A 144,179-nucleotide genomic window follows, 5' to 3' on the forward strand; every position below is an offset into this window, starting at 1 on the left:
GAGGAATGCTTGTGATTCTTGCACATTGGTTTTGTATCCTGAGACTTTGCTGAAGTTGCTTATCAGCTTAAAGAGATTTTGAGCTGAGTCAACGGGGTTTTCTAAATATACAGTCGTGTCATCTGCAAACAGGGACAATTTGACTTCCTCATTTCCTAATTGAATACGCTTTATTTCTTTCTCCTGCCTGAATGCCCTGGTCAGAACTTCCAACACTATGTTGAATAGGAGTGATGAGAGAGGCCATCTCTATCTTGTGCCAGGTTTGAAAGGGAATGCTTCCAGTTTTTGCCTATTCCATATGATATTGGCTGTGGGTTTATCATAAATAGCTCTTACTATTTTGAGATACATCCCATCAATACCTAATTTTTTGAGAGTTTTCAGCATGAAGAGCTGTTGAATTTTGCCAAAGGTCTTTTCTGCATCTATTGAGATAATCATGTGGTTTTTGTCTTTGGTTCTGTTTATATGCTGGATTATGTTTATTGATTTACATAAGTTGAACCAGCCTTGCATCCCAGGGATGAAGCCCACTTGATCATGGTGGATAAGCTTTTTGATGTGGTGCTGCATTTGGTTTGCCAATATTTTATTGAGGATTTTTGCATCGATGTTCATCAGGGATATTGGTCTGAAATTCTTTTTTTGTTGTATCTCTGACAGGCTTTGGTATCAGGATGATGTTGGCCTCATAAAATGAGTTAGGGAGGGGCCAGGTGCGGTGGCTCACACCTGTAATCCCAGCACTTTGGGAGGCCGAGGCGGGCAGATCACAATGTCAGGAGATCGAGACCATCCTGGATAACATGGTGGAACCTCGTCTCTACTAAAAATACAAAAAAATTAGCCAGGCAAGGTGGCGGGCGCCTGTAATCCCAGCTACTCGGGAGGCTGTGGCAGGAGAATGATGTGAACCTGGGAGGCAGAGCTTGCAGTGAGCCGAGATCGTGCCACTGCACACCAGCCTGGGCAACAGAGCGAGACTCCGTCTCAAAAAAAAAAAGAAGTTGAGTTAGGGAAGATTCCCTGTTTTTCTGTTGATTGGAATAATTTCAGAAGGAATGGTACCAGCTCCTCCTTGTGCCTCTGGCAGAATTCAGCTGTGAATCCATCTGGTCCTGGACTTTTTTTGATTGGTAAGCTATTAATCACTGCCTCAATTTCAGAACCTGTTATTGGTTTATTCAGGGATCCAACTTCTTCCTGGTTTAGTCTTGGGAGGGTGTCCAGGAATGTATCCATCTCTTCTAGATCTTCTAGTTTATTTGCATAGAGGTGTTTATACTATTCTCTGATGGTAGTTTGTATTTCTGTGGGATCAGTGGTGATATCCCCTTTTTCATTTTTTATTGCATCTATTTGATTATTCTCTCTTCTTTGTTAGTCTTGCTAGCAGTCTATCAATTTTGTTGATCTTTAAAAAAAAAAACAGCTCCTGGATTCATTGATTTTTTTGAAGGTTTTTTGTGCCTCTATCTCCTTCAGTTCTGCTCTGATCTTAGTTATTTCTTGCCTTCTGCTAGTTTTTGAATGTGTTTGCTCTTGCTTCTCTTGTTCTTTTAATTGTGATGTTAGAGTGTCAATTTTAGATCTTTCCTGCTTTCTCTTGTGGGCATTTAGTGCTATAAATTTCCTTCTACACACTGCTTTAAATGTGTCCCAGAGATTCTGGTATGTTGTATCTTTGTTCTCATTGGTTTCAAAGAACATCTTTATTTCTGCCTTCTTTTTGTCATGTACCCAGTAGTCATTCAGGAGCAGGTTGCTCAGTTTCCATGTAGTTGAGCGGTTTTCAGTGAGTTTCTTAATCCTGAGTTCTAGTAGATACTGTGGTCTGAGAGTTTGTTATCATTTCTGTTCTTTTATATTTGCTGAGGAGTGCTTTACTTCCAACTATATGGTCAATTTTGGAATAAGTGTGATGTGGTGCTAAGAAGAATGTATATTCTGTTGATTTAGGGTGGAGAGTTCTGTAGATGTCTATTACTTCTGCTTGATGCAGAACTGAGTTCAAGTACTGGATACCTGTGTTAACTTTCTGTCTCGTTGATCTGTCAAATGTTGACAGTGGGGTGTTAAAGTCTGCCATTATTATTGTGTGGGAGTCTAAGTGTCTTTGTAGGTCTCTAAGGACTTGCTTTATGAATCTGGGTGCTCCTGTATTGGTTGCATATATTTTTAGGATAGTTAGCTCTTCTTGTTGAATTGATCCCTTTACCATTATGTAATGGCCTTCTTTATCTCTTTTGATCTTTGTTAGTTTAAAATCTGTTTTATCAGAGACTAGGATTGCAACCCCTGCCTTTTTTTGTTTTTCAATTACTTGTAGATCTTCCTCCATCCCTTTATTTTGAGCCTATGTGTGTCTCTGCATGTGAGATAGGTCTCCTGAATACAGCACACTGATGGGCTTCGACTCTTTATCCAATTTGGCATTCTGTGTCTTTTAATTGGGGCATTTAGCCTATTTAGCCTATTTACATGTAACGTTAATATTGTTATGTGTGAATTTGATCCTGTCGTTATGTTGTTAGCTGGTTATTTTGCCTGTTAGTTGATGCAGTTTCTTCCTAGCATCAAAGGTTTACCTAGTCAAACCTCAGCAATGGCGGATGCCCCTCCTCCAGCGTGGCTGCTGCCTCCCAGTTTGATCTCAGACTGCTGTGCTAGCAGTGAGCAAGGCTTCATGGGCGTGGGACTCGCCGAGCCAGGTGTGGGATATAATCTCCTGGTGTGCCATTTGCTAAGACTGTCAAAAAAGTGCAGTATTAGGGTGGGAGTGTCCCGATTTTCCAGGTACCATCTTTCATGGCTTCCCTTGGCTAGGAAAGGGAAATCCCCCAACCCCTTGCACTTCCCGGGTGAAGCGACACTCTGCCCTGTTGCGGCTCACACTCTCCATGGGCTACACCCACTGTCCAACCAGTGCCAATGAGATGAAGCATGTACTTCAGTTGGAAATGCAGAAGTCACCTGTCTTCTGTGTCAGTCACACCGGGAGCTGTAGACCAGAGCTGTTCCTATTCAGCCATCTTGGTGCCTCATCTTGTTTTTTTCTTTTTCTGATTTCAACTTGACAGCAGCACTCAACTGTGCTGATGGTGCAGATGCATGTTGGTGGGAACTTTTCATTGTTTGATTCTGACATTTGTGATAAATGGATTCACTTACTAAAGTTTTGTAGAGAGAGTAATAGCTATTTAATCACCTAGATGATGTTTCCTTTATAAAATCAAACATATCTGGTGGTTTTAAAGCAATATATTTTTTACCTCAGTCACTTATGATTATTAGAGAAGAATACTAAGTGTCAAGATGTTTGCATTGTCTTTCATATTTTTATTTATGGGACAGTGTAATGATAAACGACTTTGAATATATAACCAGACACACTTTCATCCTCCCCCAATTTGTGCTAATTTACTGTTTTTTATATTTCATGCATGAAGCTAAATTGTTTTTACCCATGGATTAAAGTAAAATGATACAATGATACCTGAATCCTGTTCAAATAACATGAAACGGAAACTGCAACATTGTTTTGCAAAATTTTGCAAGGTATTATGGTATTGAGGATGTCCCAAGAAAACTTGAGAGGCATTAGCTTTCTCATTTGAGACAGACATTCTTGTATCAAGTAAAGTCTCAGGAAAAAGAACCATGTGTGACTATTTTAATGCAACCTCTTGGTTGAAACAAAATGATTAAAAGTAGTGTTTATCTTGTTGATAACTGAGAGGCAAATATTAAAAATTTTGTTTTGAGATGAAGAGAGTTCACATGATAAATCTCTGGGATGTGAACTAAACTGGGAGGGCACCAGGACCATTTCTAAGACATACAGTTAATTAGGGTTTGGGTAAACAGAATATCATTCCCCATTCCCTAAAAAAGATACTTACATCCAAGTTCTTAGATACTGGAAATACATTACAATTCACGGCAAAGAGAATATAAGGCTGCAGATGGGATCAAAACTGCTGATATGCTGATGAAAACTAAGAAGACTATTATGAATTATCATGGTGGGCCCAGTAGAAGCATAAGCATCAAAAACCGTGGAAGAGTGAAGAATAAACCATATCAAAGTGATAGATCATGAGAAAGACTCAATTGGATATATTTTTGTTTGTTTTAGTGAGTCTTTCCACTTCAGCATATGTTTTATTCAATTCAACTGTGCAAATGTGATTCATTTTATATGCTTGTCACTGAATTGAGTGCTAAAAATAAAATGAGAGAACACAAAATAATAAAAATACGATTTCTAAAGATGGAGGGCAAAGGACATTAGGAATATAGTGTGCACCTTATACAGGCATGATTGCAAATGTATTCATTGCACATATATATACATATATATATATATATATAATTATATATATATAATTATATATATATAATTATTTGGTTTAGAAAATAGTGCAGGAGGTACATTATTAAGAATTTATAGTCAAGGTTAATCAAGAATAAGTGAGTAAAATAAAAATAATAATGACGTTAATAATTTCAAACACTGCATAAAGAATATTGATGATATGAAGTCAATTTTTTTTTTTCAGATCTACAAAATATGTTTCTTCTATGCCATTAGGATGAACACAGTTTTCACTTATGTTATCTTTTAAAAAGTATCAAGCTAGCATTGGAATCTCAGCTAACATCTTCCTTCTTCTCTTCCACATTTTTACATTCTTTCAGGATCACAGGCCTAAGACCCATGCCCTGGTCACCAGTCATTTGGCCTTTGTCCAGCTAGTAATGCTCTTCACTGCAATGGAGATTTTGTCTCCAGACATGTTTGAGTTACTGAATTTCAGAATAACTTTAGATGTAAAGCTTTGTTCTATGTGCACAAGGTGATGAGGGTCCTCTCCATCTGCACCACCTGCCTCCTGAGCATGCTGCAGGCCATTACCATCAGCCCCAGAACGTCCTGGTTGGTGAGATCTAAACATAAATTTACAAAATACAATATCCTGGGCTTATTCGTTTTTTGGTTTAGCAATTTGTCTTTCAGTAGTGATATGATAATCTACACTGTAGGTTATTCCAATGACTCAGATAATTTTGAATATCAGCAAATATTGCATACTTTTCCCAATGAATGTCATCATCAGGGTGCTATTTCTTATGCTGTTGTTATCCAGAGATGCCTTCTTCATAGGAATCATGCTCCTTTCAAGTGTATACATGCTGATTCTTTTGTCCAGGCATCAGAGGCACTCCCAGCGCTTTCACAGCAGCAGCCTTATATTAAGGACCTCCCTAGTGAAAATGGCCACCAAGACTTTCCTCATGCTGGTGAATTTCTTTGTGCTCATGTACTCAGTGGACTTCACTCTCTCATCCACAATGCCGTTATGCGTATTTGGCCCTGTCATCTATGGTGTCCACAAGTTTGTGGTCAATGCCTATGCCACTGTCAGTCCTCTGGTGCTAATCAGATCTGATAAAAGAGCCATCAATATTCTGCAAAAGTTTCAATGGAAGTGCCATCTATTTTTTTTTTTTTTTTCTGAGACGGAGTCTGGCTCTGTTGCCCAGGCTGGAGTGCAGTGGCGCAATCTCAGCTCACTGCAAGCTCCGCCTCCTGGGTTTCCGCCATTCTCCCGTCTCAGCCTCCAGTGTAGCTGGGACTATAGGCGCCCGCCACCTCGCCCGGCTAGTTTTTTGTATTTTTTTAGTAGAGACGGGGTTTCACCATGTTAGCCAGGATGGTCTCGATCTCCTGACCTCGTGATCCGCCCGTCTCGGCCTCCCAAAGTGCTGGGATTACAGGCTTGAGCCACCGCGCCTGGCCATGCCATCTATTTTTAACAAGTTGGTGATAAAATTTTCTAAAAATTATTTCTTCATAATCAAATTATACAAAAAACACATAACTTTCTTTCTGATTTAAATATGTGAATTGTACTTTTATAATATCTCAACAACTTTTAATTTTTTGGTGCGAAGAACTATGTGCTTTCCTCAGTTCAATGTCCACTATGATTTTGTATTCTCAAGGTCTGTCTCTCACCCCTTTATTTTAATTTTACCTTTATACAGGAAAACGTTATTTTCTTCTCGAGTACACTCTTACATGGCTCCTATTGGCAAACAAACCTCTCAGTTTTAATTTTTGAAATTATTTTAGTTTTTCTTCTTTATTGAAGATATTTAGCTACATTCAAATTCTAGCTTGAATAAAAATTTTTTAAGCATGATTTTAAAATTTGTTTTTAATTGAAGATAAAGTGTAAGTTTATTATGTACAAATGATGTTTTGAATTACATATAGATTATAAAATGGTTAAATCTAGCTAATTAACAAATGCATGATCTAAAAGTTATTATTTTTTGTGGTGAGAGCACTTAACATCAACTACTTTTCCATTTTTCAGGACTGCAATGCCATAATTAAGTATGGCTGCCATGTTGCACAACAGAGCTTGTAAAATGTATTTCTTCTCTCTAATTGTAATTATGTTTCCTTTGACCAACATCCTTGCATCCTCCCCACTAACCAACCCACACTCTGGTAATCACCATTCTACTCTCTACTTCTAAGAGATAAACTTGTTTAGATTCCACATTTGAATAAATTTCTGTGTTTTTTGTCTCTCTGTCTCTGGCTTATTTCATTTATCATAATATCCTCCAGGTTCATCTGTGTTGTCTTAAATGAATTCTGCCATTCATTTTGTTATGCCATATATTTGTGGCTGGATAGCATTTCATTGTGTTTACATACCATGTTGTCTTATCCATTTATTCTTTGATGGGCACTGTGATTGATTCCATATCTTGGCCACTGTCAATAGTGCTGTAATAAACATGGGAGTGTAGCTATCTCTTTAACATTCTGACTTTATTTCTTTTGTCCATATGCCCAGTTGTGGAATTGCTGGAACATACAGTAGTTCCATTTTTAGGCTGAGAAACTTCCACACTTGTTTTTCACAGTGGCTGTATTAATTTGTATTCAAACCAACAGTGTATAAGAGTTACCTTTATTCCACATCCTTGCCAACACTTGTTCTCTTTTGTTGTTTTGATTATGGCCATTCTAATTAAGATAAGGTAAGGTCTGGTAGTTTTTGATTTGCATCTCCCTGGAAGTAATAAACACCAAGATAGAGAAACTGAGAGATACAAGAGGACAGAAATGACTCAGTGATAAACACCATGGAGTCTCACCCAAAATTGGCACACTCTGATCCTCTAACCAAATGACAAGCCACAGTCCAATTACTTGTTTTAAAGAAAAATGAGGAAAAAAAATCACTAAATACAAGGACAGGCAAGGACAGTGTCCCCCTTTGGGCACGACAACTGGTTTTATGTGATAATTACAGCACCTCTTCTTGCAAACATTTGTATAAATGGAGGATTTTACTAAGGATGACAGACATCTAAGGTTCCCAAAGTTAAGAACTTTAAGTATTCCCAAATTGGTCTTCTTGTATGCTAAATTAGAGAAGTTAGTTTTCGGAATCATGAAAAATAAATGAGGGTTGTATTTTAGCTGGCGCCTAAAAACATCCAAAAGTGGAAATGATAAACTTCCTTCCTTCCAGAAAGGTAACAACAAAATATTTGAAACTACCTCAGAATTAAAGAAAAGTAGCAAAATCAGCTTCTAAAATCAGGAAGGTGCCAGAAACTGTCTTCTTTTTCTTCTCCCGAACCTCTGCTTTCTAAACTTCCTTGCCTGGATGATCTCATTTTTTTTCTGTTTCTCCTCCCCATATTCCTTCTTCTTAAACCACAAAGGGTCCAGAAATAGCTACAGAAGAAGAAAAATAGTAGTCATTTCTTTTAAAGCAAAACTCACAGAAGAATGGGTTCAAACATAAGATACACACTTTATACCAAGTCAGAATTAAGTGCTCCAATGTTTGGATTTCCTCATCTTGACACCTTAAGTTTGCCAAGGAATTCCAAATAATGCTTAAGACCTGTGATTCAGGGTTTTCAAACCAATATCAGCTAATTGATTTACTAGTCCTCCAAAACAAAGCCGAAGAATGCTACAAGGTAGCAAATTAGAAACAGCTTTAGCAGATTTTATCAAACTAAAGTGCAAATGGGAGAGAGAAGTGTAGGCAGTTTTGCAACTGCCTCTGTGGGAATTTACCACAGCTATTCCCCCTAATCCTACAGACTGGGCAAAATACAACAATGTAGTATATATCCCAGCAAAACCATACCTGATTATTATATCACATTTATTTTTATTTTTGTGGGTATACAGTAGTTGTGTGTATAAATGGGGTACATGAGATACTTTGATACAGGCATGCAATGTGTAATAATCACAGCATGGTAAATGGGGTATCTATCTCCTCAAGCATTTATTCTTTGTATTACCAAAATTCAATTATATTATTTCAGTTATTTTAAAAGCTACAACTAAATTATTATTGATTATAGTAATTGTCAATTATTGACAATTTCAGTGTTGTGGTATCAAGTACTACTGTTGTGCTATCAGTACAAACTGTGCTATCAGTACAAATACTACTGTTGTGCTATCAGCACAAATACCTTGTTGTGCAATCAAATAGTACCTCTACCTCTTATTCATTCTTTTAAACTATTTTTTGTACCCATTAACCATCCTCACTTCCCTGCATGCCCCTACCAAACCGCCCCCCTACTATGCTTCTCAGCCTCTGGTAACCATCCTTCTACTCTCTGTCTCCATGAAGTCAACTCAGTGGGATCCTCAGCTCCCACAAATAAGTGAGAACATGCAAAGTTTGTCTTTCTTTGGTTGGCTTATTTCATTTAATATAATGACCCTCATCCATGTTGTTATAAATGACAGGATCTCATTCTTTTTTTCTGGTTCCACTGTGTATATGTACCACATTTTCTTTATCCATTCATCTGTTGATTGACACTTACGTTGCTTCCAAATGTTGGCTATTTTCAACAATGCTGCAACAAACATGGGAATGTAGACATCTCTTCAATATACTGACTTCATTTCTTGCGAGTATATACTTAGCAGTGAAATTGAGTGAAATTGCTGGATTATATGGAAGCTCTATTTTAATTTTATGAGGAATCTCCAAGCCGTTTTCCATAGTGGTTGTGCAACTTACATTTCCACCAACAGTGTACCAGGCTTCCCATTTCTCCACATTCTCACTAGCATTTGCTGTTGCCTGACATTTGGACAAAATTCATTTTAACTGGGGTAAGATGATATCTCATTGTAGTTTTGATTTGCATATCTCTGATAACATACCTGCTTGCAATTCATATGTCTTCTTTCAAGAAATGTTTGTTGAAATATTTTGCCCATTTAAAAAATCAGATTACTAGGTTTTTTTCCCATACAGTAGTTTGAGCTGTTTATCTGTTCTAGTTATTAATCCCTTGTCAGATGAATAGTTTGCAAATATGTTCTCCTATTCTGTGGGTTGTCTCCTCACTTTGTTGATCATTTCCTTTGACATGCAGAAGATTTTCAACTTGATGTAACTTCATTTGTCCATATTTGCTTTGGTTGCCTGTGCTTGTGGGTTATTACTCAAGACATTTTTGCCAATACCTGGAGAGACTTTCCTCAATGTTTTCTTGTAGTTTTTAAATTTGAGGTCTTAGATTTAAGTATTTAGTCCACTTTGATTTGAGTTTTGTATATGGCAAAAGATAGGGGTTATAGGTTCATTCTTTTGCATGTAGATATCCAGTTTCCCCAGCATGATTTATTGAAGAGATTGTTTTTGCCCTAATTTAAGTTCTTGGCACCTTTGTCGAAAATGAATTCAGTGAAAATGTATAAAATTTTTTTCTGGATTGTCTGTTCAATTCCATTGGCTCATGTGTCTATTTTTATGCCAGTACCAGGGTGCTACAGTTACTATAGCTTTGTACTGTAATTTGAAGTCAGTTAATGTGAGTCCTGCATTTAATCTGTGAATTGCTTTGGGTAATGTAGACATTTTAACATACTAACACTTTCAATCCATGAACATGGAATATCTTTCACTTTTTGTGTCTTCAATTTATTTTATGATTGTATTATAGTTTTTATTGTAGAAATCTTTTACTTCTTTGGTTAATTTCTGTGTGTTTAGTTCTATTTGTGACTATTATAAATGGTATTTCTTTTTAATTTCTTTTTCAGATTGTTCACTCTTGGCATACAGAAATGCTACTGATTTTTGCCAGGCGCAGTGGCTCACGTCTGTAATCCCAGCACTTTTGGGAGACTGAGGCAGGCGGATAACGAGGTCAGGAGATTGAGACCATCCTGGCTAACACTGCGAAACCCTGTCTCTACTAAAAATACAAAAAAAATTAGCTGGGCGTGGTGGTGGTGGTCACCTGTAGTCCCAGCTCCTCGGGAGGCTGAGGCAGGAGAATGGCATGAATCCGGGAGGTGGAGCTTGCAGTGAGCCAAGATAGCGCCACCACACTCCAGCCTGGGTTACAGAGCAAGACTCCAACTCAAAAAAAAAAAAAAAAAAAAAAAAAGAAGTGCTACTCATTTTTATATCTTCATTTGTATCCTGAAACGCTACTGGATTTATCAGTTCTAGTAGTTTTTGTGGAGTCTGTAGGTTTTTTACAAATATAAGATTATATCATCTGCAAACTAGGATAATTTGTCTTCTTCCCTTCTATTTAGATGCCCTTTATTTCTCTCTATTGTCTGATTGCTCTTGCTAGGACTTCCAGAACTATGGGGAATAACAGTGGTGAAAGTGGGCATCCTGGTCATGTTCCAGATCTTAGAGAAGGGGATTTCAGTGTTTCCCCAGTCAGTATGACACTAGCTGTGGGTATGTCATATATGGCTTTTATTATGTTAATAATGTTCTTTCTCTACCCAAGTTCATGATGGTACGTTGAATTTTATCAAATGCTTTTTTCAGCCTTAATTTAAATTATTATAAGATCTTTGTCCTTCATTTTGTTGATGTGAGGTATCATATGGATTGATTTGCAACCATTCTTGCATCCTTGTGATAAATCACACATGGTCACGAAGAATGATCTGTTTAATGTAATGCTTAAAGGTTTGCTAGTATTTTGTTGAGGATTATTGCATCAATATTAATTGGAGATATTGTAGTTTTCTTTCTTTCTTTCTTTCTTTTTTTTTTTTTTTTGAGGCGGAGTCTTGCTGTCTCCCAGGCTGGAGTCCAGTGACCAGATCTCGGCTCTCTGCAAGCTCCGCCTCCCGGGTTTACACCATTCTCCTGCCTCAGCCTCCCGAGTAGCTGGGACTACAGGCGCCGCCACCACGCCTGGCTAGTTTTTTGTATTTTTTAGTAGAGACGGGGTTTCACCGTGTTAGCCAGGATAGTCTCCATCTCCTGACCTCGTGATCCGCCCGTCTCAGCCTCCCAAAGTGCTGGGATTACAGGCTTGAGCCACCGCGCCCGGCTGTAGTTTTCTTTCTTAAAGTGTCTTTGATTTTGGTATAAAGGTAATTATGGTGTTATAGAATGAGTTTGGAAGCATTCCCCATCTCTATTTTGTGGAATAGTTTCAGTAGGATTGGTGTTAGTTCTTTAAATGTTTGTTCGAGTTCAGTAGTAAAGCCATAGAATACTGGGCTTTCTTTACTGCGAGACATTTTATTACAACTTTGATCTCATTGTTATTGGTCTGTTCATGTTTTGTATTTCTTCATGTTTCAATTTTGGTGTGTTTCTTGGTGCTAGTCTTGCCCACTCAGACCTGCTCCATGCTCTCCATCAGACAGCTGGTGGTCCTTCTTGAAGGGTTCTTGAAGAGAACTAGCAGTTGGCCTGAAGCCCCTTGGCCTCATGCGGACTCTCCAATACTCATTGAACTTCATGGTGAGGGACAGGGGACCCACCCTGTCTCTCAGCTGGAAAGCAGGGAGTCCTTGTTCAAGGAAGCCCCTGGGGCAGCCGCAGGAGGCAGCCCTGGGAAAAAGCGCCCAAGGCCCCCCTCGACCGGCCATCCTGCCTCCTCTGCAGGACCTTCTCTTCCCCTCTTTCCCTCCCTCCTGAGGTGAAAAGGAGGGGAGGAGGCCATGGAGCCCACTGTGTCAGGGAAGCCTGGCCCTCCCTTTTGAGCCTCCAGGGGACTCTCATGGGTCTCACCCCCTTCTCCAGGACCTGGAAGCTTCTTTCCCTGAAGAGCCCTGAGCTCCAGTCCCAAGTGTCTCTTCCCCATTGCTTCCTGTTTCTCCTTTTGCCTCCACCACCACCATCAGGAGCTCACACTCCCTGCTTTTGGGCTTGAAATGTTGTACTATGTGCTTGACTCACTATCCTGCTTAATCTTCAAAATCACTCTATCTAGAAGACATTTTAGGCTGGGCATTGTGGCTGATGCCTGTAATCCCAGCACTTTGGGAGACCCAGATGGTCTGATTACTTGAGTGTATGAGTTACAGACCAGCCTGGGCAACATAGCAAGATCCTGTCTCTACAAACACAGAAAAAAAACTAGCAGGGTGCTGTGGCACATATATGTAATCCCAACTACTTGGGAGGCTGAGATGGGAGGATCGCTTGAGCCTGGGAAGTTGAGGCTGCAGTGAGCTGAGATCACGCCACTGCACTCCAGCCTGGGCAACAGACTGAGACTCTGTCTCAAAATAAAAATAAAAATAATGTAAAAAGTGAAATTGCCGAAATCACTCATTTAACCAATAAGATGAGCAACTACCTACCAGGGACAATAAAAGTTTAAAGGTGCCAAGAATTATGAAGGCAGTATTGAACTCACTTGAAATATGAACACCACATTGGGTGAATTTAGATAGGAAGGCCAAGGAGACATTCCTAGGAATATCATTATATATGGGAAAACACTGAAAAAAGACTCTGCAATGTTTGAGAAAATAATGGCCATAGAAAAAGATTTCATGGACCTTCCGGCTTATGAAAAAATCAACTGAAATTGCTTAACGTTAGGTTAGAGCATTAAAAAGGAAAAATAAGCCTTTATATAAGAAGATAATTGGAATAGGGGACAGGAATGACCCATTTCCCGGTCTCTGCCTAGAACAGGGCTGGGGAAAAAATCTGTGGTCATCACATTCACCATTGCATAAACACATATTCTTTCTATATGTCATCATGAAGCAAGTGCTACAAAGGCAAGGCAAGAAAAAGGAATAGAGAATACCGCTGGGTGCTTTTCTGTAGGGTGATCAGGAAAGGACTCACTGAAAAAGAGACATTAGAGCAGCGCAAGTGTGAGAGACAGAGTCATAGAGAGATCTGTGGGCAGAGGATTCCACGTGAGGGCAACAGACACTGCAAAGCCCCGGAGGCAGGGAGTGCTTGGCGTGCCTGAGGAGCCAGCAAAAGGTCAGTGGGGTTGGAATGGAGTGAGTGAGGAGTAATAGGGGCAGAACACATATGTCCTTAGAGATCATGGCTCTAGGTGTTTTGTTTTATTTTCCAATTTTTAAAATTGTGTTAAATTACACATAACATAAACTGTAGTAGTTTAACCATGCTTCAGTGAACAGTTCAGTAATATTAACACTCATATGGTTGTGCAACCATTACCACCATCCATCTCCAGAATTCTTTCCAACTTGTAAAACTGAAACCCTCTATCATTAAACAATAACTCTCCATTCTCCCTTCTACCCAGCCCCAGGCAAGCACCATTCTACTTTCTGTCTCTATGCATTTGACTATTCTTGGGACCTTATAAAAACAGAATCTATGGTATTTGTCTTTTGTGACCTATTTCACTTACTCTAACATCTTCAGGGTTATTTTAATAACATTTGTCAGAATTACCTTCCTTTTGAGAAATGAAGAATATTCCATTATATGTATAGACCACATATTGTTTATCCATTTATCTATCACTGACATTAGAATTGCCTCCATATTTAAGCTATTGGTGAATAATTCTGCTATGACCATGGATGTACCAATACTTCTTTGACCCTTCTTTGAATTCCTTTGTGTAGACACCCAGAAGGGAAGTGCTGGATCATGTGAGCCTCCACCCCACTGTCTGAAGTCGTCCTTAAGCCTCCACTCTGCTGTCCCCAGAGCTGCCACTGATGTTCTACCCTACTATCTGGGAGCTGGTCTGAGTCTGCACCCTGCTGTTCTTGGAGCCCAGAAAGCCCACCAGGGCTGGTCAAACTCCACCCCTCCCTTGATATCTCCTCCCAGGCATCAGCACTTTGGAAAAGCCATTATGTACCTTTTAATATCTAGGACAGGTGCCTCAGGAAGGCATGGAAGGCGTGGAGAGATCACCACCACCAGGTTATGGTGTCTCACCTGTGTCCACTGGCCCCATGCTGGTCCTTTAAGGGGTAAGAGCAGAACAGGCTGGGAGACTACACCTCTTTCATCAAAGTGGCCATAGATAAAGCCAGAAAGGAGACAGGAGAATGTGGTGCTGTGGGCAGGATGCTGAGGGCAGAGGCCCCTCCCCACAGGTCTGCCTGAGCAGATCAGGCAAGGAGGAGCTTCTAGCCTCCATCCAGGCAGGACTTCTAACCACTGCTAGAGGCCCCTTCTTGGGAGGTCCTGTCCCAGCCAAGGGCCAGCTCTAGAGACTTTTGTCCATTTTCCGTAAGACAGACATGATGCAGGTGGCTGTATCTGGGCCCCAGAACTTTCAGGACTGAGCCCTGGTGAAGACAGGAGGGCCCTGGATGTCCCTGTGCAGTCGATGCCTCTGGCTGGGACCATTCACCACCCAGATGCCTCCTCACTAGGTCTCTAAGCCTCACTGGTCATGTGAAAGGCCACGGGGCAGGGCTGGCATGGGTTCAGGGCTCCATGTGCTTCCTGAGAGGGATGAAGGGTTGCATCCCCCATAGCAGCCCAAGGCATAGTAGCCACTACTACCCCACTCAGTCTCAGTGAGCAGGCTTGTGGCGGATATAGGGGCCTGGTCCTCCAGTGGCAGGTAGGCAGGCAGCGGTGCCTCTCACTCCTCACACTCCGCTGGCAGCATATCCTCCAAACTTGGGGCCCCTGGGAGGTGTTTCCATGCCCTCCTGCTCTCCTCCAGGTCACAGATTTCCAGGGACATGCTGAGCCACAGGTGAGCACCACAGTGGCCCCTTGCACACTGAATTCCAAGGCTCCTTGTGAGGTGCTGGCACAGTCCTGGCTCGGCTGCACACTGGCCCTGTGGGCCCCCATCCAGGTCTGGAGCAGAGTATGGGATGAGGGAAGGGCTCAGGCAGCATGATCAGAACTCACCCTGGGAGTGGTAACCTCCTCCTTAGCAGGCCCTCCCTCCTCCTCCAAGAAGCCCTCCTGATGTCCACATCAAGCAGCACCTGTGCCAGGAACATTGTCTTCCTTACTATGTGCCAGCTCAGCCTCAACATGGGACCCTGAGTCTCTTCAGTCCCCTCACTGCTCCCCTAGCACAGAGCCTGGTGCTCACAGCAGCCTGCACCAGGGTACAGATGGTGACATGTGCTGAGGACAGAAAAAACGCCTGGCAGCATGCAGCGTGTGTGCCAGGGCCTTTCAGCAGCTACAGAGACTGGGTACGCCCACCTGAACAATTTTCTCTGTCTCTGTCTCTGTCTCTGTCTCTGTCTCTCTCTCTCTCTCACACACACACACACACACACACAGCATGACAGACAGGTGACACTAAGACTGGTAACTTTCAAGGTACTTGGGAAAGGCCAGCTGACCTGAATCCCTCTGTGGAGACATAGGAGACCTCTGCCTCCAAAAGGAAGCTCTTCCTTTGGTGGGACCAGAAGTATCCACCCAACGTACCACACACACTACACCTTCCATCACTGCACTGCTCCCTGCCAGACCCCCACCCATGGGCCTGAATAATCCCTGGCAGATGCCCTGGTTCTACAGAGAAGGGCCGGTGCCTGCAAGCGGATGACACAGGTCAGGGTACAATCACAACCTCTGCCCCACTCAGCCTTGTCTTCAGCTACCCAGGCTCTTGACAGTCACATCTGCCACTCTGAGGAAAGACGGGAACTCTGCTAAGACCCAGGTGCTCAGTTTTAAGCTTTAAATTATATTTTTGAACAATCCTAAGAACTAGGTTCCCTGTTGAAAGGGAAAATGATTTTTTCTGCATAATAATGCTGGCAATACTGTATGGAGGGGATGTCTCTGCCACACAGGGTCCAGGGAAGCCGCAGCACCAGGAAAGGAGACCCTGGTGTCACCCTACAAGGAAGAAGTTGAGACAAAGTTAATCTCAGTAGAGAGTTTATTTGAGGCAAATTTCAGGATTGCAACTCCGGAGCATAGATTCAAGTTATCCTGAATATACACTCCAATTAGCAGCAGTTATGAGCTGATTTTTAAAGGCAAAACAAGGGGGACAGGGAAGGGGCAGATACAATTCCTCAGGAATTTTAGTTGGTTCATAGCAATAACACACCTTAGTGATGGGCTGTACACTGTTAAGCTACAGGGTGCGATGTATGGCATCCGATGTGACACGGTTAAGCTATAGGGTGTGGGGTGTGGCATTATGAGGTAAATTCAAAGCTACTTCTGGCAACAGCAGTATCAAGAAATGAACACACAGCTCAATGTGAGGGAGTAGGACATGACTGTGGTCTCATTTTAATGCCTCCTTCTGGACCTGATAATTAGAAACACTTGCATTTCTAAGATAAAAGTTATTTTATTTCCTGACTGGTGAACACCCAGGTCAGCTTGGTCCAGACCCCAGGGACCTTATGCCTTATGCCCTTTGCCCACAGTGAGAAGCCTGAGGGAGGACACTGGAGCCCACCCCCTGGAGCTCTCCCTCTGCCCCTCCTCCTACCCACAGGGCATGAACTGCCAGCTCAGCAGGGAGGGGAGGGTCTATGTGACCCCCAAGTAGTTCACCAATACATGGGCTGTAGGAGCCAGACAGGGCTCAAAGAGGGGAAATGCAGAGCCCATTCCTGGCTCTGGTACCAATGTGTGACCCCAGGGGAACCGAAGGGGTGGGCAGACCAGGAGCCCAGGGTCAGTGAGGGTCCCAAGTGCAGCATAAGTGCCAGAGACCTTTCCCCATGGCCACAGGACAGACCATCACAGAAGGAGGAAGTGAGACCTACGGTGGGTGCAGACAGCTGCAAACCAGAGGAAATAGAGATAAGTTATGAGAAATTTACATTTTTTTCCCATCAACCATGCAATGGAAGATACAAGAAAAATCATCAATGGAAAGTAAAGTGTTTTTTTGTCCACTTGAGACACAGAGGATAAATTTAAATTCACTGTATATATATATATAAAAGGCTCAAGACACTGATAAGTCCCTCAACCATCATCAAAGCCAACATCCTGGGCAGGCTAGACCTTGGGGCAACACCTGCCCTCCCTCTATGCCCTGTAGCAGTCTCTGCACGCTCCTCAAGTTCCCATTGTGTGCACTGTAGGGGGCTGGAAGAATGTTGCTGGAGAGGATATATTCTGGAAGACGGTTCTTTCCACCCCGAGGCCAGAAGACAGTCAGAGGTCCATGGGGACCCAGGTAGGGGCTCCTGCTGAGGCCCCAGTTGGCATGAGGTCACTGCAGGGGCTGAGCTCCCTTCCAACCAGGAAGAGCTCATCTGTCTCATCCCTGCCACTGCCTCTCTCCCTTCTCACCCCATTCAAACCTACTCTCAGGGCGGGAGCCAACTGGGTACCCTGTGGCCTCCCTGGCTAACTGATTTATACTAAGGCATACGTCCTATACAGTGTGAGCTGTGATGGTGAGTTTAGAATTGATTTGCCATAACTGCAGCCTGCAGAGGGAGCCAGCACCTCCAGGAACCCCATTCTTGCCATCAGCAGAGGGTCTATGGGTCCTACTTCATCCAATGTCTCCCTGAGCACCATGTCTGCCTGACCAGGACCCACTGGTCCTCCCATGAGGATGTTGCCTAGGGTTCCAACCCAATAGGTCCAAATACACCTCACCAACCTCCCCTCTGGGCTGTCCCCCCATTCCCCACCTCAGGGTCACTACTCATATCTCATCCACCCACATGTCTCCTCAGTCTCAAGACCCTGCAATTTCCTCCACTTGGCTCCATCTCCACTTTTCTCACCAGCTCAAGCCAAATCTTATCTCTGTGGACATCCCACTGGCCCTCATCAGGTCCCCCATGTCTGCTTGTTCCCGCAATCCATTCTCAAAACATAAAGCATAACATGTAACACAGTTTCACACTCTTCAGCACTTTCCTTTGCTCTAAGGAGAAGCCAGGCACCCACTCACCCGGCCCCACCTAGCACCCCCATTCCCACACCCTCTTCCTTGCATCCTCCCTGCTACCTGATGGGGCCCCTGTGCCTCTCTTGTAAGCTGACAGGCAGTGCACTTTGGGGATGGCTTACTGAAGACGCCCCTTGTCTGTCCTGTTCTCTAAGACATCTGCAGGGGCAAGAACAGATCCTGTGCACATCAGATGCCCCCAACCGTGCTTTCACACAATGTGTGAACAAAGAAGCAAACCAAGCTCCTCCAGAGGCAGGAGACAAGGACCTCCGGCTTCTTGGTCCCCATGACGCAGGGTCTGGTTGAGGCCAAGCCGCTCTCCTCTTCCACCTCTTCTCTCCTTCCCTTCTCTCCCCAGGCAACATGAGAACCTCCAACTGGCCCAGGGAAGAACTTGTAAAGCCCACCCCAACCAGGATAAGACAGTGGGGCATAAATGGGATGAGAGGGGTTGGCTCTTGGTGCCACACTTCACGAACACTCACACATGCACACACTGATGCATGCACACACTGACACGTGCACGCAAGTGACATAAGTACACACGTGTGCACACAGCGACATCCCAATACATTCACAAACATACACAACACAAACAGCCCAAACCCTCACTCTAAAACCTAACCCCAGCCCCAAACTGCAACCCAGAACTCAAGTCCTAGCCTGAACCTTGACCCCAAACCCCACCTCAAGTCAGAAGGTAAACCACAGGCTGAATCCGGAACTGGAATTCAAACCCCAGCAGGAATCTGAACTCTTCCGTTGTCTTTCCTCACCCGGCGCATAGGACTCAGCACCTGAGGCTCTGCTGGGCCCCTCGTTCTTGTCCTCCCCACCAGCTGCGCTCCCTGTCCCCGCCTCCCAAGGAGCCGCCCAGCCCATGTCCCCCACCCCGGTGGTCCCGATGAGATGCACCCAGGCTGACCCAGGGTGCAAGTCCCCACTGCAATCCCCAACCCAAACCCTAAACCAGAGGCCTTGTCTAAACTTTACTCCCAAACTTCCCCTCAAATTGGAACCGGAACCACAGGCGCAAGCCTGAACCGGAACTCGAAGCCCAGCTGGCCTGAACCCCGCCCTCGCCTGTGAGCGCCTGCGCTCCGGTCTCGCCCTCTCCACGAGCTTCGCGTCTGACCCCGACCTCCACCAGAACTGCTTTCGACCCCGCAGTCCCAGGGAACCCCAAGCCGCCCCCCACACCCCACCTCCAGCAGCACCCTCTCGCCCTGTCACCGCACCTTCACTGTGAGCTGGGGACCCCATTTCCCTGCCGCCCCCCTCCCCCACCCGGGAGCTGTGACCACCTGACCCAACATTTACGCCTTTGTCTTCGTGGCCCGGAAGCGGCCCTGCAGGCAGAGCATGACAAGTGGCCACGTGCTGCACAGCGGCTGGCTGAGGAAGTCACCCCCCGAGGAGAAGCTGAGGCTCTTCGTGAGTGCGGGCAGTGGGGGTGGGACCAGGAGCGCCGCGGAGGGTCTGGGGGCTCCGGGAGGGGTGTGGGGAAGGCGGCCTGGGTCCACGGGAGGAGCTGTGGGTGGAGGCGACTTTTCCACGTCTGCATGCGAAGGCCACTCCCCGCCAGCGAGAGACAGGGTCCGGGTTTGCGTGGGTTGCGTTCCGAGTCCCAGGGAGTTGATTCCGGGGCTGGGGACCCTTTTACCCTGAGCGCCGTGGGCCTGCAGGTCGGAGAGTGGGCGGGAAAGGAGACCAGGCCTGTGGACTCACAGCAGGCTCCGCAGCCTCACAAAGGACAGGAACCTCGCACCCGCTCCCCTTCCCTCCCAGACCCTGAGAATGGCGAGCACCTCGCACCCTCTCCTTTTCTCCCAGGCCCCAAGGAAGGCAGGCGCCTCAAACCTGCTCTCTTTCCTCCCGAGCCCCAAGAAGGCAGGCACCTCACACCCCTCTTCTTCCCTCCCAGTCCCCAAGAAAACGCAGGCGCCTCGCACCAGCTCCCCTTCCCTCCTTGCCCTCCAGTCCCGGGTCGTTCGCGTCCTTCCATGCCTCCACGCCTGCTTAGGGACAGTGTGCACTGCAGTGTAGTTTTCTATATATTAATTCACGTGGTTAAACGATTTAGAAAAAAAGAAGATTGGCTGCCCTTCCCCCTAGTGGCTAATTTGAAGAGTGTCGTTCTAAATTTCAACAATTTTACTGAGGAAACAGTAATTGTTAGGAGTCAGTATGATTATGTCAAGGTACATAGAAGAGGCTTTTCTCTCCTATTCCTTAGCCCCAGGTCCAGCCCTTAAAGAATCTATCCAGAATAAACTGATCCTACAGTCATCTTCCCTTTCCTTTGCTTCCCTGTGGTATGGGCTATAACCAATTCTGCGTTCTTGTCTTTCTCCATTTGTTTTTTCAAGTTTTTATTATAATTTAAGTTCTGGGATACATGTGCAGAACGTGGAGGTTTGTTACATACATATACACGTGTCATGGTGGTTTGCTGCACCCATCAACCCATCATCTACATTAGGTATTTCTCCTAATGCTTTCCCTTCCCCTGCCCCCCAACGCCAATAGGCCACGTTGTGTCATGTTCCCCTCCCTGTGCCCATGTGTTCTCATTGTTCAACTCCCACTTATGAGTGAGAACGTGCGGTGTTTGGTTTTCTGTTCCAGTGTAAGTTTGCTGCGAATGATGGTTTCCAGCTTCATCCATGTCCCTGCAAAGGACATGAACTCATTCTTTTTTATGGCTGCATAGTATTCCATAGTGTATATGTGCCACATTTTCTTTATCCAGTCTGTTATTGATGGGCATTTGGGTTGGTTCCAAGTCTTCGCTGTTGTGAATAAACATATGTGTGCATGTGTCTTTATAATAGAATGATTTATAATCCTTTGGGTATATACACAGTAATGGGATTGCTGGGTCAAATGGTATTTCTTGTTCTAGATCCTGAGGGACAGTGTGCACTGCAGTGTAGTTTTCTGCAGTGTAATTTTCTGAAGGGGTGTTGAAGGCAATTCCTTGAGGAATTGCCACACTGTGTTTCACAGTGCTTGAACTAATTTACACTCCAACCAACAGTGTAAAAGCATTCCTATTTCTCCATATCCTCTCCAGTATCTGTCATTTCCTGACTTTTTAATGATCGCCATTCTAACTGGCATGAGATGGTATCTTGTTGTGGTTTTGATTTGCATTTCTCTAATGACCAGTGATAGTGAGCTTTTTTTTCATGTTTGTTGGCCACATAAATATCTTCTTCTGATAAGTGCCTGTTCATATCCTTTGCCCACTTTTTGACAGTGTTGTTGTTTTTTTCTTGTAAATTTGTTTAAATTCCTTATAGATCTTGGATATTAGCCCTTTGTCAGATAGATGGATTGGAAAAAATTTCTCCTATTTGGTAGGTTGCCTGTTCACTCTGATGATAGTTTCTTTTGCTATGCAGAATCTCTTTAGTTTAATTAGATCCCATTTGTCAATTTTGGCTTTTGTTGCCATTGCTTTTGGTGTTTTAGTTATGAAGTCTTTGCCCATGCCTATGTCCTGAATGGTATTGCCTAGGTTTTCTTCTAGGGTTTCTATGGTTTTAGGTCTTACGTTTAAGTCTTTAATCCATCTTGACCCTGACCTCCTTCAGAACTGAGTTAATTTTTGTGTAAGGTGTAAGGAAGAGTTCCACTTTCAGTTTTCTGCATATGGCTAGCCAGTTTTCCCAACACCATTTATTAAATAGGGAATCCTTTCCCCATTGCTAGTTTTTGTCAGGTTTGTCAAAGATCAGATGGTTGTAGATGTGTGGTGTTATTTCTGAGGCCTCTGTTCTGTTCCATTGGTCTATATGTCTGTCTTGGTACCAGTACCATGCTGTTTTGGTTACTGTAACCTTGTAGTACAGTTTGAAGTTGGGTAGCGTGATGCCTCCAGCTTTGTTATTTTTGCTTAAGATTTTCTTGGCTATACGGGCTCTTTTTTTGTTCCGTGTGAAATTTAAAGTGGATTTTTCTAATTCTGTGAAGAAAGTCAATGGTAGCTTGATTGGAATAGCATTGAATCTGTAAATTCTTTGGGCAGTATGGCCGTTTTCACGATGTTGATTCTTCCTATCCATGAGCATGGAATGTTCTTCCATTTGTTTGTGTCCTCTCTTATTTCCTTGAGCAGTGGTTTGTAGTTCTTATTTCCTTGAGCAGTGGTTTGTAGTTCTTGAAGAGGTCCTTCACATCTCTTGTAAGTTGTATTCCTAGGTATTTTATTCTCTTGGTAGCAATTGTGAATGGGAGTTCACTCATGATTTGGTACTCTATTTGTCTGTTATTGGTGTATAGGAATCCTTGTGATTTTTGCACATGGATTTTGTATCCTGAGACTTCACTGAAATTTAAGGAGTTTTTAGGCTGAGTCGATGGGGTTTTCTAAATGTGGAATCATGTCATCTGCAAACAGAGACAATTTAACTTCCTCTCTTCCTGTTTGAATACCCTTTATTTCTTTCTCTTGCTTGATTGCCCTGGCCAGAACTTCCAATACTATGTTGAATAGGAGTGGTGAGAGAGAGGGCATCCTTGTGCCAGTTTTCAAAGGGAATCCTTCCAGCTTTTGCCCATTCAGTATGATATTAGCTGTGGGTTTGTCATAAATAACTCTTATTATTTTGAGATACATTCCATCAATATAGTTTATTGAGAGTTTTTAGCACGAAGGGGTGTTGAATTTTATTGAAGGCCTTTTCTGCATCTATTAAGATAATCATGTGGTTTTTGTCGTTGATTCTTTTTATGTGACAGATTACATTTATTGATTTGTGTATATTGAACCAGCCTTGCATCCCAGGAATGAAGTCGACTTGATTGTGGTCAATAAGCTTTTTGATGTGCTGCTGGGTTTGGTTTGCCAATATTTTATTGAGGATTTTTGCATTGATATTCATTAGGAATATTGGCCTGAAATTTTCTTTTTTTGTTGTGTCTCTGCTAGGGTTTTGCATCAGGATGATACTGGCCTCATAAAATGAATTAGGGAGGAGTCCCTCTTTTTCATTGTTTGGAATAGTTTCAGGAGGAATAATACCAGCTCTTCTTTGTACCTCTGGTAGAATTTGGCTGTGAATCAGTCTGGTGCTGGACTTTTTTTTGTTGTTGTTGATAGGCTATTAATTACTGCCTCAATTTCAGAACTTATTATTGGTCTATTCAGAGATTTGACTTCTTCCTGGTTTAGTCTTGGGAGGGTGTATGTGTCCAGGAATTTATCCATTTCGTATGGATTTCCTAGTTTACTTGCATAGAGGTGTTTATGGTATTCTCTGATGGTAGTTTGTATTTCTGTGGGATCAGTGGTGATACTCCTCTATCATTTTTTGTTGTGTCTATTTGATTCTTCTTTGTTGTGTCTATTTGATTCTTGTTAGTCTGGCTAGTGGTCTATCTAATTTGTTAATCTTTAAAAAAAACAGCTGCTAAATTTATTGATTTTTTGAAGTCTTTTTTTGTGTCTGTATCTCCTTCAGCTCTGTTCTGATCTTAGTTATTTCTTGTCTTCTGCTGGCTTTTGAGTTTGTTTGCTCTTGTTTCTCTAGTTCTTTTAATTCTGATGTTAGGGTGTCGATTTTAGATCTTTCTCACTTTCTCTTCTGGGCATTTAGTGCTATACATTTCCCTCTAAACACTGGGTTAGCCGTGCCCCAGAGACTGTGGTACATTGTGTCTTTGTTTCCATTGGTTTCAAAAAAAAAAAAAAAAGATCTTTATTTCTGCCTTAATTTTGTTATTTACCCAGCAATCATTCAGAAGCAAGTTTTTCAGTTTCCATGTAGTTGTGCATTTTTGGGTGAGTTTCTTAATCCTGAGTTCTAATTTGGTTGTATTGTGGTCTAAGAGACTGTTTGCTATGATTTCCATTCATTTGCATTTGCTGAGGAGTGTTTTACTTCCAATTGTGTAGTCAATTTTAGAATAAGTGAGTGCTATATGGTGCTCAGAAGAATGTATATTCTGTTGATTTCAGATGGGGAGCTCTGTAGATGTCTATTAAGTCCACTTGGTCCAGAGCTGAGTTCAAGTTCTGAATATCCTTGTTTCATTTCTGTCTTGATGATCTGCCTAATATTGACAGTGGGGTGTTAAAGTCTCCCACTATTACTGTGTGGGAGTCTAAGTCTCTTTGTACGTCTCTGAGAACTTGCTTTATGAATCCGGTTGCCCATGTCTTGAGTGCATATATATATTTAGGGTACTTAGCTCTTCTTGTTGAATTGATCCCTTTACCATTATGTAGTTGCCTTTTTTGTCTCTTTTGATGTTTGTTGGTTTAAAGTGTGTTTTATCAGAGACTAGGATTGCAACCCCTCCTTTTTTTTTGCTCTCCATTTGCTTGGTAAATATTCCTCCACTCCTTTATTTTGAGCCTATGTGTGTCTTTGCACATGAGGTGGGTCTCCTGAATACAGCACACTGATGGGTCTTGATTCTATCCAATTTGCTAGTCTGTGTCTTTTAATTGGGGCATTTAGCCCATTTACATTTAAGGTTAATATTGCTATGTGAGAATTTGATCCTGTCATTATGCTAGCTGGTTATTTTGCCTGTTAGTTGGTGCAGTATCTTCGTCATGTCGATGGTCTTTACATTTTGGTATGTTTTTACAATAGCGGGTACCAGTTTTTCCTTTCCATATTTAGTGGTTCCTCAGTCTTGTAAGGCAGGCCTGGTGGTGACAGAATCTCTTAGCATTTGCTGGTCTATAAAGGATTTTATTTCTCCTTCGCTTATGAACCTTTGTTTGACTGGATATGAAATTCTGGGTTGAAAATTATTTTCTTTAAGAATGTTGAAAATGGAGGTTCCAAGATGGCCGAATAGGAATAGCTCCAGTCTGCAGCTCCCAGCATGAGTGATGCAGAAGGTGGGTGATTTCTGCATTTCCAACTGAGGTACCACGTTAATCTCACAGGGGCTTGTCAGACAGTGGGGGCAGCCACGGAGCAGGGCGGTGTATCACGTCACCCAGAAAGTGCAAGGGGTTGGGGAATTCCCTTTCCTAGCAAAGGGAAGCCATGACAAATGGTACCTGGAAAATCAAGACACTCCAACCCTAATACTGTGCTTTTCCAAAGGTTTTAGCAAATGGCACACCAGGAGATTATATCTTGCACCTGGCTCGGAGGGTCCCATGCCCACAGAGCCTTGCACACTGCTAGCACAGCAGTCTGAGATCAAACTGAGGCGGCAGGGAGGCTGATGGAGGGGCATCCACCATTGCTGAGGCTTGAATAGGTAAACAAGGGCCTGGAAGCTCGAACACATAACAACATTAACCTTAAATGTAAATGGGCTAAATGCTCCAATTAAAAGACACAGACTGCCAAATTGGATAGAGAGTCAAGAACTATCAGTGTGCTGTATTCAGGAGACCCATCTCACATGCAGAGACACACATAGAGTCAAAATAAAGGGATGGAGGCAGATCTACTAAGCAAATGGAAAACAAAACAAAACAAAAAAAGTAGGGGTTGCAATCCTAGTCTCTGATAAAACAGACTTTAAACCAACAAGGATTAGAAGAGACAAAGTAGGCCATTACATAATGGTACAGGGATCAATTCAACAAGAAGAGCCAACTGCCCTAAATATATATGCACCCAATACAGGAGTATCCAGATTCATAAAGCAAGTCCTTAAGAGACCTACAAAGAGACTTAGACTCCCACACAATAATAATGGGAGACTTTAACACCCCACTGTCAACATTAGACAGATCAACGAGACAGAAAGTAAACAAGGATATGCAGGAATTGAACTCAGCTCTGCACCAAGCGGATGTAATAGACATCTACAGAACTCTCCACCCCAAATCAACAGAATATACATTCTTCTCAGCAATACATCACACTTATTCCAAAATTGACCACATACTTGGAAGTAAAGCACTCCTCAGCAAATGTAAAAGAACAGAAATGATAACAAACTGTCTCTCAGACCACAGTACAATCAGACTAGAACTCAGGATTAAGAAACTCACTGAAAACCGCTCAACTACATGGAAACTGAACAACATAACGAAAAGAAGGCAGAAATAAAGATGTTCTTTGAAACCAATAAGAACAAAGACACAACATACCAGAATCTCTCGGACACATTTAAAGCAGTGTGTAGAGGGAAATTTATAGCACTAAATGCCTACAAGAGAAAGAAGGAAAGATTTAAATTGACACCCTTACATCACAATTAAAAGAACTAGAGAAGCAAGAGCAAACGCATTCAAAAGCTAGCAGAAGGGAAGACATAGAGCAGAACTGAAGGAGGTAGAGACACAAAAACCCTTCAAAAAATCAGTGAATCCAGGAGCTGGTTGTTTGAAAAGATCAATAAAATTGATAGACCACTAGCAAGACTAATAAAGAAGGAAAGAAAGAAGAATCAAATAGATGCAATAAAAAATGATAAAGGGGATATCACCACTGATCCCACAGAAATACAAACTACCATCAGAGAATAATATAAACACCTCTATGCAAATAAGCTAGAAAATCTAGAAGAGATGGATACATTCCTGGACACCCTCCCAAGACTAAACCAGGAAGAAGTTGAACAGACCAATAACAGGTTCTGAAATTGAGGCAGTGATTAATAGCCTACCAACCAAAAAAAGTCCAGGTCCAGACGGATTCATAGCCGAATTCTACCAGAGGTGCAAAGAGGAACTGGTACCATTCCTCCTGAAACTATTCCAATCAATAGAAAAAGAGGGAATCCTCCCTAACTAATTTTATGAGGCCAACATCATCGTGATACCAAAGCCTGTCAGAGACACAACAAAAAAAAGATAATTTTAGAACAATATCCCTGATGAACATCGATGCAAAAATCCTCAATAAAATACTGGCAATCCGAATCCAGCAGCACATCAAAAAGCTTATCCACCGTGATCAAGTTGGCTTCATCCCTGGGATGCATGGCTGGTTCAACATAGACAAATCACTAAATGTAATCCAGCATCGAAACAGAACCAAAGACAAAAATCACATGATTATCTCAATAGATGCAGAAAAGGCCTTTGACAAAATTCAACAGCCCTTCATGCTAAAAGCTCTCAATAAATTAGGTATTGATGAGCTGTATCTCAAAATAATAAGAGCTATTTATGACAGACCTGTAGCCAATATCATACTGAATGGGCAAAAACTGGAAGCATTCCCTTTGAAAGCTGGCACAGGACATGGATGTCCTCTCTCACCACTCCTGTTCAACATAGTGTTGGAAGTTCTGGCCAGGGCAATCAGGCAGAAGAAAGAAATAAAGAGTATTCAATTAGGAAAAGAGGAAGTCAAATTGTCTCTGTTTGCAGATGACATGATTGTATATTTAGAAAACCCCATTGTCTCAGCCTAAAATCTCCTTAAGCTGATAAGCAACTTCAGCAAAGTCTCAGGATACAAAATCAGTGTGCAACAATCACAAGCATTCCTATACACCAATAACAGGCAAACAGCCAAATCATGAGTGAACTCCCATTCACAATTGCTTCAAAGAGAATACCTAGGAATGCAACTTACAAGGGATGTGAAAGACCTCTTTCAGGAGAACTACAAACCACTGCTCAACGAAATAAAAGAGGACACAAACAAATGGAAGAACATTCCTTGCTTATGGATAGCAAGAATCAATATTGTGAAAATCTCCATACCGCCCAAGGTAATTTATAGATTCAATGTCATCCCTATCAAGCTACCACTGACTTTCTTCACAGAATTGGAAAAAACTAAAGCTCATATGGAACCAAAAAAGCGCCTGCATTGCCAAGACAGTCCTAAGCCAAAAGCACAAAGCTGGAGACATCACGCTACCTGACTTTAAACTATACTACAAGTCTACAGTAACCCAAACAGCATGGTACCGGTACCAAAACAGAGATATAGACCTATGGAACAGAACAGAGTCCTCAGAAATAATATATCACACATCTACAACTATCTCATCTTTGACAAACCTGACAAAAACAAGAAATGGGGAAAGGATTCCCTATTTAATAAATGGTGCTGGGAAAACTGGCTAGCCATATGTAGAAAGCTGAAACTGGATCCCTTCCTTATACCTTATACAAAAATTATTTCAAGATAGATGAAAGACTTAAAAGTTAGACCTAAAACAATAAAAACCCTAGAAGAAAACCTAGGTAATACCATTCAGGACATAGGCATGGGAAAGTACTTCATGTCTAAAACACCAAAAGAAATGGCAACAAAAGCCAAAATTAAAAACGGGAGCTAATTAAGCTAAAGAGCTTCTGCACAGCAAGAGAAACTACCATCAGAGTGAACAGGCAACCTACAGGATGGGAGAAAATTTTTACAATCTACCCATCTGACAAAGGGCTAATGTCCAGGATCTACAAAGAATTTAAACAAATTTACAAAAAAAATCAACCCCATCAAAAAGTGGGCAAAGGATATAAGCAGACGCTTCTCAAAAGAAGACATTTGTGAAACCAACAGACACATGAAAAAATGCTCACCATCACTGGCCATTAGAGAAATGCAAATCAAAACCACAATGAGATACCATCCCACACCAGTTAGAATGGCAGTCATTAAAAAGTCAGGAAACAACAGGTGCTGGAGAGGATGTGGAGAAATAGGAATGCTTTTACAATGTTGGTGGGACTGTAAACTAATTCAACCATTGTGGCAGACAGTGTGGTGATTCCTCAAGGATCTAGAACTAGAAATACCATTTGACCCAGCCATCCCATTACTGGGCATATACCCAAAGGATTATAAATCATGCTGCTATAAAGACACATGCACACTTATGTTTATTGCGGCACTATTCACAATAGCAAAGACTTGGAACCAACCCAAATGTCCATCAATGATAGACTGGATTAAGAAAATGTGGTGCATATACACCATGGAATACTATACAGCCATAAAAAAGGATGAGTTCATGTCCTTTGTAGGGACATGGATGAAGGTGGAATCCATCATTCTCTTTTTTTTTTAAATTATACTTTAAGTTATAGGGTACATGTGCATAACCTGCAGGTTTGTTACATATGTATACTTGTGCCATGTTGGTGTGCTGCACCCATCAACTCGTCAGCACCCATCAACTCATCATTTACATCAGGTATAACTCCCAATGCAATCCCTCCCCCCTCCCCACCGCCCCGCCGTGATAGGCCCTAGTGTGTGATGTTCCCCTTCCTGAGTCCAAGTGATCTCATTGTTCAGTTCCCATCTATGAGTGAGAACATGTGGTGTTTGGTTTTCTGTTCTTGCGATAGTTTGCTGAGAATGATGGTTTCCAGCTGCATCCATGTCCCTACAAAGGACTCAAACTCATCCTTTTTTATGGCTGCATAGTATTCCATGGTGTATATGTGCCACATTTTCTTAATCCAGTCTGTCACTGATGGACCTTTGGGTTGATTCCAAGTCTTTGCTATTGTGAATAGTGCTGCAATAAACATTCGTGTGTATGTGTCTTTATAGCAGCATGATTTATAATCCTTTGGGTATATACCCAGTAATGGGATGGCTGGGTCATATGGTACTTCTAGTTCTAGATCCTTGAGGAATCGCCATACTGTTTTCCATAATGGTTGAACTAGTTTACAGTCCCACCAACAGTGTAAAAGTGTTCCTATTTCTCCACATCCTCTCCAGCACCTGTTGTTTCCTGACTTTTTAATGACTGCCATTCTAACTGGTGTGGGATGGTATCTCATTGTGGTTTTGATTTGCATTTCTCTGATGGTCAGTGATGATGAGCATTTTTTCATGTGTCTGTTGGCTGTATGAATGTCTTCATTTGAGAAATGTCTGTTCATATCCTTTGCCCACGTTTTGATGGGATTGTTCGTTTTTTTCTTGTAAATTTGTTTGAGTTCTTTGTAGGTTCTGGATATTAGCCCTTTGTCAGATGGGTAGATTGCAAAAATTTTCTCCCATTCTGTAGGTTGCCTGTTCACTCTGATGGTAGTTTCTTTTGTTGTGCAGAAGCTCTTTAGTTTAATTAGATCCCATTTGTCAATTTTGGCTTTTGTTGCCGTTGCTTTTGATGTTTTAGACATGAAGTCCTTGGCCATGCCTATATCCTGAATGGTATTACGTAGGTTTTCTTCTAGGGTTTTTATGGTATTAGGTCTAACATTTAAGTCTCTAATCCATCTTGAATTAATTTTCATATAAGGAGTAAGGAAGGGATCCAGTTTCAGCTTTCTACTTATGGCTAGCCAATTTTCCCAGCACCATTTATTAAATAGGGAATCCTTTCCCCATTTCTTGTTTTTGTCAGGTTTATCAAAGATCAGATGGCTGTAGATGTGAGGTATTATTTCTGAGGACTCTGTTCTGTTCCATTGGTCTGTATCTCTGTTTTGGTACCAGTACCATGCTGTTTTGGTTACTGTAGCCTTGTAGTATAGTTTGAAGTCAGGTAGCGTGATGTCTCCAGCTTTGGTCTTTTGACTTAGGATTGTCTTGGCAATGCGGGCTCTTTTTTGGTTCCATATGAACTTTAAAGCAGTTTTTTCCAATTCTGTGAAGAAACTCATTGGTAGCTTGATGGGGATGGCATTGAATCTATAAATGACCTTGGGCAGTATGGCCATTTTCACGATATTGATTCTTCCTATCCATGAGCATGGTATATTCTTCCATTTGTTTGTGTCCTCTTTGATTTCACTGAGCAGTGGTTTGTAGTTCTCCTTGAAGAGATCCTTTACATCCCTTGTAAGTTGGATTCCTAGGTATTTTATTCTCTTTGAAGCAATTGTGAATGGAAGTTCATTTCTGATTTGGCTCTCTGTTTGTCTGTTACTGGTGTATAAGAATATTCGCTTGTGATTTTTGCACATTAATTTTGTATCCTGAGACTTTGCTGAGGTTGCTTATCAGCTTAAGGAGATTTTGGGCTGAGACAATGGGGTTTTCTAAATATACAATCATGTCATCTGCAAACAGGGACAATTTGACTTCTTCTTTTCCTAACTGAATACCCTTGATTTCTTTCTCTTGCCTGATTGCCCTAGCCAGAACTTCCAACACTATGTTGAATAGGAATGGTGAGAGAGGGCATCCCTGTCTTGTGCCAGTTTTCAAAGGGAATTTTTCCAGTTTTTGCCCATTCAGTATGATATTGGCTGTGGGTTTGTCATAAATAGCTCTTATTATTTTGAGATACGTTCCATCAATACCGAATTTATTGAGCGTTTTTGTCATGAAGGGCTGTTGAATTTTGTCAAAGGCCTTTTCTGCATCTATTGAGATCATCATGTGATTTTTGTCTTTGGTTCTGTTTATAAGCTGGATTATGTTTATTGATTTGCGTATGTTGAACCAGCCTTGCATCCCAGGGATGAAGCGCACTTGATCATGGTGGATAAGCTTTTTGATGTGCTGCTGGATCTGGTTTGCCAGTATTTTATTGAGGATTTTTGTATTGATGTTCATCAGGGACATTGGTCTAAAATTTTCTTTTTTTGTTGTGTCTCTGCCGGGCTTTGGTATCAAGATGATGTTGGCCTCGTAAAATGAGTTAGGGAGGATTCCCTCTTTTTATATTGATTGGAATAGTTTCAGAAGGAATGGTACCAGCTCCTCCTTGTACCTCTGGTAGAATTCAGCTGTGAATCCATCTGTTCCTGGACTTTTTTTGGTTGGTAGGCTATTAATTATTGCCTCAATTTCAGAGCCTGCTATTGCTCTATTCAGGGATTCAGTTTCTTCCTGGTTTAGTCTTGGGAGAGTGTAAGTGTCCAGGAAATTATCCATTTCTTCTAGATTTTCTAGTTGATTTGCATAGAGGTGTTTATAGTATTCTCTGATGGTAGTTTGTATTTCTGTGGGGTCGGTGGTGATATCCCCTTTATCATTTTTATTGTGTCTATTTGATTCTTCTCTCTTTTCTTCTTTATTAGTCTTGCTGGTGGTCAATCAATTTTGTTGATGTTTTCAAAAAACCAACTCCTGGGGAATCCATCATTCTCAGCAAACTATTGCAAGGACGGAAAACCAGACACCGCATGTTCTCACTCATAGGTGGGAATTGAACAATGAGAACACTTGGACACAGGGTGGGGAACATCACACACTGTGGCCTGTTGTAGGGTAGGGGGAGGGGAGAGGGATAACATTAGGAGATACACCTAATGTAAATGACGAGTTAACGGGTGCAGCACACCAACATGGCTCGTGTACATATGTAACAAACCTGCATGTTGTGCACATGTACCATAGAACTTAAAGTATAATTAAAAAAAAAAAGACTGTTGAATATTGACCCTCACTGTCTTCTGGCTTGCAGGGTTTCTGCAGAGAGATCTGCTCTTAGTCTGATGGCTTCTCTTCGTGGGTAACCCGACCTTTCTCTCTGGCTGCCCTTACCATTTTTTTCCTTCATTTCAAACTTGGTGAATCTGATAATTATGTGTCTTGAAGTTGCTCTTCTTGAGGAGTACCTTCGTGGTGGTCTCTGTATCTCTTGAATTTGAATATTGGCTTGTCTTGCTAGGTTTGGAAAGTTCTCCTGGATCATAAATATCCTTAAGAGCGTTTTCGAATTTGGTTCCATTCTCCTCGTCATTTTTACGTCTGCCTCAAAGGTAGATTTGGCCTTTTCACATAGTCCCATATTTCTTTGAGGCTTTGTCCATTCCTTTACATTTTTCCCCCAATCTTGTCTTCACACTTTATTTCATTAAGTTAATCTTTAATCTCTGATATCCTTTCTTCTGCTTGATCAATTCGGTTATTGACACTTGTTTATTTTTCACGAAGTTCTCGTGCTGTCGCTTTCAGCTTGATCGAGTCATGTATGTTCTTCTCTAAGCTGGTTATCCTAGTTAGCAGTTCCTGTAACCATTTATCGAGGTTCTTAGTTTCCTCGCATTGGGTTAGAACGTGCTCCTTTAGCTTGGAGGAGTTTTTTTTTACCCCCTTTCTGAAGCCTGCTTCTGTCAGTTCATCAAACTCATTCTCCATCCAGTTTTGTTCCCTTGCTGGCAAGGAGTTGTGATCTTTTGGAGGAAAAGACACATTCTGGATTTTGGAATTTTCGGCCTTTTTGCCCTGGTGTTGTTTCCTCATCTTTGTGGATTTGTCTATTTTTGGTCTTCGATGGTGATCTTTGGATGGGGTTTTTGCGTGGGTGTCCTTTTTGTTGATGTTGGTGCTATTGCTTTCTGTTTATTAGTTTTCCTTCTGACAGTCAGGCTCCTCTTCTGCAGGTCTGCTGGAGTTTGCTGGAAGTCCACTCCAGACGCTGTTTGCCTGGGTATCACCAGTGGAGGCTGCAGAACAGCAAAGATTGCTGCCTGCTCTTTCCTCTGGAAGCTTTGTCCCAGAGGGGCACCTGCCAGATGCCAGCTGGAGCTCTCCTGTATGAGTTGTCTGTCAACCCCTGCTGGGAGATATCTCCCAGTCAGGAGGAACAGGGGTCAGGGATCCACTTGAGGAGGCAGTCTGTCCCTTAGCAGAGCTTGGGTGCTGTGCCGGGAGATACACTGTGCTCTTCAAAGCCACAGGCAGAACGTTTAAGTCTGCTGAAGCTGCGCCCACAGCTGCCCCTTCCTCCAGGTGCTCTGTCCCAGGGAGATGGGAGTTTTATCTATAAGCCCCTGACTGGGGGATGCTGCCTTTCAGAGATGCCCTGCCCAGAGAGGCAGAATCTAGAGAGGCAGTCTGGCTACAGCGGCTTTGCTGTGCTGTGGTGAGTTCTGCACCATGTTTAAACTTCCCAGTGGTCTCTTTCTCCGTTTTTACCTTTGGCTGGTCATTGTCCCTTTTTATGAGGATCCTTAGCCATTAGACTGCATTCTGCTGGCCTGAGGTAGAGACAAATGCCACAGATCAATACAGGTTACCAGGGCTCAACTGAGGCCCTGAAAGGAGGCAACTCCAGCAGCAGTAAATATTAAATATTGACATAAATCTGAAATACAGATGCAGTTTTAGAACCAAGAGCTAGACAAAGGAAGAAATTAACAAGAAACTCTGGCTTTCTGGGACAAAGCCAAGTTCAGAATAAAGGTAATCCTGATCTGAAGTTCCATAGCACAAAGCATTTCCCTCACAGTCACCTTATTCAGAAGTCTCTTTGAAGTCTGTGTGCATCTTCTGTTCATAGCCAGGTGCTTCTCTAGGGAGGTGGAGATGATTCTTGGACAAATGATTGTATTTAGCTTGACCTGATGTCTTGTGTGGTTGTGGCCTGAATTTTGCAGGCAGTCCCATGTGATTTGAATCGTGGCTCTACCTAATAGCTGTGCATTATAGGCAAATCTACTTAGTGAATGAAGCTTCACTTTCTACAAAATGTGGGGTGCAAATAATATTTATCACAGGTGACTGTTGTATTAAGAAATTGTATAATGTAAGGTTGATACAAGGCATGGAGCTCAGTCCCTGAGGTAGAGTTAGCCATCAAATGAACTGCTTAGTGTGGCATGTGCTACCTTCCAAATTTCCCGTGCCACATTCTCCCATGACAGTGAGAGATCACTGTCATTTAGCCACAGTGACCCCTTTCTTGCTTTGGAAAGAGCCAAGTTCTTCCCCACTTAGGGCCTTTGCACTTGCAGTTCCCTCTTCCTGGGATGCAGCAGCTTCCTCCACCACTTTCACATTCCTGGCTTCTTCTCATTCTTCTAGTATCAGCTGGTATTTTCAAGCAGTGTTGTAAGGTGATTGAGAGCACGTGCTCTGGTTTCAAATTTTGACTCTAGCACTTACTGGCTCTGTGACTTCGGGCAAGTTACTTCTCTGCATCCCAGTTCTTAAACTGTTCATTGGAGTAGTAATATCTATTTGACTAGGTTGTGAGGATAAATAAATTCATATATATGTGTACATATACACACATGTTTAGCATTTGGAATGGTGCTCAGTGTGTAGTAAGGCTCTGTGGAAGTGATTGCTGTTATAAAATGTCACTACCTCGAAGAGACCTTCCTTGCCCAGGTCATCTAGCAGTCTCCCCCAGACTGCTGTGATTATTGTCATATTTGGATATGTAATTACTGACATACTTGGGTTTATTTCTATTGTCTTATTTCATGCTATTTATCCTGCTTGAAAAAAATGAATTGAAAAATGAATAGCCACTTTGTGAGATGGTATCATGAAATTGAACATATGTTTAACTGAAGTTCCGGAAAGAGGATGAGGGAGAGGAGAGAAAAAATATTTGAAGAAATTTTAGCTGAAATTTTGCCAAATTTGATCATAAACAGTAGTCCACAGCTCCTAGAAGTTCAGCTAATTCCAAGCAGGATAAACACAAAGGAGAATGTACCTAAGCTCATCATGATCAAATCGCTGAAGACAAAGGTAAGGAAAACAAGGCAGGAGAATCGCTTGAGCCCAGGAGGTGAAGGTTGCAGTGAGCCAAGATTGCACCACTGCACTGCAGCCTGGGCAACAGATCAAGACTCTGTCTCAAAACAAAAAACAAACAAAAAAACAGCCAGAGGGGTAACCCACACTGTACCAGATTGACAGTCAGCTTTTACCAGAAACAGTGGAGGCCATAAGACAGTGCACTGACGTGTCAACAGCCCTGGAGGAAGAAAACCATCATCTGAGATTCTACACCCAGTGCAATTTTCTTTTCTTTTCTTTTTCTTTTTTTTTTTTTTTGAGACAGAGTCTCGCTCTGTGGCCCGGGTTGGAGTGCAGTGGCAGGATCTCAGCTCACTGCAAGCTCCGCCTCCTGGGTTCACGCCATTCTCCTGCCTCAGCCTCCCAAATAGCTGGGACTACAGGCGCCCACCACCTCGCCCGGCTAGTTTTTTGTATTTTTTTTTTTTAGTAGAGACGGGGTTTCACCATGTTAGCCAGGATGGTCTCGATCTCCTGACCTCGTGATCCGCCCGCCTCGGCCTCCCAAAGTGCTGGGATTACAGGCTTGAGCCCCCGCGCCCAGCTGCAATTTTCTTTTTAAGTGAAGACACTATAAAAACATGGTCACATTTTTTAAAAAGCTAAGAAGGGTGTTATCAGAAAGGATGCAAAATAAGAAATGCTAAAAGAAATATTTCAGGCTCCTGGAAACCATGACCTGTGGCTTTTATCCTATATGTAGTCTGCCTAACAGAATCTGATCACTGTAGGCACACATTGGTTTTTCTTTAAGTGTTCACTGAATATTTGCTAGGTGTGAGGCACAGTACCAAGGCTTTTAGCTGAGTCACTTCATATCCTTAGAACAGCCTGATAGCATAGGCACAGTGTTGTCCTCATTTCTCAGGTGAGGAAATGAAGACATGGAGAACACAGGCCATGACACAGTCTGTGGTGCCATCATCCTGGATTCTCCAGTGGCAAATTCTGTTTTAAAATATGAAGGCAAAACAAACACACTGTCAGAGCATCAGATAGAAAACAACAACAACAACAACAACAAAGACCATATGTTACCAGACAACCCACAATATGAGAAATGCTAAAAGAAATACTTCAGCAGTATGCTTCTAGGGAGTGTAATGATACTGATACACAACATGGACGCAGAAGGATTTCCAGTAAATTACAGGCACTGGAAGAAAGTGTTGGGAGGATGAAGACTGGAGCTGAGCAATCCACAGCTTTCAAGGATCTGCTTACAGATTTGGGAAACTGTATTCCATTATCCACCCAACTATCTTTGCAACGCTGTCGTCATCACTGTTCCCCCTCCCCTACCCTCAGCCCAAACTCTACACGTAAAGCAATATTGGTGAGAGAACAAGCAGAGCCCATGAAACCAGGCTGCTGGGCTTGAAGTCTTGCTCTGCCACTTTATGACCAAGGCGTTTATAGAATGAATGTAAAGTTGGCTTAACATTTAAAAACAGGCCAGTGCAATTCATCACAGTAAGAGAATAAAGAAGAAAAATCACCTGATCATCTGAATAGATGCAAAAAAGTATTTGACCAAATTTCAGCAAACCATAGAAAATTAGTTGTATCTATGAAGAACCTACAGCTAACATCATTCTTAATCATAAAATACTGAACGTTTTGCCCTAAGATCATGAACAAAGCAAGGATGTCTGTGCATATGACTTTTATGCAGTGTTGTACCAAAGGGTCTAGTCAGTGTAACAAGCATTAAAAAGAAATGAAAGTCAGGGAGATTGTAAAAGATGAAGTAAAATTGTCTTTATTCTCAAAAGGCATGATTGGATATACAGGAACTTCTAAGAAATCTTCAAAAACCCTCCCAGAACTAGGTGAATATAGCAAGATCACAGAATTTAAGGTGAACATATAAACTTAATGTATGGAAATACAGCTGCATAATTTACACAAAATCGAAATAATGCAGTAGCATAAAAACCCTCACAAGATATGAGAGTAAACGCCAGCTAGAGTAGTAACAGTACACTTGCTATGCTCATAATATACATGCACCTGCACCATGCACACACACAATTGTGAAGGCAGCAGCCTGGGCAAGACTTCAGGTGACTGTAAATAAGTAGCACTTATTTTTATGTTCCTCAACTCTATCCTGTCTGGCTGTGCCTCAATCTTCAATCTTTTTCAATCCAAGGCTTATTGGGCATGGGTTATGCTGGGAGATTTAAGTGAGGCCCAGGAGTTGATATAGCAGCAATGAAGTCTTTGGGACCTTCCCTGAGTCATTTTAGTGGTGCAGAAGGGGAACAGCCTAATTAGAGTGATTTCACAAAACAGGAGAAGAGGAAATGAAGATTAGCAGTGAGGAAACTCTTCAGAGTTTTAAGGTAAAGAGGGTAGAAAACCTGGGCCATAGTTGGAAGAGAATGCGGGCTAAAGACAAACTTTTAAATTTTTTCTAAGATGGGAGAAGTTTGCGTCTTGATGGGAATGATCCTAGTAGAGGTGAAGAACTGTTGGGGTGATGTCCATTTGTGAGTGAGAGGGTGTTCACAAATGCAAGAAGGTTGGCCTTAGAATGGATGAAGATTCTGTGCTCCCCAGTGACAAGGTCCAGGGCTATAGGCACAGGCAGGCTGGTGGGTGTGGAGGCGGATTCTCTTTGCATTGCTTATATTTTCTCATGGAATAAGAAACAAAGAAATAGGGGCGTTGGAGGTTTAAAGGGAGAGAAGTTGAGAAGTTGTTGCAAAACAGCAGGAGAAAGCCATGAACTAGGTAAATATGGTAGGACATTGGGCCACGTGAGGGCCCCTTGAAGTTAAAGTGATACCAGCAGCATGGTTATGTAATTCTCTCCAGCTGTTCACAGCTGAATGGGAACAGGTGGAGTAGGCAAAGCATTAGGCTTAGCCAGGGGCTGTGGTTTTGCCAGATAAATAAGAGGAATGGAGAAAGAAGCAAGGGTGTGATTATAATAGAGCCATGGAAAGGAAGTTTGATAAGGGGGAGAATAACAGGGATAAAAGGTGAGTGGGAAAAGGTGGTAGGAGTCCTAGAGTGTAGGTCTCCTGCGTTCTAAAGAGTTGTGATAATAGCCCGATGCTTGGCATCTGTAGTCCTTCAGGGTTGTATACCAAGTGGTTTGGGTTTATTTGCATAATAAAACTATAGGGTACTCAGGGTGGTGGTGGTGGTGATTCCAGTAGCTGAGACAAGCTCCAAAGAGGTAAGTGGCTTATGTGGCTTACTGGAAAGTCATACCTGGAGCCAGTGGAAAAGCATAGACTCTTCCACAGTTCTCTACCATGGGTAGTCTTTTATCCCTGTGTGTGGTGTCTGCTCGTGGATCACTCAGTCTTGTTGAAGAGATGGAAGAAGGCAGCCTGAGAGAAAATGTAATCATGCATTCAATTCTATGGGGTGGAGTAGTGTAAGGAGTTTATCTGATCACTAATACATACTGAGCACTTAGCATGTACGAGACACTATTATAAGTACTAGGGATACAGCAGTGAACAAGATAGAAAAAAAGCCTCTCAGTGCTTTGGGAGGCAGAAGCAGGAGGATCACATGAGGCCAGGAATTCAGGATGAGCCTAGGCAACATAGTGAGACCCCATCTCTGCAGAAAAATATATTAAAGAATTAGCTAGGTATGGTGGTGTGTGCTCTAGTCCCAGCTACTTAGGAGGCTGAAGTGGGAGGATTACCTAAGCTCAGGAATTAGAGGGTGCAGTGAGCTGTGACTGTGCCACCACTGCACTCCAGCCTGAGTGACAAGAGTAAGACTCTTCTTCCCTTAAAAATGAAGCATCCTGAAGTCCTGTGCTTGAGAGAAGTTTTAGAAGGGTTTTTCTGTGACTCTTCTAAAGCATCATGATATGGTAAAAAGCACATTTTACTAAAAGTTGGGAAACATGTTTTTCTGCTACTTGTTTACTGCTAATACTTCTGCTTCTGACACTGTTGCTTCAACTCACCATGCTTAGTGGAGGTCCCCATCTATAAACTAAGATGTTGTGGCTTTGAGAGTTCTGCTCTGTCTAAAAGTGCTATGCACTGAGGTCAGTGTTTTAGCCTAATGACATTGTTGCTATAAAGTGTCCTCACCCAACCTCCTGCTCTAAAGTGTGGAAATGCACATGTTATTTTGTAGTGATGAGACTCTGTTGACATAGTGAGACGCTGCAGTAAAATGCATTCAGAGTCACTCGCCACCTTTGAAACTCTGGGGAAATCCGAAAGGGAGACATAGGCTGAGTGCAGGTCCAAGTCCCATCCTCACCTTAGTGATGTCTTAGATCTGTTAAAAGCTTGGTAATAACAAATGAATGTTTCCCCTCTTCTTACTCCTTCCTGGTGGGATTTAGGCCTGGAGGAAACGCTGGTTTATCCTGCGGAAGGGCCAGACTAGCAGTGACCCAGATGTTCTGGAATACTACAAGAATGATGGCTCCAAGAATCCCCTGCGCACCATCAACCTGAACCTCTGTGAGCAGCTGGATGTTGGTGTGACTCTGGACTTCAACAAGAAGGAGATTCAGAAAGGCTACATGTTTGACATCAAGACCAGTGAGCGTACCTTTTACCTGGTGGCTGAGACCAGGGAGGACATGAACAAGTGGGTCCAGAGCATCTGTCAGATCTGTGGCTTCAGGCAGGTTGAGGAAAGCACAGGTATGGGAGCACACACAGCCCTGTCTCAGGAGGGGCTGAGATGAGGCCCTCCGATCTCCAGCAAGGAGGGTAGCTCTAGCTGCCAACACTGCCAAGAAGTGTTGGGCTCGTGATGAAGCTAAAGGCATTTTGGGTGTTTCTTCAGATACCTCGATATCACTACCATCGTCAGTCCTCCACCTCTCCCCCTTCCCTGAGCTCTCTGCACCTTTGCCCTGTCGCCTCTCAGCCACCCCTAGGGAAGACCTCTCTTTCACCCTCTACTGATCCATCTCTGGCTGTTCTGGCCCACCTACTTCAGACCGCCTGGCACAGTTGCACTTGACCCTTGGTGGGTTTGTTTAGGGGTGCTTTGTGAATCTTACTGATTTATAATCACTTAGGAGGGGACAGGTGAAAGGAGCAAATACAGAGTTATGCTTGGGTTTTAATAACCTTCACAAAAGAGTAGTTCAGCTTTTTAAAATGAATTGTAAGTTGCAGAAGTGCTCCTTCACATTTGTTCGGGCTCATCCTCTACTCACCGGGAAGGTTAAGGAGCAGGCTTTTTTTCTTTCTTTTTTTTTTTTTCTGAGGCAGTTGTATGGTCTAAATTGGTCATTCTTGAACCTGGTTGCACATCAGAATTGAGGGACATTTTTCAAATGTTGATGCCAAGGACCTGTGCCAAGTGAGTTACCTAGAAATCTTTGAGTGGTGGACCCAGGCATTAGTGTCTTTTGGAAGCTCCACTCTTTCCCACTTTTTTGGGAGGGTAAAATTGAAAAGAAAAGCTTCATTTTGAGTAGCAAGGGTCCAGGGCTCAGCAGATACTTCCTGTACATATTTTAGATTTTGAAGGCCACATATAGTCTCTATTTTATATTCCTGTTTTTTTAAAATGTTACAATCCTTTGAAAATGTAAAAACCATTCTTAGCTCATCAGCATCAGGATAACCTGGGAACTTGTTAGACCTGCACATTCTTGTCAGAACGTCAGTAAGTAATTCATTCTTGTAAGTCAGTCTGCACCCCAGTCCAGACTTACTGAATCAGAAACTCTGGGACAAAACACAGCAGTCTGGTTTTAAGAACTCTTCAGGCAACGTTTATTGTCAGAACTGCTTTGAAAGGATGTTTCTGGAGCTATAGGCCTTTTGAGAGAGCTGATCAGCTTTATAGCCATGACTTGGTGCTGATAGACCCCCAGGTCTGCATATAAATGGACTCTGGGTCATGGATAGGACTCTACTGCCTGAGTGCTAGACAGGGGCTGTGGAGGTGAGGGTGGGTCCCTCTTTCATCCTCACAGCCCACACATACAACTGGGGGCATGAAGGATGCTTGGGGTGACAGGACAGAGTGAGTGGGTTGTGGAAAAGTGGCCTTTCCTACCAGACTGAGGTGCCTGGACTTTATTGGGAGGGCAATGAGGAGCAGTGACTGTCACCAGGAGAGTAGTTCCTTACTATGCTACATCCTTTGTTTGATCAACACATACTTGTTGTATCACATACTGGGCTTGATTCTGAGAACAAAACCATTGCAAAAGAGATAAAATCTCTGCCTTCACTGAGTTTCGAGCTGAATGTATGGGGCGATGAGAGAAAGGTTGGTATTTTACAAGAATTCCATTTGAAACACGAGCAATTACTGGCAAGAAACTGGTTGAAGAAATAAACAGAAATATGGTTTTAGAAAGAGAGAGAATGCTTTGTGAGTCAACTTAAGGATGCAGGGCCACTGTGGAAGAGCTTTCCACGAGCAATGCCGTAAAGACAGGACATGGTTGGTGAAAAACAGTGAAGGGTCACAGTGATGCCTGGGCTCTGGCTTGGAGAGTGGAGTGGACAGTCATGCTGATGTGCCTCACCTAGAGGGAACACAGGCATGCGAGGGGCTCGCTTGGAGCATCGGGGACACCTGCTTGTGGGGTGTCTGCCTTGCAGCGGGGAGCCCCAGAAAGGCCTGAGCTGCAGGTTCAGATTTTAGCGTTGCCATAACTTAGGCGGTACCAGGGGCTGTGGGAGGACAGGATCATCCTGCAGTATCCAGAGTCAGGGTGAGGAGGGTCTAGAGCGGAACCCTGAAGAATAGCTCCATTGAAGGCAGAGGAAGCAGATCCAACAAGATGGTAGGAGCAGAGGCTCGGCAGAGCTTTCTGTTGCACCCTCCGTGGGCAGTAGCTGTGTTCATCCTTGGTGTCGTGGCTGCTTGGCCCCCTAGCATAGACTCTTTCTCCTCCACTGGTAAAGCATTCATCTTGCAGGTCTTTTGGAGCTGCAAGGCCATTGATTCTGTTAGCAGACATCCCACTCACCAGGAGACCTGCATGGGAGCTCATCTTGGAGTGCACGTAGCTGTCAGTGGAGCCATCTTTCCCAGAGCCCTGTCAGATGTTTCTGTTGCTCACTGGCAGAACTTGTCTTGCCCAGCATCAGAAACAGCTGGAGAGGAGCAGACACTCAGGGGCATTAGCCAGCTGGGGTTCCTGCTTCAGGCCATGAGGTGGCACAGCCAGAAATAGGCCAGATATCAGGGAGGCAGAAAGAGAACTCGGTCCCCTCTGATATGACTTGAGGAACCCTTAGAAAGCCACCATCAACACCACCCAAACATAACCCCACTAACGATCACATCATTTGAAATTACACCTGTAGACCTTCATTTCTTTTGAACAAGAAGTTTTGCTGTTGGGATTTTTGATTGCTGAAAGTTATGTTTTTATTTATTCTGCAAACACAAACTAAAAACTGTCTATGTACCTGGCCTCTATCAGGTGAATGCTTGGGCCGTGGAGGTGACAACATCAGTTGCGGCTCTCAAAAACCCATGGACTGGGCAAGGAAGTGCCTATGATGGGATCATGCATATAATGGGAACATGGGCCAAATGCTGTGACACCCAGAAGAAAGCTGGTTCAGGAAGTTTCAGAGAGAATATGATATTTGAGCAGGGTCTTAAAGTCTGCATGTGAGTTTGAGTAGAAGTGAAATCCATGCAGAAGGAACAGCATAAGCCAAAGCAAAGAAGCCTGAAAGAGGCTGGTGTGTGCAGGATGGCCGATGCTGCCATATACCTCGGTTGTGGGTGTAGGAAAGCAGGAAACAGGTCAGACTGTGAAAGGCCTTGTAGGTTCTGTTGAGGAGTGTGGACAGGTCCTGGAGAGCAAGCCAGATGAACAGTGTGCTGGGCTTGGGGTGCAGCAAAGTACCACCTGTCCATGATACCCTCTCTTCCTTGCCAACACATCAGGAGTCTGAGATGCTGTGGAAGGACAGGCAGGAAAGCTGGGTTTCCAAGAATGCGGCTTCAGTTGGCAAGCCTCACTTGACCCAGACAGCCTTAACTTTGAGGGAGGCCGTGACAGAGGAGCCACCATGGAGGAGGGAGGTGGTGGCACTCACTACTGCAGAGGCTGTCTTGCCTGGGGGCCTGGACCACACTCCTGGACTGTGGGGAGTCACACCGTCTGGGAGTGGCACAGTCATGGCCCAGGGCAATATGAGGCTTCCAGGCTGCTGTAGGGTAGGAAAGAGGCAGAGGGTCTGCTCCTCAGCCGTGATAGCCAGGAGGCCCCAGCCCTCCTCTGGGAGGAAACAGGGGCGGGCATGTGAGAGGAGGGGCGCTGGGGCTGGATTATCGCTCTGCCTTCATGTGTTTCTGCCTCTAGCAGCCCACTTTAGGACAAAGATGCCCTTCCTTCTTGTTTCATTCACAGGCTCCCTGGGAAACACTTCCTCAGCCAGTCACAGCCCCTGCTCTTCTGCAGCTGAGCCCAGCCGCTCCCATCAGCACCTCCCCCAAGAACGAGAACCCACATCTGAACCCCCTGTGTCTCACCGTGTGCGGCCCACCTGGCCCATCCCTGCACCTCGGGGGTGTCTCTGCTCGCACCAGCACGCCAGCCAGAAAGCAGGACATGCAAGGTAGGGGACCACTACGGCCAGTAGGGGGAGTGACCCCCACAAGGTCTTGTTCTTTTCAGACCCTGATTTTTTTTAAATTTCAAAGAGAAGGACATAAAATATTATATTTTTCCAGGTAAGCAAACATACATAACAAAATTTAATTTTTTGTTTATGTAGCCTTCACATTTTATTGGTTTTATTTATGTTGCTACAAAGTGATAATTGGATTCTTTTTTTTTTTTTTTTATTTTTTTTATTTTTTTATTATACTTTAAGTTCTAGGGTACATGTGCATAACGTGCAGGTTTGTTACATATGTATACTTATGCCATGTTGCTGTGCTGCACCCATCAACTCGTCAGCACCCATCAATTCATCATTTATATCATGTATAACTCCCCAATGCAATCCCTCCCTCCTCCCCCCTCCCCCCTCCCCCCTCCCCCCTCCCCATGATAGGCCCCAGTGCGTGATGTTCCCCTTCCCGAGTCCAAGTGATCTCATTGTTCAGTTCCCACCTATGAGTGAGAACATGCGGTGTTTGGTTTTCTCTTCTTGTGATAGTTTGCTAAGAATGATGGTTTCCAGCTGCATCCATGTCCCTACAAAGGACGCAAACTCATCCTTTTTTATGGCTGCATAGTATTCCATGGTGTATATGTGCCACATTTTCTTAATCCAGTCTGTCACAGATGGACATTTGGGTTGATTCCAAGTCTTTGCTATTGTGAATAGTGCCGCAATAAACATACGTGTGCATGTGTCTTTGTAGTAGAATAATTTATAATCCTTTGGGTATATACCCAGTAGTGGGATGGCTGGGTCATATGGTACATCTAGTTCTAGATCCTTGAGGAATTGCCATACTGTTTTCCATAATGGTTGAACTAGTTTACAATCCCACCAACAGTGTAAAAGTGTTCCTATTTCTCCACATCCTCTCCAACACCTGTTGTTTCCTGACTTCTTAATGATTGCCATTCTAACTGGTGTGAGATGGTATCTCATTGTGGTTTTGATTTGCATTTCTCTGATGGCGAGTGACGATGAGCATTTTTTCATGTGTCTGTTGGCTGTATGAATATCTTCTTTTGAGAAATGTCTGTTCATATCCTTTCCCCACTTTTTGATGGGGTTGTTTGTTTTTTTCTCGTATATTTGTTTGAGTTCTTTGTAGATTCTGGATATTAGCCCTTTGTCAGATGAGTAGGTTGCAAAAATTTTCTCCCATTCTGTAGGTTGCCTATTCACTCTGATGGTAGTTTCTTTTGCTGTGCAAAAGCTCTTTAGTTTAATTAGATCCCATTTGTCAATTTTTGCTTTTGCTGCCGTTGCTTTTGGTGTTTTAGACATGAAGTCCTTGCCCATGCCTATGTCCTGAATGGTACTACCTAGATTTTCTTCTAGGGTTTTTATGGTATTAGGTCTAACATTTAAGTCTCTAATCCATCTTGAATTAATCTTCGTATAAGGGGTAAGGAAAGGATCCAGTTTCAGCTTTCTACTTATGGCTAGCCAATTTTCCCAGCACCATTTATTAAATAGGGAATCCTTTCCCCATTTCTTGTTTCTCTCAGGTTTGTCAAAGATCAGATGGCTGTAGATGTGCGGTATTATTTCTGAGGACTCTGTTCTGTTCCATTGGTCTATATCTCTGTTTTGGTACCAGTACCATGCTGTTTTGGTTACTGTAGCCTTGTAGTATAGTTTGAAGTCAGGTAGCGTGACGCCTCCAGCTTTGTCCTTTTGACTTAGGATTGTCTTGGCAATGCGGGCTCTTTTTTGGTTCCATATGAACTTTAAAGCAGTTTTTTCCAATTCTGTGAAGAAACTCATTGGTAGCTTGATGGGGATGGCATTGAATCTATAAATAACCTTGGGGAGTATGGCCATTTTCACGATATTGATTCTTCCTATCCATGAGCATGGTATGTTCTTCCATTTGTTTGTGTCCTCTTTGATTTCACTGAGCAGTGGTTTGTAGTTCTCCTTGAAGAGGTCCTTTACATCCCTTGTAAGCTGGATTCCTAGGTATTTTATTCTCTTTGAAGCAATTGTGAATGGAAGTTCATTCCTGATTTGGCTCTCTGCTTGTCTGTTACTGGTGTATAAGAATGCTTGTGATTTTTGCACATTAATTTTGTATCCTGAGACTTTGCTGAAGTTGCTTATCAGCTTAAGGAGATTTTGGGCTGAGACAATGGGGTTTTCTAAATATACAATCATGTCATCTGCAAACAGGGACAATTTGACTTCTTCTTTTCCTAACTGGATACCCTTGATTTCTTTCTCTTGCCTGATTGCCCTAGCCAGAACTTCCAACACTATGTTGAATAGGAGTGGTGAGAGAGGGCATCCCTGTCTTGTGCCAGTTTTCAAAGGGAATTTTTCCAGTTTTTGCCCATTCAGTATGATATTAGCTGTGGGTTTGTCATAAATGGCTCTTATTATTTTGAGATACGTTCCATCAATACCGAATTTCTTGAGCGTTTTTAGCATGAAGGGCTGTTGAATTTTGTCAAAAGCCTTTTCTGCATCTATTGAGACAATCATGTGGTTCTTGTCTTTGGTTCTGTTTATATGCTGGATTACGTTTATTGATTTGCGAATGTTGAACCAGCCTTGCATCCCAGGGATGAAGCCCACTTGATCATGGTGGATAAGCTTTTTGATGTGCTGCTGTATCCGGTTTGCCAGTATTTTATTGAGAATTTTTGCATCAATGTTCATCAGGGATATTGGTCTAAAATTCTCTTTTTTTGTTGTATCTCTGCCAGGCTTTGGTATCAGGATGATGTTGGCCTCATAAAATGAGTTAGGGAGGATTCCCTCTTTTTCTATTGATTGGAATAGTTTCAGAAGGAATGGTACCAGCTCCTCCTTGTACCTCTGGTAGAATTCAGCTGTGAATCCATCTGGTCCTGGACTTTTTTTGGTGGGTAGGCTATTAATTGTTGCCTCAATTTCAGAGCCTGCTATTGGTCTATTCAGGGATTCAACTTCTTCCTGGTTTAGCCTTGGGAGAGTGTAAGTGTCCAGGAAATTATCCATTTCTTCTAGATTTTCTAGTTGATTTGCGTAGAGGCGTTTATAGTATTCTCTGATGGTAGTTTGTATTTCTGTGGGGTCAGTGGTGATATCCCCTTTATCATTTTTTATTGCATCTATTTGATTCCTCTCTCTTTTCTTCTTTATTAGCCTTGCTAGCGGTCTGTCAATTTTGTTGATCTTTTCAAAAAACCAACTCCTGGATTCATTGATTTTTTGGAGGGTTTTTTGTGTCTCTATCTCCTTCAGTTCGGCTCTGATCTTAGTTATTTCTTGCCTTCTGCTAGCTTTTGAATGTGTTTGCTCTTGCCTCTCTAGTTCTTTTAATTGTGATGTTAGAGTGTCAATTTTAGATCTTTCCTGCTTTCTCTTGTGGGCATTTAGTGCTATAAATTTCCCTCTACACACTGCTTTAAATGTGTCCCAGAGATTCTGGTATGTTGTATCTTTGTTCTCATTGGTTTCAAAGAACATCTTTATTTCCGCTTTCATTTCGTTATGTACCCAGTAGTCATTCAGGAGCAGGTTGTTCAGTTTCCATGTAGTTGAGCGGTTTTGATTGAGTTTCTTAGTCCTGAGTTCTAGTTTGATTGCACTGTGGTCTGAGACACAGTTTGTTATAATTTCTGTTCTTGTACATTTGCTGAGGAGTGCTTTACTTCCAATTATGTGGTCAATTTTGGAATAAGTGCGATGTGGTGCTGAGAAGAATGTATATTCTGTTGATTTGGGGTGGAGAGTTCTATAGATGTCTATTAGGTCCGCTTGGTGCAGAGATGAGTTCAATTCCTGGATATCCTTGTTAACTTTCTGTCTCGTTGATCTGTCTAATGTTGACAGTGGAGTGTTGAAGTCTCCCATTATTATTGTATGGGAGTCTAAGTCTCTTTGTAAGTCCCTAAGGACTTGCTTTATGAATCTGGGTGCTCCTGTATTGGGTGCATATATATTTAGGAGAGTTAGCTCTTCCTGTTGAATTGATCCCTTTACCATTATGTAATGGCCTTCTTTGTCTCTTTTGATCTTTGATGGTTTAAAGTCTGTTTTATCAGAGACAAGGATTGCAACCCCTGCTTTTTTTTGTTCTCCATTTGCTTGGTAGATCTTCCTCCATCCCTTTATTTTGAGCCTATGTATGTCTCTGCATGTGAGATGGGTCTCCTGAATACAGCAGACTGATGGGTCTTGACTCTTTATCCAGTTTGCCAGTCTGTGTCTTTTAATTGGAGCATTTAGTCCATTAACATTTAAGGTTAATATTGTTATGTGTGAACTTGATCCTGCCATTATGATATTAACTGGTTATTTTGCTCGTTAGTTGATGCAGTTTCTTCCTAGCCTCGATGGTCTTTACATTTTGGCATGTTTTTGCAATGGCTGGTACCGGTTGTTCCTTTCCATGTTTAGTGCTTCCTTCAGGGTCTCTTGTAAGGCAGGCCTGGTGGTGACAAAATCTCTAAGCATTTGCTTATCTGTAAAGGATTTTATTTCTCCTTCACTTATGAAACTTAGTTTGGCTGGATATGAAATTCTGGGTTTAAAATTCTTTTCTTTAAGAACGTTGAATATTGGCCCCCACTCTCTTCTGGCTTGTAGAGTTTCTGCCGAGAGATCTGCTGTTAGTCTGATGGGCTTCCCTTTGTGGGTAACCCGACCTTTCTCTCTGGCTGCCCTTAAGATTTTTTCCTTCATTTCAACTTTGGTGAATCTGGCAATTATGTGTCTTGGAGTTGCTCTTCTGGAGGAGTATCTTTGTGGTGTTCTCTGTATTTCCTGAATTTGAATGTTGGCCTGCCCTACTAGGTTGGGGAAGTTCTCCTGGATGATATCCTGAAGAGTGTTTTCCAACTTGGTTCCATTTTCCCCCTCACTTTCAGGCACCCCAATCAGGCGTAGATTTGGTCTTTTTACGTAATCCCATACTTCTTGCAGGCTTTGTTCATTTCTTTTTCTTCTTTTTTCTTTTGGTTTCTCTTCTCGCTTCATTTCATTCATTTGATCTTCAATCACTGATACTCTTTCTTCCAGTTGATCGAGTCGGTTACTGAAGCTTGTGCATTTGTCACGTATTTCTCGTGTCATGGTTTTCATCTCTGTCATTTCGTTTATGATCTTCTCTGCATTAATTAGTCTAGCTGTCAATTCTTCCACTCTTTTTTCAAGATTTTTAGTTTCTTTGCGCTGGGTACGTAATTCCTCATTTAGCTCTGATAAGTTTGATGGACTGAAGCCTTCTTCTCTCCTCTCGTCCAAGTCATTCTCTGACCAGCTTTGATCCGTTGCTGGCGATGGGCTGCGCTCCTTTGCAGGGGGAGATGCGCTCTTATTTTTTGAATTTCCAGCTTTTCTGCCCTGCTTCTTCCCCATCTTTGTGGTTTTATCTGTCTCTGGTCTTTGATGGTGGTGACGTACTGATGGGGTTTTGGTATAGGTGTCCTTCCTGTTTGATAGTTTTCCTTCTGACAGTCAGAAGGACTGTCTGTTGGTCTGTTGGAGATTGCTTGAGGTCCACTCCAGACCCTGTTTGCCTGGGTATCAGCAGCAGAGGTTGCCGAAGATAGAATATTGCTGAACAGCGAGTGTACCTGTCTGATTCTTCCTTTGGAAGTTTCCTCTCAGGGGTGTACTCCACCCTGTGAGGTGTGGGGTGTCAGACTGCCCCTAGTGGGGGATTTCTCCCAGCTAGGCTACTCAGGGGTCAGGGACACACCTGAGCAGGCAGTCTGTCCGTTCTCAGATCTCTACCTCCACGTTGGGAGATCCACGGCTCTCCCCAAAGCTGTCAGACAGAGTCGTTCGCGTCTGCACCGGCTCCCGCTACTTCCCCTGTTGGTCTTCAGCTGTGCGCTGTCCCCAGAGGTGGAGACTACAGAGACAGGCAGGCTTCCTTGAGCTGCTGTGAGCTCCACCCAGTTCGAGCTTCCCAGAGGCTTTGTTTACCTATTTAAGCCTCAGGAATGGCGGGCGCCCCTCCCCCAGCCTCGCTGCTGCCTTGCGGATAGATCGCGGCAGACTGCTGTGTTAGCAGTGAGGGATGCTTCGTGGGCGTGGGACCCTCCCGGCCAGGTGTGGGATATATTCTGGTGTGCCTGTATGCTTACAGCGCAGTATTGGGGTGGGAGTTACCCGATTTTCCAGGTGTTGTGTGTCTCAGTTCCCCTGGCTAGGAAAACGGATCCCCTTCCCCCTTGCGCTTCCAGGTGAGGCGATGCCTCGCCCTGCTTCAGCTCTCGCTGGTCAGGCTGCAGCAGCTGACCAGCACCGATTGTCCGGCACTCCCTAGTGAGATGACCCCAGTACCTCAGTTGAAAATGCAGAAATCACCGGTCTTCTGTGTCGCTCGCGCTGGGAGTTGGAGACTGGAGCTGTTCCTATTCGGCCATCTTGCTCCGCCGATAATTGGATTCTTAAGAAACCTACCATTATAAAAAATCATGCCATGAAAATTTTGTTTGATTTTGGGGAAAAAAGCATTAGTGGCTAGGGTTTCAGAACTGCAAATAACAAAGTCAGTTTATGTGCTGGCCTTAAGAGGACAGCTATGAAACCTTAAGATTGATGAACAGATCCACAGCTCAGTTGAATTCTAAGCTGTGCTGCTCCCCAGTAGCTGCAGTCGTGGCTATTTACATTTAAGCTAATTAAAATTAAATTAAATTTCAAGTTCAGTTTCTCAGTTATAGTGGCCACCAAAGTGACTAGCAAAGATAGGCAGCATGTCCATCACCACAGATGGTTTCACAAGGGACTCCTTGCTCCGGAACCACGACCTCTGCTTCTCTGACACCACTGGCTGTCTCACAGGGGCAGAGCCTGCACCAGTTTTATCACCTGTAATTCCCAGCGTAAGGGCAGGCAAATGTGCAGAGGGGATGGGCTTGGCCAGAGCTGGTGCTCAGTTGCCACCATGGCACACAGATCACAGTCACATTCCTTGGTTTGTTAGTTTAGAAATACCTAAATCATGCTGTGAAAATGAAGGCAGACAGATAAATGTCTGTGTTAATAGATTACTTCATGACATCTCTGAGAATATTTTCATACATAATCTCACTGGAACCAGTCAAACATATGAGAGATAGCTAGAAAGATCATTTGTCTCTATTTTATAGGTGAAGCAGCTGAGGCTCACAGCTATCAAATGGTAGAGGAGGGACTAGAACCCAGATGCCCTCACATCTGTCCTGAACTCTTTGTCTCACACTTTGCTGCACTCCTGGTTTTCTCATTCTTTTTCTGTAACACAGCAGGGGCTCCAACACTCAATCTAAAGGCTGGTTCCATCAGCCATTTTCCTGAAGCAACGCTATTACTTCATTTGTAAACTTTCAGCAGTTCCACCTTCATCAACTGATACATGAAGATCTGTGTTCTAGAAGGATAGAAAGAATTAACCAAGATCACTGAACTAGTTAGTGGCAGAACCATACCAGTACCTGCCTCTCCTGAGTCCCAGACCAGGGATAGGCAGTACAGTGCAATGGAAAGCATGGCACAGGTTTGGCATCAGCCAGATATGGCTTCAAATTCAGGTTCTGCCACTTGTTATCTTAGGCCACTTATTTAACCTCTTTGACCTTCAACTTCCTTATCTTCAGAATGGAAATGACTAACTCAAGGGTTGATGGGTGTAAGGTGACAGAACACACATCAAGTGCACAGTGGCAGATGCTCAGTCCATGTTACCTGTGGTTCTCCCTGTGCCCCTTTCCTTCTACTGAATGTGTGAATGCCTGGACAGAGAGAAGTGAGGTCTTACAGGCGTTCTTGTAAAAGACACAGTGCTTCGTGTTGGTGCCGTTCACACTTTGACATGCATGTAGAACACTTGGTGAGCTTGCTGTGATGCTTGTTTTCATCAGTGAACCTGGGGTGGGTCCTACAGTCCTGTCTTGCTGACACGGACTGAGGATACCAGTGCAGCTTATCTGCAGGACACACTTTATGTAGAAGGCTTGGTATACTAACAGCCACTACCACCTGCACTCCAATGACACAGCTGAAGCAAAAGGAGACAGACACATAAATGTCTCTGCCTGCATGAGCAGTGAGGGTCCACTTTCTGCATTCCTTCCTCCTGAAATTCCTGTTAGTCGTACCAGCAGGAGTTGGTTTCTTTGAATCACCACAGCAGTTTTTTATGTTCTCTCTCCCAGCATTTGGGGCTGTCTGCCTCATGTTAAATGGATTTCCATGTTAAGATGTTCTGGATGTTATGGAGGTCGTGTTACGGATTTCCGTATTAAGGTGCTCTTAGGACACAAGGCAAGGCATGTAGCACGTCTGCATCAATACATGATCAGTGTTTGATGGTCGTGTGCTGTAGTGAGATGGCACAGTGGAGGAGAAAGAACTGTCTACAGCTTGAGAACAGCACTGCCACGGGCCCTTGGCCAGGCTGTGCTGTCTTCTCTCTTTGTTTTCGCTTGTGTGGATGAGGGAGTGAGAGGGCAATGAGCAATATTTCAGGGTAGTTTCTACAGAAAAGTTCAAACACTGTTTGCCAAATTCCAAGGGGAGATGGAGAATAGGAAGGAAGCTTTCTTAAGTCCTGAAAGATGGTATTGTTTCTAATGGTAGTGGCATAGCTTGCATCATACTAAATTACTGAACAGTTAGAAACTGAGACATTAAAAAACAACTGTTTGAAGGCACTGAAGAACAATCAAAACTCTGGCAGGAACTGGAACAGATTTGACTCTTGAAAGAACTGAGATTCAATTTCCATGGCTTTTCCTAGAACAGATCCCAGATATTCAGTGTATGATGAAAAATTACTAGCCTTATGAGTAAATGGTAAAAGTTGACCCACAATTTAGAGAACTCAGTACATAGAAACAGACCAGAATAGACCCAGATTTTGGAGCTAGCCTACAAAGACTTTAAAATAAGTATGTTAACTTTTTAAATCTATGGGCAAGAAATGTACGTAATGGGTGAAGAGATTGATGGATTTCGGGAGAGATACAGGGACTCTGGAAAAGGACTTAGAAATTCCAGCTCCACTGTGGTGGCAGACCCACTGCAGGATATCCTTCCCAGATCACAGATTAAAACTCTGGACACATACAAAGTATGATTACCCAAAGACCCTGAGAAGTAAATGAAAGGAGGCAGAGTGTGGACTGGAGAAAAACTTGGAGCAGTAAATATGCAGAGGTCAATTTTCTGTCTTCCATGGATTTGCCTCCAGGGTACATCCACACAAAGCAACACAGTGGGGCCAGTGGTTAGAACTTTCCTGGAAACCCCGTCTTTCTAGGTAGAGGAACCAGAAAAGAGCCCAGTGGAGCTGGAAAGGATTCTAGAGCAGAGTGAGCTGGAGAAGGGATCTGCTAATTCTGAGCATGAAACCACCAAAGTCTTATGCTCAGCTTGAGCTACACATGTATGCAAAGTCCCAAACCACTGTAACAGAGCTATATGAACTGAGCACAGCTTGGAACTACCACACGTAGGAGAGTTGGAACTTGTAGTCTCAACCTAACCAGCTTGATTTTCTGCAGAAACCAAAACATCAACATTCTCCCAAGGATTATGGCAACCCACAGTCTACACAAAACACAACATGCACAACATTCAGGATGCAATTCACAATTTCTCAGCTTATGGAGAACCAGCAGAATTTAACCAGTTCTAATTGGAAGACACAGATGCGAACCTCAAGATAATACAGATGTTGGATATCTATTCAGCAGTGAGATTGCTGGATCACATGGTAGTTCTAGTTTTAGTTTTTTGAGGAACCTTCATACTGCTTTCCATAGTGGCTGTGCTAATTTACATTCCTACAAAGAATATATAGAGCGTTCCCATTTCTCCATGCCTTTGTCACTATCTTTTTGATAATAGCCATTTTAACTGGGGGAGATATCTCATTGTGGTTTTGATTTGCATTTTTCTGATGACTAGTGATGGTGATAATTTTTTCATTTACCTCTTGGCCATTTGGATGTCTTCTTTGGAGAAATGTCTGTCCAGATCTTTTGTCCATTTTGTAATCTGATTATTTGATTTTTTGTCCATTGAGTTGTTTGAGTTCCTTATATATTCTATTAATTTCTTATTGGATGAATAGTTTGAAAATACTTTCTCCGATTGCGTAGATTGTCTCTTCACTTTGTTAATTTTTCCCTTTGCTGTATAGAAGCTTTTTAGCTTGATATAATCCCATTTGTCAGTTTTTGCTTTGATTACTTGTCCATTTGAGGTCTTATGCAAGAACGTTTTGGCTCGACCAGTGTTTTGAAGTGTTTTCTCAATGTTTTCTTCTAGATGTTTCATGGTTTCAGATCTTACATTTACATGTTTAATCAATCTGGAGTTGATTTTTGTATAGAGTGAGAGATAGAGCTCTGGTTTCATTCATGCATTCACATGGATATTTATTTTTCCTAGCACCATTTATTGAAGAGATTATTCGTTCCCCAGTGTATACTCTTTGCATCTTTGTTGAAAATGAGTTGACTGTAAATGCATGAATTTATTTCTGGAATCTGTATTCTGTTCCACTGGCCTGTGTGTCCATTTTTAAGTCAGTGCCATGCTGTTTTGGTTATAGCTTTGTAGTATATTTTGAGGTCAGGTAATATGATTCCTCCAGTTTTGCTCTTTTTTGCTCAGAGTTGCTTTGGCTCTTCTGATTCTTGTGTGGTTTCACAAAAATTTTAGAGTTTTTGTTTCTATTTATGTAGAGAATACAGAATGGTATTTTGATAGGCATTGACTCTGCAGGTTTCTTTAGATAGTATTGGGATGATAAGACCCAACACCAGGCCATGGGGGCTATGAAGTCTGGCGGAGTCAAAGGATTGAGAAAAGACAAGTTAAGAGTGAAAGTGGGACCAGGGGGCCAATGCTAGTATGGAGGGTGTGAAGGCCCCAGGCTCTGGGAGCCCATGCTATTTGTTGGTGATCAAACAAAGAAACAGGTGGTGAGGACGTGGGGATTGAAAGGTAGCGATGCGTCAAGTGCATGATCTACAGCTGTGATGGTTTAGCATTTTCTTTGACGCATACAGAACATGTTCTGCTACTTGAGATAATGGGAAACATGTTCTTCTAGTTTAAGATACAATCAATCTATGAGCCTGGGAATGCTAGAAGCAAGGAGCCAGAGGCCACTAGGGGTTTTATACCTTGAGTCCTGGATTCCATCCAAGCCACGAGGGGTTTTATGCCCTAGGCTTAGATTATGGTGCAGCAGGGCAGCCTTCCACCCTTTGGCACAGAACTTGGTGTTCCAGAGGCCAAGAGGGGTTTTAGACCCTGGACCCTGGACATGTTCCAAGACTCTTTTACATTATGTCAGACAAGCAAGCCCTGTCTCAGCTTTTTTTCCAACACTCGGCTTTTCCCCAACATACCCCCTTTTCTTTTTTGTAAAACCTCCACAGCTATCATTGCTTGTTCTCAGTGGTGGCTTTCACTTCAGCAGCAGCTTCCGCATCTGCAGACTAAAAGGAGACAGCACAGCACATAATTATTAGAACAGGATTTGCAAGTGTAGAGCTTTCAGTGGCCTTAATCTATTTAAGAGGATTGATTGTAGAAAACCTGTCGGCTGTCTTGTTCAAAATGTCAGTTCCAGGGAGCAGATTCAGGTGAGCCTGAGAGGCTTCAAAAACCTGCTCTTTTAATTTTACAATATCAAGGGTGAGATTTTCATCTCTGCCCTCCAGATGGCATTTAATTTTTTCCCATCAGTGTTCTGTTTCATTATAACTGTGGGGAGTAATACAAAACTGTTTTCTCATCTATTTGAGCTTGAGAGTTCCATAATTTTGTAGAGTTCTTTTTCCACTTATCGACAAATTCAACAGTTTACACAGATGAATGTAAAGCCACACCAGCTACTACAGCAGTAGTAGTAACAGCAATAAGGCCAATTATAGCAAATATAAGAGCAACTATAAATCTTCAGGATAAGAGTTTTTAAGGCTCTTAGTTACTATATGACTGGATGGTGATGCCTCCCATGGTCTCTTTAGAGACACAGGGATCCAAACTCCTTCTCTGGCTTTAATTATCAGGATAGTCTGATTTTTATTAAAAGTTGGTAACATTTCCTTATTGCTAACATAAAAGGTGGCCAAACACAACTTTGAATACAAAAGATCCTGTTGGAAAAAAAAGAAAGAGCATATTTATTTTTACCTCTCTCCTCTTTATGTATATTTACCCTCCCAAGTTTTGATTGAACTTTGAGCTATAGCTAATTTCCATAATTTTGAATGTTCCTGTCCTATGGCAGGAGATACCATTTTTGTACTGGGGCAACAATGCCAGCAGGATTCTATATGATAGGGGCATTAGCTTCCGTCTGAATATATTGTGTATGATTTAATTGCCAGTGATTCCATCAGCTTACTACATTTGTGTCACAAGAGGGCCTTCTGGTGCAATTTTCTTTGAAGATCATCTTAGGGAACTAATCAATGTTGATTCCATAGGAATTATTTTGTAGCACCTCAGCCTTACTTGCTATATAATCTTCCCACGTTCAAGCATCCATACCTTCACATCAGACTCTATTTTGTTTACATTTGAGCTTATTTGGATGGAACTTCAGAGTTTTAGGATTGGAATAATTATATTTTAAACTATATTCCAAAATCATATGCAAAGCAGCCTGTGATTTATTTTTTCTGGGGACTACTGCCAACCAGACTTGTGTGTCAATCTGTAAACATCCAACAACAGGTCCCAGGCGTATTGGGGGATATTTATATCCTATAAATATATTCATTTTCATCCCTTCCTCATTAGGATGCATTGGCCCTTATTCAAAATGGAGTCGCTCTGGTTTGAATGCTTCTTACGTATTTCCCCTTTCCCTTTTACAAGAGGACCCTTAATCCTAACGGTTGCATGAGGATGAAGGTCCATCTTCTGTAACTTCCTCATGCTGAATAGGGGCGAAGATATTCTTGCCTAACTATTAGGGTCTCTTGTATTCAGGGTAGAGAGGAGCTCAGCATTGGTCAGTTAAGCATCTATTGTACCTCTGAATCCCAGCAAAAGGTAAAACCCTGGCACTCCAGCAGTTTCTCAGCTTCCTGTGTGGTTTTCTTGATCTGTCCCCATGTCATGGGGGTTGATGTCACCATGATTCTGATCAGTCCTTGTTCCATCTTTGTATTCAGATTCAACTGGCTCATGGCTCGTACTGGGGGAACCAGGTCCATGGTTGGGATCCCTGGGTCCCTCCAGTCTCCTGTTCCATGATTGTACACATCTTGAGGGCACCCACACGGTTTGTTCATCTCCTACAAAAACACAAGCATACCCTCGACCCCACGTTAGTAAATCTAGCAAAACAGATGCAAAAACTTTTGTTACTGTAGTCAGGAGGCATGCCATTGCTGAAGCATTTGCTCTACAAGCTGTAACTCAGCTTCTGCCTCTGGTTAATTACCATGGTGTAAAACTTTCCACTGATAATGAGAAACAGGCCCCTTCTGACAGAAGGCACAGAGAAAGCAAATCGAGGCTTAAAAGCAATCCCTAAACCTTCAATGTGCACTGTACAGGTGGGTCCACTAGGTGCTGTGGCTCATGATAGATCTTCAGATGTTTGTTGGGTACCCATACAGGCAAATCCTCTTCCCCATAAAATTATCTTTCCTTTTTCCCAGCTCTTTGTATGTGCATCCCTCCACCGTATATCTTGTCCAGACTTTTTATTTTAGTTTTCTATATTCCTTTTTTTTGTGTGTCCAAATTGCCCACAATTAAAGCAAGAGCCTGAGAAACGGGGCATATTCTTTCCTGCTTTCAATCCTGCCATAGCCTGAGCTAAAAGAGTAGCCTTATGTAAGTTACCTCCAATGCCATTGCAAGCCTTAACATATTCAGTTAAATGAACCTTCCCTCTCAGAGGTCTAATAGCAGTTTGACACTCTGAATTAGCATTATTATATGCAAGAAGCTGTATTACAACATCCTGAGCTGTTTTATCAGTTATGGCTTTATACACAGCCTCTTGGAGCTGAGCAATAAAATCAATATATGGTTCTGTAGGTCCTTGTCAGACAGAACTGAAAGAAGGATATTTTTCCCCTGTAACATTTATCCTTTCCCATGCCTGTAAGTACACAGAGCACAGCTGAACAATGGCAACATCCTCCATTACTGCTTGATTTTCTAACTGACCCCAATTAGGGCCGATTCCCATTAACTGTTCAAAGGAAACAGGCATAGGGGGCTGCACTTGTGTGTTTTCCTTTTCCTGAGTTTGAACTTCATCAGCCCACCAAGTTTTAAACTGTAAATACTGAGATGGAGTGAGAACAGATTTTGTTAAGGTATCCCAATCATATGGTGTTAACCTGTTATCAAGAGCCACATTTTTAAACAAAGTTTGCACAAAAGGAGAGTTCGGTCCATATTGACTAATGGCTTGCTTAAATTCCTTTAATAACTTAAAAGGAAAAGTGGCCCAATTAGCTATATTCTTTCCTCCTTGCTGAGTTATAGTAACTGGAAATTACCATGCTTCAAGTTCTCCCTCAGCTCTAGCTTTTTAAGTAGAATTTTGTATAGCACCACAAATTGCTCCAGATTTTAATGTTGCAACTACAGGAGCAGTAAGTTTTTCAGTTAGTTCATTTTTTTTTTTTTTTTTTTTTTTTGAGACGGAGTCTCGCTCTGTCGCCCAGGCTGGAGTGCAGTGGCCGGATCTCAGCTCACTGCAAGCTCCGCCTCCCGGGTTTACGCCATTCTCTCGCCTCAGCCTCCCGAGTAGCTGGGACTACAGGCGCCCGCCATCTCGCCCGGCTAATTTTTTGTATTTTTTTAGTAGAGACGGGGTTTCACCATGTTAGCCAGGATGGTCTCGATCTCCTGACCTCGTGATCCGCCCGTCTCGGCCTCCCAAAGTGCTGGGATTACAGGCTTGAGCCACCGCGCCCGGCCCAGTTAGTTCATTTTCTTGCCCATTAAAGGGAGAGAGTGGAGGTGGCCATTCACTTAATTCAGCAGATGGAACCAACAGCTAGTAAAACATACTTTTTTCAGTTACCCTTTCTTTTCTTTAACCTTTTCTGGTTTTTGTTTCTCACATTCAGAATTTGAAGTTAGTTTTTTACACTTGTCCTTCTCTTCCTCATCTGCATCTGCCTCATTATCTGTTTGAAATGACTCAAGAGCTGCCCACATTGACCAGATGGAAACTGGAATTTTTGCTCCATCTTTATACACCTTTTTAAAATCTCTGCCAGTCCTCTCCCATTCATCCAGCTCCATAGTCCCTTGTTCCGGGAACCATGGGCAAAACTGCTTTACTGTACTAAAGAGTGATAACAAATTCCGAGTACTAACTTTCACTCCCCCTCTTTGTAATAAATGCCTTAAGAAATTCAAATAAGCAGAATGTTTGCTTTCACTTTGTCCCATTGTTACCCTGGTTCTTCCGAGCACTCAGCCTTCCCGCCGAGTTTCTTTCAGTTGTCTTCAGGTGTCCTCTGATGATGCATCCTCCACTTTCACATGCTCTAGGCTTCCTTCACCATGGTCTTTGTTGCCTCACGTTGGGCGCCAGGAATGTTGGGGTGATCAGACCCAACCCCAGGCCATGGGGGCGGAGTCAAAGGAATGAGAAAAGGCAAGTTAAGAGTGAAAGTGGGACTAGGGGGCCAACGCTAGTATGGAGGCTGCAAAGGCCCCAAGCTCTGGGAGCTCACGCTATTTGTTGGTGATCAAACAAAGAAACAGGTGGTGAGGATGTGAGGATTGAAAGGAAGTGATGCATCAAGTGCATCTTCTACAGCTGTGACACTTTAGCATTTTTCTTTGCAGCATATGGAACATGTTCTGCTACTTGAGATAGTGGGAAACATGTTCTTCTAGTTTAAGATACAATCAATCTATGAGCCTGGGAGTGCTGGAAGGAGCCAGCAAGTCTAGACACTTTCCAGAGTCCACTAGGGGTTTTATGCCCTGAGTCCTGAATTCTATCCAAGCCACGAGGGGTTTTATGCCTTGGGCTTAGATTATGGTGTGGCAGGGCAGCCTTCCACCCTTTGGCACAGAACTTGGTGTTCCAAAGGCCAAGAGGGGTTTTAAATCCTGGACCCTGGACATGTTCCAAGGCTCTTTTACATTATTTCAGACATGCAAACCCTGCCTCAGCTTTTTTCCCAACACTCAGATTTTCCCCAACAGAAGTGAGGTAATATGATTCCTCCAGTTTTGTTCTTTTTGCTCAGGGTTGCTTTGGCTGTTCTGATTTGTGTGGTTTCATATAACTTTTAGAATTTTTATTTCTATTTCCATGGAGAATACTGAATGGTATTTTGATAGGCATTGATTCTGCAGATTTCTTTAGGTAGTATGAACATTTTAACAATATTAATTTTTGTAATCATGATCATGTGATATTGTTCTATTTTCATGTCCTTTTTAATTTTTTATAAGCATTTTATAGTTTCATTATTGAGATCTTTTACTTCTTTAAGGTTATTTCTAAGTATTTTTTTGTAGCTACTGTAAATGGGATTGCTTTCTTAATTTCTTTTTTAGACTGTTTGCTGTTGACATATAGAAATACTACTGATTTTTACACATTGATTTTGTATTCTGCATCTTTGCTGAATTTATTTATCCATTCCAACAACCTTTTGGCATTTTTAAGTTTTTTCAAATATAAGATTATATTGTCTGCAAACAAGGGCAATTTTACTTCTTCCTTTTCAATTTGGATGCCCTTTCTTTCTCCCTTCTCGTTGCTCTGGCTAGAACTTCTAGTACCATGTTGAATAACAGTGTGAAAGTGGGCATTCTTGTCTTATTCCAGATTTTAGAGGAAAGGCTTTTAATATTTCCTTGTTCAGTATGATGCTAGCTGTGGGTTTTGCATATAAAACCTTTTATTGTTTTGAGGTCTGTTCCTTCTATACCTGGTTTGTTGAGAGTTTCTATTGTGAGGGATGTAGCATTTTATCAAATAACTTTTTGTCATATTTTGAAATGATCATATGATTTTTGTTTTTGAATCTATTAATGTGGTGTATCGTGCTTATTTATTTGCATATGTTGAACCCACCTTGCATCCCTAAGATGAATCTTACTTGATCAAGATGAATTATCTTTATAATATATCATTATAAACATCAGGGATGTTTCCTTTTTTGTTGTAGCTTTGTCTGTTCTTGGTATCAGGATAGTGCTTTATAGGATGAGTTTAGAAGTATTCCATCCTCCTCAACATTTTGGAATAGCTTGAGAAGAATTGATGTTAGTTCTTTAGATGTTTGGTAGAAATCAGCAGTGAAGCCATCAGGTCTTGGGTTTTTCTTTGATGGGAATTTCTTTATTACTGCATGTATCTTGTGACTTGTTGGTCTGTTCAGGTTTTCTATTTCTTCATGATTCAACCTTGCTAGGTTGTATTTGTGTAGAAATTAATCCGTATCTTCCAGGCTTTCCAATTTTTGATATATTGTTGCTCATAATAGTCTCTGATGGTCCTTTGAATTTTTGTTTTATCGGATGTAATGTCTCCTTTTTGTCTCTAATTTTATTTAAGGCTTGACTCATTTTTTGTTAATCTAGCTAAAGGATTTCAATTTTGTTTATCTTTTCAAAAAAACAAAGCTTTTGTTTCATTGATATTTTATTCACTCTAAATTGTATTTATTTCTGCTCTGAACTGTAATATTTATTTCCTTCTAATTTGGGGTTTGTTTTTTTCTTACTTTTCTACTTTTTTAAGGGGCATCATTTAGTTTTTTTCTACCCCACACTATATTTTATTTTATATTTATTTAGTTATTTTTATTATACTTTAAACTCTGGGATACATGTGCAGAACATGCAGGTTTGTTACATAGGTATACACGTGCCATAGTGGTTTCCCGCATCCATCAACCCGTCATCTACATTAAGTATTTCTTCTAATGCTATCCCTCCCCTATCTCCCCACCTCTTGACAGGCCCTGGTGTGTCCCTATGTCCATGTGATCTCATTGTTCACCTCCTACTTATGAGTGAGAACATGCAGTGTTTGGTTTTCTGTTCTAGTGTAAGTTTGCTGACAATAATGGTTTCCAGCTTCATTCATGTCCCTGCCAAGGATGTGAACTCATTCCTTTTTATGGCTGCATAGTACTCCATGGTGTATATGTGCCACATTTTCTTTCTTTTTTTTTTTTATTATACTTTAAGTTCTAGGATACATGTGCATAACGTGCAGGTTTGTTGCATATGTGTACTTGTGCCATGTTGGTGTGCTGCACCCATCAACTCGTCAGCACCCATCAACTCGTCATTTACATCAGGTATAACTCCCAATGCAATCCCTCCCCCCTCCCCCCTCCCCATAAAGGCCCCAGTGTGTGATGTTCCCCTTTCCGAGTCCAAGTGTTCTCATTGTTCAGTTCCCACCTAGGAGTGAGAACATGCGGTGTTTGGTTTTCTGTTCTTGCAACAGTTTGCTGAGAATGATGGTTTCCAGCTGCATCCATGTTCCTACAAAGGACACAAACTCATCCTTTTTTATGGCTGTATAGTATTCCATGGTGTATATGTGCCACATTTTCTTAATCCAGTCTGTCACTGATGGACCTTTGGGTTGATTCCAAGTCTTTGCTATTATGAATAGTGCCGCAGTAAACATACGTGTGCATATGTCTTTATAGCAGCATGATTTATAATCCTTTGGGTATATACCCAGTAATGGGATGGCTGGGTCATATGGTACTTCTAGTTCTAGATCCTTGAGGAATCGCCATACTGTTTTCCATAATGGTTGAACTAGTTTACAGTCCCACCAACAGTGTAAAAGTGTTCCTATTTCTCCACATCCTCTCCAGCACCTGTTGTTTCCTGACTTTTTAATGGTTGCCATTCTAACTGGTGTGAGGTGGTATCTCTTTGTGGTTTTGATTTGCATTTCTCTGATGGCCAGTGATGACGAGCATTTTTTCATGTGTCTGTTGGCTGTATGAATGTCTTCTTTTGAGAAATGTCTGCTCATATCCTTTGCCCACGTTTTGATGGGGTTGTTTGTTTTTTTCTTGTAAATTTGTTTGAGTTCTTTATAGGTTCTGGATATTAGCCCTTTGTCAGATGAGTAGATTGCAAAAATTTTCTCCCATTCTGTAGGTTGCCTGTTCACTCTGATGGTAGTTTCTTTTGTGGTGCAGAAGCTCTTTAGTTGAATTAGATCCCATTTGTCAATTTTGACTTTTGTTGCCGTTGCTTTTGGTGTTTTAGACGTGAAGTCCTTTCCCATGCCTATGTCCTGAATGGTATTACCTAGGTTTTCTTCTGGGGTTTTTATGGTATTAGGTCTAACATTTAAGTCTCTTATCCATCTTGAATTAATCTTCGTATAAGGAGTAAGGAAGGGATCCAGTTTCAGCTTTCTACTTATGGCTAGCCAATTTTCCCAGCACCATTTATTAAATAGGGAATCCTTTCCCCATTTCTTGTTTTTCTCAGGTTTGTCAAAGGTCAGATGGCTGTAGATGTGTGGTATTATTTCTGAGGACTCTGTTCTGTTCCATTGGTCTATATCTCTGTTTTGGTACCAGTACCATGCTGTTTTGGTTACTGTAGCCTTGTAGTATAGTTTGAAGTCAGATAGTGTGATGCCTCCAGCTCTGTTCTTTTGACTTAGGATTGTCTTGGCAATGGGGTTTAGACCGTGTGGGACGTGCTCAGGGTTGAGAAGTATCTGAGCTGGAGTAAAGGACCTGGGCAGGCAGATGTTGGGACATAAGAAAGTGGGGTTTAAGGAGGAAGAGTTTGGATCTGCTGGTTCAAAGTGTTTGGGCCAAGCTCAGGAAAAAGGATGGCAGCACCCCACTTTTCTTTCTTTATTTTTGCATTCATTTGCTTCTTCCTTCAGCAAACATTTATTCATTGTTTACTGTGTGACAAGCACTAACCTGGGTGCTGAGGAAAGAAAGATGAGTAAGACAGGGTTTCCTTCCTCAGGGAAATCATAGTCTGGTGGACGAGATAAGTAACAATGGAGTGTGATGCAGATAGCAGTATGCTGCTACTCCAAGAACAGTTATTCAGGTGGGTGGTTACGCTTGGAGGAAGAGGATATAAGAGAGGCTTTTAAAAATGTGCCTTTTGAGCTGAGTTTGAAGGATAAATGGAGTAGGAGCTTGCCAAAGGGACCTCAAAAGCCATCCAGGGACAGCTGACAACAGGACAAAGCCCAGAAGTGTCACTGAGGAGCACGCTGGGGACACAGTAGTGTCTGGTTTGAATGGGTCCTAGGTGGGAAGTGTAACTAGGGAGAAAAGACTGGAGAGATGGAATGGAGTAAAGCTGGGAGTTTGGACTTCGTCCTAAGGTCTCTGTGACAGTGGTGAAGATGTTCAAGCTGGGAGGTTAGGAAGGTAAATAGCAGGATGGAGAGGGCTGGAGAGGCCCTGGGAAGATGTGAGGAAGACTTGTTATGAGACCTTTTGTGGTCCATTAGAAGGATCAGGAGGAAATGAGTAGGGTGGGCTCACTAAGGCAGACTGGTGAGTGAGTGAGAGTGTGGGTAACTCCAGTGTTTTGGGTTTGAGAGGCTGGTGCCAATCCTAAGACAGAACAATCAGGAGAGATAGATTTCAGGAGGAGGATGATGGGCTTATTCTGAATATGTGTGAGATTACCGCAGGACACCTGAGGTGCTTTCCCACACCCCATCCCCACCTTGACGTCCTTCCAAAGCTCCTGATCCCTTCAGTGCTGGCCTGGCCCCTCCACTGTCATCTCTCAGCCTGAGCAGCTTGCAGCCCTTTGAATGGCCAGGCTGTGTTCTGCATCTTGCTGTTTCCAAGTGGAACAGCTTTTCCCTTGTCTCAACTTTCGTCTGGCCAGCTGCTGCTGATTCTTCTGGGCTCACTTAGATGGAAGGCTTTGCAGAAGGCTTTCCTGGTGGTCTCGACCACCACCAGGGAGGGCTCATCCAGATCTTTCAGTAGCCGTGTGCTCATCCCATCTGATTGTGGTGGTGTGCATTCATGACACCTCCTCCACTGCTGTGACGCCTGTCCTGCAGGGCAGGTGGCATCTGTGTCTGCTGTGCCTGGCCTAGATGGAAAGTGGGGCATGAGCAAACATCACAGGAGCAAATCCAGGTGGCATATCTACCAGAGAGCTGGAAACTCCAAAAGATCAAGTGAAAGGCACCAAAGACAAATATGAACATGAGGATCCTGCATCTTCTTCCACTCTCGTGTCTGCTGGTGAAGCACAGCATGCTTTAGAGACACGTGTTCAGTTATGGAGGCCCATGCTGTTGGCTTGGTCTTGTGTATGGAGAGGAATAGAAAGGGAGAAGGAATGCAGAGGCCCAGGGAGGAAGGCTGTGGAGCTCGGTGGCCCATGTTCACAGAGAAGGTAGCCTGGTCTGAACACCTGCTTCCCTTCATTTTTCTAAGCTTCTGGGCCAGCTGTGGCCATGTCCCCAAGGGAAAGCTCTCCATAGGCTGAGAGCACACCAGTGAGGCAGTTCCACGAATTGGTCTCAGAGGGCTATGACCCCTAGAAACAGCTTGCAAATGTGCATGTGTGTGAGATATGCCTCATTCTGGGGAGATACCCCAAGAGCTTTTGCTCAGCTTTTTAAAGATGCCTGTGGCCATGAAGAGGCTGAGAACCACTGCTGTAAGGATCCAGTCTTACTTTTTTCCCTACATTAAATCCTAGGAGGAATAATAACATAAAAGATGGGAAGAAGACCTAGATCCATACTTGCTCAAAACTACATCCTCCAGTTTCCCAGAGCACCCACACAGAACATAGAACCCAGTTCCAAACCACTCTCATAAAGCCGAAGGCTGTAGAGCTGCAGAGCCAGATGGACACTTGGAAATCACTGTGATTTCCGAGTCATGTCTGGGGCAATCAGGAAGGCACACAGAGCTTATCAGTGGCAGCGCTGGAACATGACACAGCTCCCTTCTCATTCATTGATTCTCTTTTTACTACTTGCCTTATCTCCCAAAACCTACATTTTAATAATTCAAAACTTATTCTTTTTTCTTTTTCTGAGGTACGGTCTGGATCTGTTGCCCAAGCTGGAGTGCAATAGCATGATCTCAGCTCATTGCAAGCCTCGGCCTCCTGGGCTCAAGCCATCCTCCCACCTCAGCCTCCCAGCCAAGTAACTGGGACTACAGGTGCACATCACCATGCCCGGCTAATTTTTTTTTTTTTTTTTTTGAAGAGACAGGTTTTCACCATGCTGTCCAGGCTAGTCTCGAACTCTTGAACTCAAGCCACCTGCCTGTTTGGGCTTCCTAAAGGTGTGAGCCACTGTGCCTGGCTTCAAACCTTTTTTCATCCCAAATGTAGTTGCCAAACAGGAAACTATTTTTTCTTTAGATGTTTAGGTTTCTGGGGAGAGAAACTTTTCCCTCTAATTGCCTCTCTAACCACCGTAATACCTGGTAGAAGATGAATCTGTTGCTTACTTCTGAATAGTTCTTTATAACTTAACCATATTGACACCCATGAGCTGCTGGTTTACTTTACAGGGGAACACTGAGACTCAGAGATGAGATGACTTGCTTGCTGCTTCCTGCCACCCACTTCAAAGCTCTCCCCACCATTTCTCAGCCTGGGCATTCAGACATGCACATTCTGGAATGATCACAGCAGGGAACCAATAGTCAGTGTACCTGGCTTGCTGCTGTCTGTTTTGTGGGGGCGAAACTGATCACCCTGCTAATCACAGCCCAGGTATAGATATACTAGCTCTAGATATAATAGAGTCTGATTTCTAAGCAATCTGCAAAGTGAGTTTTTAATCATCATTTTATAGATGGAGATACTAATTCAGAAAGGGAAAATGCTCAAGGCCACAAGGTAGTGAACTCCCAAACTAGACAAACCTCAGTCTGCCCAATTCCTCTTCCTGTGTTTTCTCCATATCATCTCACTACATGGGGCTGGGAACTTCCCCGCCTGCCTCACTGGGGCAGTCCTGGCCTCCTCTCACCCCTGCCCCTTCCCTCCTTTCTCTGTCTTAGGAGTGCCAGCTTCTCCCAGGGCTCCAGGGCCCCATTCCCCATGAGGAGAAGCACAGCCGTGCAAAATCTTGCCCAGCACAGTGAAGACAGTGTCGATGGAGTCAGCGGTCACATCCATGGCTTCCATAGCCTTTCCAAGCCGAGCCAGCACAATACAGAATTCAGAGGCAGCACCCACAGAACCCCCTGGAGCCTGGCCTCCCATGGCCACACCAGAGGCAGCCTCACAGGCTCTGAGGCAGATAATGAGGGTGTGTACCCCTTCAAGGCACCCAGAAGCACCCTGTGCCAGGAGTTTGGGGGCCACCTGGTGAACACTAGTGGTGTTCCGGCCATCCTACTCTCAGGGCACCAGATCCCTGGGACAGTCACATTAGACAGGAACCTCTATGCCACGGCCGTGGCCACTCCTGGGCCCATTGGCTCCCTTCCCCTGCCCAAGGCAAGTCAGGCAGAAGCATGTCAGTGGGGCAGCCCTCAGCAGAGACCTTCAGTCAGTGAAAGCAGCAGGTGGTCCATTGACGCTGCCATCCCCAGGCGGAATACCCTTCCTGCAATGGACAACAGCCGATGTCACCAAGGTCAGTATGAGCCCTCACCGAGAATTAGAGGGAGAGGGGAGATGGCACCGGGTTGTCAGTGGTTAGCTTGTCCTTGGTCTCCCATGGCCAAGGAAGACTTGGGAGCCACTCAGGTCACTGATAGTCAAGTTCATCTCCTGTCTGGACCTTGACCGCTGGGTCCCCCAGCACTGGAGGCTGTTAGTAGACACCCACAGTGGCAAGACTGTGGCAGACTCCGCCTCCACTAAGGGAGACAGAACATTCTTCGTTGCAGTGCAGCACATTATGGGTTTGGAATTCTAAATAATCGTGTATGTATGTGTAAATCAAAGCAAAGACTTAAAATAGAAATTGAGGAGATCAGTCCAGACTAGAGCCAAACCAGTGTGGACTCACAGTTGAAACAAAATGAGATCTTCAAAATATTTTCCAGCCTATACTTGGATCTCTTTGAAGTCTAAACTTGTATTTGAAATACCTACATATTTTTGTCTTTTGTTTTCCACTGAGAGTATTTTATATCTGCATATAACCTCCTCTCCTCAATGAAAAAAAATGGATCAATAGTAACTCCTTTCCTTTTGCATCCATTCTTACATCTTGCAAAGCCTTTGTTTGTTCTTCCTGTTATGAGAGAGTTTGGTGGAGCAAAGCCTTGTTTTCTCTGTTTTATATGAGGCCCATGGTACTTAGGCTTATTCAGGGTTGCAAGTCAGAAGTGGCAAAGATGAGCCTCACCCTGAGGTCCTGGATCCTGGGTTAGAACTCTTTGCAGTCTTTTCAGTGTTTCAGCAATTTGAGCAAGGCCCTTGTGCTGTGAAATTGAAATGATAGAGACATATAAAACAGGTTTGCTGTTCAGAGCTCACATTTATGTATAAAATGAAATGAAACCGACACGCAGAAGTCAGTACAAGCCCTCTTTACTGTTCCTGGAGGTGGCAGGTGGGTGAAGGGGATGGGTGGTGGGTGCTGTAGGAGTTCAAGGAGAAGTGTGTCCTGAGGGTAGATGTCTAGGAGAGACACTCTGTGGGTAACACTGGAGCTGGACCTGGAAACCCAGGAGGAGTTGTGGTAGGGAGCAAGGATGTGTTAGAGGTAACACCTTGTCATTTGGGGTTGAGAGTCGTGTCCTCTGGAGCGTCAGTGAGACCCTGAGCAGCACTGGGGAGGGTGTGGGAGGCACCAACACGTGGATCAGCTGTGATACATGTGGATCTCCTTCCTCTGTCATAGCTTCCTCCTGCAAGTACCCCCAGCATGGTGGAGGGAATGTCGGCCGGCCTGCTGAGTGCATGCATGAGGGAGTCAGTTCTTTCCTGGTGAGTATGACTGAGCCAGGGGTCCCCAGGCTGGTTCAGGGAGCTAAAGGTCACACTCCATGGAACTAAAAGCACATTCCCCAAAGGGTGACAGCATCTCTCTCCTAGGAGCCTGCCTAGGTTCTTCCCTCAGTTCAGATTCATAGGTTCAGTTTTTGGATAAGTGAGATACAGGTATCCAGGTCTGGAAGGAAGTGAGTACTTAAGTAGATGGGATCACAAGGCTCACCAGCCCTGTGGGTAGCAGAGAGTGCAGAATGCTGGGGTTCTGGGTGCTCTAAGCAGGTGCTGTAACCCATGAGGTCCCCTGGAGCAGGAGTGCTTCCCTGTGAGCCTTTGGTATGGGTAGGCAGGGGGACAGGCTACTGGGGTGGTGGGTGATCTGATTCAGCAGCCTTATCCAGGAGATCCTCTGGAGAAGGGGTGCTTCCATGTGAGCCTCAAGGCAAGGGCAGTACTCAGAGTCAGGTGAGGTGGATGGATTCCAGGCTGCCACCTGGAAAGGGTAACCACAGTTCTCCAAGGTGTCAGACAAGCAACAAAGCCTGGCTTCAGGCCCCTTATAAAGATGGTGGGAATTAGGTAACCAAGGCAGAGGGCAGATGGGGCAGGAGCTGGAGGAAGGCTGTACCTAGGTCTGCTGCATTGCACAACTCTGTGGCAGCTCTGCCTGCAGCTTGGTGGTCACGCACAAGCCTGAGTGAGCCCCAAGCTCCCTGTACCTCCCTGATACCTTGTCTGGTAATCACAGCCGTTGGGGGAGAGGAATCTCCTTGTCTGCGGAAGTGCACCTCGCCCCACACCTCACCTTCCAGGACCAAGACATCTGATATGATCCTTGCCTTGATCAGGGTCTAAGATGCTGACCTGCCTGAAGGGGTGGCCTGCCCCTCCACACCTGTGGGTGTTTCTTGTTAGGTGGAATGAGAGACTTGAGAAAAGAAATGAGACACAGAGACAAAGAAAAAGTGGGCCCAGGGGTCCCAATACCCTCTGTATTGCTCAGCATACACAGGACCCGCGCCAGCACCGGTCTCTGAGTTCCCTCAGTATTTATTGATCATTATCTTTACCATGGCAGAAAAGGGGAAGTGGCAGGACAAATAGGATCATAGTAGGGAGAAGGTCAGCAGAAAGACGTGTGAATAAAGATCTCTGTGACATGAATAAGTTTAAGGAAAAGTGCTGTGCCTTGATATGCATATGCAAACATCTCCATAAGCCTCTTTAAGACATAAAGAGCAGCACTGCCGCTAGCACGTCCCAATTCATTCCTAAGGTGGTTTTCTCCTATCTCGGTAAATAGAACATACAGTCGGGTTTTACACTGAGATGTTCCATTGCCCAGGGACGGGCAGGAGACAGATGCTTTTCTCTAGCTCAACTGCCCAGAGGCCTTCTTTCCTCTTATACTGATCCTCCTCAGCACAGACCCTTCATGGTGTTGGACGATCAGGTCTTTCCCTTCCCACAAGGCCATATTTCAGACTGTCACATGGGGAGAAACCTTGGACAATGCCTAGCTTTCCTAGGCAGAGGTCCCTGTGACTTTCCGCAGTGTATGTGTCCCTGGGTACTTGAGATTAAGAGAATAGTGATGACTTTTCACAAGCGTACTGCCTTCAGGCACTTGTTGAACAAAGCACATCCTGCACAGCCCCAAGTCCATTAAACCTTGAGTCACCACAGCACATGTCTCTGGCAAGGACAGGGTTGGGGGTAGGGTTACAGATTAACAGCATCTCAAATACAGAGCAGAATGGAGTCTCTTATGTCTACTTCTTTCTACATAGACACAGTAACAGTCTGATCTCTCTTTCTTTTCCCCACACCTGCCAATGCTGAGTCAGGACTTGAGGAGGATGGTGGGTCTTGAGGCCACACCTGCATGGTGCACAACCTGTGCTGCCTTCTGCTTGGGTCCAGCATCCAGAAACCAGAGTGGACATTGGGTGCTGGGCCACATCTGCATGGTGCACGGCCTGTGCTGCCTTCTGCCTGGGTCCGGTATCCAGAAACCAGAGTAGACCCAGCCACTAAAGATATTTTATCCTATAGATTTGTCACAAATTGTAGTTGGACCCCATGAGGTCCTGAGAGCTAGAAGGGCCCAGACATCTCATTTTTTCTTACCTGTACCTTGATTTCACAGTCTTTCCAGGGTCACTCGGATAGCTTCAAAGTGTAGCCCTCCCCATGTAGTGAAGGCTTGTAATTGTATGCTGCCCTGGCATCCACAGTGAATGCAGGTTTAACTTTCTCAGAACAGAGGCAGAGGACTTAGTCACCCCGATGGTTTCCAGTTCTACATCACACCCACGTGGCTTCAGTCAGTGGCCAGAGATAGGAACTTAGACTCACCTCTCCCAGCCAGCAGACTGGGCTCGCCACTGTCTTGCTGCTCCCTTTAAATGGATCATCCAGGCATTTACTCTGACCTTAATTAAGTGATCCACACCCCATTCTGCGAGATACACTGCCAGTTGCCACCCTCTCTCCTCTTGTGCTCTTTTTCTGTGCTCCCTGACCTCCCAGGACCTGTAAGAATTGAAAACTCTTCCACTTTTATGTGTGACTGTGTCATGGAAGCTGCTCCAAAGTCTGACCCCTGAGGCTGCCCAGAGGGGCCCCATGCATGGGGTTCTTGGCTAGAGCACTTCTGTCTGGGCCTCTGGTGGCTGCTGAAGACAGAAGCCCCCAGCCAGGGTGATCAAGAGTTTCGTTCAAAACATCCAGTCATGACTCTTTTTGGCCTTGTCTAGAAATCCTCATTCCTGGCCGGGCGCGGTGGCTCAAGCCTGTAATCCCAGCACTTTGGGAGGCCGAGACGGGCGGATCACGAGGTCAGGAGATCAAAACCATCCTGGCTAACACAGTGAAACCCCGTCTCTACTAAAAAAGTACAAAAAACTAGCCAGGCGAGGTGGTGGGCGCCTGTAGTCCCAGCTACTTGGGAGGCTGAGGCAGGAGAATGGCATGAACCCGGGAGGCGGAGCTTGCAGTGAGCTGAGATCTGGCCACTGCACTCCAGCCTGGGTGACAGAGCGAGACTCCGTCTCAAAAAAAAAAAAAAAAAAAAAAAAAAAAGAAATCCTCATTCCTATCTTGTTCTTGCTGGTGATAGCTGTGTTTCTTTCACTTTCCCCTTCCTAGCCAGGAAAAGCAGTCGTGGGCCTATCGGACAGCATTGCTTCTGAGGACAGCTGTGTGCCCATGAACCCAGGCTTCCCTACCCTGCTGGCTGTGGAGCAAGCAGGCAGTGATTCTCAGGGTGTCTGCACCGCTGTGGGCTCATGTCCTGTTTGCTTTAACCTGCTTGGCTTCCCACTCACAGAGCTTTCTGTGCACCAAGACCTCAGCCAGGGACATGAGGTCCAGCTGCCCCCTGTCAACCGCAGCCTCAAGCCTAACCGGAAAGGTAAGTCTTTCCCCATTCTATCTCTTGACAATGTCCAGGGACTCTTCATTCGCTTAGGGGTCAGGTGGATCCTGGATGTGGAACGTCTGACGTTGGCAAGTTATGTGAGTTCTCTGAGCCTCAGTTTTCTTCTCTGTGAAATGGACATAGTAACTCCTACTTCCTGGGTTTGTTTGGAAGGAGAGTGTCTGGCACAGTGACCCTGGCTCACAGCAGGTGTCCAGTGAAGTTTGCTCTGTGCCCTCCACGTGTAGACCAGGAAGAAGAGCTAGAGTTCAGGTTCCAGGCTGCTATGACCTCACCTTGTGGCCTTGGCCCAGCACGGGGTTCAGGGAAGGAGTGGGATGCCTGGTGGGGATCAGTCTGGCCGGAGGGAACCAGACCTGGCTGATGACTTACGGTTCTTTTCCTGCTCCAGCAAATCCAACACCATCCAACCTGAGAAACAACAGGGTCATCAGTGAGCTCTCCTTCAAGTCACCTGTCTCAGAGTCCTGGTCTGGGACCAGGTGAGTGTCTGTCAGTGGAAACAGGAGCTTGGGACCGGGTTGGTGGAGGAGTGAGTGGGATGGCCATTGACTTGTGGTCAGGAAACTGGATGCTGATGTTGATCTGGACATAGCTGATCTTGACTGCATCTCATGAGGTGTGGTGGCCTTCTCATCTGTAAAGGGGGAATAATGATCCCTGCCCCTATCAGTTCTTGATCTGGTAATAGTGTGAGGTCTGGATGCTTCAAGTCAGGGCCCAGCTGGAGGCTGGAGCCCTGACAGAAGCCCTGAGCCCCACCCAGGATGTACTCCTTGCCTTCTTATAGAGTCTGATTTCTAAGCAACCTGCAAAGTGAGTTTTTAATTGCCATTTTATAGATGGAGATACTAATTCAGAAAGGGAAAATGCTCAAGGCCACAAGGTAGTGAACTCCCAAACTAGACAAACCTCAGTCTGCCCAATTCCTCTTCCTGTGTTTTCTCCATATCATCTCACTACATGGGGCTGGGAACTTCCCCGCCTGCCTCACTGGGGCAGTCCTGGCCTCCTCTCACCCCTGCCCCTTCCCTCCTTTCTCTGTCTTAGGAGTGCCAGCTTCTCCCAGGGCTCCAGGGCCCCATTCCCCATGAGGAGAAGCACAGCCGTGCAAAATCTTGCCCAGCACAGTGAAGACAGTGTCGATGGAGTCAGCGGTCACATCCATGGCTTCCATAGCCTTTCCAAGCCGAGCCAGCACAATACAGAATTCAGAGGCAGCACCCACAGAACCCCCTGGAGCCTGGCCTCCCATGGCCACACCAGAGGCAGCCTCACAGGCTCTGAGGCAGATAATGAGGGTGTGTACCCCTTCAAGGCACCCAGAAGCACCCTGTGCCAGGAGTTTGGGGGCCACCTGGTGAACACTAGTGGTGTTCCGGCCATCCTACTCTCAGGGCACCAGATCCCTGGGACAGTCACATTAGACAGGAACCTCTATGCCACGGCCGTGGCCACTCCTGGGCCCATTGGCTCCCTTCCCCTGCCCAAGGCAAGTCAGGCAGAAGCATGTCAGTGGGGCAGCCCTCAGCAGAGACCTTCAGTCAGTGAAAGCAGCAGGTGGTCCATTGACGCTGCCATCCCCAGGCGGAATACCCTTCCTGCAATGGACAACAGCCGATGTCACCAAGGTCAGTATGAGCCCTCACCGAGAATTAGAGGGAGAGGGGAGGTGGCACCGGGTTGTCAGTGGTTAGCTTGTCCTTGGTCTCCCATGGCCAAGGAAGACTTGGGAGCCACTCAGGTCACTGATAGTCAAGTTCATCTCCTGTCTGGACCTTGACCGCTGGGTCCCCCAGCACTGGAGGCTGTTAGTAGACACCCACAGTGGCAAGACTGTGGCAGACTCCGCCTCCACTAAGGGAGACAGAACATTCTTCGTTGCAGTGCAGCACATTATGGGTTTGGAATTCTAAATAATCGTGTATGTATGTGTAAATCAAAGCAAAGACTTAAAATAGAAATTGAGGAGATCAGTCCAGACTAGAGCCAAACCAGTGTGGACTCACAGTTGAAACAAAATGAGATCTTCAAAATATTTTCCAGCCTATACTTGGATCTCTTTGAAGTCTAAACTTGTATTTGAAATACCTACATATTTTTGTCTTTTGTTTTCCACTGAGAGTATTTTATATCTGCATATAACCTCCTCTCCTCAATGAAAAAAAAATGGATCAATAGTAACTCCTTTCCTTTTGCATCCATTCTTACATCTTGCAAAGCCTTTGTTTGTTCTTCCTGTTATGAGAGAGTTTGGTGGAGCAAAGCCTTGTTTTCTCTGTTTTATATGAGGCCCATGGTACTTAGGCTTATTCAGGGTTGCAAGTCAGAAGTGGCAAAGATGAGCCTCACCCTGAGGTCCTGGATCCTGGGTTAGAACTCTTTGCAGTCTTTTCAGTGTTTCAGCAATTTGAGCAAGGCCCTTGTGCTGTGAAATTGAAATGATAGAGACATATAAAACAGGTTTGCTGTTCAGAGCTCACATTTATGTATAAAATGAAATGAAACCGACACGCAGAAGTCAGTACAAGCCCTCTTTACTGTTCCTGGAGGTGGCAGGTGGGTGAAGGGGATGGGTGGTGGGTGCTGTAGGAGTTCAAGGAGAAGTGTGTCCTGAGGGTAGATGTCTAGGAGAGACACTCTGTGGGTAACACTGGAGCTGGACCTGGAAACCCAGGAGGAGTTGTGGTAGGGAGCAAGGATGTGTTAGAGGTAACACCTTGTCATTTGGGGTTGAGAGTCGTGTCCTCTGGAGCGTCAGTGAGACCCTGAGCAGCACTGGGGAGGGTGTGGGAGGCATCAACACGTGGATCAGCTGTGATACATGTGGATCTCCTTCCTCTGTCATAGCTTCCTCCTGCAAGTACCCCCAGCATGGTGGAGGGAATGTCGGCCGGCCTGCTGAGTGCATGCATGAGGGAGTCAGTTCTTTCCTGGTGAGTATGACTGAGCCAGGGGTCCCCAGGCTGGTTCAGGGAGCTAAAGGTCACACTCCATGGAACTAAAAGCACATTCCCCAAAGGGTGACAGCATCTCTCTCCTAGGAGCCTGCCTAGGTTCTTCCCTCAGTTCAGATTCATAGGTTCAGTTTTTGGATAAGTGAGATACAGGTATCCAGGTCTGGAAGGAAGTGAGTACTTAAGTAGATGGGATCACAAGGCTCACCAGCCCTGTGGGTAGCAGAGAGTGCAGAATGCTGGGGTTCTGGGTGCTCTAAGCAGGTGCTGTAACCCATGAGGTCCCCTGGAGCAGGAGTGCTTCCCTGTGAGCCTTTGGTATGGGTAGGCAGAGGGGACAGGCTACTGGGGTGGTGGGTGATCTGATTCAGCAGCCTTATCCAGGAGATCCTCTGGAGAAGGGGTGCTTCCATGTGAGCCTCAAGGCAAGGGCAGTACTCAGAGTCAGGTGAGGTGGATGGATTCCAGGCTGCCACCTGGAAAGGGTAACCACAGTTCTCCAAGGTGTCAGACAAGCAACAAAGCCTGGCTTCAGGCCCCTTATAAAGATGGTGGGAATTAGGTAACCAAGGCAGAGGGCAGATGGGGCAGGAGCTGGAGGAAGGCTGTACCTAGGTCTGCTGCATTGCACAACTCTGTGGCAGCTCTGCCTGCAGCTTGGTGGTCACGCACAAGCCTGAGTGAGCCCCAAGCTCCCTGTACCTCCCTGATACCTTGTCTGGTAATCACAGCCGTTGGGGGAGAGGAATCTCCTTGTCTGCGGAAGTGCACCTCGCCCCACACCTCACCTTCCAGGACCAAGACATCTGATATGATCCTTGCCTTGATCAGGGTCTAAGATGCTGACCTGCCTGAAGGGGTGGCCTGCCCCTCCACACCTGTGGGTGTTTTTTGTTAGGTGGAATGAGAGACTTGAGAAAAGAAATGAGACACAGAGACAAAGAAAAAGTGGGCCCAGGGGTCCCAATACCCTCTGTATTGCTCAGCATACACAGGACCCGCGCCAGCACCGGTCTCTGAGTTCCCTCAGTATTTATTGATCATTATCTTTACCATGGCAGAAAAGGGGAAGTGGCAGGACAAATAGGATCATAGTAGGGAGAAGATCAGCAGAAAGACATGTGAGTAAAGATCTCTGTGACATGAATAAGTTTAAGGAAAAGTGCTGTGCCTTGATATGCATATGCAAACATCTCCATAAGCCTCTTTAAGACATAAAGAGCAGCACTGCCGCTAGCACGTCCCAATTCATTCCTAAGGTGGTTTTCTCCTATCTCGGTAAATAGAACATACAATCGGGTTTTACACTGAGATGTTCCATTGCCCAGGGACGGGCAGGAGACAGATGCTTTTCTCTAGCTCAACTGCCCAGAGGCCTTCTTTCCTCTTATACTGATCCTCCTCAGCACAGACCCTTCATGGGTGTTGGACGATCAGGTCTTTCCCTTCCCACAAGGCCATATTTCAGACTGTCACATGGGGAGAAACCTTGGACAATGCCTAGCTTTCCTAGGCAGAGGTCCCTGTGACTTTCCGCAGTGTATGTGTCCCTGGGTACTTGAGATTAAGAGAATAGTGATGACTTTTCACAAGCGTACTGCCTTCAGGCACTTGTTGAACAAAGCACATCCTGCACAGCCCCAAGTCCATTAAACCTTGAGTCACCACAGCACATGTCTCTGGCAAGGACAGGGTTGGGGGTAGGGTTACAGATTAACAGCATCTCAAATACAGAGCAGAATGGAGTCTCTTATGTCTACTTCTTTCTACATAGACACAGTAACAGTCTGATCTCTCTTTCTTTTCCCCACACCTGCCAATGCTGAGTCAGGACTTGAGGAGGATGGTGGGTCTTGAGGCCACACCTGCATGGTGCACAACCTGTGCTGCCTTCTGCTTGGGTCCAGCATCCAGAAACCAGAGTGGACATTGGGTGCTGGGCCACATCTGCATGGTGCACGGCCTGTGCTGCCTTCTGCCTCGGTCTGGTATCCGGAAACCCGAGTGGACGTTGGGTGCTGGACCCTATCTGCATGGTGCATGGCCTGTGCTGCCTTCTGCCTGGGTCCAGTATCCAGAAACCCGAGTGGACGTTGGGTGCTGGACCCTATCTGCATGGTGCATGGCCTGTGCTGCCTTCTGCCTGGGTCCGGTATCCAGAAACCCGAGTGGACATTGGGTGCTGGGCCACATCTGCAGGGTGCACGGCCTGTGCTGCCTTCTGCCTGGGTCCAGCATCCAGAAACCAGAGTAGACCCAGCCACTAAAGATATTTTATCCTATAGATTTGTCACAAATTGTAGTTGGACCCCATGAGGTCCTGAGAGCTAGAAGGGCCCAGACATCTCATTTTTTCTTACCTCTACCTTGATTTCACAGTCTTTCCAGGGTCACTCTGATAGCTTCAAAGTATAGCCCTCCCCATGTAGTGAGGGCTTATAATTGTATGCTGCCCTGGCATCTACAGTGAATGCAGGTTTAACTTTCTCAGAACAGAGGCAGAGGACTTAGTCACCCCGATGGTTTCCAGTTCTACGTCACACCCACTGTGGCTTCAGTCAGTGGCCAGAGATAGGAACTTAGACTCACCTCCCCCAGCCAGCAGACTGGGCTCGCCACTGTCTTGCTGCTCCCTTTAAATGGATCATCCAGGCATTTACTCTGACCTTAATTAAGTGATCCACACCCCATTCTGCGAGATACACTGCCAGTTGCCACCCTCTCTCCTCTTGCGCTCTTTGTCTGTGCTCCCTGACCTCCCAGGACCTGTAAGAATTGAAAACTCTTCCACTTTTATGTGTGACTGTGTCATGGAAGCTGCTCCAAAGTCTGACCCCTGAGGCTGCCCAGAGGGGCCCCATGCGTGGGGTTCCTGGCTTGAGCACTTCTCTCTGGGCCTCTGGTGGCTGCTGAAGACAGAAGCCCCCAGCCAGGGTGATCAAGAGTTTCGTTCAAAACATCCAGTCATGACTCTTTTTGGCCTTGTCTAGAAATCCTCATTCCTATCTTGTTCTTGCTGGTGATAGCTGTGTTTCTTTCACTTTCCCCTTCCTAGCCAGGAAAAGCAGTCGTGGGCCTATCGGACAGCATTGCTTCTGAGGACAGCTGTGTGCCCATCAACCCAGGCTTCCCTACCCTGCTGGCTGTGGAGCAAGCAGGCAGTGATTCTCAGGGTGTCTGCACCACTGTGGTCTCATGTCCTGTTTGCTCTGACCTGCTTGGCTCCCCACTCACAGAGCTTTCTGTGCACCAAGACCTCAGCCAGGGACATGAGGTCCAGCTGCCCCCTGTCAACCGCAGCCTCAAGCCTAACCGGAAAGGTAAGTCTTTCCCCATTCTATCTCTTGACAATGTCCAGGGACTCTTCATTCGCTTAGGGGTCAGGTGGATCCTGGATGTGGAACGTCTGACGTTGGCAAGTTATGTGAGTTCTCTGAGCCTCAGTTTTCTTCTCTGTGAAATGGACAAAGTAACTCCTACTTCCTGGGTTTGTTTGGAAGGAGAGTGTCTGGCACAGTGACCCTGGCTCACAGCAGGTGTCTAGTGAAGTTTGCTCTGTGCCCTCCACGTGTAGACCAGGAAGAAGAGCTAGAGTTCAGGTTCCAGGCTGCTATGACCTCACCTTGTGGCCTTGGCCCAGCACGGGGTTCAGGGAAGGAGTGGGATGCCTGGTGGGGATCAGTCTGGTCGCAGGGAACCAGACCTGGCTGATGACTTACGGTTCTTTTCCTGCTCCAGCAAATCCAACACCATCCAACCTGAGAAACAACAGGGTCATCAGTGAGCTCTCCTTCAAGCCACCTGTCTCAGAGTCCTGGTCTGGGACCAGGTGAGTGTCTGTCAGTGGAAACAGGAGCTTGGGACCGGGTTGGTGGAGGAGTGAGTGGGATGGCCATTGACTTGTGGTCAGGAAACTGGATGCTGATGTTGATCTGGACATAGCTGATCTTGACTCTGTCTCACGAGGCGTGGCGGCCTTCTCATCTGTAAAGGGGGAATAATAATCCCTGCCCCTATCAGTTCTTGATCTGGTAACAGTGTGAGGTCTGGATGCTTCAAGTCAGGGCCCAGCTGGAGGCTAGAGCCCTGACAGAAGCCCTGAACCACACCCGGGATGTACTCCTTGCCTTCTTCCCACGACAGCCACACCTTTGACTCCAGCTCCTCCCAACACCCCATCCCCATGCAGAGCATCACCAGCACAGACTCAGAGGACATTCGAGAGAGAGATTTTTTCCTGGTGAGTCCTTGGGGGTCACTGTAAGGCTCCTATCAGAGTCCCCTGGGACACACACTCACGTCCCTGGTTCCCAGCTTAGCTACCCCACTGACTCACCCCAGCCCAGTCAGGTGTGATTTGGTCTCCTGTTGCAAGCCTTCTTGAGCGCAGGCATATCAGGCAATCATCAGGGTTAGGAATATGATGGTTTCCCCTTAAGGAAGTCTGGAACTTGAAGAGCAGAGGCAGCCTGCCTCGCCCTCATGATGGTGATACAGGTGGTGCCCTGCCCTGGAAGAGGCAGCGTTGGAGGTGTCTGCTTGGCCATGAGGAGACACAAATGTACATGCCTCACCATGGTGAGGGCTGTGAGATATGTGGAGATGCAGGTGGAGCGCAGGATACCCCTTAGATTGGCACTGAAGAGGGCATCATGACCAGCACTTGATAGTTGCTGCATAGATACCGGAAGAATGAGCCAGCCAGCCAGCAAAGCAGCCAAAACCCAGAGCCCAGGGCGGCCGCTTTTCTCACCAGAGCCACACTTTAGGAATGTCCCAGCAAGGTGGCAGCCTTCTAGGGAGGAGGCTGGGGGGACCCCGTGTGTCTCCTGGAGAGCTGCCAAGGGAGTAGGCTCCATGCAGCCTGGGGTGGTGGGCACTACCGATCTCTGAGAGCTGGAGGGGGAGGCAGCTGCTTCGTAGGATGGACCCATTCTGGGTCATGGGTGGGAGTTTCAGAGGACTGATTGGGTGCAGCATCTAGTGTATGAAGGAGAGGCACAGTAGTCACACCTGGCTCACAGGACTGCTGAGAGGGTTTGAATGAGCAGAGAGTGCCCCAGTGCATGGCTCAGAGTAGGACCCAGTGGGCTCGCAGGTACACCCACAGGTGTGATCCACTAGGTGCTGCGTCTGTCTATGTCCTAGACTCATTTGCAGGATTTTCCTCCTTGTGACAGCAGAATCCGGCATCTGCATTTCCTGTTTCCGGTGGCACCAGCAGTTCAGCCCTGCCAAGGAGCACTGGTAACATCCACTATGTGGCCCTGGACTTCCAGCCGAGCAAGGTGCCTGGGTTGGAGCTGGGGTTGGGCAGAGTCCTTGGGCCCTGGGGGAGAGAGTGTGGGGCCAGGTCCTTCAGCACCAGCAGCACCGGGCTGCTGGGCTGCCACTCCCAGCCCAGTGGTGCTCAGTGGTGCTCTGATCTGGATCTCGGGGCTCCTGTTCCTTCCGTCTCAGCGTGGTACCTTCATCAGCCTGCCCCGACTCCCTGTAGAGACAGACAGATGACTGTGTGGAGACCTGATCTGTGGAGGTTGCGGAATAAATCAGGAGAGAACCAGTACTCAGCAACCTGGCTCCAGGCCAAACTCTTCTGTGAGGAGAACTCACTGTGTGGGAGGGTTCCAGAGCTTGGCCATGGATGCGGGGGCCTCAGAAGGGACTTCGGGGCCCTGGAAAGCCTCCCGAGAAAGCACACCTACTAGTAGACTGTAAAGCACTGTCTACTACTAGACAGTAGCCAGCCTGTCTAGACATCAGGGTGGAGAGCTCCACCTCTGTGCATTGCCCCCTTTGGGGAGACAGGGCTCACCGAGGCACCCCTGGAAAGGCCTAGGCTGGTGCTTGTTGACACCTGGGAAATTTCCTGCCCTGGATGAGTGTTTAGAGGGAAGGCCTTGACCAATCTTTGGGACAGAGAAGGGCCTGGCTCTTCCTGCGAGCTGGGAGATGAGAAGTGCTGGCAGGGCTGTGGCATCCAGCAGCAGGAGAGGTTATCCTGGAGTTGAGGCTTTAAAGCCCAGGCCCCCCAGGCTGCTGAGAGCAGGAGGCAGAGGTTCCTTTCCCCCTGAGAAAGTTTGGGTGAGCCCCCTCCTCAACCTGTCCTTCCTCACCAGGAACTCACAGACACTCCCACTTCCACTTCCACCCTCTGTCCCTCAGCCATCCATAGGCTCTGTCACATCCGGCAGGAAGGTGGACTATGTCCAGGTGGATCTGGAGAAGACCTGGGCCCTGCAGAAGACCATGCATGAACAGATGTGCCTGCGGCAGTCCTTGGAGCCTCCCAGGGGTGCCAAGCTGTGACTTGGGCCACCAAAACCAGAGCGGGGTCAGGACAGTGCTTCAGAGCTGCTCCTCCACACTCTACAGCTCTGTGGTATCAGGGACTGCATCCCTTATCCAGAGAGCAGAGGCCTGATCAAGACACATCCTCTGCCTACTTGGGGCCCACGTCTGCCTTTGGCTGGCTATGGTCCCCACCTTCACCCTCTTGCTAGGAGCGGTGGCCAGCAAGCATCCTCAGTCTCTTCCTGCCCCTCAGACCCGGGCTCCCAACAGATTTCCACACTCACACTCGCTCATGGTCCTCAGCCTCTTCCCTCTAGCCTTTGGGCTGTTCCCCTCAATCCTGGAACATGAGGAGCTACCCTGCTGACCCTGGGACCCAAGGCCCGCAGGCCACAGTGGACATGGACCTTTTCAGCCCTGGCATTTTTTGGTCAGGGGAGAGGCAAGGCCATCAGACATTGCAATAGTTGAGAAGGAAGGTTAAAGGTGGTCTTGAGAAGCAAAGGAATTAGATCCTTAGACCCAGCAAGGCAGCTGATACCTGCAGGGGCTCCCACTTTCAGACTGAGGCCAGAGTATGGCAGCTGCTCCTGGGTGGGAGAGGCAGAGGGGGAAAGGCAAAAGGAAGGGAAAACATTAAGAGTTGCAGAATGAACAGGGCAGAGCAGACACTTCAACCTACCTTGGGGTGAACCGACTTTCCTCCTCCAAGAAATGCCCACAGGGTTTGATGGAGGCGGCCTCCACACCCTGTCAGCACCTGTGAGCACCACACTTCACCAGACCAGGGGCCTGGTCAGCTTCCGGGGATCTACCCCTCAGCAGGAGCCCTCTCCCCTGGCATCTCAAAGGCTCAGGTGGCCAGGACCCAGGCTTAGGCACTGAGGACACGGGGAGTCTATCAGACCTTTTCCCAAACTTGACAAGGTCACATCAGTGAGGGAAGGGACAAGGACACAGACAGTGGCGATGGCCACGACGGGCTGAAGATGCTGATGGGGTGCACAGGAAGTGAAAACTCCTCAGGGAGTGGAGGCAGAGAAGGTGGGTTTTAGGACAAGGGGTGCCTGAGTTAGGCTTGAGAGGAGGTTAGGTCAGATTTTTACAGGGAAGGAGGGCAGGACCAGGATGCAGTGGAGGAAGAAGGAACGACAGACTGGAAAAGCCTTGTGCTGAGGGACCAAAGGGACTTTGGAGTGCAGGTCCAGCTGCTCAGAACTGCAGGGGCCAGGCCTTTGTGCTCCCACAGTTGGAATGATGGCCGGGTGGCCACACTGGGCAGAATGTGCAGGGTGCTGGCTGGCCCAGCCCTGACTGTGTCCCTGTAAGGTCCTCTGCAAGGGGTCCCATACAGCACAGCTCTTAACTGCTGTCCCCTGTCCCCAGCTGACTACAATGGGGCCCAGTATTGATCTCAGTTCCCAGCCCAGTCACCTTCCCTGTTGATCCCAGGCTGCTGAGAAAGTGCTGCGTGTTCTGAGTGTGCGTGGTGTGCATGAACCTGGTGGAGGCTTCAGAGACTGAGGTGTTGAAGTCCCATCTCCAGAGGGGTTCCTTCCCGCTCTTGGTTCCTGTGACCACCAAAACCCTGAGGGTGAAATGAGGGGTGGAGATGAAAAGAAGGGCAAGAGAAGAGGACACTGGCCTATTGGAAGCAGAGCTCTATTCCCAAGCCTGAACTCCAGTCATGTCTAGCATGTATCCACCCCTCCACCCACCAGCCCAGAAGGAAAAGTCAACTCAGCTTAATACAGGGGTCCTTGGACCTATCATGAGGTTAAAGTTCACCTCCCCTGGTGGCCTGGCCATGACTGAGACCCCAAAAAGGGACACCTCAGCCAATGCAACTCACATGGGGGCTTGTCCTGCTGGGCTCTCCAGGGGAGCCTTCTTCACCCACCCCCACCACCTGCAAAGTTAGAGAGCAGTCAGGTGGGAACAATGAGAAACGGGTAAGGACATCTCCCTAGGACCTTGCTTTTCCATCTGTGGAGTGGGTGGTTGGATTCGATGTTTTCTGGCCCCTTCCTAGGCTGAGGGTCTGCTGGTCTTGGGGAGCTCCTTGCTCTGTTACTTCTCTCTGGAGGCTCTGCACCAGGGATGAGCAACACCAGAGCTTTGGCCAATTAGCCAGCCCCTTCCTGGCTTGATATGGACAACTTTAGTTCAAACCATTAAAATAGACCACATTCGTACAGCAGAAGCACAACCATTGTGGTTGTGGGAACATAGGCTCAGTTGCAGTCTGCCTTGTGGTCCTTCAATGTGCTATGAGGCTGTCATCTCAGTCCCAGGCCCTGGCACAGCACCACCCACATGACTATGACCTCCAGGGAGATGCAGGACAGGGAAGTGAGCACTGCTGTTCTGGGCCTGGGCCTTGAGCTAGGAAGTGTGGGGGAGGGGAGGTGGACCTGCAGAGCACTAAGGGCATCATTCTGGGATACACCAGGCCCCTGAGGCCTGGGACAATGGCCGTCTGCCTGCTGAGAGCCCACTGCAGAGTCAGGCTGGCATGTTCGGTCCGGCAGTGTGTGTCCTTGTTTTCGTTTGTTGGCTACTTGTATCTTGCTGTTTAGAATCATTTTGTACAGAATGTTTGGTTTCTCTTTAAGAGAAAATGGGCGAGAAGCCCAGTCTTAAGTTTTTGACTTGGTACCATTTAAAATTGACATTTCATTTTTCAAGTCACTGTTGGTGCCTAGTCACTGAAGTTAATCCATTTTTTTCTACAACGTTTATGATGTGTATTTACTCTGGGAGCAGACCTGGGGTGACAGGAGTGTGCTCAAGTGGTTATCGTTTCTGCTGTGGCCACTGGACAGGCCTTGTGCTGGCAGGCTCCTTTGTACTGAGGCACTGGAGCAGGACAACAGGGAAGTGCCTGAGGAATACAGCCCAGGGTGGGCTGCTTGGGTCTCTCTGGGAGTGGAGCCCATACTCACTGAAGTCCCACCTTGGGGTGAGCCTGAGCACCTGGCTGTCCTGGGCAGGCACAGACACACACTGTCAACAAGAAAACCGTTTCAGAATCATTTCTCCAATGACCCAGGAAGGCCACTGTGCCAGTCTGTTCACTTCATCTTAAATAGGAAATAGGTACTTTTCCTGGCTCAGAGAGAAAATAAATTCTCTTTATCACAGAATCTGTTTTCCTCATCTGTAAACTGGACATTGTGCTAGCATCTGCCAATTCGTCTTTCTTAGAAGGGTGTCTAGTGGTGGGTTCTGAGAGGGCTTCATCTGTGTCTTGTGTCCACTGGGCCTCTGGCCTCCCTGAGGTCCGACATCTCACAGCTCCCCTCCACCCCTTCACCCCTCCACCCACTGCACAAGTGGGGCAGCCCTTGAGGTCCCTGGTGCCTTTTTACCTTCCATGTTCTCCAAAATGGCACTGCAGGCATGGTGCTTGGGGACCCAGTGGTAAGCGCTGCTCCCAGGCCCTGTACATGCCCCACTTCTCTGCTTCAACTCCAGGATGGGGTGGGGTCCAGGAAAGAAGCTGGTGTGGGCTCTAGTGTGGGAAACCTGTGGTGAAGGCTGATCCTGGGCTCTGCGAGCGTGGCTGCTCCTGCATTTCGCTAGCTCCAGGATGGGATGGTGCCTGTGGTGAGGAGCTAGGTATAGGCATGGTGGGTGCACCATGGCCCTGTGTGACAGCTAGTCCTGGGCCCTGCCAGTGTGGCTGCTCGTGTGCTCCTCTCCAGCTCCTGGATGGGATGATGCCCACGGGAAGGAGATGGGTTCGAGTTCTGGAGAAACGCCTGCCTCCCAGCTAACCCTGACCCATGCCAAGTCCAGCTCTGGAGATGTGACAACCCCCTCTCAACCTCCCCAGCTTCTTAGGTGCAAGGAAAGAGGAATGTGGCATCTGCAACAGGTGTTTGTGGGCAGTCCAGAGTTCTTGGGTCTGAAACATCTCCAGTTATTTGGGTTTCAGGTGCACCTGAGAGGTGAGTCCCCTCCACAGTATTCCACTGGGACGCCACATCCTGTGCACCCTTCCTCCCTCTTCCATTCAATCCTCTAGGTCCTCCCAACCTCAGAACTAGGCAAGTCCTTCAGCACACAGGGCTCTCACTCCATGCTGTATCTCAAGTGAAGGAGATGGGTATGTCCTCTCCTTACCAAGGAGGAGCATGGGTCCCTATCAGGCTGCCCAGATGCAGTGAGGAAATCAAGGGTACAGCATACAGGAAGAGCAACAGCTTTCAAAGGCTCCAGAGAGGCTGGTTTCAGAACAAGGGTCTTTCTCTTCATAGAAAAGGAGCTATAGCAGGGTCAAGGCACAAGAAGGTCGCTGGACTGCCCCCGCTCAGCCCTCAGGTACTGCTCTGGTTGTCCATGGCTAAAACTCATCCTGCTGGCCAAAGCCTTTGCTGTTCCAGTTGTTAAATATTTTGATACCACCCGTAACTCTAAAGGGTGGAGTCACAGGCACAGTTAGGAGGTAGAACTAACCTGCCACTGACACTTGGCCATTCACACTCGTAGAACAGCACCCTTACTAAATAACTGCATAATTCATTACTCAATGTCTGTTCCTCTGAAGTAAGGGGTTAGATCTGTTTGGATCACCGATATATTCTGAACACTGAGCGATGAATGAATGAATGGATGGATGGATTTTTAAAAAGAGACTCAAAGTGAAGGGAAATACTGTATTGACCCAGTGCTTGGCGGGGACTGGATGCATCTCCACCCAGGAGATCAAATCCAGGATCCTGGTGGGTCTGCTCTCCCACAGGTGAGGATGCTGCTGTCCTTGGAAATGGCTTCCATCCAGCCGTGTGGAGGGTGGATGTGGTCCAGACTCTGGGAGAGCCCGGCTCAGCCTTGGGCCCCTCCCTGGGCCACTGCTGGTAAAAGAGCACACAGACTTTCCTTGCATAAGAGGGATGGGACATTACAGCAGACAGCAGGAGAAGGCCACCTGTGTGGGCAGTTTCCCATAGGGGCTGGGCAGCAGTACCCTTGCGGGCTTAGCAGTGGTTGGGACAGCTCTCCCGGGACACTCCAGAGAGTGCTGGTTCAGTGCTAGTTCACAGCCCTGGCCTGGCACCAGCAAGTGGGCAGCGATGTCAACCAGGATCTTGCACTTCCCGCATTGAAGGGGAAGCACAGCAATCTCTGGATGAGGTAGTGTGGCCCCTGGCTCAGGCCCTTGACTGTTCAACACCCTTAGATACAGCACCCACCTCACTGGAGCAGCAGCTCTCTGCTGTCAGCCTGTCAGGGAACAGGAGGTAGTTGACCAGGTTCAAGTCAAAGCTGGAGCCCTGGAGACCACACAGCGTTTTCACAGAGAGGGTGGTGGTGTCCCTGTGGGTCCCTGGTCCCAGGCTATTCTCCCCCTTCTTGTTCACCTTCTTCATTCACCTCTGTACCCTCAACAGCCCAGGGATGCCTGGCAATGTGGGTGCTCAAAGTTGACAGTAGATGAATGATACTTACAGCACATGAAGGCCCCAGACTTCATGCAGTAGGTGGAATCACTGGAGAGAGGTTTGGGCAGCACAGCACAGAATGGGGCTCAAGGGGGCCCTGCCAGGGCCCCACAGGCTCCATCATGAACCTGTGCTAGCATGGACAAAGGCTTAATAGCTTCTTCCATGAAGCAGGCTCTTGTAGTCACATGCAGGTGGGTGCTGGGGCAGGGAGGGTGTCACTGTGGGAGCCTGACCAGAGCTACCTTTCCACCCATTCCTCCCACTGCACACGCTTGGCTGTGATCCAGGAAGGCAAAGAGCCGCTGCAGCCTGGAAATAAAAGGCTCTGAGTTGTTCTCAAATGAAGCCAAGAGTGTTTGAAGCTTCACAAAAAAAGCACGAGTGCCCAGGGTAAGCAAAGGCCCCAAAGGAGCCTCTACTCACCCATGGTCTCCAGGCCAAAGGCAGAACAGGCATTTCTAGTTCAAAGTGAGGCTGGAGGCATGGGACTCGGAGGAAGAGAAGGTGAACACTTGGCCCAGAGTGTCTGGGATTGGAAACACAGCAATGACCTTGGTGTGGAAAATAGACAGTATAGCAAGGTAACCCCTGAAGTCCCTTCCAGCTCTGACATCCCATAGCCCCAGGAGCCAAAGATTAGTGTGTCCTAAGGTCTTGTGGTACCAGGGTTCTAAGGCTGGGGCTCAGGTCTGCCACAGAGTTCATGTCAACATCATCCCAACCACAGCAGCCCCCACACCCCTTTCTCCATGGTTCCCCAGAAAAGAACATCCACACCCCTGCAAAGCAGCAAGCTCCACCTCTGTCCCAGTCCACTGCTGCAGCCCCTGTTCAGGGGCCTGGCCCTAGAGTCACCATGAGTTATTCCACCCACACCACTTTCTCCCTGCTTCCCTGGGACAGGGCATTCAGACCTATGCAGAGCAGTGTGTCTGGCTCCAACTCTACCCCCAGTCCACTCCTGCAGCCCTGCTCAGCACCCTGGCCCTAGAGTCACCCAAAGTTATCCCCCTGCATTCAAATGAGAAAAGCAGGCATCAGTACGAGAATTATGCTGACAGAAGAGGACACGGTGGTGTACACTGACTTCTGATGGCAGAGGTGTGGTCCTATGGGAGACAGGAAGGAGATCCTCTTCATGCCCATATTCCCTGGAACAAGCTGATTTCCAGATCCCAGCTTTGTTTCTCTTCTCACTAGACAATCTGGAAAGATCAGTCATGCATTTCTCCAAACAGCCCACCGCACAGAATAGCACCTCTCAAAGTGTGGGCCACTTAGCTGGTCCAAGGCAATGTAAGTTCAGAAATGGAGGAAGCATTTAGAAACCTATAAAGCATTGTGATATTACCATGGCCACATACGCACAGGGTCATTTTTTGTTTTTTGATAAGTCATTTTATTGTATTTTACAAAAGCAATGGTCTGCAGCAGACCAAAATTAGAAAAAAACAAGTCCTTCACCAGGAAGTTTGAGAAGAACAAGTAGCAGCAGCTTAGGAAGTCAGAGATCAGAGCCAACCTCCTCTGCTGAACGTGAACCTCAGAGAGGAGAAATTGCCTTGAGGTCATACTATAAGCCTGGATCAAAGCTTACTTTCACAGAATCGAAGATGAAATTTTGAGTGATTTTTAAGCAAGCCATAAAGTGAATAGGTAGCCATAGATAGTAAGTACTGCATTTGTTGCATTAAACAAAAACATGTCTGAAACCAGAATGAATGGGAGCTCCACACAGGAAGACGCAGTCCACCACCATGGACTCATGGAGAAAAGTCAGTGATGTCAAGCAGCCCAGCGAGGACCCCTCCTCCCACCACAGCCCCGTCCCTTGTGCCCATCTTGAGTTCTCATCCTGTTGCTACCTACTGCCTTGGCAATGGCTTGAGGCCCTCTGGGGCCTTCATGTGCCCACAGACCTCAGGGGATCATGTCAGCAATGCAAAGCAAGACCCACTGTCTCCAGCCCACATTCTCACTCCTTTCTACCATCTACCATTGACCATAATGCAGAGAACCAAGGGCAGACAGGAAATGCAAAATCAGCGTCTATTAAAAAACCACAAACAAGGCCCGAGGGATGCTGTTCACGCAGCATGGGGCACCCAGATTGATTAAAATGATGTTGTCCATATCTGACTTGGCCATGTACTCCGGGCAGAAACCAGTCAGCTCGCTCTCCTGTGAGATTCAGGCCTCCTACCGTCATTGCTGCTTAGTGTAATCCTCACTCGAACATGAAAGTCCTGAGGAGGAAACAAGGCAAGGCAGTGGGCACCAGAATCAGCCCAGTAACTGGACTAGAAAACAGTCACCTCCTCTGGGAAGTCGTCTTCACTACATCCAACCTGGCTGGAGTCCTGAGAAACTGCCTACAAAAGGTGTCAACAGCTTCTGCCTGCAAACACAGTCCAGCCTCTCATCTTGACATGAGGGCCTTTTATGTGACCTTTCACTTCATACCACCTTAAAGTAATGCCCATTTTATCGATTAAATGACTAAGATTCAGATAGAGAAAAGAATTGGTCAGGTCACATGGCAGTGAATGAAGGATTCATAAGTTCCTATAGGAGCCCAGCAGCTACAACCCTGGTCCATTGGCCAAATCCAGTGGCATCAAGACCTCAGTGTGAGCCCCAGTGCTCGTCTTCACTTGCTGTCTGGCCATGGTCAGTGAGCCTCTCTGACTCAACCTGTAAACCTCCCTGGGCCTGGATTTCCTCATCTGTCAGGTGAGTATATGTCTACCTTCTACTAGTTTGGCATTCTATACTTCCATGGTGCTTACCTGTAGTCATGTTCCTGCTTTCGTCTTCTACTTTTAGATTTGCAGAGTCAACTTGCAAGACAATTAGTCATCCCCTTGGGACATGATCCTACAGTCAGGTCAATGGGAGTATGCTGGGGTTCTGTGGTATGGGTCCTTGGTCATGAGCAAGCTTTCCCCTCATTACCCTTTATCACATTGTACAGCTGCACTTGCAGCAATATCACTAAGCACTAGTTCTAATAATGATATATTTTAAAGAAAACACCTAAGCACAATGTAGTGTTTCTTAATTGATTTAAGCAGCATTTATGACAGTTACTCTAGCCCTATTCTTGTCCCCAGATCCTGAGTACAGTGCCCTAGATTTGTACAAGGTTTCACAGAGCTTCGAGCTGGCGTAGCACCCAATACCCTCATCTCCCCAGTGCACATCCTCTGACTACTGCAGAAGACATTGCTCGAGCAGTGGTTTAACTCACTCATTTCCCAGGAGCATTTATTAGATAATATATCAGATTAGCCAATCATCTCCCACAGATGATTTAAAAAGATCAAAAGAGCTGCCAGAGGGGAGATAACAGCATCTTCTCTCTTAGTCCCTCTTTTTTTCTTGCAATTCTGCCCTATCCAGTTCTTCCTCACCCCACACACACAATATCAACAAATAGGGACAGAAAGGCAGACAGATGGACAGAACCTATACACACACACACATACGCATACATACACACACACACACACACACACACACACACACACAGAGAGAGAGAGAGAGAGAGAGAGAGAGAGAGAGAGAGAGGGAGGGAAAAATATTCACAACAGAAGAAAGAGCATCGAATGCCATTTTCCCCCATGGAATGGAAGTTCATACTTTTAAGAAAATAAAACAATTCCCCAAATTACTCTTAAGCTCCTAATGCTTCTGGAAATTTACCTACGATGGCTCCCTGAGCAAGCTCTGCTGCTCCCAGAGAAACTGGCGTAGCCTGATGCATGTGCCTTGGTGCAAGCACTTTCCAGAGCTTGTGTGCAAGGGAACATATATCCAAACCATAATGTGCTTTTAGAACACATGTGGAAGAATTTCATAAATAATAAAATCCTATAATTTTCTGTCTTGACTCTCAACCTGGCTTGTTGGCAAGTGGTATCTAAAGCCACAGGAAAAATGTAGCACTTTTTCCTGGAGCTATATTCTCTAATATTCAACAAAGAAAAATATGCATTTATGTTAAAACAAGTGTTTGTAATTATGAACTACATGCCTGAGTCTTTTTGTCCAACTTTAATTTACAATCAGGGTATATGTGTGGGTTTGTTACATAGGTGTATTGTATGGTGCTGAGGTTCGGAGCATGAGTGAATCCATCACCCGGGTAGTGAACCTAGAAACCCATAGGTAGTTTTTATTAACCCTTACACCCCTCCCTCTCTCCTCGCTCTTGTATTCTCAAAAGTCTATTGTTCCTATTTTTATTACCATGCATACCCAATGTTTAACTCTCCCACAAGTGAGAACATGTGATATTTGATTTTCTGTTTCTGCATTTGTTTGTTTAGGATGGTGGTTTCCAGCTGCATCCAAGTGGCAGCAAAGGGCTTGATTTCATTCTTTTTTTATAGGTGTGTAGTACTCCATAGTGTATATGTGCCATGTTTTATTTATTCCACCCATAATTGATGGGTACCTGGGTTCATTCCATGTCTTTGCTATTGTTAAAAAAAACTATCATGGAATGGTAGTTCTGTTTTAAGTTCTCTGAGAAATTTCCACATTACTCTCCACAGTGACTGAACTGATTTAAATTCCCATCAACCGTGTGTACCCACTCCTTTTTCAACAACCTCATCAATCTGTTATTTTTGGACTTTTTAGTAATAGCCATTGTGACTGGTGTGAGATGATATCTCTTTACGGTTTTGATTTGCATTTCTCTGGTAATTAGTGATGATAAGCACTTTTTTTCATAAATATTCTTGTATGTCTTTTTTTGAGAAGTGGCTGTTTATGTCCTTTGCTGCCTTTTTAATGGGGTTATTTGCTTTTTGCTTGTTCAAGTGTTTAAATTACTTATAGATTCTGGATACTTGACTTTTGTTGAATGCGTGGTTTGCAAATACTTTCTTCCATTATGTGGGTTGTCTCTTTACTTCCTTGATAGTTTCCTTTGCTGTGGAGAAGCTCTTTAGTTAATTAGGTCTCACTTGTTAATTTTTGTTTTTGTAGCAATTGCTTTTGAGGACATAGCCACAATTATTTGCCCAGGCTTATATTTAGAAGGATATTTCCTAGGTTTTCTTACAGGATTTTGATTAGTTTGAGATCTTTCACTTAAGTCCTTAATACATCTTGAATTAATTTTTGTGTGTGATGATGGGTAGGTGTGATGTCTAATAATGAGTGTCAACTTGACTGAATTGAAGGATGCAAAGTATTGTTCCTTGGTGTGTCTGTGAGGGTGTTGCCAAAAAAGATTAACATTTGAGTCGGTGGGCTGAAAGAGGCAGACCCACCCTCAATCTGCGTGGGCACCATCTAATCAGCTGCCAGTGCCGCTAGGATAAAAGCAGACAGAGGAACATGGAAGGACTAGACTGGCTGAGTCTTCTGGCCTTCATCTTTCTCCCAGGCTGGCTGCTTCCTGTCCTTGAATACTGGACTCCAAGTCCTCCAGCTTTTGACTCTTGGACTTACACCAGTGGTTTGCCAGGGGCCCTCGGGCCTTCAGCCACAGACTGAAGGCTGCCCCGTCAGCTTCCCTACTTTTTAGGTGTGGAGACTAGGGCTGGCTTTTTTGCTTCTCAGCTTGCAGACGACTTATTGTGGAACTTTGCCTCTTTATTGTGTGACTTAACAATCCTTAATAAACTCCCTTTCATATGTACATCTATCCTACTAGTCCTGTCCCTCTAGAGAAAGCTGACTAGTGCAATAGGGGTCCAGTTTTATTCTTCTGGATATGCATAGCCAGTTACTCGGGACCATTTATTAAATAGAGAGTCCTTTCCCCATTGCTTATTTTTGTTGACTTTGTTGAAGATCAGGTGGTTGGAGGTATGCAGCTTTATTTCTGGCTTTTATATTTTGTTCCATTGATCTTTGTATCCACTTTTGTACCAGTCAGTATTAGGTTACTGTGTCCCTGTAGCATAGTCTGAAGTCGGGTAGTGCGATGCCTCCCACTTTTTAAATTTTGTTTTCTGTTCTGTTTTGTTTTCTTTTTTTTTTGCTTAGGCTTACTTTGACTCTTCAGGGTTTTTTTTTTGTTGTTGTTGTTGTTCCAAATGGATTTTAGAATAATTTTTCTAATTCTGTGAAAAATGAGGTTGGTAGTTTGATGGGAATAACATTGAATCTGTAAATTCCTTTGGGAAGTATCGTCATTTTAATGATGTTGCTTCTTCCAAGGTATAAGCATGGGATGTTTTTCCATTTATTTGTGTCATTTCTGATTTCTTTCAGCAGTGTTTTGTAATTCGCCATAAAGTAATCTTTCACCTCCTTGCTTAGCTGAGTCTCTGAGGTACAATGAGATTGTAGAGAGACTCTGAGCTCATGTCAGGCTGCTTTGGGTAAGTCCCCTTCTCTGATATCAAGTAGTTTGGTGGAAATGTGGAGATGCCCAGATCTGCTGGATGATGCTGAATGACTCAGCCTAGTTTTCAGAGCGCTGCTCTCTGCTGATCTTTTTGATCTTCCCTACACTCTGCCGACACACTACTGCCAAACTGAAATTGGATATTTCTACTTCTGTGCCTTTTTTTCTGACTCATCTGGAGCGACCCCCTCTTGCCAGTTCCTGTCTGTAAAGGCCTAACTGCTAGATCTCTTCTCTATGATGCTTTCCAGAATCTTCTCAAGTTGGCTCCCTAAGCTATCTGTAACTGTATTATAAAGTTTAACTCCATGCACCTGCTAGTAATAGGTATTTGCAGATCATCTTATCCCCTAGATCAGACCCTCTGTGCCTAGAGTGCAATGCCCATGTCTCACTCATCTTGGGTTTCCCTCAGTGCCCAGTACAGGGCCATGCTCCCTCCTCTTTGTTCATATTTATATTATAGCATTCTTCACACTGCATTAATGCTGTTATGATATTCCCTCATTCACTGCAGACATGTACTGGGTACAGAGGACAGAGAGCTCAAAACAATGTGGTCCCTGCCCACCAGAAACTCACACTCTACCAGGAAACAAACAGTAACAGTATCAGAAGCTCAGAGCTCTTTATTTTCCTCCTTTTTGATGCCAAAACCTTGGGCTACATTTCCAACAAATGGAAGTCCTATCTCCTCTGTTCATCCACCTGTGGTGACAGGGAGCTCAGGAGGTATCTAGGCAGCCTATTCCATTTTAAGTAGCTCTGACTATTAAACAACTCTGTCTCTTGTGAAGTTTGAAAAGCTGAGAAGTTCCTAGTAGATACCAGATGTTTTGTTTGTTTGTTGCATCTGCCAATTCATGGTAAATTGGCCCTTAGTGTGTTTGGCAATTTTTGCTTTATAAACTCATTTTTAGTATGTAGCTAAACTTGCAAGACAGTAAGAGAGAATCGCCAGGGGTCAAAAAGGAAGAGAAAACTGAATTCCAGAACAGTAAGTCGGAAATTATGCTCTTTTTTTCTGCAATGTGGTGGTAGGGTACATGAGTGAACTTAAGTGTGTACCAAACTGTAAACTAGGTAAAGAAGTGTTTGAAAATACTTCTTTAAACATTTTGGGTGCCATATGGGCGTAAAGCTTGAATGTGCTGAAGTGTGCTATTTTAGAGCATTGTAATATATGGTGAAGTGTTTGTGCATACATACATACATAAAAGATGATTATAGTAATGTTGCTTAAAAATGATTTGTTAACAGTGCCTATTTAGTGATTATATGATTACCTAACTGTAAACTAAATGATCAAGTGTTTACATATACTTCTTTAAACATACAACTTACTATTAAGGTTAAAAGCTTAGCTTTATCAAATTATTTCAACACATGTATATAATGTGTGCAGTGAAGTGTTTTTAGATAGGTGTTTAAAAATAGAATCAAATAATGTGTGAAAGTTTATAAATTGTGTAATTCTTGTCATACTCAACTAAATCAGACTCTAGGGACCAGGGGGTAAAAGCACTAAGGGAACATAGCACTTGCTCCAAGAATTTTATTTTCCACAAGTCCAGCTGCTGAAATGGCCTGCTGTCAGCCTAAGACCAGTTTTACCTAGTGAGTGATGAAACTTCCTGCTTTGACACCAAGACTAGTTTTACCTGCCACCATCACTCACCAATCAGAGCTTTCCAGCTCCTAAAAGCTTCTCTAGTACCAGTGAGGCTTCTTTCAAAACAATACGTAATGTTTCTTTTTAAAATAAAACCCCCAAACTTCTCTTTGTTCTTCAGATATACCAAAGACCACCTGAGTGTATGACCTGAATTGCAACTGTTGCTTCCAAAAATAAAACGTTAAATTTAGAAATTCATCCTTTATTTTGACATCGACAAATATTACTGAAAAGTTGTATCATTACTGTGTTAATTCACTGATTTTAGGTGTTTACCATATGTGAGATGGGTCTCTTGAAGACAGCAGATGGTTGGGCCTTTTATTTTTTATCCAACTTGCCAGTGTATGCATTTTAAGTCTGGTGTTTAGACAATTTACATGTAAGATTAGTATTTATATGTTAGATTTTGATCCTTCCATCATGTTGTTAGCTGGATGTTTTGTAGACTTGATTATCTAGTTGCTTAATGGTGTCTGTGGGCTATGTGTTTAAAGTGAGCTTTTGTGGTAGCAGGTATTGTTCTTTCATTTCCATGTTTAGCATGTTCTTAAGAACCTCTTGTGAGGTTTGTCTACTGGTAACAAATTCCCTTAGTGTTCATTTGTTGGAATGATTTTATTTCTCCTTTGTTTATGAAGCTTAGTTTGTTGGGGTATTAAATACTTGGTTGGAATTTCTTCTCTTTCAGGATGCTGAAAATAGCATCTGCAATTTCTTCTGGCATGTGAGGTTTCTGCTGAGAATTCTGCTGCTAGTCTGATGGGGTTCCCTTTGTAAGTGATCTGCCTCTTCTCTTTAGCTGCCTTTAAGATTTTTTTCTTTCGCTTTCACCTCAATGAATCTAATGACTTATGTGCCTTATGCATGGTCATAGTATCTCACAGGGATTCTCTCAGTTTTTTGAATTTGCATGTCAACCTTTCTAGTGAGATTGGGGAAATTTTCATAGACTATAACCTCAAACATGGTTTTGAGGTTGCTTACTGTCTGTCCTTGTTTCTTAGGAATGCCAGTGCATTGTAGTTTTAGTCTCTTTACATAATCCCATATTTCTCAGATATTTTGTTCATTGACTAAGATTCTTTTTTCTTTATTTTTCTCTGACTGAGTTGATTCAAAGAACCAGTCTTCAAGCTCTGACGTTCTTTTCTCAGCTTGCCTATACTGCTGTTAATGTTTCCAACTAGAAATCTAAAGCTATTCTAAAATTAAAATTCTATCTTAAAAAATGACTATATAGGCTGGACGCGGTGGCTCACGCCTGTAATCCTAGCACTTTGGGAAGCTGAGAAGGGCAGATCGCCAGGTCAGGAGATCGAGACCATCCTGGCTAACATGGTGAAACCCCATCTCTACTAAAAATACAAAAAGTAGCCAGGCATGGTGGCGGGTGCCTGTAGTCCCAGCTACTTGGGAGGCTGAGGCAGGAGAATGGCGTGAACCTGGGAGGCAGAGCTTGCAGTGAGCCAAGATCGTGCCACTGCATTCCAGCCTAGGCCACACAGCGAGACGCCATCTCAAAAAGTAAAAATAAAAATAAAAATAAAAATGACTATATATGCATATCCAGCCAGTGTTTAAAACAATCCATCCATACAACTAACAGACATCTTCTATCCAAATTTTATGATGGTTTTGCTAAAGAGGGGTAAAATATACTTAGAAACCAAATTATCTGATTTCATTAAACCCATTCTTAATGTCAGAAGCCCTTATTCCATGTTTTCAAAATTCATGATATTGTAAGGATTATGAAAAAATATGAGAGCAAATTAAAGTGGTCAAAGGGAAAGTGTTCACGAAAATGTTATTAGCAAAACAATCTATCTATAAAAATGTGAACATATTTTAATAACCTTGAACATGGCAGGAAGAGTTGTAATATGAAAAGAGATTTACGTGTACAAAAGCTGAGGGAAAAAGTTTCAGCTTCAAGCATTAACGTCTTAGTTCACAAATCTGAAGGAAAATAAAGAGAAAATAAAGGTACTAAGAGATATGAAAAAATGTATAAGAATAAATATTTCTTTTATGAATCCTTGTGAATATATGACAGCATAGAAGCTACAGAAAACCAGTTTACTGTTTGAAAAATGAATGTTAGTTCAGAAGTACCAATATGGCATTTTCAAGTCAGTGGAAAATAAGTGTACAGTGTTTATGCAATAATTTACAGTATCCTCACTGCATTAAAAGGGATTTTAGAACATAACCTTTCTTACTGAAGCACATTTTATAGCTCTGAAAATGTAAGGTGTTTTGACAATGAATTAGGAAGACTGTCAAATACATAACAATAAATTACACTTAATCAAATTAAAGCCTCTTTTTTTTATTATTATACTTTAAGTTCTAGGGTACATGTGCATAACGTGCAGGTTTGTTACATATGTATACTTGTGCCATGTTGGTGTGCTGCACCCATCAACTCATCAGCACCCATCAACTCGTCCTTTACATCAGGTATAACTCCCAATGCAATCCCTCCACCCTCCCCCTCCCCCCATAATAGGCCCTGGTGTGTGATGTTCCCCTTCCCGAGTCCAAGAGATCTCATTGTTCAGTTCCCACCTGTGAGTGAGAACATGTGGTGTTTGGTTTTCTGTTCTTGCGATAGTTTGCTAAGAATGATGGTTTCCAGCTGCATCCATGTCCCTACAAAGGACACAAACTCATCCTTTTTAATGGCTGCATAGTATTCCATGGTGTATATGTGCCACATTTTCTTAATCCAGTCTGTCACTGATGGACATTTGGGTTGATTCCAAGTCTTTGCTATTGTGAATAGTGCCACAATGAACATATGTGTGCATGTGTCTTTATAGAAGCATGATTTATAATCCTTTGAGTATATCCCCAGTAATGGGATGGCTGGGTCATATGGTACTTCTAGTTCTAGATCCTTGAGGAATCGCCATACTGTTTTCCATAATGGTTGAACTAGTTTACAATCCACCAACAGTGTAAAAATGTTCCTATTTCTCCACATCCTCTCCAGCACCTGTTGATTCCTGACTTTTTTTTTTTTTTTTTTTTTGAGACGGAGTCTCGCTCTGTCGCCCAGGTTGGAGTGCAGTGGCCGGATCTCAGCTCACTGCAAGCTCCGCCTCCCGGGTTTACGCCATTCTCCTGCCTCAGCCTCCCGAGTAGCTGGGACTACAGGTGCCCGCCACCTCGCCCGGCTAGTTTTTTGTGTTTTTTTTAGTAGAGACGGCGTTTCACCATGTTCGCCAGGATGGTCTCCATCTCCTGACCTCGTGATCCGCCCGTCTTGGCCTCCCAAAGTGCTGGGATTACAGGCTTGAGCCACCACGCCCGGCTGATTCCTGACTTTTTAATGATTGCCATTCTAACTGGTGTGAGATGGTATCTCATTGTGGTTTTGATTTGCATTTCTCTGAAGGCCAGGGATGATGAGCATTTTTTCATGTGTCTGTTGGCTGTGTGCATGGCTTCTTTTGAGAAATGTCTGTTCATATCCCTTGCCCACTTTTTGATGGGGTTGTTTTTTTCTTGTAAACTTGTTTGAGTTCTTTGTAGGTTCTGGATATCAGCCCTTTGTCAGATGAGTAGATTGCAAAAATTTTCTCCCATTCTGTAGGTTGCCTGTTCACTCTGATGGTAGTTTCTTTTGCTGTGCAGAAGCTCTTTAGTTTAATTAGATCCCATTTGTCAATTTTGGCTTTTGTTGCCATTGCTTTTGGTGTTTTAGACATGAAGTCCTTGCCCATGCCTATGTCCTGAATGGTATTACCTAGGTAAAACCTCTTTTTACATAGTATATTGGAAAGTATTTGTTCTTGTGTTCTAAATGGTACATGGTTGATTGAAATTTAAGTGATATTCATCTTAAAATGCGCTTGAGATGTGAACTAGATTTAATACATACAAAATTCTTATTTCCCCATTCAATTTAATAAAAATTCCAAAAGGTCATTTATTTTTCAAAAAAAAAACTTGTTGCAATAATTCCCTATTGAGGACCAGAAATCCCAAAGCATTAGTTATAGTTATAGAGCTTTCAAGTTTCTAGGTCACCGAATGGAATCTGAAACCAACCCCATGGTGACTAAAGGGTATTATCAGGAAAAACTGTTAAATGACTTTTATCAAATGGTCTCAGTAGGAGACAGGTGTCCACTGTTGCTGACCATCTGAGTTTAAAAGCAAGAACATAAAAGGGGATGATTGCCCCTAAAAAAATTATCTCCAGGGATTTGGTTTAGGTCAAACATTGAGGTTGGACAAGTCTATGGCACAGTGAGTTAACATAATCTCATCCACCCCACTCTCCATACATACAACCTCAACCAACAACCCCCCAACACACACACACAAACACAACACACACACACATACACACACTCTGCATAAGCTTTCTGAAAAGGTGTTTACTATAAAAATGATTCAAGGAAAGGGAGAAATATTACTTTTTCCTTGGAAAGAAAAAGCTAAATTTTCTCAAACGGTATTAGAATTTGGATCAATAGATAGAAAACGGGGATATAGTAAAGACATATGTAAAAAATAAAATGTGTACATTAAATAAACAGATTTTGAAATTATGAAGATCAATGCTGAACTTACTTTGAAATAGCTTCAAATTGCAGTTTATTAGTTGAGTTTCCATTGGTTTGGGAAATGTGGGCCATTGTCAAGATATGTCTAAAAAGCTTTGGTGGGTAGGGAAGTTATATAACGTTCAACTGGAGAGAGTAGGAAGAACAGAGGGCCAAGTGCAAAATGAATTATGAAATGAAATCAAATATGTTTCATTTGTTACTGTAATAAATTATTTTCATAATCAGAAAATGAAATTGAAATTTTATATTTACTATCAAACTCAAATATCAATAAAATTTCTGTACCAATTTTGGGAGTGAGGTAGTGGTGACAGCTCTCCCCATCTCTCCACCACCTGACCAAGAGAAAGAACAAATTCAAGGCACAGTCTGTGTTACTCATTTTGACCACAATCAGTATGGAGACTTGTGTGTGGTATTGAAATCAACTTTCTATGGAGCATGTGATTTTAGCTAAGCTCCTTCTTTGAAAAATGTGCTTTAAAAAATTAAGGCTGCAATACAAGGACATGAGAGTGAGATGGGGAAAGAGAGCCTGTGGTTGATGAAATGCAAATGAGGCTTGGCTCAGACAGCTGGCTGCTTTGGGATGACATGGGTGATAAATGGTTCTTAAAACATGAGCAGGCATTAGACTCCTGATTCAGTGTCAGACTGGCAAAAAGAGCAGTATTAGTACATGCTTCCTTTAATTAATGCAACACTACTGCATTAGTCCGGATACTGTCGATAAATGGGAAAGAACTGGTATCACAGGTAATATCAGAAATCGTTCAACCTTGAAGCTGGGATGTGTGGGGCAAAAGCTGTAATGTCGTAAGAAGTTTGATTGAATTTGTAATGTACCAGTGCACCATGACAAAAATGGGGAGATAGCACAGTCAGGACTGGGAAAGGTTGTGACCAATGAGAGAGAATAAGTGATTACACAGCTGGGAGGAGTTTGAAAACAGACAAAGGACAAGGCCGGGTGCCGTGGCTCACGCCTGTAATGCCAGCACTTTGGGAGGCCAAGGTGGGTGGATCACGAGGTCAGGACATCGAGACCATCCTGGCTAACACGGTGAAATCCCATCTCTACTAAAAAATACAAAACATTAGCTGGGCATGATGGCGGGCGCCTGTAGTCCCAGTTACTCAGGAGGCTGAGGCAGGAGAATGGCGTGAATCCGGGAGGCGGAGCTTGCAGTGAGCCGAGATTGCACCACTGCACACCAGCCTGGGTGACAGAGACAGACTCCATCTCAAAAAAAAAAAAAAAAAGAAAAAAAAAAGAGACAGACAAAGGACAAGCAAATAGAGAAGGGGAAAGCAGCCACTGCCATAATTTGAACAGTAAAACTCAGAGGAACTTTGAAGTGGAGAGGAGTGTAGTATTTATTTGGTCCTTGGGGATTTGTCAGGGCTGGAGGATGGACACAACAAACAAACAATTTAGAGTGCTCTGAAATGTGGTCTGACAGCATATGCCTTGTAGTTATGTCTACACTTTGTGCTTGATCCAAACATACATATTTTGGGGGCAATATCTGACTGATACCTTTTAAACACACACACATGATGTTTTGTAGAAAATACATCTGGGCCTGGCTACACTTCCAGTGTGTCCCATTTCTCTTCGTTCAAATTTCCACCTAGAAATCAAGTTAAATCTTTGAGATGACACTAATGTTGTAAAGATGCTGCATCAAAATAAGGTTTTTTAAAGTAGACAAGCCATTCAGTAATTTTCTACAACAGGTGAATGACAGAAGCATTGACCTCAAATTTCACAGTGGACCCCAGTGAGAATTCCCTGAAATCATGTCTCTTTTCGCATTTGTTAAGTACAATCACAGTACTACAACCACAGCCACAACTATAGCTACATGATTTCCTCACATGATCAGCTGTACTTTCCTGCTCTAGTCTAACATCTTCCAGCCATGCCTTCCTACAGCACTCTACAGTAAGGGTCAGCAAACATTTTCTAAACTGAACCAGATAGTAAGTATGTTAAGTAAGTAAGTATGTGCCGTAATGTCTCTCTCAACTGCTCACCTCTGCCAGTGTAGAGCAAAAGCAGCAGTAGGCAATATATAATGACAGATATGGCTGTCTTCTTCAGTGAAACTTAATAAAAAGTGGCAGCAGGCTAGATTTGGCTTATGGGGTATAGTTTGTTAATCCATGATGGAACGCTTAAAATTTCCATGGTTACTTTAACTGCAAAAGTGAGTCTTGCCTGTTATATTTTACCTCTTCCAGCAGGGCATACAGAGAGGAGCAAGTCAGAACACTTCTTCTTGACATTTATATACTCAGAAGTATACTGGTGTGTTACTGCAGTACATCAGAGATAGTATTCTGTCCTTTCCTTTTGGTTCTCATCTTTTGTCCAAGATTAATAGAGAGCATCAAGTACCGTTTTCAGATAGAAAAACTAACAAGCCACTTAAAATCACTCTTTCCTGCCTCTTAACATTAGTATTGAACTTTTCTTATGCACAGACAGCAAAGATGTTTCAACACTTCTGTAAGCTTGTCCTATCAGACATTGCATTTCATTTCATCATCTGCAAAAAAGCAGGGGAAAGAGTTTACAATTTTGTGTTAGTTATCCACTGCAGCATCACAGACCACCCCACAACTCAAAACAAATAATCATTTATCCTTTCAGCTCAAGTATCTGGAAACATCTAAGACCAAGTTGATCTAGGTTGAACCTAGTTGGGCTTGACTGAACTTGTGCTTCTGCAGTTTACTGACTGGAGGGAGCTCTATTCTTTACTGGCTTGCATTGGGCAAATTATCTAATGAGGATCTGCACCACCTTTCTTTCATCTTCCTGCAACCAAGAGACTAGCTGAGATATGTTTGTCTCACGGTAGTGAAAGAGGCACAAATCAAGTCTAATTATGCAAACTCCATTTAAGCCTTTGCTTGTGTAATACCTGCTGAAGTTCCACTGGTCAAAGCAAGCCCCAGGAGTAAACCTAGGTCACCAAGCCATAGTAGAAGGACACTGCACATGGAGTGGATTCAGAGAAGTGTAAACATTTTAGTCAGATGTACAATCTCCCAAAGACTGGCACAAAGGTGGGTGTCAGTAAAAGCCGAGCTTAATTCCAGCTACTTGATGTTGAGTTCAGTTTTTCAGCTGTTAAGAAGAGAAGATGATGCCTACCACAGAAGCTCATTTGTGCGATTACAAGGATTAAATAAGAACATGACAAATGTGTGAAGTGCCTAATACAAAGTTAATTGGTAAATGTTCTATAGTTTTCATAGAATCTTGGGCTTGAAAACAGATTAATTCTAAGCTTTTTAATATTATTCTGTCATAATTGCATAATTTAGTGGGCCTATCAGCATGTATAAGCAAATGTTAATCAGAGCCAGCCAAGGTTGTGTCTTTTGGATACCAGGAAAGAAAGAGTTACAGTGGCTGTTAGAGAGGAATTGAGACGGAGTTTAGTAAAAAAAATAAATTTTAGTTTGCTATCCAAAATATATGTTTCATAAATAGAGCTAAGATTTCACTGGAAACTTGAGAAAGGTTGGGCAATTAGTTATGTATATAAGAAACTGTGGCTGAACCTGCCAAATTCTTTGAAATGTCACAATCATTGAACAGAGAAGGTGCAAGTATGATATACAGGAATATCACATGACAGGATTTAGTGGGTAGGTGGTTATTGCCATTTGGTCTATTTTGCTATTTATAACCAGTCTTAGGAGTTTTCTTTAAAACTCATAAGAAGATGAAGCAATGACTGTCTACACTAGCACACAATAATAATAACAATATAGATCGGTTGAAAGTAAAAGGAGGAAAGGTGATATGTTATATAAACAATCAAAGGAGAACAGGACTGTTATCTCAATATCAGCTAAAATTAATTTCAGAGCAAAGACAATTGGGAGAGACAGAGAAGGGCATCACATAAGAAAAAAAAAGATTTGGTTCATGAAAAAGACTTGGCAATCTTAAATGTATATACAACCAATAACAGAGCTACAAAGTATGCGAAGCAAAATCTGATAGAACTGAAAGAATAAATACACAAATCAACAATCATAATTGGAGACTTCAACAAGCATCTTTCAATAATTGGTAGAAAAACTAGACCTAAATACTATCAATGTTATAAAAAAAAAACAAAACTCAACAACACCATCAATCAACAGGATCTCACTGGCATTCATAAAGTGCTCCAATGCCGGCTGGGCACGATGGCTCAAGTCTGTAGTCCCAGAACTTTGAGAGGCCAAGGTGGGTGGATCACCTGAGGTCAGGAGTTGACCAACTGGCCAACATGGTGAAGCACCGTCTCTACGAAAAATACTAGAATTAGCCAGGTGTGGTGGTGGGTGCCTGTAATCCCAGCTACTCGGGAGGTTGAGGCAGGAGAATCCCTTGAACCCGGGAGGCAAAGGTTGCAGTGAGCTAAGATCGCACCATTGCACTCCAGCCTGGACAAAAGAGCAGGAATCTGCCTAAAAAAGAAAAAAAAAAAGTGCTCCACCCCCTAGCAGCAGAATACAGCAGAACATTTAGGTACCCACAGAACATAAACCAAGATGGACTGTATCCTGGATTTAAACAAACATTAAGACTTTTAAAATAACTGAAATCATGTAGAATGTATCCTCCAACCAAAATGGCATCAATTATAAATAAAAGCGATAACAGCAAAATCTTAAGTACTTGAAAAATAAACAGCACACTTTTTTAGTTCTTTTTTTTTTTTTTTTTACATTTTTGTTTATTTTAAGTTCTGGGGTACAGGTGCAGGATGTGCAGTTTTGTTACATAGGTACGTTTGTGCCACGGTACTTTGCTGTACCTATCAACCCTTCACCTCAGTATTAAGCCCAGCATGCATTAGCTGTTTTTCCTGATGCTCTCCCTCTCCCTCCTCCATTCACGGGCCCCAATGTGTGTTGTTTCCTTCCCTGTGTCCGTGTGTTCTCATTGTTCAGCTCCTACTTACAAGTGAGAACAATGTTTGGCTTCCTGTTTCTGAATTAGTTTCCTGAGGATAATGGCTTCCTGTTCCATCCACGTCCCTGCAATGGACACGATCTCATTCCTTTTTATGGCTACATAGTATTCCATGTTGTATGGGTACCACATTTTCTTCATCCAGTCTATCACTGATGGACATTTTGGTTGATTCCATGCCTTTGCTATTGTGAATAGTGCTAAACAGCAAGCACACTTCTAAGGAGAACGTCTCAAGGGAAACAAATATATTGAACTGAATAAAAAAAGCAACATATCAAACTTGATTTAACATAGTTAATGTCAGTGCTGAGAGGAAAAGGTGTTTTGCTAAATGTGTATAATAGAAAAGTAGAAATTTCTCAAATAAAAATTCAAGCTATCATATCATTTCTAGAATATAGTAGCAAAATAAAACCAAAACAAGTATAAGACAGAATATAATAAGGATAAGAGCAGGAAATAAATGAAACAGCCAAAAGAAAACAACAAAGAAAAGTAAAGAAATAAAGTTGGTTCTTTGAAAATATCAATAAAATTGACAAATCTTTTCTAATAATGACAAAGAAAAAAGGGATGTCTTAAATTACCAATTTCATGAATGAAATGGGCTATCCTTACAGACCCTGAAGACATGAAAATGATAATAAAGGAATGTCATGAACAACTCACATACATTTGACAACTTGGAGAAAATGGGCCAATTTCATGAAAAACAGAAACTACCACAAAATTCACCCAATCTAAAATAGATAATTTAATAGCCTTAAAAATTAAGGACATTTAATTTCTAATTTTAAAGACTGCTGAAGGAGAAAGCTCCCGGACAAAATGGTTTTACTAAAGAATTTTACCTACTGCTTAAAGAATTGACACCAATACACACAATCATTTCTGAAAATACAGAATCTTTCACAATTCATTTTTATGAAGCTAACATTACTCTGATATCAAAATAGACAGTACAAAAAAGTAAACTCTAGTCCGGTAATTCTCTTGAACATAGATACACTAATTCTTAACAACATTAGCAGTAGAACTCAGCAATATACACAAAGAATTACACAGCATGCCCCAGTGAAGTTTACTCCAGTGACTGCACACCTAGGTATTCATCCCACTGAAATAAAAACTTTTTTTTTTTTTTTGCATTTGTAATTGGCTTCCCCTCTGTTTTTGTTGGCAAGAGCAGTTTGGTGTCCCAGGCTTAGAATCCATCTCTCTTCCTCTTCCCAGCCTCCCGAGTAGCTGGGAATAAATGCGCCCGCCACCACGCCCGGCTAATTTTTTGTATTTTTAGTAGAGACGAGGTTTCACCATGTTAGGATGGTCTTGATCTCCTGACCACGTGATCCGCCTGCCTCGGCCTCCCAAAGTGCTGGGATTACAGGCGTCAGCCCCCGCAACCGGCCAGAATCCATTTTTCCTCCACATCAAAGCACCTGCGGTATGGGCGAAGCAGCCTGGAGCCTGACTGCATAAGCCTGCACAAGCCTGCACAGCAGGAGGGTCCTGGCAGGAGGGTCAAGGTGCCCCTGCCTGGGTCCAGCTCAGAGGCCTCCAGGAGGAATGGGTCTAGCTCCCTGGTGCTGGCAGTGTCCTGTTCCCAGGATCTGCACATGGAAGTTACCTTCTTGCATCTCCCCATCAGTGGTACGTGCTCCTCCAGACCCCCTCTTGTAGACCTGGAGACAGCGGCCTGCACCTCACCCCTACTGCATGCCAGTGAAGCGAAGCACCCTGGGCCAGAAGCCCCACAGCTGTTGACCCTGGCTTGGACACCAGTCATGGGGCACCAGAGCAGGAGCTGGCCGCCCAGCCCTGATTCTGTGACCCGGAGCGCCCAGTCGCTGATGGCTCTGTGTTCGGGGTGCGGACCAAGGAGGAGCAGGTGTCGAAGGCGCCTCAGGCAGGTCCTGGGCTCCCTGGGCGTTTTGTGTTCAGCGATTTTGAGGCCATTTGCATCCAGCTCTGCCAACCCGAGCTCTGAGCCGCAGCGGCGGCCACCCGCAGTAGCACCACCACTAGTGTCCTGGGGGCTTTCTTCAGAGGAGTCTGTCAGCATCCTCAAGTTCCAGGCGCTCTAGCCCCAGTCCTGCTTCAAGAGGCTTTTTCCCACCAGAGGCCTCTCCTCAGTGGCCTGAAAGCTCGGCCAACTCCCATAAAGTTTGCCGGCAACACAAAGCTGTCACTGACATTTGTGGCGCCAAGACTTGCGCACGCGGGTTGCACACATCGCCGCTGTCTGCGCCACGTGCAATGACGCAGTCTGAGGCGCGCACGCGCACGCCTCATGCGCACGCCGGCTTGGCTTGCCTGTAACGTGCTAGGCTTGGCTTTGTGTTCCTAGCTTGGCTTGGCTTGGCCTTAGTCGCTTTGCCTGGAGTTTCTTGCTTGGATTGGCGTTTCCTCCCTCGCATTCCTTTGCTGGGCTTGACCTTTTCTTTGCTGGGTTTGGTATTCCCTTGACTGGGCTGGGTGTTTCCTTGGGGGTGGGGGGCTTGGTCTTTCCTGGGGTGGGCTTGGGGTCGCCCCGGGTGGGCGTGGGCTTTCCCGAGTGGGTGTGGGTTTTCCCTGGGTGGGCTGGGTGGGCTCCGCAGCTGCGGTTGGCAGGTTTTGGTTGGGATTGACCTTCTCTTAGAGCAGATTGGAAACCCAGAGTTTCCTGCTAGTTGTTGAAACTGGTTGGTAGACGCGATCTACTCGCTACTACCAGCCTCCCCTGGCTGTTTAAAGCAGATGGTGGCTGAGGTTTGTTCAATGCCTGCTGCCTCCTCTATGAAGCCGTTTGGTCTCAGGACCAAGATGGGCAAGTGGTGCTGCCAGTACTTCCCCTGCTGCAGGGGGAGCGGCAAGAGCAACGTGGGCGCTTGGGAAGACTACGACGACAGCGCCTTCATGGAGCCCCGGTACCACGTCCGTCAAGAAGATATGGACGAGCTCCACGGAGCTGCCTGATGGGGTAAAGTCCCCAGAAAGGATCTCATCTTCATGCTCAGGGGCACTGAAGTGAACAAGAGGGACAAGCAAAAGAGGTAACCGGGCCTGGGCTGGGAGGAGGCAGGACGTGGGGGGGGGGGGGTGATGGAGACATACCTTCCTGGCGGGATAGTGGGGAGACTGGCTTTCTCGCCTCCGCAGGCCCCACACTTCCCTGGGTGTGGAAACCTCAGAGAGGACAGGGCACAGGCCCTTTACGAACAGCAACACAAAAACAAAACTTTAGCTGAATTCCAATACAATTATTATTTCTCTTATAGAACACCAATAGACTGTTTTTAAAGTGATTTAACTCGCAAAATTAAGTCGATGCAGCAGATTATTTTTAATGTACACATTTTAAAACAATGTTCTATACATTATAGAAAGGTGTATATTGAGAACTAAGTCCCATAATATATCAACTTCTGGGCTAAATATTTTTCAAATAAAATCCAACATGGATTTTATATCGATGTACCCTACATAAGTAGGTTCTTTACTGAGGAACCGTAAAAGGAAACTGAAATGGGAAGTATGGTTCATGTCCTTGAATAGGAAGATTCGTTTTTCTGAAGATGTGAGCTTTTTCTGTGTTTATCACTTTTATGTAAGCCAAATAAAAATAGCAAAGTTTTAGCGTTTTTAAATTGCACATGCTGAATTTTATTATTGTGATAAATTAATTTTTTACAACAGAATGGAAAAAGACTTGCTTTTCCAGATATCAAAATGTGAATGTGCTATTTCCACAAATTGTTTACTAACAGCTGAAAAGACATTAGTGAATAGGACAGAATAGGAATTCCAGAAATACCCAAATACATGTAAGAATTTATCACTTGATAATGGTGATGTTTCATATTGGCAAAACAAGATGAATTATTCATCAGTGCTGAATAATTCATGCTGTTTGGAGAAAACTAGCTAGATTTTTATGTCACAAAAATAAGTTCCTGGAGTATTGATTAAAAATTTTAAATATACAAAAGGAGAAAAGTACCAGAAGAAAACACAAATGCCTATTTATATATACAAATATTTATTTATTTATTTATTATTTATTTATTTATTTATTTATTTATTTTTCTGAGACAGAGTCTCACTCTGTTGTCCAGGCTGGAGTGTAGAGGCACAATGTCGGCTCACTAAAACCTCTGCCTCCCAGGTTCAAGCAATTCTCTACCTCAGCCTACTGAGTAACTGGGATTACAGGTGCCCACCACCATGCCCGGCTAATTTTTTTTTTTTTATACTTTAAGTTCTAGGGTACATGTGCACAACGTGCAGGTTTGTTACATATGTATACATGTGCCATGTTGGTGTGCTGCACCCATTAACTCGTCATTTACGTTAGGTATATCTCCTAATGCTATCCCTCCCCACCCTCCCCACAATAGGACCTGGTGTGTGATGTTCCCCTTCCTGTGTACAAGTGATCTCATTGTTCAATTACCACCTATGAGTGAGAACATGCGATATTTGGTTTTCTGTTCTTGCGATAGTTTGCTGAGAATGATGGTTTCCAGCTGCATCCATGTCCCTACAAAGGACACGAACTCATCCTTTTTTATAGCTGCATAGTATTCCATGGTGTATATGTGCCACATTTTCTTAATCCAGTCTGACACTGATGGACATTTGGGTTGATTCTAAGTCTTTGCTATTGTGAATAGTGCCACAATAAACATTCGTGTGCATGTGTCTTTATAGCAGCATGACTTATAATCCTTTGGGTATATACCCAGTAATGGGATGGCTCGGTCAAATGGTATTTATAGTTCTAGATCCTTGAGGAATCGCCACACTGTTTTCCACAATGGTTGAACTAGTTTACAGTCCCACCAACAGTGTAAAAGTGTTCCTATTTCTCCACATCCTCTCTAGCACCTGTTGTTTCCTGATTTTTTAATGATTGCCATTCTAACTGGTGTGAGGTGGTATCTCATTGTGGTTTTGATTTGCATTTCTCTGATGGCGAGTGATGATGAGCATTTTTTCATGTGTCTGTTGGCTGTATGAATGTCTTCTTTTGAGAAATGTCTGTTCATATCCTTTGCCCACTTTTTGATGGGGTTGTTTTGTTTTTTTTCTTGTAAATTTGTTTGAGTTCTTTATAGGTTCTGGATATTAGCCCTAGTCAGATGAGTAGATTGCAGAAATTTTCTCCCATTCTGTAGGTTGCCTGTTCACTCTGATGGTAGTTTCTTTTGTTGTGCAGAAGCTCTTTAGTTTAATTAGATCCCATTTGTCAATTTTGGCTTTTGTTGCCGTTGCTTTTGGTGTTTTAGACATGAAGTCCTTTCCCATGCCTATGTCCTGAATGGTATTACTTAGGTTTTCTTCTAGGGTTTTTATGGTTTTAGGTCTAACATTTAAGTCTCTAATCCATCTTGAATTGATTTTCGTATAAGGAGTAAGGAAAGGATCCAGTTTCAGCTTTCTACTTATGGCCAGCCAATTTTCCCAGCACCATTTATTAAATAGGGAATCCTTTCCCCATTTCTTGTTTTTCTCAGGTTTGTCAAAGATGAGATGGCTGTAGATGTGTGGTATTATTTCTGAGGGCTCTGTTCTGTTCCATTGGTCTATATCTCTGTTTTGGTACTGCTACCAAAACATGGGACAATTTGACTTTTTCTTTTCCTAACTGAATACCGTTTGTTTCTTTCTCTTGCCTGATTGCCCTAGCCAGAACTTCCAACACTATGCTGAATAGGAGTGGTGAGAGAGGGCAGCCCTCTCTTGTGCCAGTTTTCAAAGGGAATTTTTCCAGTTTTTGCCCATTCATGATGATATTGGCTGTGGGTTTGTCATAAACAGCTCTTATGATTTTGAGATACATTCCATCAATACGGAATTTATTGAGAGTTTTAGCATGAAGGGCTGTTGAATTTTGTCAAAGGCCTTTTCTGCATGTATTGAGATAATCATGTGGTTTTTATCTTTGGTTCTGTTCATATGCTGGATTACCTTTATTGATTTGCATATGTTGAACCAGTCTTGCATCCCAAGGATGAAGCCCACTTGATCATGGTGGATAAGCTTTTTGATGTGCTGCTGGATTCAGTTTGCCAGTATTTTATTGAGGATTTTTGCATCGATGTTCATCAGGGATATTGGTCTAAAATTCTCTTTTTTTGTTGTATGTCTGTCAGGCTTTGGTATCAGGATGATGTTGGCCTCATAATATGAGTTAGGGAGGATTCCCTCTTTTTCTATTGATTGTAATAGTTTCAGAAGGAATGGTACCAGCTCCTCCTTGTACCTCTGGTAGAATTCGGCTGTGAATCCGTCTGGTCCTGGACTTATTTTGGTTGGTAGGCTATTAATTGTTGCCTCAATTTCAGATCCTGCTATTGGTCTATTCAGGGATTCAACTTCTTCCTGGTTTAGTCTTGGGAGAGTGTAAGTGTCCAGGAAATTATCCATTTCTTCTAGATTTTCTAGTTGATTTGCGTAGAGGTGTTCATAGTATTCTCTGATGGTAGTTTGTATTTCTGTGGGGTCGGTGGTGATATCCCCTTTATCATTTTTTTTTTTTTTTTGAGGCGGAGTCTCGCTCTGTCGTCCGGACTGGAGTGCAGTGGCCAGATCTCAGCTCACTGCAAGCTCCGCCTCCCGAGTTTACGCCATTCTCCTGCCTCAGCCTCCCGAGTAGCTGGGACTACAGGCGCCCGCCACTTCGCCCGGCTAGATTTTGTATTTTTAGTAGAGACGGGGTTTCACCGTGTTAGCCAGGATGGTCTCGATCTCCTGACCTCGTGATCCGCCCGTCTCGGCCTCCCAAAGTGCTGGGATTACAGGCTTGAGCCACCGCGCCCGGCCCCCTTTATCATTTTTTATTGCACCTATTTGATTCTTCTCTCTTCTTTATTAGTCTTGCTAGCAGTCTATCAATTTTGTTGATGTTTTCAAAGAACGAGCTCCTGGATTCATTGATTTTTTGGAGGGTTTTTTGTGTCTTTATCTCCTTCAGTTCCATCTGATTTTAGTTATTTCTTGCCTTCTTTTAGCTTTTGAATGTGTTTGATCTTGCTTTTCTAGTTCTTTTAATTGTGATGTTAGAGTGTCAATTTTATATCTTTCCTTCTTTCTCTTGTGGACATTTAGTAAATCTCCCTCTACACACTGCTTTAAATGTGTCCCAGAGATTCTGGTATGTTGTGTCTTTGTTCTCATTGGTTTCAAAGAACATCTTTATTTCTGCCTTCATTTTGTTATGTACCCAGTAGTCAGTCAGGAGCAGGTTGTTCAGTTTCCATGTAGTTAAGTGGTTTTGATTGAGTTTCTTAGTCCTGAGTTCTACTTTGATTGCACTGTGGTCTGAGAGACAATTTGATATAATTTCTGTTCTTTTACATTTGCTGAGGAGTGCTTTACTTCCAGCTATGTGGTCAATTTTGGAATAAGTGTGATGTGGTGCTGAGAAGAATGTATATTCTGTTGATTTGGGGTGGAGAGTTCTATAGATGTCTATTAGGTCCGCTTGGTGCAGAGATGAGTTCAATTCCTGGATATCCTTGTTAACTTTCTGTCTTGTTGATCTGTCTAATGTTGACAGTGGGGTGTTAAAGTCTCCCATTATTATTGTATGGGAGTCTAAGTCTCTTTGTAAGTCTCTATGGACTTGCTTTATGAATCTGGGTCCTCCTGTATTGGGTGCATACATATTTAGGATAGTTAGCTCTTCCTGATGAATTGATCCCTTTACCATTATGTAATGGCCTTGTCTCTTTTGATATTTGATGGTTTAAAGTCTGTTTTATCAGACTAGGATTGCAACCCCTGCTTTTTTTTTTTTTTTTCCCTCTATTTGCTTGGTAGATCTTCCTCCGTCCCTTTATTTTGAGCCTATGTGTGTCTCTGAATGTGAGATGGGTCTCCTGAACACAGCAAACTGAGGTGTCTTGACTCTTTACCCAGTTTGCCAGTCTGTGTCTTTTAATTGGAGCATTTAGTCCATTTACATTTAAAGTTAATATTGTTATGTGTGAACTTGATCCCATCATTATGATTTTAGCTGGTTATTTTGCTCGCTAGTTGATGCAGTTTCTTCCTAGCATCAATGGACTTTTACATTTTGACATGTTCTTGCAATGGCTGGTACCTGTTGTTCCTTTCCATGTTTAGTAATTCCTTCAGGATCTCTTGTAGGGCAGGCCTGGTGTTGACAAAATCTCTAAGCATTTGCTTGTCTGTAAAGGATTTTATTTCTCCATCAGTTATGAAACTTAGTTTGGCTGGATATGAAATTCTGGGTTGAAAATTACTTTCTTTAAGAGTGTTGAATATTGGCCCCCACTCTCTTCTGTCTTGGAGAGTTTCTGCTGACAGATCTTCTGTTAGTCTGATGGGCTTCCCTTTATGGGTAACCCGACCTTTCTCTCTGGCTGCCCTTAACCTTTTTTCCTTCATTTCAACTTTGGTGAATCTGACAATTATATGTCTTGGAGTTGCTCTTCTTGAGGAATATCTTTGTGGTGTTCTCTGTATTTCCTGAATTTGAATGTTGGCCTGCCTTACTAGGTTGGGGAAGTTCTTCTGGATGATATCCTGCAGAGTGTTTTCCAACTTGGCTCCATTTTCCCCATCACTTTCAGGCACACCAATCAGACGTTGATTTGGTCTTTTCACATAATCCCATATTTCTTGGAGGCTTTGTTCATTTCTTTTGACTCTTTTTTCTCTAGACTTCTCTTCTCGCTTCGTTTCATTCACTTGATCTTCAATCGCTGTTACTCTTTCTTTCAGTTGATTGAGTCGGTTACTGAAGCTGTGCATTTGTCACATAGCTCTCGTGTTATGGTTTTCATCTCTATCAGTTCTTTTTAAGGTCTTCTCTGCACTGATTATTGGAGTTATCCATTCATCCATTCTTTTTTCAAGGTTTTTAGTTTCTTTGTGCTGGGTACATAGTTCCTGCTTTAGCTCTGAGAAGTTTGATTGACTGAAGCCTTCTTCTCTCCACTAGTCAAATCATTCTCCATCCAGTTTTGTTCCGTTGCTGGCAATGAGCTGCATTCCTTTGGAGGGGGAGATGCGCTCTGAGTTTTTGAATTTCCAGCTTTTCTGCACTGCTTTTTCCCCTTCTTTGTGGTTTTATCTGCCTTTGGTCTTTGATGATGGTGACGTACTGATGGGGTTTTGGTGTGGGTGTCCTTTCTGTTTGTTAGTTTTCCTTCTAACGGTCAGGACCCTCAGCTGCAGGTCTGTTGGAGTTTGCTTGAGGTCCACTCCAGACCCTGTTTGCCTAGGTATCAGTAGCGGAGGCTGCAGAAGGTAGAATTTTGCTGAACAGCGATTGTTGCTGTCTGATTCTTGCTCTGGAAGCTTCATCTCACGGCTGTACCACACCGTGTGAGATGTGAGGTGTTGGTCTGCACCTAGTGGGGGATGTCTCCCAGTTAGGCTACTCAGGGTTCAGGGACCCACTTGAGCAGGCAGTCTGTCCATGCTGGGAGATCCACTGCTCTCTTCAAAGCTGTCAGACAGGGGCATTTACCTCTGCAGAGGTTTCTGCTGCTTTTTGTTTAGCTATGCCCTGTCCCCAGAGTAGCAGTCTACAGAGGCAGGCTGGCCTCCTTGAGCTGTGGTGGGCTCCACCCAATTCGAGCTTCCCTGAGGCTTTGTTTACCTACTTAAGCCTCAGCAATGGGGGGCGCCCCTCCCCCAGCCTCACTGCCACTTCGCAGTTAGATCTCAGACTGCTGTGCTAGCAATGAGGGAGGCTCCGTGGGTGTGGGACCTTCTGGGCCAGGTGTGGGATATCATCTCCTGGTGTGCCGTTTTCTAAGACCCTTGGTAAAGCGCAGTATTAGGGTGGGAATTACCTGATTTTCCCGGTGTTGTGTGTCTCAATTTCCCTTGGCTAGGAAAAGGAATTCCCTTCCCCCTTGTGCTTCCCAGGTGAGGCAATGTCTCGCCCTGCTTCAGCTCTCGCTGGTTGGGCTGCACCCGCGGACCAGCACCAACTGTCCGACATGCTCCTGTGAGATGAACCCAGTACCTCAGTTGAAAATGCAGAAATCACCCGTCTTCTGTGTTGCTCATGCTGGGAGCTGGAGGCTGGAGCTCTTCCTATTTGGCCATTTTGGGCACGCCCATCCCAGTTTTATTCTTAATATGCATGTAATAAAAGTAAAATGGAAAGTGATTTATGATTAGTTTATTTCACATCTCTCTCTCATACAGAGATAAAATTAATTCAAAGTTCTATGTTAAAACACAATATTACACCCTGACTTGTTCCAAAAGGAATTCCTAAGTTGTGTATAAAATACAGAGGAATGAGGAATGTAAGTGGAAAGTGTTTCCAAAAAAAAAAAAAAATAAGAAATATGGGTTAACACAGGGGTTCCCAATCCCCAGGCCACAGACCAGTACCAGTCCCTGGCCTGTTAGGACCTGGGCCACACAGCAGAAGGTTAGTGTCAAGTGAGCAAGTGAAGTTCCATCTGTTTACAGCCACTCTCTGCCACTCACATTACCGCCTGAGCTCCTCCTGTCAGATCTGTGGTGGCATTACATTGTTATAGGAGTGTGACTCGCACCCTGTTGTAAGCTGCTCATGCAGGGGATCTAGGTTGTTCACTCCTTATGAGTATCTAATGCTTTATGATCTGTCACCGTCTCCCGTCACCCCCAGATGGGACCGTCAAATTGTAGGAAAACAAGCTGAGGGCTCTCACTGATTCTCCATTATGGTGAGTTATATAATTATTGCATTATAGATTATTAATAATAGAAATAAAGAGCACAATGAATGTAATGTGCTTGAATCATCCTGGAACCAGCCCCACCTCAGTCCATGGAAAAATTATCTTCCACAAAACCAGTCCCTGGTGCCAACATGTTTACGGAGAGCTGGGTTACCAGATGTGAGACTCCTTTGCCTTGTCTTGGATTAATGTGCAGATATACATTGTGTGAATGACATCTGATGGCAGCATCTTGTCCCGTAGATCATTTTAGGGACACCCCCAGTATTTCGTGAAAATTAAGATTTCTTCTAGTCATGAAGAAAATGATACCCAGAAACAACTTTCTGAATAACAGAGCACTGGAATATCACAAGATGAGATTCTGACTAATAAACAAAAGCAGATAGAAGTGGTTGAAAAGAAAATGAATTCTGAGTTATTTTCTTTACTCATTTTCAAATGTTTTTATGTGTGTGTGTATGTTATTTTATATTATTCTATTTTTCTTTTTTTTTTTCATTATACTTTAAGTTCTAGGGTACATGTGCATAATGTGCAGGTTTGTTACATATGTATACTTGTGCCATGTTGGTGTGCTGCACCCATCAACTCGTCAGCACCCATCAATTCATCATTTATATCATGTATAACTCCCCAATGCAATCCCTCCCCCCTCCCCCCTCCCCCCTCCCCATGATAGGCCCCAGTGTGTGATGTTCCCCTTCCCGAGTCCAAGTTTCCTCATTGTTCAGTTCCCACCTATGAGTGAGAACATGCGGTGTTTGGTTTTCTGTTCTTGTGATAGTTTGCTAAGAATGATGGTTTCCAGCTGCATCCATGTCCCTACAAAGGACGCAAACTCATCCTTTTTTATGGCTGCATAGTATTCCATGGTGTATATGTGCCACATTTTCTTAATCCAGTCTGTCACAGATGGACATTTGGGTTGATTGCAAGTCTTTGCTATTGTGAATAGTGCCGCAATAAACATATGTGTGCATGTGTCTTTGTAGTAGAATAATTTATAATCCTTTGGGTATATACCCAGTAGTGGGATGGCTGGGTCATATGGTACATCTAGTTCTAGATCCTTGAGGAATCGCCATACTGTTTTCCATAATGGTTGAACTAGTTTACAATCCCACCAACAGTGTAAAAGTGTTCCTATTTCTCCACATCCTCTCCAACACCTGTCGTTTCCTGATTTTTTAATGATTGCCATTCTAACTGGTGTGAGATGGTATCTCATTGTGGTTTTGATTTGCATTTCTCTGATGGCGAGTGATGATGAGCATTTTTTCATGTGTCTGTTGGCTGTATGTATGTCTTCTTTTGAGAAATGTCTGTTCATATCCTTTCCCCACTTTTTGATGGGGTTGTTTGTTTTTTTCTTGTATATTTGTTTGAGTTCTTTGTAGATTCTGGATATTAGCCCTTTGTCAGATGAGTAGATTGCAAAAATGTTCTCCCATTCTGTAGGTTGCCTGTTCATTCTGATGGTAGTTTCTTTTGCTGTGCAGAAGCTCTTTAGTTAAATTAGATCCCATTTGTCAATTTTGGCTTTTGCTGCCGTTGCTTTTGGTGTTTTAGACATGAAGTCCTTGCCCATGCCTATGTCCTGAATGGTACTACCTAGATTTTCTTCTAGGGTTTTTATGGTATTAGGTCTAACATTTAAGTCTCTAATCCATCTTGAATTAATCTTCGTATAAGGAGTAAGGAAAGGATCCAGTTTCAGCTTTGTACTTATGGCTAGCCAATTTTCCCAGCACCATTTATTAAATAGGGAATCCTTTCCCCATTTCTTGTTTCTCTCAGGTTTGTCAAAGATCAGATGGCTGTAGATGTGTGGTATTATTTCTGAGGACTCTGTTCTGTTCCATTGGTCTATAGCTCTGTTTTGGTACCAGTACCATGCTGTTTTGGTTACTGTAGCCTTGTAGTATAGTTTGAAGTCAGGTAGCGTGACGCCTCCAGCTTTGTCCTTTTGACTTAGGATTGTCTTGGCAATGTGGGCTCCGTTTTGGTTCCATATGAACTTTAAAGCAGTTTTTTCCAATTCTGTGAAGAAACTCATTGGTAGCTTGATGGGGATGGCATTGAATCTATAAATAACCTTGGGCAGTATGGCCATTTTCACGATATTGATTCTTCCTATCCATGAGCATGGTATGTTCTTCCATTTGTTTGTGTCCTCTTTGATTTCACTGAGCAGTGGTTTGTAGTTCTCCTTGAAGAGGTCCTTTATATCCCTTGTAAGTTGGATTCCTAGGTATTTTATTCTCTTTGAAGCAATTGTGAATGGAAGTTCATTCCTGATTTGGCTCTCTGCTTGTCTGTTACTGATGTATAAGAATGCTTGTGATTTTTGCACATTAATTTTGTATCCTGAGACTTTGCTGAAGTTGCTTATCAGCTTAAGAAGATTTTGGGCTGAGACGATGGGGTTTTCTAAATATACAATCATGTCATCTGCAAACAGGTACAATTTGACTTCTTCGTTTCCTAACTGGATACCCTTGATTTCTTTCTCTTGCCTGATTGCCCTAGCCAGAACTTCCAACACTATGTTGAATAGGAGTGGTGAGAGAGGGCATCCCTGTCTTGTGCCAGTTTTCAAAGGGAATTTTTCCAGTTTTTGCCCATTCAGTATGATATTGGCTGTGGGTTTGTCATAAATAGCTCTTATTATTTTGAGGTATGTTCCATCAATACCGAATTTATTGAGCGTTTTTATCATGAAGGGCTGTTGAATTTTGTCAAAGGCCTTTTCTCCATCTATTGAGATAATCATGTGGTTCTTGTCTTTGGATCTGTTTATATGCTGGATTACGTTTATTGATTTGCGAATGTTGAACCAGCCTTGCATCCCAGGGATGAAGCCCACTTGATCATGGTGGATAAGCTTTTTGATGTGCTGCTGAATCCGGTTTGCCAGTATTTTATTGAGAATTTTTGCATCGATGTTCATCAGGGATATTGGTCTAAAATTCTCTTTTTTTGTTGTGTCTCTGCCAGGCTTTGGTATCAGGATGATGTTGGCCTCATAAAATGAGTTAGGGAGGATTCCCTCTTTTTCTATTGATTGGAATAGTTTCAGAAGGAATGGTACCAGCTCCTCCTTGTACCTCTGGTAGAATTCAGCTGTGAATCCATCTGGTCCTGGACTTTTTTTGGTGGGTAGGCTATTAATTGTTGCCTCAATTTCATAGCCTGTTATTGGTCTATTCAGGGATTCAACTTCTTCCTGGTTTAGTCTTGGGAGAGTGTAAGTGTCCAGGAAGTTATCCATTTCTTCTAGATTTTCTAGTTGATTTGCGTAGAGGTGTTTATAGTATTCTCTGATGGTAGTTTGTATTTCTGTGGGGTCGGTGGTGATATCCCCTTTATCATTTTTTATTGCGTCTATTTGATTCTTCTCTCTTTTCTTCTTTATTAGTCTTGCTAGCGGTATGTCAATTTTGTTGATCTTTTCAAAAAACCAACTCCTGGATTCATTGATTTTTTGGATGGCTTTTTGTGTCTCTATCTCCTTCAGTTCTGCTCTAATCTTAGTTATTTCCTGCCTTCTGCCAGCTTTTGAATGTGTTTGCTCTTGCCTCTCTAGTTCTTTTAATTGTGATGTTAGAGTGTCAATTTTAGATCTTTCCAGCTTTCTCTTTTGGGCATTTAGTGCTATAAATTTCCCTCTACACACTGCTTTAAATGTGTCCCAGAGATTCTGGTATGTTGTATCTTTGTTCTCATTGGTTTCAAAGAACATCTTTATTTCTGCTTTCATTTCGTTATGTACCTAGTAGTCATTCAGGAGCAGGTTGTTCAGTTTCCATGTAGTTGAGCGGTTTTGGTTGAGTTTCTTAGTCCTGAGTTCTAGTTTGATTGCACTGTGGTCTGAGAGACAGTTTGCTATAATTTCTGTTCTTTTACATTTGCTGAGGAGTGCTTTACTTCCAATTATGTGGTCAATTTTGGAATAAGTGCAATGTGGTGCTGAGAAGAATGTATATTCTGTTGATTTGGGGTGGAGAGTTCTATAAATGTCTATTAGGTCCGCTTGGTGCAGAGATGAGTTCAATTCCTGGATATCCTTGTTAGCTTTCTGTCTCGTTGATCTGTCTAATGTTGACAGTGGAGTGTTGAAGTCTCCCATTATTATTGTATGGGAGTCTAAGTCTCTTTGTAAGTCTCTAAGGACTTGCTTTATGAATCTGGGTGCTCCTGTATTGGGTGCATATATATTTAGGATAGTTAGCTCTTCCTGTTGAATTGATCCCTTTACCATTATGTAATGGCCTTCTTTGTCTCTTTTGATATTTGATGGTTTAAAGTCTGTTTTATCAGAGACTAGGATTGCAACCCCTGCTTTTTTTTGTTCTCCATTTGCTTGGTAGATCTTCCTCCATCCCTTTATTTTGAGCCTATGTATGTCTCTGCATGTGAGATGGGTCTCCTGAATACAGTAGACTGATGGGTCTTGACTCTGTATCCAGTTTGCCAGTCTGTGTCTTTTAATTGGAGCATTTAGTCCATTTACATTTAAGGTTAATATTGTTATGTGTGAACTTGATCCTGCCATTATGATATTAACTGGTTATTTTGCTTGTTAGTTGATGCAGTTTCTTCCAAGCCTCGATGGTCTGTACATTTTGGCATGTTTTTGTAATGGCTGGTACCAGTTGTTCCTTTCCATGTTTAGGGCTTCCTTCAGGGTCTCTTGTAAGGCAGGCCTGGTGGTGACAAAATCTCTAAGCATTTGCTTATCTGTAAAGGATTTTATTTCTCCTTCACTTATGAAACTTAGTTTGGCTGGATATGAAATTCTGGGTTGAAAATTCTTTTCTTTAAGAATGTTGAATATTGGCCCCCACTCTCTTCTGGCTTGTAGAGTTTCTGCCGAGAGATCTGCTGTTAGTCTGATGGGCTTCCCTTTGTGGGTAACCCGACCTTTCTCTCTGGCTGCCCTTAAGATTTTTTCCTTCATTTCAACTTTGGTGAATCTGGCAATTATGTGTCTTGGAGTTACTCTTCTGGAGGAGTATCTTTGTGGTATTCTCTGTATTTCCTGAATTTGAATGTTGGCCTGCCCTACTAGGTTGGGGAAGTTCTCCTGGATGATATCCTGAAGAGTGTTTTCCAACTTGGTTCCATTTTCCCCCTCACTTTCAGGCACCCCAGTCAGGCGTAGATTTGGTCTTTACATAATCCCATACTTCTTGCAGGCTTTGTTCATTTCTTTTTCTTCTTTTTTCTTTTGGTTTCTCTTCTCGCTTCATTTCATTCATTTGATCCTCATTCGCTGATACCCTTTCTTCCAGTTGATTGAGTCGGTTACTGAAGCTTGTGCATTTGTCACGTATTTCTCATGTCATGGTTTTCATCTCTGTCATTTCATTTGTGACCTTCTCTGCATTAATTAGTCTAGCTGTCAATTCTTCCACTCTTTTTTCAAGATTTTTAGTTTCTTTGTGCTGGGTGTGTAATTCCTCCTTTAGCTCTGAGAAGTTTGATGGACTGAAGCCTTCTTCTCTCATCTCGTCAAAGTCATTCTCTGACCAGCTTTGATCCATTGCTGGCGATGGGCTGCGCTCCTTTGCAGGGGGAGATGCGCTCTTATTTTTTGAATTTCCAGCTTTTCTGCCTTGCTTTTCCCCATCTTTGTGGTTTTATCTGCCTCTGGTCTTTGATGATGGTGACGTACTGATGGGGTTTTCGTATAGGTGTCCTTCCTGTTTGATAGTTTTCCTTCTGCCAGTCAGGACCCTCAGCTATAGGTCTGTTGGAGATTGCTTGAGGTCCACTCCAGACCCTGTTTGCCTGGGTATCAGCAGCAGAGGTTGCAGAAGATAGAATATTGCTGAACAGCGAGTGTACCTGTCTGATTCTTACTTTGGAAGCTTCCTCTCAGGGGTGTACTCCACCCTGTGAGGTGTGGGGTGTCAGACTGCCCCTAGTGGGGGATGTCTCCCAGTTAGGCTACTCAGGGGTCAGGGACCCACCTGAGCAGGCAGTCTGTCCGTTCTCAGATCTCAACCTCCGCGTTGGGAGATCCACCGCTCTCCCCAAAGCTGTCAGACAGAGTTGTTTGCGTCTGCACAGGCCCCTGCTGCTTCCCCTGTTGGTCTTCAGCTGTGCCCTGTCCCCAGAGGTGGAGTCTACAGAGACAGGCAGGCTTCCTTGAGCTGCTGTGAGCTCCACCCAGTTCGAGCTTCCCAGCGGCTTTGTTTACCTACTTAAGCCTCAGCAATGGTGGGCGCCCCTCCCCTAGCCTCACTGCTGCCTTGCGGATAGATCGCCGCAGACTGCTGTGTTAGCAATGAGGGAGGCTCCGTGGGCGTGGGACCCTCCCGGCCAGGTGTGGGATATATTCTCCGGGTGTGCCCGTTTGCTTAAAGCGCAGTATTGGGGTGGGAGTTACCCGATTTTCCAGGTGTTGTGTGTCTCAGTTCCCCTGGCTAGGAAAAGGGATTCCCTTCCCCCTTGCGCTTCCCAGGTGAGGCGATGCCTCGCCCTGCTTCAGCTCTCGCTGGTCAGGCTGCAGCAGCTGACCAGCACCGATTGTCCGGCACTCCCCAGTGAGATGACCCCAGTACCTCAGTTGAAAATGCAGAAATCACCGGTCTTTTGTGTCGCTCGCGCTGGGTGTTGGAGACTGGAGCTGTTCCTATTCGGCCATCTTGCTCCGCCCTCCTGTGTGTGTATTTTAAAAAACAGCTTTATGTATTTTGGAAAGTAAAAATGATTTTTAAATTGTATATATACGTGTGTGTATATATACATATATATGTATATATATGTTTCCTTTGTCATATATCTATATATGTACATATAGGATAAAGCCTTGTACTTAATTCAACTTCATTTGACTGCAACAGTTGAGTAGTGACCTTCACAATGGCCTCAATCCAATAGAGAATTATTTGATATTTTTCATAAGAATTGATGATCTTTCCAATATCAAAAATAAGTTTTGCTACTAACAACAGATTTTCTCATTTTTGGACACTAGTTCGTCTTTTAAAAATATTAATAGAGAGAAGTCAGTTTGTTATTTTCACTGATAGCAACGTAGGAAATGTATAGCTGGGTCAGTGGCCACATTGTGGGTGTCATTATCCTTGCTTTTGAGGAGAGTAACAGTTTGCTCCAAGAAGTTTCTCATTTCAATGCAAAGAGCTTTGAAAACAATGACATGCCAAGATATACATTTAGTCATAATTTATTGATAAGTATTTTGTTCCCAGAGAAATAGTTCAGTATATTTCCCCTATTTCACACTTATTGCTGTTTCAAACATTATAAAGAGGAAAGAAAAGTTATTGCAATGCAAATCGTCTCCTGATTTCTAAGAAAAGCCTTGTAAGTTGTATCTTATTTACCATGTGTATTTTGAAATGAAAAGCTTCTTTTGTATTTATATATTTACCACAGATGTAACTGTGAGTTTGTGGAGGATCACTAGAAATAGCGTCAGAAGACCTGGGGAAAATCCTGCATGTTGCATGTACATGTACGTGTGTGTGTGTGTATATATATACTAGATGGAGTCTTGCACTGTCTCCCACGCTGGAGTGCAATGGCACCATCTCAGCTCACTGCAACCTCTACCTCCCAGGTTCACACGATTCTCCTGCCTCAGCCTCCTGAGTAGCTGGGATTACAGATGCACACCACCACATCTGGCTAATTTTTTGTATTTTTAGTAGAGACAGAGTTTCACAATGTTAGCCAGAGTGGTCTCAAACTACTGACCCTGTGATCCGCCCACCTCGACCTTCCAAAGTGCTGGGATTACAGGTGTGAGCCACTGCTCCTGGCTGCATATATTTTTTGACCTCTCCTTTTAAGAATCGTGATCTTAAATGGGTTCAGTGTTGTATGTAGAAGTGCAATGCTTAGATGCACATGTGCACATTGTAGAAGGGTACAGTGCTTAGATTTAACAGTTATGAATAAATGTAATTCTGATAACTGACTGTGGAAGTATTAGAATATCAGTATATTGATAAAACATTCTTCAGAAAAAGGAACTTAAAGAACTTAGAGAAATTGCTTCTGTCCAAATATATGCATAGCTAAGGCTCTTACGGTTGTGTGGTTTATAGTTTAGATATCAGAGTGTAAACCCAATTTAAAAAATATAGTCAAATGTATTAATCTTATGTTTTATGGCTCTGGTTTTTTTTTGTAATTCAGAGAAAGGCTTTTCCAATTCTGAAATTCTTAAAAATCCTCTAGTGATTTATTTATCATGGTCTTTACATAAATATTTCAACTTTCTAGAATTTACACTCTTTTAGATTTGAAGTTTTGTCCAACTTTTTTCCAGTTAAATATCCATGATGAGGATTCTTTCACTATACAAATATACATGTTGTTTCAGAAGAAATCAAGATTTGTCATTCTATTGAGTGCTCACTAAACGTTCCCTTTGTTTACTTAGATTTCTCTTAGCCATAAGAAAGAAAAAGATCTCTTGCATGGAAATAGCATGTTGCAAGAAGAAATTGCCATGCTAAGACTGGAACTGGACAAAATAAAACATAAGAACGAGCTAATGGAAAAGAAATTTTTGGAGGAAATTGAAAGTGTGAAAGAAAAGAATGATAAGCTTCTAAAGGCTGTAAAATCGAATGAGGAAGCATTAGCAAAAATCAGTATTTCAGTAGAGTGGACAGTTTAGCATTTTGACAACTGAGAATGGTCAGTTCTGAACTGGAGAATGTAATACACAGCTAGGAAACACTGGAAGTGGAAATCCAATCATGTCATTGTAGACTGACTACTGCTCTACATGATTGTGATCATAGTCAGATAGCTGAAAGAGACTTCTTTTCAGAGAACAAACATGAACAGGTTTATTTATAGGAGAAAATGAATTTTCATATATCTAATGTAAAAGAAAACAGTGAGATTCTTTCCAAACATCTCTAATGCTGACAGTAAAATTAACAGCCTAAAAATTAAGCTCCAGCACACAGGATAAATTCTGAGAAAAGTTCGGGCAACTTAGTCATTCCAGTGTGCGGGCTTTGGAGAGTACAGACTCACAAGGGGCAGAAGAGATCCTGCAGCACAGCACAGCTGCTTTACCAAATCATGTCCAGACTGCTTCTGTAAGCAGGCCCCTGATCCTGTTCCTCACCACTGGACAGGACCTCCCACCTGAGGCCTCCAGCTACCCCCACCAGTGTTCCCTGGCCAATGGAGATTTGAACCCTTCCTGGGACAGAGTTCCCAGAGAGAGGGGTGGGCCACCACCTTTGCTGTTTGGGCAACTAGCCATTCTGGCCTGTGGGCTTTGGAGAGCCCAAGCTGACCAAGGGTGGAAGTGGTACCTCAGCACAGCACAGCCAACCTGCACAAACGTGGCCAGACTCTTGTTTAAGTCCCCGACCACATTTCTAATCACTGAGTGGAGCCTTTCAACCAGGGTCTCCAGCCACCTTCATAGTTGTTCTCTTGCTGATAGAGGTTTCAGGCCTTCGAGTCAGAGCTCCCAGGGGAGGACCAGATTGTCATCTTTGCTGTTTGGGCGACTCAGCCACTTCAGCCTTACAGTTTCAGAGTGTCTGAGGTGACCAGGGTATGAGGTGAACCCCCAGCACAGCATAGCCACTCTAGAAAAACGTGGCCAGACTTCTTTTGAAGCAAGTCCCTGTTCCTATTCCTCCTGACTAAGCAAGACTTCTCAAGTTGCCTCCAGCCACATCCTACAGGTGTGTTCAGATTGGCAACAGGTTCATACCTCAGAGGTGCAGAGCTCCCAGAGGAAGGGGCAGGCTATCATCTTTGCCTTTTCACAGGGTTCACTGCTGATACCTTCAGGCACTGGAAAATACGAGGCAATTGGGGACTGGAGTGGACCCCCAGCATACCACAGCAGCCCCACAGAAAAGTGGCCAGACTATTATGTGGGTGCCTGTTTCCATATCTCCTCGATGGGCAGGTCCTCCTGGCCTGGGTCTCCAGCCAGTACTCCACTGGAGCTATCAAGCCAGTAGCAACTTGGCAATTCCCTGGACAGAGCTTCCAGGAGCAACTGAAATCCTCTCTGCCACTGCCTCTGCAGTGGAACTGCCCTTGCTACCCTCAGAATATCAAGGGAGCAAAGACCCTGAGTGCCACATCGACACCTCCAAGAAGCTGCAGTTGACCCAAGGAACAAGTCCATCTTCCACAGGTATCACACAGCCCCTACTGCTCATCACCAGACAAGGAACCCTGGCCTGGGCCCACAGCACAGACCTTCCATCCTGGGGTGATTACATTAAGAAACTGTTAACTCCCATCTCTCTGGGGTGAAGCCCCCAGGAGACAAGGAAAGTGGTAGAGCAGCAAGTCAGCTGATGTGGAGCCCAGAGGGCAGGGACAGCTATTTCTTTAGGCTCCACTTGTTCTTATGAGACACTTTATCCCAGCACTTAAGGAGTGCTGAGGTCAGACCAGCCCCGTCTTGTGTGCAAGATTGCCCAGCACAGATCAGGTCCAGGAGTTCCCTTCTTAAAAAAGGGGGACTTGCTTTAAAAAGAAGTCTGGCCATACACCAGCCTGCACATTACCTCTCCATACTGCAGCCCTTTATATGGGAACTTCCTACATCACTTTGCTGCGTGTGTTTACACAGGTGGGTTTTGCTGTACTTGCCCTAACAGCACGTGGGAGTGCAGCACACACCCCAACTCACACCAACTGCCACTGAAGATGAAGCCATGGTGGGCACAGAACCAACCGCCCCCACAACCCCCGCCAACATCTCACCCTTGAGGTAATGCTGTGTAGAGAAAAAGGGACCTTCTTATGCCCTGAGCGACCAGTGTTGCTTTGGGTGGGGGTGCTCAGAGAAGGCACCCAGACCTGTACTGGCCAGCACCCCACCCTGGACCAACACTACCTCCAGTGCAACAGCACACACAGTCAGCAGGGGCCCCCTGGCTCACACCCCAAGCTGTCTTGCTTCCACCACTGGGTGAACGCCTGCAGGGAGACAGGGACTTTTGCATCAGCTGGCATTCTGCCACAGCTGCCGCATTTTGATCCCCTCAGTGCAGTGGACTCCAAACCTCGAGGAGCCAGAGAACAAAGTTGGGGCCCAATACGAGTTCCCCAGAGTTAAAGCACAGAGTCCAGAAATTGGGAGTTGCACGTTGGTCCCCTAAAATCCTCCAAAAACAAAGCCAGTTGGCTGAATTCCCCTTACACCACAATCAAATCCTCAAGGTCATCAGATATAATAATTTTTAAAAACCCTGTCCAAAGGTCAGCAAACTCAAAGATTGAAGGTGGATACAACCATAAAGATGAGAAAGAATCTGTGCAAGAACACTGAGAACTCAAAAAGTCAGCATGCCTTCTTTTCTCCAAATGACTGCATTAGCTCTCCAGCAAGTGTTCAGAACTGGGCTGAGGCTGAGATATCTAAAATGATACAAGCAGAGTGCAGCATATGAGTAGCAACAAAGTTCACTGAGTGAAAGAAGTATGTGGTCATCCAATACAAGGAAGCTAAAAATCATTGTACAACATTGCAGGAGCTAACAGACAAAATAACCAGTATAAAGAACATAACCGACCTGATAGAAGCTGTAAAGCACACTACAAGAATTTTCATAACGCAGTCACATGGTTATTATGTGTGATGGCATTATGAAAATTATTGTAGTATGTGTGGGCACCCGAGAGTTCCCTGTAAGTAGGTGTGGCCTGGCTGGGGTCCTGGGAGAGGCAAGCAGACTAAGGAGGGCTGAGGTCAGACCAGCTCCGTCTCATGTGCAAGATCACCCAGCAGAATAGAGCAAGCAGAGGAAAGAATCCAGAGCTTGAAAACTGGCTTTCTGAAATAAAACAGGTAGACAAGAATGGGGGAAAAAGGAATGAAAAAGAATGAACAAAACTTCCGAGAAATATAGTATTATATAAACGACCAAATCTATGACTGATTAATATACCTGAAAGAGATGAGGAGAGTGGAACCAACTTGGAAAACATACTTCAGAATATCATTCATGGGAATATCTCCAAGCTAGCCAGACAGGCCAACATTCAAATTCAGGAAATCCAGAGAACTTCCATAAGATATGCCATGAGAAGATCATCCCCAAGACACATAATCATCAGATTCTGTAAGGTCGAAATGAAAGAAAAAATGTTAAAGGAAGCTAGGAAGAAAGGCAAGGTCATCTACAAAGGGAATTCCATCAGACTTAGCAGACCTTTTAGCTGAAACCCTACAAGCCAGAAAAGATATTCACCTTCTTGAAGAAAATAAATTTCAACCCAGAATTTCATATCCAGCAAGATTAAGCATCATAAGTGAGGGAGAAATAAGATCCTTTTCAGACAAGCAAATGCTGAGGGAATTCATTATCACCAGATCTACCTTACAAGAACTTGTGAAGGAAACACTAAATATGGAAAGAAAAGACTATCACCAGCCACTGCAAAAACGCATTGAAGTCCACAGACCAGTGATGCTAAAAACCAATGACATACATTAAGTCTGCAAAATAACCAGCTGACAGCATGACGACAGGATCAAATCCACACATACCATTACTAACCTTAAATGTAAATGGGCAAATGCACCAACTGAAAGACACAGGGGGTCAAGCTAGATAAAAAACCAAAATCCATTTGAGTATGCCGTCTTCAAGAAACCCATCTGTCATGCAGTGCCATACATAGGCTCAAAATAAAGGAATGGAGATTAATGTTTCAAGCAAATGGAAAACGGAGAAAAGCAGGTGTTGCACTCCTAGTTCCTGACAAAACAGACTATACCAATAAAGATAAAACAAGACAGAGGGCCGGGCGTGGTGGCTCACACCTGTAATCCCAGCACTATGGGAGGCCGAGGTGGGTGGATCACAAGGTCAGGAGACCAAGACCATCCTGGCTAACACGGTGAAAACCCGTCTCTACTAAAAATAGAAAAAATTAGCTGGGTGGCGTTGTGGTGGGCGCCTGTAGTCCCAGCTACTCAGGAGTCTGCGGCAGGAGAATGGCATGAACCTGGGAGGCAGAGCTTGCAGTGAGCCAAGATAGCGCCACTGCACTCCAGTCTGGGCGACAGAGTGAGACTCCGTCAAAAAAAAAAAAAAGTGAATACAAAGGTGATCCTGACCTTTGATAAATCTCATTATTGCTTGATACCAACCTGGGTAATCTTTATTGCCCAAACCAATAGGATAATTTGCTGAGGTTGGGGAGCATCTCCCCTGCAGAGAGTCCCTGACCTCCCTAAATTTGGTTGAGATCTAAGGTTGATTTTGCTGTACAACTCCTTTTCCGAAGTTTTACTCATTTCCAACAAGGAAGGCAAGTTTCCCTGCTTCCATGACAATGGAGAGCAGGCACCTCCTTTCGTGAGTTTCAGCTTGTTTCTGACAGGGAAGGTGAGTGTAAGCTTTTCTCCAGCTTCTAAGATGGCAGAGAGCGATCACTAGCCTGAGCCTTATTTCCAGGTTAAGTGGCTGATTTAGAGTTTTGTCTTAAAATTTTTCCTTAATGACTAAAATTTAAGATTACCCACCAGCTGCTTTTAATTTCTCCTTACCATTAGAACACTCAGTAATCATATGAATTGTGCATTTGTTTGTTTTGCTTAACTCTTTTTGTTTGCTTATGTTTGGGGTTTTACTGTTGTTGTTTTACTTTTCTCCCATCTCTTCCTGACTTGGTCAAATCCAAAGGAATGTTCCAAATTGTGGGGAGCAAGGCATCTGAATTGGCTAAAACTCCTGTGGCTGCAGAAACAACAACAACAACAACAACAAAAATTCCAGTTAGCAGAAATGATTTTTTAAAACTTTTTTTTTTTTTTTTTACATAAGCAGTCTCATCTACATAACAAGGCCATCTTTTGCTAGCCAAGGCCAAACTGGAGAAGTAGTGGCAGTGACCCAATGTTAATATTCTGCCCTGTTCACTACAGAAACCTGAGTTTGGTTCCTAAGTCTAGTTCTTTCTGCTTGATATTTGTGTTACTTTTAAAATATGGAGGGGGCGCCCAAGATGGCAGATAGGAACAGTTCCAGCCTCCAGCTCCCAGCATGAGTGACACAGAAGATGGGTGATTTCTGGATTTTCAACTGAGATACTGGGTTCATCTCACTGGGGCGTGTCGGACAGTCGGTGCTGGTCCACGGGTGCAGCCCGACCAGTGAGAGCTGAAGCAAGGTGAGGCATCACCTCACCTGGGAAGCACAAGGGGGAAGGGAATTCCTTTTCCTAGCCAAGGTAAATTGAGACACACAACACCTGGAAAATCAGGTAATTCCTACCCTAATACTGTGCTTTACCAAGGATCTTAGCAAATGGCACACCAGGAGATGATATCCCACACCTGGACCAGAGGGTCCCACGCCCACAGAGCCTCTCTCATTGCTAGCACAGCAGTCTGAGATCTAACTGGGAGGCAGCAGCGAGGCTGGGGGAGGGGCGCCCCCCATTGCTGAGGTTTAAGTAGGTAAACAAAGCTGCCTTGAAGCTCAAACTGGGTAAATCCCACCACAGCTCTAGGAGGCCTGACTGCCTCTGTAGAGTCCACCTCTGGGGACAGGGCATAGCTAAAGAAAAAGCAGCAGAAACATCTGCAGATGTAAAAGTCCCTGTCTGATAGCTTTGAAAAGAGCAGTGGTTCTCCCAGCATGGAAGTTGAGATCTGAGAATGGACAGACTGCCTGCTCAAGTGGGTCCCTGACCCCTGAGTAGCCTAACTGGGAGACATCCCCCACTAGGTGCTGACCAACATCTCACACCTCACATGGCGGGGTACTCCCCTGAGATGCAGTTTCCAGAACAAAAATCAGACAGCAACAATCGCTGTTCAGCAATATTCTATCTTCTGCAGGCTCCACTGCTGATACCCAGGCAAACAGCATCTGGAGTGGACCTCAAGCAAACTCCAACAGACCTGCAGCTGAGGGTCCTGACTGTTAGAAGGAAAACCAACAAACAGAAAGGACACCCACACCAAAACCCCATCAGTACGTCACCATCATCAAAGACCAAAGGCAGATAAAACCACAAAGATGGGGGAAAAGCTGCAGAAAAGCTGGAAATTCAAAAAATCAGAGCGCATCTCCCCCTCCAAAAGAACACAGCTCATTGCCAGCAATGGAAGAAGGCCAGACAGAGAATGACTTTGATGAGAGAAGAAGGCTTCAGTTGATCAAACTGCTCAGAGCTAAAGGAGGAACTATTTAACCAGTACAAGGAAACTAAAAACTTTGAAAAAAGAATAGATGAATGGATAACTATAATAATCAATGCAGAGAAGGTCTTAAAAGAACCGATAGAGATGAAAACCATGAGAAGAGAAATACGTTACAAATGCAGTAGCTTCAGTAACTGACTTGATCAACTGGAAGAAAGAGTATCAGCGATTGAAGATCAAATGAATGAAATGAAGCGAGAAGAGAAGTCTAGAGAAAAAAGAGTAAAAAGAAATGAACAAAGCCTCCAAGAAATATGGGATTATGTGAAAAGACCAAATCTACGTCTGATTGGTGTGCCTGAAAGTGACGGGGAAAATGGAACCAAGTTGGAAAACACTCTGCAGGATATTATCTAGGAGAACTTCCCCAATCTAATAAGGCAGGCCAACATTCAAATTCAGGAAATACAGAGAATACCACAAAGATACTCCTCGAGAAGAGCAACTCCAAGACACATAATTGTCAGATTCACCAAAGTTGAAATGAAGGAAAAAAGGTTAAGGGCAGCCAGAGAGAAAGGTCGGGTTACCCACAACGGGAAGCCCATCAGACTAATAGCTGATCTGTCAGCAGAAACTCTCCAAGCCAGAAGAGAGTGGGGGCCAATATTCAACATTCTTAAAGGAAAGAATTTTCAAGCCAGAATTTCATATCCAGCCAAACTAAGTTTCATAAGTGAAGGAGTTATAAAATACAGACAAGCAAATGCTTAGAGATTTTGTCACCACCAGGCCTGCCCTACAAGAGTTCCTAAAGGAAGCACTAAACATGGAAAGGAACAACAGGTACCAGCCATTGCAAAAACACACCAAAATGTAACGTCCATTGATGCTAGGAAGAAACTGTATCAACTAATGAGCAAAATAACGAGCTAATATCATAATGACGGGATCAAGTTCACACATAACAATATTAACCTTAAATGTAAATGGACTAAATGGTCCAATTAAAAGACACAGACTGGGAAATTGGATAAAGAGTCAAGACACCTCAGTTTGCTGTGTTCAGGAGACTCATCTCACATGCAGAGACACACATAGGTTCAAAATAAAGGGATGGAGGAAGATCTACCAAGCAGATGGAAAACAAAAAAAAAGCAGGGGTTGCAATCCTAGTATCTGAAAAAACAGACTTTAAACCATCAAAGATCAAAAGAGACAAAGAAGGCCATTACATAATGGTAAAGGGATCAATTCATCAGGAAGAGCTAACTATGCTAAATATGTATGCACCCAATACAGGGGCACCCAGATTCATAAAGCAAGTCCTTTGAGACAGACAAAGAGACTTAAGACTCCCATACAAATAATGAGAGACTTTAACACCCCACTGTCAATATTAGAAAGATCAATGAGACAGAATGTTAACAAGAATATCCAGGAATTGAACTCAACTCTGCACCAAGCGGACCTAATAGACATCTACCGAACTCTCCACCCTAAATCAACAGAATATACATTCTTCTCAGCACCACATCGCACTTATTCCAAAATTGACCACATAGTTGGAAGTAAAGCACTCCTCAGCAAATGTAAAAGAACAGAAATTATAACAAACTGTCTCTCAGACCACAGTGCAAACAAACTAGAACTCAGGACTAAGAAACTCAATCAAAACCACTTAACTACATGGAAACTGAACAACCTACTTTTGAGTGACTACTGGGTACATATCAAAATGAAGGCAGAAATAAAGATGTTCTTTGAAACCAGTAAGAACAAACATACCAGAATCTCTGGGACACATTTAAAGCAGTGTGTAGAGGGAAATTTATAGCACTAAACGTCCCCAAGAGAAAGCAGGAAAGAACTAAAATTGAAACCCTAATATCACAATTAAAAGAATTAGAGAAGCAAGAGCAAACACATTCAAAAGCTAGCAGAAGGCAAGAAATAACTAAGACCAGAGTAGAACTGAAGGAGATAGAGACACAGAAAACCCTCCAAAAAATCAATGAATCCAGGAGCTCATTTTTTGAAAACATCAACAAAATTGATAGACCACTAGCAAGACTAATAAAGAAGAAAAGAGAGAAGAATCAAATAGATGCAATAAAAAATGATAAAGCAGATATCACCACCAACCTCACAGAAATACAAACTACCATCAGAGAATACTATAAACACCTCTATGCAAATAAACTAGAAAAATAGAAGAAATGGATAATTTCCTGGACACTTACACTCTCCCAAGACTAAATTGGTAAGAAATTGAATCCCTGAATAGACCAATAGCAGGCTCTGAAATTGAGGCAATAATTAATAGCCTACCAACCAAAAAAAGTCCAGGACCAGATGGATTCACAGCCGAATTCTACCAGAGGTACAAGGAGGAGCTGGTACCATTCCTTCTGAAACTATTCCAATCAATAGAAAAAGAGGGAATCCTCCCTAACTCATTTTATGAGGCCAACATCATCCTGTTACCAAAACCTGGCAGAAACAACAAAAAAAGAGAATTTTAGACCAATATCCCTGATGAACATCGATGCAAAAATCCTCAATAAAATACTGGCAAACCGAATCCAGCAGCTCATCAAAAAGCTTATTCACCATGATCAAGTGGGCTTCATCCTTGGGATGCAAGACTGGTTCAACATACCCAAATCAATAAAGGTAATCCAGCATATGAACAGAACCAAAGACAAAAACCACATGGTTATCTCAATAGATGAAGAAAAGGCCTTTGACAAAATTCAACAGCCCTTCATGCTAAAAACTCTCAATAAATTCGGTATTGATGGAACATATCTCAAAATCATAAGAGCTGTTTAGGACAAACCCATAGCCAATATCATTGTAAATGGGCAAAAACTGGAAGCATTCCCTTTGAAAACTGGCGCAAGAGAGGGCTGCCCTCTCTCACCTCTCCTATTCGACATAGTGTTGGAAGTTCTGGCTAGGGCAATCAGGCAAGAGAAAGAAATCAAGGGTACTCAGTTAGGAAAAGAAGAAGTCAAATTGTCCCTCTTTGCAGATGACATGATTGTATATTTAGAAAACCCCATTGTTTCAGCCCAAAATCTCCTTAAGCTGATAAGCAACTTCAGCAAAGTCTCAGGATACAAAATTAATGTGCAAAAATCACAAGCATTCTTATACACCAGTAACAGACAAGCAGAGAGCCAAATCAGGAATGAACTTCCATTCACAATTGCTTCAAAGAGAATAAAATACCTAGGAATCCAACTTACAAGGGATGTAAAGGACCTCTTCAAGGAGAACTACAAACCACTGCCCAGTGAAATAAAAGAGGACACAAACAAATGGAAGAACATACCATGCTCATGCTCAATCTTGTGAAAATGGCCATACTGCCCAAGGTAATTTATAGATTCAATGCCATTCCCATTAAGCTACCAATGACTTTCTTCATAGAATTGGAAAAAACTGCTTTAGAGTTCATATGGAACCAAAAGAGACCCCATATTGCCAAGAGAATCCTAGGCCAAAAGAACAAAGGCGGAGGCATCACGCTACCTGACTTCAAATTATACTACAAGGCTACAGTAACCAAAACAGCATGGTACTGTTACCAAAACAGAGATATAGACCAATGGAACAGAACAGAGCCCTCAGAAATAATACCACACATTTACAACCATCTGATCTTTGACAAACCTGACAAAAACAAGAAATGGGGAAAGGATTCCCTATTTAATAAATGGTGCTGGGAAAATTGGCTGGCCATAAGTAGAAAGCTGAAACTGGATCCTTTCCTTACTCCTTATAAGAAATTAGTTCAAGATGGATTAGAGACTTAAATGTTAGATGTAAAACCATAAAATCCCTAGAAGAAAACCTAGGTAATACCATTCAGGACATAGGCATGGGAAAGGACTTCATGTCTAAAACACCAAAAGCAATGGCAACAAAAGCCAAAATTGACAAATGGGATCTAATTAAACTAAAGAGCTTCTGCACAGCAAAAGAAACTACCATCAGAGTGAACAGGCAACCTACAGAATGGGAGAAAATTTTTGCAATCTACTTATCTGACAAAGGGCTAATATCCAGAACCTATAAAGGACTCAATCAAATTTACAAGAAAAAAACAAACAACCCCATCAAAAAGTGGGCAAAGGATATGAACAGACACTTCTCAAAAGAAGACATTCATACAGCCAACAGACACATGAAAAAATGCTCATCATCACTCGCCATCAGAGAACTGCAAATCAAAACCACAAAGAGATACCATCTCACACCAGTTAGAATGGCAGTCATTAAAAAATCAGGAAACAACAGGTGCTGGAGAGGATGTGGGGAAATAGGAACACTTTTACACTGTTGGTGGGACTGTAAACTAGTTCAACCATCGTGGAAAACAGTGTGGCAATTCCTCAAGGATCTAGAACTATAAATACCATGTGACCAAGCCATCCCATTACTGGGTATATACCCAAAGGATTATAAATCATGCTGCTATAAAGACACATGCACACATATGTTTATTGCGGCACTATTCACAATAACAAAGACTTGGAATCAACCCAAATGTCCATCAGTGACAGATGGATTACGAAAATGTGGCACATATACACCATGGAATACTATGCAGCCATAAAAAAGGATGAGTTCCTGTCCTTTGTAGGGACATGGATGCAACTGGAAACCATCATTCTCAGCAATCTATCGCAAGAACAGAAAACCAAACACCTCATGTTCTCACTCATAGGTGGGAATTGAACAACGAGATCACTTGGGACACAGGAGGGGGAACATCACACATCGGGGCCTATTGTGGGGAGGGGGGAGGAATAGCATTGGGTGATATACCTAATGTAGATGGCGAGTTGATGGGTGCAGCACACCAGCATGAAACATGTATACATATGTAGCAAGCCTGCACGTTGTGTACATGTACCCTAGAACTTAAAGTATAATAAAAAAATAAATAAATAGATAAAATAAAATAACATTCACCAAAATAGTAAAATAAAATAAAACATAAAATATCAGCAGTTTATCTCATCTATGATGTGTTAGTAAAAGATTCAAAAGAATTTTCTTCACAAGTTCTATGATTAAAAGCTTAATTAAAAGCAAATTTCTTTTTCTAAAACTATACTTTAAGTTCTGGGGTATATGTGCATAACATTCAGGTTTGTTATATGGGTGTACACTTGTCATGGTGGCTTACTGCATCCGTCAACCCGTGATCTGCATTAGGTATTTCTCCTAATGCCATCCCTCTCCTAGCCCTCCACTCCAACAGGCTCTGGTGTGTGATGTTCCCCTTCTTGTGTCCATGTGTTCTCATTGTTCTACTCCCACTTATGAGTGAGAACATGTGGTGTTTGGTTTTATGTTCTTGTGTTAGTTTTCTTAGAATGATGGTTTCCAGCTTCATCCATGTCCCAGCAAAGATATGAACTCATCCTTTTTTATGGCTACATAGTATTCCATGGTGTCTATATGCCACATTTTCTTTCTCCAGTCTATCATTGATGGGCATTTGGGTTGGTTCCAAGTCTTTGCTGCTGTGAACAGTGCCACAATAAACGTACATGTGCATGGGTCTTTATATTAGAATGATTTATATTTTGGGGGGTATATACACAGTAATGGGATTACTGATTCAAATGGTATTTCTAGTTCTAGATCCCTGAGGAATCATCACACTGTCTTCCACAGTGGTTGAACTAATTTATACTCCCACCAGCAGTGTAAAGGCGTTCCTATTTCTCTACATCCTCTCCAGCATCTCTTGTTTCCTGATTTTTTCATGATGGCTATTCTAAGTAGTGTGAGATTGTATCTCATTGTGGTTTTGGTTTCCATTTATCTAATGACGAGCGATGATGTGCTTTGCTTCACATGTTCATTGGCTGAATAAATGTCTTCTTTAGGAAGTGTCTGTTCATATCCTTTGCCGACTTTTTGATGGGGTTGTTTTTTTCTTGTAAATTTGTTTAAGTTCTTTGTAGATTCTCCATATTAGCCCTTTGTCAGATGGATAGATTGCAACAATTTTCTCCCATTCTGTGGGTTGTCTGTTCACTCTGATGATAGTTTCTTTTGCTCTGCAGACACTCTTTGGTTTAACCAGATCCCATTTGTCAGTTTTGGCTTTTGTTACCATTGCTTTTGGTGTTCTAGTGATGAAGTCTCTGCCCATGCCTATGTCCTGAATGGTATTGTCTAACACAAGGACATTTCTGTGCCTGAGTGCCATACCACCCAAACTAATTTATAGAATCAGTGCTATCATGCTATCCCCATCAAGCTACTATTGACTTTCTTCACAGAATTAGACAAACTACTTTAAATTTCATATGGAACCAAAAAAAGACCTCGCATAGCCAAGACAATCCTAAGCAAAAAGAACAAAGCTGGAGGCATCACAGTACCTGACTTCAAACTATTCTACAAGACTATAGTAACCAAAACAGCATAGCACTTGTACCAAACCAGATATATAGAAAAATGGAACAGAACAGAGGCCTCAGAAATGGCACCACATGTCTAAAACCATCTGATCTTTCACAAACCTGACAAAAACAAGCAATGGGGAAAGGATTCCCTATTCAATAAATGGTGTTGGGAAAACTGGCTAACCATATGCAGAAAACTGAAACTGGGCCATTTCCTTACACTTTATACAAAAATTAACTTAAGATGGATGAAAGAGTTAAACATAAGACCTAAAACCTTAACAAACCTGGAGGAAATCTTAAGCCCTCAACCTAAGGGGAAATGTACTTGTAGTGAAATATGTGGTACAAACACACATTCCCTGCTTCCTTGAGTGGGTGAGGTTGGTGGCTGGTCCACTGGCTCCTGGCACACCATTGCAGAGGTGGCTGACTGCTCTTTGAGCCAGCTTGGCCTTGCCCAACATGCACAAGCCTCAGTGCAAACTGTGCTACAAATGGAGCCACATAGAGAAAACGAGTAGCAGGCTCAGGAGCAGGGTGTGTGCTGCCTTTGGGGCTCCATTCCAAGCCGCAGGGTTTGTATGGCTCTGTGGGCTTCTTGGTTGCAAAGAGAGAGACCACAGGCTGTCTTGAGGAGGACTTTATGTTCAAGTGCAGAAAGTATTTGCAGGATTATCACCCAGGGGAGTCGGCCTCCTGTGGCCCTGACCAGATGTAGAATTTGACCTAAGGCAGGACAAGCTCACTCAGAGCAGCATGTCGGTAGCTGGGGCCTATGCATGCCAGGCAAGTCCAAGCTGGCTCAAAGAGCCACCAGCCACCTCTACAAGGGTGCACCTGGAGCAGTTGGACCAGTCAGCAACCTCAGGTACTCAAGGAAATAGCGATGACCAGGTTCCCACAGCCTGTGTGGCTACCTCCTGATGGCTGATGGAGCAGAGGCCTGAGGAAGAGCAGATGGCACTGCAGCCCTACCTCTAGGGTAGAAGAACTGATGTACCCCGACAGGCAGCGAGTCAGGTCGGTGGCTGGTCCACCGGCTCCTGGCACACCCTTGTAGAGGTGGCTGGTTCCTCTTTGAGACACCTTGGCCTTGCCCAGCATGCACAAGCCTCAGTGCAACAACTGTGCTACAAATGGAGCCACACAGAGGAAATGAGCAGCAGGCTCAGGATCAGGGTATGCATTGCCTTTGGGGCTCCAGTCCATGCCTCAGGGCTCGTATGGCACTACGGTCTTCTTGGTTGCCAAGAGTCAGACCACAGGCCGTCTTGAGAAGGACTTTATGTTCAAGTACCAAAAGCAGCCAGCATTACCACCCAAGGGACTCTGCCTTCTGTGGCTCTGGGCAGGCTTAGAATTTGGGCCAAGGCAGGACAAGCTCACTCCGAGCAGCGTGTCAGTAGCTGGGGCCTGTGCACGCCAGGCAAGGCCAGTCTGGCTCAAAGAGCAATCAGCCACCTCTGCAAGGGTGTGCCTGGAGCAGGTGGAACAGTCACTAACCTCACAAACACAAGGAAGCAGGGAGGGCCAGATTCCAACAGCCTGAGTGGCTGCCACCTCATGGCTGATGGAGCAGAGGCCCGAGGAAAAGCAGATGGCATTGGCGCCCTACCTCTAGGGTAGAGGAACTGAGGTATCCTGACTGGCAGCGAGTGAGGTTGGTGGCTGGTCCACCGGCTCCTGGCACACCCTTGCAGAGGTGGCTGGTTCCTCTTTGAGACAACTTGGCCTTGCCTGGCATGCACAACCCTCAGTGCAACAACTGTGCTACAAATGGAGCCATATAGAGGAAACGAGTAGCAGGCTCAGGAGAAGGATGTGTGCTGCCTTTGGGGCTCCATTCCGTTCCTCATTGCTCATATGGCACTGTGAGCTTCTTTGTTGCCAAGAGGCAGACCACAGGCCGTCCTGAGGAGGACTTTATGTGCAAGTGCAGAAAGCAGCCAGGATTATCACCCTGGGAACTCAGCCTTCTGTGGCCCTGGCCACACTAGAATTTGGCCCCAGGCAGGACAAGCTCACTTGGAGCAGCATGTCAGCAGCTGGGGCCTGTGCATGCCAGGCAAGGCCAAGCTGGCTCAAAGAGCAAGCAACCACCTCTGCAAGTGTGCTCCTGGAGCAGTTGGACTAGCCATTAATGTCACCCACTCAAAGAAGCAGGGATGGCCAGGTTCCACCAGCCTGAGTGGCTGCCACCTGATGACTGATGGAGCAGAGAGGCCTGAGGAAAAGCAGATGGCACAGCTTTGTAATGCCCTTCTTTGTCTCTTTTGATCTTTTCCATTTAAAGTCTGTTTTATCAGAAACTAGGATTGCAACCCCTGATTTTTTTCTTTTTCTTTTTCTTTTTTTGCTTTTCATTTGCTTGCTAAATATTCCTCCATCCCTTTATTTTGAGCCAATGTTTGTCTTTGCACATGAGCTCAGTCTCCTGAATACAGCACACCAATGGGTCTTGATTCTTTATCCAACTTGCCAGTCTGTGTCTTTTAACTGGGGCATTTAGCCCACTTACATTTAAGGTTAATATTGTTACATGTGAAATTTATCCTGTCATGATGTTGATAGATGTTTATTTTTCCCATTCGTTAATGCAGTTTCTTTATAACGTTGATGGTCTTGACAATTTGGTATATTTTTGTAGTGGCTCATACTGGTTGTTCCTTTCCATCTTTAGTGCTTCCTTCAGGAGCTCTTGTAAGGCAAGAATGTGGATTTATTTCTTGTAAGGCAAATATGTGGATTTGTTTCTGGGTGCTGTATTCTATGGCCTTTACGCCAAGAATCATTACTTTTTAAAATGCAATTCACATTAGCAAAAAATATTTACAGCCTAGGGAAAGGCTTATGGCATTAGAATCCTTATTTATAGGATGTGTTTTTTGGAGATATGGTCTTTGTCTGTCATCCAGGCAGAAGTGCAGTGGTTTAGTCATAATTCACCGCAGCCCTGAACTCTGAGTCCAAGCCATCCTTTTGCCTTAGATTCCCAACTAGTTGGATCTACAAGCATAAGGCACCATGCCTGGCTAATTTTAATTTTTTTTTTTCGGTCAAGATTATGGTATCACTATGTTGCTCTGGCTGATCTCAAATTCCTGGCCTCAAGTGATCTTCCTGCCACAGCCTCCTAAAGTGCTGGGATCACAGGGATGAGCCGCCATTCCTAGCACAGAGTATTACATTATTTTCAAAGTCTTATTCTAAGAGCCATTTATTGACTTTGGCCTAAATAACTCAATATAATATCTCTGATACCTTTTTTGACAAATTTTGGGGCATGATAATGAGAGAAGGGGATTTGAAACTTTGTAATAAGAGTTAACTTAGAGTCATTTATGGAGGAACAAATGCAGATTTTCAGAAAAATGAAAGAAAGATCAAGTGCAAAAGTTCTGTGGCAAAGATGATGACAGTAAAGAATATATGTTTGTGACTCATGGTGGCTTTTACTTTGTTCTTGAATTTCTGAGTAATTTAAGGGTTAACATTTAAAGAATCTATATTATAGATAACATTTTATTGCAAGTAAATGTATTTGAAAATTTGTTATTGGTTTTGTATGAGATTATCCTCATCCTCTTTCATTATCAAGATATATGATTTTATTATTGTAGTTTGATGATCTTACAGCAGAGCTGGAAGCTGTATCTTCAAAATATGTCTATTTGACTAAAAACAATCAAGTTATTCAACAGGAGTTATTATCTATGAAAAAAGTACAACAGGAATGTAAAAAACTTGAGGAGGATAAAAATGTTGAAAGAAGAAATATTAAATCTTAAGAAACATGGAAAGTACACATTGGTGAAGAGACATTGGTGAAATACAAAAATATAAATCGGATCTAGAAGAAAGGTCAATGCAGGCAATAGAAAAATTAGTAGAAATCCCTTTACAGGTTAGTTTGTAAAATCAGGTAAGTTTATTTATAATGTGCTTTCATTTATTTCATTGCAAATTATATTTTGGAGGGAGAGAGATATATATATAGTGTTTTCTTGGCCTCTCTCATAGCAATTTGCCTTGTAGAGTTCTAGCAAAAAGGTGGCATCTGTTTTTACTTTCAAATATTTAAATTTCCATCATTATAACAAAATCGATTTTTCAGAGTAATGATTCTCACTGTGGAGTCGTTTGATTATTGAGATCCATTGGCATAAGATTACATCCTCTGACTATAAAAATCCTGGAAGAAAACCTAGGAAATATTCTTCTGGACATTGCACTTGGCAATGAATTTATGGGTAAGTCCTCAAAAGCAATTGCCAGAAAAATGAAAATTGACAAGTGTGTTTTAATTAAACTAAAGAGCTTCTTCTGCAGCATGAGAAACTATCAAGGGATTGAACAGACAGCCTACAGAATGGAAGAGATATTCATATACTATGCATACAGCAAAGGCCTATTATCCAGAATCCATAAGAGACTTAGACAAATCAACAAGCAAAAAATAAATAACTCCATTAAAAAATGGGCAAAGAACATGAACAGACAGTTTTCAAAAGAACACATATGTGGCCAACAAATATATTAACACATATATACCATCACTAATCATCAGAGAAATGCAAAACAAAACATCAATGAAATCCCACCTCACACCAGTTAGAATGACTTCTGTTAAAAAGTAAAAATAATAAAAATATTTAAATATTTAATATTAAAATGTTATTTAGATTGAGATAATTTGTCATTATCATTAATTCTCAAAACATGGATATTTAAGAATAACCTTACTTCACATGTAATAACACAACAACTACCTTAAAAACTAAAAGCTGGGGCCTGGCACAGTGTCTCAAGTCTGTAATCCCAGCACTTTGGGAAGCTGAGGTGGGCCAATGATGATGTCAGGAGTTTGAGACAAATCTGGCAAACATGGTGAATCCCTGTCTCTATTAAAAATACAAAAAGTAGCTGAGCATGGTGATGGGCACCTGTAATCCCAGCTACTTGGGAGGCTAAGGCAGGAGAATCATTGGAACCTGGGAGGCAGAGGTTGCAGTGAGCTGAGATCATGCCATTGCACTCCAACTTGGGCAACAGGGTGAGACTCAAAAATAAATAAATAAATACAATTAAATAAATAAAAACAAATAAAAGCTGGAAGTTCTATGAAAACATTAATTCACATACCATCTTTTTAAAATGTTCATGGTTTCTGTAGAGATTTCAATACCTATTCTAGCTTATTAAAGTAACCTATAATTTGTATTATACCAACTGTGGTATAAAAACCTTAAAATGTATATTTCTGTTTCCTCTCTCCTCTATACTATTTATGTCATGCATTATAGTCTCAAATATTATGAATTCCATAATATAAAGTTACTCTTTTTAAAACAAAATAGACAATTATCTTTAGAGCAATGTAAAATCATTGGGTGATGTATCTTTATATCTTCTCTGGCACTCTATTTCTTTGTGTAGTTTCAACTTTCATCTGCTTTCATATTCCTTTTGCTTCAAGAAATCATTTTGACATTTATTTTAGTGCAGACCTGTTAACAAGGGACTCTTCTAGTGTTAATCTGAAAATGTCTTCATTTAATTGTTATTTTTGCTATATAGTTAACGAATATAAGATTGGGGGTTGACTTTTTTTCAGTTTTTTAAAAATTTTGTATTTTAGTCAATTTCATATTACCAGAGAATTCTTGGATTCACTGGAGTATTTATTTGCTTGCTTCATTGGTTCATTTTGTTTTTCTCTTTCCTTCCTTCATGCTACCATTCAAATAATTTGTATTGACTTAGTATAAAATTTACTGCTTCTTTCTTTAACTCTGATGACCAGTCTGCTAATCAGCTCGCTGATGTAATTCCTCATCTCTGTTCTCACGCTTTCACTTATTTCTAGCTTTTGCCTTTTACTGTTCCCATCTCTGCTGAAATTCCTCATTTTTCCATACACGTTGTCTTTTTTAAACTAGATCCTTTAACATTTTGATCATTCTTATTTTAAATTACTTGCATTTAGTTCCAACATCTGAATTACCTCTGAATTTGATTCTGTTGACTTTTTATCTTTTGAAAATATCGTAACTCATAACTGAAATTTCTAACTTGCTTTTATGTGTCTCCCAGTTTCTAAAAAACGCAAATCATTAGATGTAGAAAAACGGTAGATGATGAGACAATTATTTATGCCCAGATTATTTTATATTTCTGTTTCATTTTGGTTTGTGTCATGTTATTAGTGTGTACAGGAACAAAGGTTGCTTCTTGCTGTGGTGTCTGAAACATTCAGTGAACCACGTAACTCAAATTTCTCCAGCAGTAGGCTGCTATATCATGTGCCTTGTATGGGGTCTTAGGCTCTGGAGGGCATATGCCAATGTCCTGTTCCACAGTTAGCTTTCGGTAGTCCTTACCACCTGTGTCATAGAAAGGGTCTCTCTCCACTTTCTTGTTCCTTTCTAACTGTAGAACATCATTTTGTGTATATGTATGTGTATTTTTAGTAGAGACGGAGTTTCACCATGTTGGCCATGGTGGTCTTGATCTCCTGACCTCGTGATCCACCCGCCTCGGCCACCAAAAGTGCTGGGATTACTGGCATGAGCCATTGCACCCAGCCAGATTGCAGTTTCCCTGCTAGGTTGGTGTAGCCTTGCCATTGTATCAAATTGACCTCATGGTCAGTAGCTCTTTCATTAATTATCAATAAATGTAGAACATCAATGCATAGCACATTGCACACTGGTTTCTTTGGTTCTCTTTCTTTTTCCTTCCCTTCTCCTCCTTCTCCTCCCCTTTCCCTTTCCCTTTCCTTGCCTTTCCTTTCGCTCTCTGTCTGTCTCTCACACAGGATTGCCCATGTTAGAGTGGACAAGGCTGACTGCATCCTTGACTTTTCAGGCCTCAAGTGATCTTCTCCTTATCTCAGCCTCCAGAGTAGCTGGGAATACTGGCATGCACCACCATGCCCAGCTAATCTTATTATTATTGTTGTTATTATTTTGAGACAGAGTCTCACTCTGTCACCCAGGCTGGAGTGCCATGGTGCAATCTTGGCTCACAGCAACTTCCACTTCCACCTCCCTGGTTCAGGCGACTGGCCTGCCCCAGCCTCCTGGGTTTTTGCCTTGTTGGCTGTGGCTGGTCTCAAACTCCTTGCCTTAAGTTGATCCACGTGCCTTGGCCTCCCGGTGTGCTAGGATTTCCAGGC

At 43.7% G+C, this 144,179-nt stretch overlaps 2 protein-coding genes across 2 annotated transcripts; both read left to right on the forward strand.

Moving 5' to 3' along the window:
- Positions 1–4,617: 4,617 nt before the first annotated feature.
- LOC104666775 (vomeronasal type-1 receptor 90-like) lies at positions 4,618–14,694 on the forward strand. The gene is given in 5 exon segments (XM_030915327.1): positions 4,618–4,813; positions 4,816–5,059; positions 5,061–5,497; positions 11,676–11,813; positions 14,546–14,694. Coding segments are annotated over 5 exon segments (1,164 nt in total).
- Positions 14,695–16,978: 2,284 nt separating this feature from the next.
- On the forward strand, positions 16,979–81,945 carry GAB4 (GRB2 associated binding protein family member 4). The gene is given in 14 exon segments (XM_030915328.1): positions 16,979–17,024; positions 17,348–17,442; positions 18,337–18,475; positions 19,425–19,529; positions 19,532–19,608; positions 39,847–40,153; positions 43,855–44,062; positions 67,078–67,328; positions 68,877–68,962; positions 72,116–72,380; positions 79,103–79,193; positions 79,508–79,604; positions 80,548–80,652; positions 81,530–81,945. Coding segments are annotated over 14 exon segments (2,016 nt in total). The 3' UTR covers positions 81,674–81,945.
- Positions 81,946–144,179: the final 62,234 nt, after the last annotated feature.

The sequence above is a fragment of the Rhinopithecus roxellana genome, chromosome 13 (assembly GCF_007565055.1).
Source record: "Rhinopithecus roxellana isolate Shanxi Qingling chromosome 13, ASM756505v1, whole genome shotgun sequence".
Lineage (NCBI taxonomy): Eukaryota > Metazoa > Chordata > Mammalia > Primates > Cercopithecidae > Rhinopithecus > Rhinopithecus roxellana.